We start from the raw sequence: 144,179 nt of genomic DNA on the forward strand, positions 1-144,179 counted from the left end.
TTGCCTGCCCCTTGCTTCTGGGGATTGCTTGCAGGGTAGGAATACAGGAAGTGTGAATCAGTAAGATCTATAATATGTCAGCATCACTGGTCAAAAGGTTCAGTGGGAACATACAAAAAATATTAAGCTTTATTGGCAATAAAATAATTGAAAATCAGAACATTAAGAATTTCCCCCTATTAAAATAGTAAAGGAAGGAAAAAGGACATACTAGAGCTGAAGAAGGTATGATGAAATGGGAACATGGTACTGGTGGTTGTAGAAGTTGGTACAACTTCTTGTGAAGACAATTTGACAGATTTATGCCTTTTGATATAATAATTTAACTTCTGGGGATCTATATATCTTAAGTGAGTGATATTAAGTAGGTGAAGTTTTAAGCACAGACATGCTCATTGTTACTTATTTATTTTAGCCAACTAGAGGGCACAACCAAAGTGTATGAGAGTGTGGGAATATATTTAAGTACATTATGACATAGCCACATGATGCACTATTAGGCAACCATTTAAACATGTGTTTACAAGAAGCTTTTAATAACATGGGAAAATACTTATGTTGTAATATTGACTGGATAAAAAAGAGTGCAAGCCTTTATATATAAACACAATCATTTTATAAAAAAATATGTATATAAATGCACAGTATAAAGGATGAAAGGAAATGCAACTGAATGCTAACAATGATTGAATTTGGGTGGTGGAGCTAGGACTGATTTTTCCTGATTTTTATTTTTATTTTTACATTTGTTCAAAGTTTTTTACACTGAACATGAACTATTGTTATAATTGAGAAAGAATTTTATTCAAAAAATATTTAATGGTGGTCTGAGTAGGAATTGAAAATATTGACAAAGATGAATTTGGGAGATTATCCAGGAGTTCTTTTTAGCTGTGTTCTAGTTTTGTTTATTCCAGAGAGTTAAAAAGTAGTGATATTTAAGTCTCAGGCTATGTGGTCTTGTACAGCTCATTTCACACGATCTTCTGACTCTGTAAATGTCTTTGTTTTACACACTATATGAGAGAAAAGAAAAATGCTGATAACTATCATTTATTGAATTCTTACTATGTTCTGGGCATTAGGCTAAGCTCTTGGCATTTATTATTTCACTTAATCCTCACAGAAACTCTATGAGGTAGGTTATGTTATTATTATAATACCACTTTACACACACAAAAACTAAAATGTAGAGAGATGAACAATCTAAAACACAATTAGTCAACAGTGGACTAAAAATTCAAACCCAGATCTCGATTACTATGTTTTACATACTTCTTGCTTTCAGTAAGTGGGTGAAAAATAACTATAAAAAATGTTTCAGGTTGGACACTTTTGCTTGAAAGTACCAGAAAACTCTACTAACAGTTAATTTATTTTATTATTTTTTTAATATATGAAATTTATTGTCAAATTGTTTTCCATACAACACCCAGTACTCATCCCAAAAGGTGCCCTCTTCAATGCCAATCACCTACCCTACCCTCCCTCCCACCCCCCATCAACCCTCAGTTTGTTCTCAGTTTTTAAGAGTCTCTTATGCTTTGGCTCCCTCTCCCACTCTAACCTCCTTTTTTTTCCTTCCCCTCCCCCATGGGTTTCTGTTAAGTTTCTCAGGACCCACATAAGAGTGAAAACATATGGTATCTGTCTTTCTCTGTATGGCTTATTTCACTTAGCATCACACTCTCCAGTTCCATCCACGTTGCTACAAAGGGCCATATTTCCTGCTTTCTCATTGCCACATAGTACTCCATTGTGTATATAAACCACAATTTCTTTATCCATTCATCAGTTGATGGACATTTAGGCTCTTTCCACAATTTGGCTATTGTTGAGAGTGCTGCTATAAACATTGGGGTACAAGTGCCCCTATGCATCAGTACCCCTGTATCCCTTGGGTAAATTCCTAGCAGTGCTACTGCTGGGTCATAGGGTAGGTCTATTTTTAATTTTTTGAGGAACCTCCACACTGTTTTCCAGAGTGGCTGCACCAGTTTGCATTCCCACCAACAGTGCAAGAGGGTTCCCATTTCTCCACATCCTCTCCAGCATCTATAGTCTCCTGATTTGTTCATTTTGGCCACTCTGACTGGTATGAGGTGAAATCTGAGTGTGGTTTTGATTTGTATTTCCCTGATGATGAGCGACGTTGAGAAACTTTTCATGTGTCTTTTGGCCATCTGGATGTCTTCTTTAGAGAAGTGTCTATTCATGTTTTATGCACATTTCTTCACTGGATTATTTGGTTTTTGGGTGTGGAGTTTGGTGAGTTCTTTATAGATTTTGGATACTAGCCCTTTGTCCAATATGTCACTTGCAAATATCTTTTCCCATTCTGTTGGTTGCCTTTTAGTTTTGTTGATTGTTTCCTTTGCTGTGCAGAAGCTTTTTAGCTTCATGAGGTCCCAATAGTTCATTTTTGCTTTTAATTCCCTTGCCTTTGGAAATGTGTCAAGTAAGAAATTCCTGAGGCTGCGGTCAGAGAGGTCTTTTCTGGCTATCTCCGCTAGGGTTTTGATGGTTTCCTGTCTCACATCCAGGTCCTTTTTCCATTTTGAGTTTATTTTTGTGAATGGTGTAAGAAAGCGGTCTAGTTTCATTCTTCTGCATGTTGCTGTCCAGTTCTCTCAGCACCATTTGTTTTTAAAAAAAAATTTTTAACGTTTATTTATTTTTGAGACAGAGAGACAGAGCATGAACGGGGGAGGGGCAGAGAGAGAGGGAGACACAGAATCGGAAGCAGGCTCCAGGCTCTGAGCCATCAGCCCAGAGCCCGACTTGGGGCTCGAACTCACGGACCGCGAGATCGTGACCTGAGCTGAAGGCGGACGCTTAACCGACTGAGCCACCCAGGCGCCCCTCAGCACCATTTCTTAAGGAGACTGTCTTTTATCCATTGGATATTCTTTCCTGCGTTGTCAAAGATTTGTTGGCCATACTTTTGTGGGTCTAATTCTGGGGTTTCTATTCTATTCCATTGGTCTATGTGTCTGTTTTTGTGCCAATACCATGCTGTCTTGATGATTACAGCTTTGGAGTAGAGGCTAAAGTCTGGGATTGTGATGCCTCCTGCTTTGGTCTTCTTCTTCAAAATTACTTTGGTTCTTCTGGGCCTTTTGTGGTTCCATATGAATTTTAGGATTGCTTGTTCTAGCTTCGAGAAGAATGCTCGTGCAATTTTGATTGGGATTGCATTGAATGTGTAGATAGCTTTGGGTAGTATTGACATTTTAACAGTATTTATTCTTCCAACCCATTAGCACGGAATGTTTTTCCATTTCTTTATATCTTCTTCAGTTTACTTCATAAGCTTTCCATAGTTTTCAGCATACAGATCTTTTACATCTATGGTTAGATTTATTCCTAGGTATTTTATGCTTCTTGGTGCAATTGTGAATGGGATCAGTTTCTTTATTTGTCTTTCTGTTGCTTCATTATTAGTGTATAAGAATGCAACTGATTTCTGTACATTGATTTTGTATCCTGCAACTTTGCTGAATTCATGTATCAGTTCTAGCAGACTTTTGGTGGAGTCTATTGGGTTTTCCATGTATAATAACATGTCATCTGAAAAAAGCGAAAGCTTGACTTCATCTTTGCCAATTTTGATGCCTTTGATTTCCTTTTGTTGTCTGATTGCTGATGCTAGCACTTCCAACACTATGTTAAACAACAGACGTGAGAGTGGACATCCCTGTCGTGTTCCTGATCTCAGGGGGAAAGCTCTCAGTTTTTCCCCATTGAGGACGATATTAGCTGTGGGCTTTTCATAAATGGCTTTGATGATGTTTAAGTATATTCCTTCTATCCTGACTTTCTTGAGGGTTTTTATTAAGAAAGGGTGCTGAATTGTGTCAAATGCTTTTTCTGCATCGATTCACAGGATCATATGGTTCTTATCTTTTCTGTTGTTAATGTGATGTATCACGATGATTGATTTGCAAATGTTGAACCAGCCCTGCATCCCAGGAATGAATCCCACTTGATCGTGGTGAATAATTCTTTTTATATGCTGTTGAATTCGATTTGCTAGTATCTTATTGAGAATTTTTGCATCCATATTCTTCAGGGATATTGGCCTGTAGTTCTCTTTTTTTACTCGGTCTCTGTCTGGTTTAGGAATCAAAGTCATACTGGCTTCATAGAATGAGTCTGGAAGTTTTCCTTCCCTTTCTATTTTTTGGAATAGATTGAGAAGGATAGGTATTATCTCTGCTTTAAATGTCTGGTAGATTCCCCAGAGAAGCCATCTGGTCCTGGACTCTTATTTGTTGGGACATTTTTGATAACTGATTCAATTTTTTCAGTGGTATGGGTCTGTTCAAGGTTTCTATTTCCTCCTGTTTGAGTTTTGGAAGTGTGTGGGTGTTTAGGAATTTGTCCATTTCTTCCAGGTTGTCCAGTTTGTTGGCATATAATTTTTCATAGTATTCCCTGATAATTGCTTGTATTTCTGAGGGATTGGTTGTCATAATTCCATTTTCATTCATGATTTTATCCATTTGGGTCCTCTCCCTTTTCTTTTTGAGAAGCCTGGCTAGAGGTTTATCAATTTTCTTTCTTTTTTCAAAAAACCAACTCTTGGTTTCATTGATCTGCTCTACAGTTTTTTTTAGATTCTCTATTGTTTATTTCTGCTCTGATCTTTCTTATTTCTCTTCTTCTGCTGGGTTTGGGGTGTCTTTGCTGCTCTGCTTCTATTTCCTTTAGGTGTGCTGTTAGATTTTGTATTTGGGATTTTTCTTGTTTCTTGAGATAGGGCTGGTTTGCAATGTATTTTCCTCTCAGGACTGCCTTCGCTGCATCCCAAAGCATTTGGATTGTTGTCTTTTCATTTTCGTTTGTTTCCATATATTTTTTAGTTTCTTCTCTAATTTCTTGGTTGACCCATTCATTCTTTGTAGGGTTCTTTAACTTCCATGCTTTTTTTTTCTGTTTATTTTTTATTTTTGAGACAGAGATAGAGCATGAACAGGGGAGGGGCAGAGAGAGAGAGAGGAGACACAGAATCTGAAATGGGCTCCAGACTCTGAGCTGTCAGAACAAAGCCCAATGTTGGGCTTGAACCCACGAACTGTGAGATCATGACCTGAGCTGAATTCAGATGCTTAACCGACTGAGCCACCCAGGCACCCCAAACCTCCATGCTTTTGGAGGTTTTCCAGACTTTTTCCTGTGGTTGATTTCAAGCTTCATAGCATTGTGGTCCGAAAGTATGCATGGTATGATCTCAATTCTTGTATAATTATGAAGGGCTGTTTTGTGACCCAGTATGTGATCTATCTTGGAGAATGTTCCATGTGCACTCAAGAAGAAAGTATATTCTGTTGCTTTGGGATGCAGAGTTCTAAATATATCTGTCAAGTCCATCTGATCCAATGTATCATTCAGGGCCCTTGTTTATTTATTGATCCTGTGTCTAGAAGATCTATCCATTGTTGTAAGTGGCGTATTAAAGTCCCCTGCAATTACCACATTCTTGTCAATAATGCCGCTTATGTTTGTGATTAATTGTTTTATATATTTGGGGGCTCCCGTATTCGGCACGTAGACATTTATACTTGTTAGTTCTTCTTGATGGATAGAGCCTGTAATTATTATATAATGCCCTCTTCATCTCTTGTTACAACCTTTAACTTAATTTTTTAAATTTTTTTTAATATTTATTTTGGACAGAGAGAGACAGAGCACGAGAAGGGGAGGGGCAGAGAGAGAGGGAGACACAGAATCTGAAGCAGGCTTCAGGCTCTGAACTGACAGCACAGAGCCTGATGCGGGGCTCGAACTCAGATTGTGAGATCATGACCTGAGCTGAAGTCGGATGCTCAACTGACTGAGACACCCAGGTGCCCCTACAGCCTTTAATTTAAAGTCTAGTTTGCCTAAGTATGGCTACTCCGTAGCATGATGAATATTCTTTTGACTTCTGTAGCATGATGAATATTCTCCATCCCCTCACTTTCAATCTGAAAGTGTCCTCAGGTCTAAAATGAGTCTTTTGTAGACAGCAAATAGATGGGTCTTGTTGTTTTTTTTGTTTTTTTTTTCCATTCTGATACCCTATGTCTTTTGCTTGGAGCATTTAGTCCATTTACATTCAGTGTTATTATTGAAAGATATGGGTTTAGAGTCATTGTGATGTCTGTAGGTTTCATGCTTGTAGAGATGTCTCTGGTACTTTGTCTCACAGGATCCCCCTTAGGAACTCTTGTAGGGCTGGTTTAGTGGTGACGAATTCCTTCAGTTTTTGTTTGTTTGGGAATACCTTTATCTCTCCTTCTATTCTAAATGACAGACTTGCTGGATAGAGGATTCTCAGCTGCATAATTTTTCTGTTCATCACATTGAAGATTTCCTGCCATTCCTTCCTGGCCTGGCAAGTTTCAGTAGAGAGATCTGTCACTAGTCTTATCGATCTCCCTTTATATGTTAGAGCACGTTTATCCCTAGCTGCTTTCAGAATTTTCTCTTTATCCTTGTATTTTGCCAGTGTCACTATGATATGTCATGCAGATCGATTCAAGTTACATCTGAAGGGAGTTCTCTGTGCCTCTTGGATTTCAATGCCTTTTTCCTTCCCCAGATCAGGGAAAATCTCAGCTATTATTTCTTCAAGGACACCTTCAACACCTTTCCCTCTCTCTTCCTCCTCTGGAATACCAATTATGTGTAGATTATATCTCTTTAGTGCATCACTTAGTTCTTTAATTTTCCCCTCATACTCCTGGATTTTTTTTGTCTTTTTCTCAGCTTCTTCTTTTTCCATAATTTTATCTTCTAGTTCACCTATTCTCTCCTCTGCCTCTTCTATCCGAGCTGTGGTCATCTCCATTTTATTTTGCAGCTCATTAATAGCATTTTTTAGCTCCTCCTGACTGTTCCTTAGTCCCTTGATCTCTGTAGCAAGAGATTCTTTGCTGTCCTCTATACTGTTTTGAAGCCCAGCGATTAATTTTATGACTATTATTCTAAATTCACTTTCTGTTATATTGTTTAAGTCGTTGTAATCAGTTCATTAGCTGTTGTTATTTCCTGGAGGTATTTTTGAGGGGAATTCTTCTGTTTCATTATTTTGGATAGTCCCTGGAGTGGTGCGGATCTGCAGGGCACTTCCCCTGTGCTGTCTTGAATAAGTTGCGTTGGTGGGCAGGGCCACAGTCAGACCTGATGTCTGCCCCCAGCCCACCGATGGGGCCACAGTCAGACTGGTGTGCATCTTCTCTTCCCCTCTCCTAGGGGCGGGATTCACTGTGGGGTGGCATGGCCTGTCTGGGCTACTTGCACACTGCCAGGCTTGTGGTGCTGGGGATCTGGTGTATTAGCTGGGTTGGATCGGCAAGTTGCACAGGCACAGGAGGGGCAGGCTCAGCTTGCTTTTGATTCAATACTCCACTCAGGAGGAGCCCTACGGCAACGAGAGGGAGTCAGACCTGCCACCGGAGGGATGGATCCACCGAAGCACAGCATTGGGTGTTTGCGCATTGCAAGCAACTTGCCTTTCAGGAACTGGTTCCCTTTGGGATTTTGGCTGGGGGACAGGCGAGGGAGATGGCACTGGTGAGCGCCTTTGTTCCCTGCCAAGCTGCAGTCTGTAGTCTGGGGCTCAACAACTCTCTCTCCCTTTGTCCTCCAGCCCTCCCTCTCTCTGAGCAGAGCTGTTAATTTATAACCTTTTAGATGTTAAGTCCCGCTTGCTGTCCGAACACACTCCATCCAGCCCCTCAACTTTTGCAAGCCAGACTCGGGGGCCCTGCTTTGCCGGCGGGCTGCCCCTCCGCCCTGGCTCCCTCCCGCCAGTCCGTGTAGCACGCACCGCCTCTCCGCCCTTCCTACCCTCTTCCATGGGCCAGTTGTCTACACTTGGCTCTGGAGAATCCATTCTGCTAGTCTTCTGGTGGTTTTCTGGGTTATTTAGGCAAGTGTGGGTGGAATCTAAGTGATCCGCAGGATGCGGTGAGCCCAGTGTCCTCCTACACCACCATCTTCAAGTCCTGAGATATGTTTTATTGCCTAATATGTGATCTATGCTGAATAATATTCAGCCCAGTGTACTGCTACGCTGCCATCTTCCACTCCAACATGATGTACTAACAGTTTAAACTGCAAGGCCACTAAAGTCTTACTTATAGTCAAGCCTGGAGGTAGATTATTCCTGAGGCATTTCAGCACCTGTATGATTCCTGGGCACTGGGTAGCCATCATGAGATTCGTTTCATCTCTCCTCAGAATTTAAGATGGCTGCAGAAGAATTCATGCATCATGTGAGCATCACGTCCTCACATGTAAGTGTTCTATGCAGGGAGAAATGGGAAGAGAGGTATTTTTGCAGCTTTTTCTTTTTACTGTGGAGAAAAACCTTTCACAAAAACCTCTACATCAAATTTTTGGGAGACAGTTCTTTGTTGGGGGTCAATTCTCTGATGGTCACTTGCATTTCAGTAAGTCTTATGAGCAGACCCCATGACTGCCTTTGTTCTGGACTATTTTTTCAAGGATGTTTGTTTAGTAAATAACCTTGGAAGATAGAGGTAATGTCTTCTTCCAGGGCAAAGAGCAAGCCTGCTTACTGCCTATATTAAAAGTTTTGTGCTTCCTAACCTCAGGGTTCCTTTCCTATAACCTAATCCACTAAGTTCACTGTTGTCATGTGGCTCTCTTTGAAAAAAAAATATTATGTTTATTTATTTATGAGAGAGAGAGAGAGAGAGAGAGAGAGAGATCATGTGGCTCTCTTTGTATCAATTTGTGGGAACTGGGGATGGGAGAACAAGCACAAGGAAATGTTAGTACTCTGGTCACTTATGCTGCTGTGAGTGATAAAGTCTTTTGTCCTTGGTTCATGATTTGTGTGTCCTCTGCCAGCATCCATACACTCTGTCAGGTTAACCTGTTAGCTTGTAAGTGGGGTAAAATCTCAGACCCTTCACGTTTCTGACAGTCTTATTGGCTGGAATATTTTTCATATGGCCAGCCTCAGCTCTAAGGGAAACAAAGATAGAGATCGTATGACAAAGGAAAATGAAATAGTCATATTTGGCTTAGATAAATTAAAATTCATTACTGGGGCTTGGCACATTTGTCCTCCAACCAAGGTTTCTTTTGGCAAGAAATGAGAAAAAATGGTTGTTGAGTAGGCAACCAACAGTGTTTATTAAAAAAAAATGACTGTCATAAAAGGGTAATGTGACATGTACTCCAGGGCAATGAAACTGAAGACTGTAGCTTCAAATATATATATATATATATATATATATATATATATATATATATATATATTTGGTTTGAAAGCGTGGAATTAGAAAAAGATTCATAAAAGAGGTAAAAATTTATATGTGCCATGAAAGATAGAATTTTTATAGACTATGATGAGAATGGCCAGGCTGGTAACAAGATGTTCCAGGCAAAGGAATATCAGTGAACACATAGTGGGAAGAAAACACATGGCATATTCAGGGAGAAGTAGAAATGAGTTAATTTGTATTGCAAAGCCCATTCTAAGCATTCTACAAAGTAATGATGGAATACTGTGGTTTATAATGAGTTCTGTGAATTTGGAAAAATCATTTAGTCATTGTCTGTCAGTGGTGTCACATGCAGGATGAGACTGAGTGTTTAATTTGCAGAGTCATGGCAAATCGTAATACAGATAGTGGCTCTGAAGTTACATGGCAGTAAAATGGCCAAAAAGATATCATTACTATAGTGTATGCAGTTAGAAGGGCAAATCAGTTGAGAACTGTCATTAAATAGCTTTATCCTCTATAAGTCCCCATCCTGTAGAGAGCAAAGAGATACATACTAGGAACCAGAAGCCTGGCTTTGAGATCTGATTTACTCCCTCTTATTTTCCTCATTTATAGATCAAGGGCTACGAATTAGGGGTTTTCATATATTTCTAGACGAGGGTAATTGCTCCCAATCGTATACAAAGAGTCTGTTCTTGATTACCCCCACTTTCTCCTACTTAGCACACATACATATCACATGCTGGCAGTATGAGGCATAGACATACTAAGACATGAACTTTGATCCCACTAAATATTTTTGTGCCAAGCTCATGTTAAAGCTCTGCTCCCTTGTGGATTTTATTTTTAGTTTATTTTCAGTTTAATCCTTGTATATATCAAATCATTCTGTAATAGGTGAGGGCAAGATGGGACTAGGAACTGAAAGACCCTTAGGTTTTAATTAATTAATTAATTAATTTACATTTGAGTATAGTTAACAAACTATGTTACATTAGTTTCAGGTGTACAACACAGTGATTCCACAAGTTTATACATTATTCTATGCTCATCACACAAGTGTAGCTACCATCTGTCACCATACAATGGTATTACAATACCATTGACTATATTCCTTATGCTGTACCTTTTATCCCCATGATTTACTTATTGCATAACTGGAAGCCTGTATCTCCCACTCCCTTTCAATCATTTTGCCTATCTCCCTACCCTGTTAGTTTTAGAACTAACATTTTAATATATGCTGGGTTAGTTCCTTATTTTGTGAATTCCATTAGAGTGAAATCTTATTTCTAGAATTTTTCATATCTGCTATTTTTAATGCCATATCAAATGCATTATCAATTTGTGTGACCCGTGACGGCTCCATAAGTCATCTCACAGAGGAATTAGGGTGAGATGAACTTCATATGGAGAAATCTCCAATCATTAGCTTTCAGCTTTCATTTTGGAGCTTCTCTTTTTCATATCCTTCAAAACCTTATCACTATGGAGTATTCCTTTAGTGCAAAAGGGTAGGAAGGAGCTCAGTCTGTTTGGAGTCTGTCATTCTTTATGCACTCCTTTGTGATATATAGAAAAAGGCAGTAGGCAAGGAATCTTGCTCTGAGAGCACAGAATAGAAGACCCATGAGAAATTCCTCTAGTACAGAAGTCAGAGATGCAGCAGAGATTCTTATGTGTTGGTGGTTTACTACATTCTGAAAGACTGATAACTTCAACAATTAGCAGTGCCACTCATGGCACTGAGTTCTCAATGTGTGCATACTACTCTTGTAGGCACAGCTGAGGGGGAAGAATAGGACAAATGATTACAAGGAGCTAGTCATGAACTTGGAGAAATAAATATATTTTTTGGAGGGTAGAAAATGACTTATAGTGACATTTGCAAAACAGTATACAAGTGAATGAAAATTAATATGACACAAGTACAATAGGGATGAACCATGGAAGTCCAGAATTAAGAGGTGATCACAGTGATGAGGGGTTAATAAGAAAAGGCTTCCCAAAGAAGGAAAATTTTAAATGGAGTTTTGAGTGAAGGACGCCCATGACACATACATATAGTGCTCCTGGCACCCTTCCTTTATGCAGTAAATATTTGACATCTGTTGTAGCAAGGCACTATTCAGGATTCTCTAGGGGATACATGAAGGTACAAAGTTCCACCTCTGCCTTCCCCCAGGAGCTACGAATCTGTTAAACAGGTTCACTTCTTCCCCAGTCCTGATATTTTCTTCTATATGAAGTGACATCCCATTAGCATAACACTCTGGCCTCTCTCTTCTCCCTTATTCCAGCCTCTCTTAAGAAAGTGTAACTGCTCTGATTAGTGAAGGTGTAACTGCTCTGATTAGTGAGTTTGAGAGAGGATTATGGGCAGGTAAAGCTCAACAGTGCTCAATGATCTTCTTGAGAGCCTTGTAACTTATCTCTTTTGTTTGAGATACATTCTAGTCAGCTCCTGCATGCATTAATTCTTATAGTTGGAGGTCCCCACATGGGGAGGCCTGCTGACTTCTAGTGCCACTTGTGACAGAGAGTTAAGTCCCTCCAGTTCTGTTTTTCAGATTTAGGAAGCTCACCTATGCTATGTCCTTGACTCTGGACTTCAGCTGTTTAAAAAAAAAAAAGAGGTGATATTTTAATTTCTATCAGTCTGAATTTTTTTTAAACGTTTATTTATTTTTGAGACAGAGAGAGACAGAGCATGAATGGGGGAGGGTCAGAGAGAGAGGGAGACACAGAATCTGAAACAGGCTCCAGGCTCTGAGCAGTCAGCACAGAGCCCGACGCGGGGCTCGAACTCACATACCGTGAGATCGTGACCTGAGCCGAAGTCAGATGCTTAACCGACTGAGCCACCCAGGTGCCCCCTGAATTCTTTATCTAGCAGTTGACTCAGAAGTCAAAGGAGATAAATATAAACGTTAAAAAAATTAAAAAAAAGAAGTCAAAGGAGCACTATTTATTTGGCCTCCTTATTTCACTTCCACCAAAGTATAATAGGAGGTATGAAACAAGTCCATATATAATTATAAGAAAAGGTGAATGGGGGCCCCTGAGTGGCTCAAACATCCAACTTTGACTCAGGGCATGATCTCGCAGTTCATGAGTTGGAGCCCCATGTCGCCTCTGTGCTGACAGCTCAGAGCCTGGAGCCTGCTTTGGATTCTGTGTCTCCCTCTCTCTATGTTCTTCCCCTACTTGTACCCTGTCTCTCTCTCTCAAATAGAAACAAACATTTAAAAAATAAAAAATAAAATAAAAGGTGAATATGATAAGCACCATAAATGTGGCTTGGACCCTTTAAGATTTTTCTCTTGACTCTGCAAATCAATCCTGACACCATCATATAGTCTCTTTTGAGATGCTCAACATTTATAGAATTGGTTGTAGGCTGGCCACTTTTCACTTGCTTTCAATTTCTTTTGACTTTCTGCTTGTTGAGTTTCAACTTTTCCTCTCATTTCTAGTCTTGGTTTCTCTCCTGAGTCCTTGGCTTGTACATCCAATTATCCACTTGACATTTCCATTTTGGTATTGCACAGCTTCCTCCAACCTTAAGTGACCAAAATTGAATTCTTGAGTCTGCAGAACTCCACCCCAACCTGTACCTTTCTCAATTTCCTTCATTTTAGTAAATGGCACAATTACCCATCCATGTACTCAAGCAAAAGGTCTTTGTGCAGTCTATATTGGTGTGGTGGTTTGATCAATGTCTGCTTCTTGTGTATCATCTTTCTTCTTTTTTCTGTACTGTAACTACTGTGCCTCTCAGGGTTTCCGGCCCATAGTGAGAACTCAATAGACATTTGTTCAATAAGTATATTTCATTAATTAAACCTTATTCTGGCCTTTTCAACTTATTGCAGGAGTTTGTCTTTATACCTTTGTTTTGTTTTTTCCTCCTTGAATTCTAGCATCATTTTACCCTTCTCCAACAAAGACTAAAATGTTTTTTTTGTCCTAGGCCAGCACAGATAAATTATTTTGAAAATTCAGAGGATGGGACTAGGATAGAAGAATTATGGAAGGTTCATGGAGGAAGAATAATTTGAGCTTGGCCTTGAAATAAGCAGGATTTTAATACATGGAGAGATGGAGGTGAGGGAATGAGACATTACTGGTGGAGGAATTTATTAAGGGAAAAATATATATAGAAAGAAGCACTGAGTATTTTGGGAACACAGCCAATAGACTGATCTGTGAAGAGGTATATTGGAAGCTACAATTAGAAAGGTAAGCTATAGACAGTTTTTGGAGAAAAAAGTGCCTAAAATTCATGTAGGAAACATGAATCTGCTTGGTAAAACTGCAATATCAACCCTTCACTAAAACTGTTAAACTATAAATGAAAGCTGCATAGATAGGGTATGAAATTAAAATCTGTTTCATTAGGTTATGGCCAATTTTCTTGTGAGATCGGTGTGGCTGGGTTTTGGAGAATTTCACAGAAATATGCTATTTTTGACACTATTAATATTTCTTGTAAAATTCTTCACACCTCAACGTTCTCTTGGATTTGATGTGAAATTCTGCAAGTGCAATTATTCCCCTTGTCATCTCATGTAAACACATGTTTCAGGCTCATCCATTCTATAGGCACTCCAATTCTCCCGTGGATTCTAAGGACAAACCTTGGCCTAAGACTGTAGAAATGCAGTGTAGGGAGGGGGTAGTTTTCAGTTAAGGAGCCTCTGTTGGCCTTAGCATCAGGGAATCATTAGTGTTTAATGTTGAACAGTGTGAGAAATTGTTCAATTTCAGGGAAAATAATTGTTGAAGGGAAAATGCATCCATTTTCCCAGTTCCTCACTTGAATATATTTGTGCTGGCTGCTTGCTTTTGTGAATTGGAGGCCACCCAGAAAGTTTCTGTTTTTAGCAATGATTATTTCACCGGACTCATTTACATCTCTATTTTTGCAGAAATGCTTTCTTTTTGGGGTGGGTTCTACTGGCACTGGGAGTGTTCGTCAGGCTACTGGGCGGGGGCATGTATATGAGTGCAAGGAAGGTATGGATTCCTCACTCCAGCCTGACTTAGAAGAACTAAATACCTGCCTTCAGAAATGGGAAGAGTCATCATGTGGGAAATTTAGTAGACAATCTTTGGCGCTTTAAAGGACAGATCTAGGACTAATTGGCAGAAGTTCTGAAGAGGAAGACTTTGTTTTAACATAGGAGCTTTGCCACAATCAGCTGCTCAGAAAAGATGAGCTGACTAGTCAGTGAATGACTTTTGTGTCCCTGAAAGTGTTGAAATAAGAGGTCAGATGGCCAATAGAGATGTGGTAGAGAGAATTCCTGCATTGGGTGGTGGGAGGTAGAATAACCTTAAAGATCTCTTTCCAAGCTCTGTTCATCTGTGAATCCTACTACCTATACATCAAATTCTACCCACGTTGTAAGACCAAGCCCTAATCTCATTTTCTGCACAAGGCCTTCTATAGTACTTGTCCATTGTCCATACTTGACACAAAACATTTATGGCCTTATGTTGTTAGTTCAAGGTGTCAAAAACAGCTGTCCCCAAATATATAGAACACACACACACACACACACACACACACACAAACCCTTGCATTTCTTACAGATGGTATATGCAACAGACTTCTCTAACCTTTAACCCATTTACGAATTTTACCCTAAGCTTACTCCCCACCCTATCTGTTTGGCAATCCAGGATGGGGTGAGATCTAGAGAAGGGATAAGGATATCGTTTTCACACATTGTTTTTCACTTACCTCGTTCAAGACCCTCTCCTAAGCTTCAGTGAACAAAATACATTAGTGGAGAAAATAGAAAAAAAATCCCTACCCTTATCGAGCTTACATGTATATAAAATACCAGCAAAAAGGGAGCACTCAGTATATATTAATTTCCTTTCTTCTCAAATTTCCTCAGCTAGTATGACATCAAAGAAGCAACATTTATTGAACATCTATTGTGTGCTGTGTGCTTACACATGTGATCTTATTCAATCCCTGAAACAACCCAAAGAAGTAAATCTTCTCATCTACACTTTTATTATCATTATTATTATTATTAATATTTATTTATTCTTGAGAAGAAGAAGAAGAAGAAGAAGAAGAAGAAGAAGAAGAAGAAGAAAGAGAGAGAGAAAGAGAGAGAATATGAGGAGAGGGAGGGGGAGAAAGAGAAAGGGAGAGACAGAGAATCCCAAGCAGGCTCTGCACTGTCAAATCAGAGCCCAACACTGGGCTCGAACTCAGGAACCATGAGATCATAAACTGAGCCAAAATCAAGAGTGGGATGCTTACCCGACTGAGCCACCCAGACATCCCTCCTCATCTACACTCTTACATCAGAAAAATTGAGGGTCACAAGATTAAGTATTTCATCTAAGACCAAATTACAAGTAGTGCAAGTGTAATTTGAACATAGATCTGTCTGATTTTATATTCACCTTCATGCATTATGTTGCTTTCAAGAAGCATAATGTTTTTGGTTATTCTATGGCTGGTAACTTTCTATATAGCAGAAGATTATCTTTTGTAAAATTAAATCAGGATCTCTAAAGGTATGACCCTCATACTTCAGGCTGCATAAGAATCACATAGAAAGCTTGATAAAAATGAAGATACAAGGATTCAAATGAGCCCAGTAATCTTCATTTTAAAAAGTACTTACCTGAAAATAGCTTTGATATCCACATGCAATGGAGCATGTTTTTAAGGATGTAGCATCCTTTATAGCTCTAAAACGTTGTATTGTATAAGACTTTGACTAGTCCCAATTATGTTATTTATAATACATAAGAGCACTTTTGAGATTCATTACCACTCAGTGTAGTCATTATAATCAACTCCACTACCACCTCCAGCACCATAAGACATAGTTGTCACCCATTTGTAAACTACTTTATGATATTTTGTTCTTTCTGAGGAATACCTGTGCAAGCAGTGGCCTTTTCTTTTCTGCTGGTACTTCCTGGTTGGAAGTACCATACAAAATCAACAAAACCAAACAGTTCTAGGGTGTGTTTTATAAAGCTATTAAGGTACAATTAGTGACTTGTTTTTAGATCATATACTTCGGGAATAACCAGTGTTATGGGTTTGGATTATTCTGCTCCACTGAAGACCTGGTTTTCCTTGCTCATTGAATTTACTTTTCTTTTCATGACTATGATGCCACCTCTACCTTTTAAAAATGTTGCCTCTAGGGTGGGTGATGGGTATTGAGGAGGACACCTTTTGGGATGAGCACTGGGTGTTGTATTGAAACCAATTTGACAATAAATTTCATATTAAAAATAAAAATAAAAATAAAAATGTTGCTTCTAGTTGATCCATTGTTGACAAGAGAAGTTTTGTACTTTGGGGCTTAACTGCTGGAACTTTTCATTTTGAGAGTAAGGCTGATTGGGTACTGGCAATGAACAATATAGGGTTTCAATAGCTGCATCTTGGAATTTACATGCTTTTCCACTCAACAACATTATAAGAGGTTAGAGTATCTCTCACTTTGTCTTAGCATGGTTCTGGGACCTCAATATACAATTGATTATTCACAATAATAATAGCTAACATTTATGGATTATTGACCATGTGTCAGCCACTATAGTAAATGTTTCACATGCTAATCATTTTGTTCAATTCTCCTGACAATCTTTGTGTGTACTTTTACGGTTTTCATTTTACAAATGAGGAAACTGACTGAAACTAAGAGAGTTTAAGCAACTTGCTCAAGTGCACACAGGTAGGAAGTGGGAATTTAGAGCCAGTCTAATGACAGAGCTTTCCTCTCTGTTTCACCCTGTGTATTATATGCTTTATAAAAATGAAAGGGCAATATCTTAGAGGGGCTTGAACATTTGGATATGAGATTAAGGGTTTACAGGTTAAGCTGGAAGAGAAAGAGATTCAATCATGTTTGAATAATTTTTTTGCTAACACATGTCTGTTTTCTTTTTTATATTAATAAATCTTTTCTATATGTCTGTGCACTTAATAAATAACTAATGATAATGGCTGCCACCTGTATTCCTCAACAATGGATTGAAAGTTAGAATGCAATTACAATTAATGTGCATGAAAATGAGAACTGTTAAATTAACACGGAGTATTATCATGAAGAATGTAATGTGGCAACACTTTCAGCATAAAAATAAACATGGACTAATTAGGCATCACTGCTTCCTACTGATGAGTTTGTAGCCACACAGACACTTTGTCCCTCATCTCTATATAAGCAGTATCTCTAGAAGTAGCCAGAAAACATAGTAGCTCAGTGCTTGCTTGCATCTCAGCCCTCCCTCCTCTTCACCTCTTTGTTTCCCTGTAATTGTAATGTGGATACCTATTCCTTTTGGCATTTTATTATTGTTGCTATTATTCTTATTAGTTTTTTTCATTAAAAAAATAATCCCTGTTCACGTAAAATTTCAAACTCTAAAGAAAAAGCAAAAGATCAAAAGTAAAATCCTCCTCCTTCCCTGCTTCTTCTCTGTAGTAGCCAGTAGTCACTAGTAATAAGTGAGGTTGTGGAGTGCCTGGTGGCTCAGTCAGTTAAGCATCTGACTCTTGGTTTTGGATCAGGTCACAATCTCAGAGTTCTGTGACTTCGAGCCCTGCATTGCACTCTAAGCTGACAGTATGGAGCCTGCTTGGGATTCTCTTTCCCTCTTTCTGTCTGTCTTTTTCTCTTTTACAAAATAAATAAATTAATTAAAAAGTAATAAGTCAAGTTGACTATGTATTTATATGTTTGTTGGTGATTTGGATTTTTGTTTTGTGAACTGCTCATTTTTTATTTTTTTTCTCATTGAATTTTAATAGTTCCTTGAATGTGAAAGAAATTGGCCCTATTTCTGACACATGCATAGCAAATATTTGTTCATAGTTTGTCATTTACCTTCTTTCTTAATGGTAATTTTTTGCATACAGAATGTTTTAATGTTTATATAGCCAAATTAATGAAATACTTTCTTCACAGATCCCAGATTTTATATCTTCATTTGAAAAGCTTTTCCTATTTCAGTATTATTTTAAAGTTTCCTTAATGCTTTATTTATCCATCTTTTAAAAATAAATTTTAAAATTTTATTTTAAAAGTAATATTGAGAAACTTTTTGGAACTAAATACCATGAGAATCCTCTTAGAGGATTTCTAGAAATATTAGATAAATTATAACAAGTGTTCTATTAAATATATAACTTAGCTCTTAGGAAAGTAAGATAAAATAAAAATATTGCCAGGATTCAGAAACAGAGAGGTAAAAGCAGAGAAGTAAATATATATTTTATGATATGGATGCCATAGAGGGAGGTGCAGGAGGTATAAGGCTTAGTAGTCTAAAGGCTTGTGTTTGAACACCTATATGAAGATAAGAGATAAAACCTTGGGTCAGTGCAAAGTGCCTTTTATATAAAACCAGGAAGCCAAAGGGCTACAACTTCAATGAAATAATGGGCTAGAAAAAATTACATGCAGTAATACAGGGAAATAAGGAAATCTATCATTATCTGGGATTTGAATGAGGAAAAGTCTTTCCTGAAAATTTGCAGTAATGGGTCATATTTCTCATAGATTTGAAGTTTTTACTTACACTACTTACAGAGTTTAGGAACTTTCAAGCCCAGTACTTAACATAAAATAATTCCCAGTAATAGATTGGAAGAATCAATATTGTTAAGCTGCCCATATTATCCAAAGCAATCTACAAATTCAATGCAATCCCTATCAAAATACCAACATCATTTTTCATAAAACTGGAACAAATAATTCTAAAATTGGTATGGAACCACAGAAGATCCCAAATAGGAAAAACAATTCTAAGAGTAACAAAGCTGGAGGTATCACAATACCAGATTTCAAGATACACTACAAAGCTGTAGTAATCAAAACAGTATGGTACAGGCACAAAAATATACACAACAATGGAACAGAATAAAAAACCTAGAAATAAGCCCACACACTGCTATGATCCATTAAACTATGACAAAGGTAAGAGCATGCAATGGGGAAAAGACGATATCTTCAATAAATGAATGATGCTGGGAAAATTGGACAGATATATGTAAAAGAATGAAACTGGACCACTTTTTCACACCATACACAAAAACAAACTCAAAATGGATTAAAGACCTTAATGTGAGACCTGAAACCATAAAAATTCTAGAAAAGAGCACAGGAAATAATTCTTCTGACATTGGTTGTAGCAAGATTTTTCCAGATGTGTCTTCTAAGACAAGGGAAACAAAAGCAAAAGTGAATGATTGGGACTACATCAAAATAAAAAGATTTGTAGAACTAAGAAAACCATCGACAAGATGTAAAGACAACCTACTGAATGGAAGAAGATATTTTCAAATGATATATCTGAAAAAGAGTTAGTATTCAAAAAACGTATATGTAAAACCAATGGGCAGAGGACCTGAATAACATTTTTTCAAAAAAAAGATATACAGATGGCCAGCATATACATAAAAAGATGCTCAATACCAGTAATGATCAGGGAAATTCAAATGAAAAACACAATGGGACATCACCTTACACCTTTCAGAATTGCTAAAATCAAAATGATAAGAAATAACAAGCATTGAAAAAGATGTGGAGAAAATAACCTTTGTGCACTTTTGGTGGGAATTTAAGTTGGTACAGCCATTGTGGAAAACATTATGGAGGTTCATAAAAAAATTAAAAACAAAAATACCACATGATCCAATAATTCCACTCCTGGGCATTTACACAAAACAAAAACACTAATTTGGAAAGATATATGCACCCCTATGTTTCTTGCAGCATTATTTACAATGGCCAAGATATAGAAGTAACCTGTGTCCATCAATAGTAAATGGATAAGGAAGATGTGGTATATATGCAAAATGGAATATTACCAAGCCATAAAAAGATGAGATTGTACCATCTTAGACATGGATGGACCTAAAAGGTATTAAGTTAAGTGAGATAAGTCAGACTGAGAAAGATAAATACCATATGATTCAACTCATTAGTGCAATCTAAAAAAAGAGAGAGAAACAAATGAATGAACAAACAAGAAGCAGAATCAAACCTATAACTACACAGAACAAATTGGTTGTTATCATTGGTGAGACAGGTTGGAGGTTGGGGAAAATGGATGAAGGGGAGAGGGAGCTACAGGATTCCAGTTATGGAATGAATAAGTCATGGGAGTAAAACTCACAGATGAAGGAATACAGTCAATGATATTGTAATAGTGATGTAACAGGACAGATGGTAGCTACATTTGTGAACATAGAATAATGTATAAACTTGTCAAATCACTAAGTTGTACACCTAAAACTAATGTAACATTGTGTGCCAACTAACCTGAAATTAAAAAATAAATAAATAAACAAAAATTTAAAAATTTGGAAAAAGAAAAACGGTCAAGAGACTTGCATAAACATGCTACTAAAGAGAAAATTTAAATTCCCACATTGGAAATAAGGGAGAAAAATTAAGCCTTAATGAGATACTGAAAAATAGACAAAATTAAAATTTTTACACCATTGTTGGCAAGAAACAGCACTACAGAAATTCTTAGGGTTGGTGAGAACACAAATTGATACAATCTTTTTATAAAGGTTGAATGGCATATGCATTTCTTCATCCCTTTACCAACACATTACACTATTTAAAAACAAATGAACAAAAATCTTTATCAGTTTTGTATGTAATACGTCTAGTGTTTCTATTATCAACAGCTACTTTTGAAAATTTGCTCAGGAGTTCTGCAACTGTTTGTGGTCATTGGCCTGATCCATAGATTAAAGCAGAACTGCATCTCCCCAAGATGAGGGGGCACTGTTTTTATGGCCTTGGAGGAGTCAACAAATTTACACCAAGAACTTCCTGTTAAATCTACAAGATAGATTTTCCACCTGTTCTTCCCTTGTTTCTTTTTTAAAAAAAACTTTTTAATGTTTATTATTTTTGAGAGAGAGACAGAGAGAGCGAGCGAGTGGGAAAGGGGCAGAGAGAGAGGGAGACACAGAATCTGAAGCAGGCTCCAGGCTCTGAGCTGTCAGCAGAGAGCCTGATGTGGGGCTCAAACTCATGGACCATGAGATCATGACCTGAGCTGAAGTCAGACGCTTAACCGACTGAGCAACCCCCATGCCCCTCCTTGTTTCAATTAATTGCAAGATATTTGCAATTAAGATAGGACTTTATGTGGTTTGTTATATTTGACAATTTTCCAAGGAGCAATCTTTCATGTTTGGGCAGAGAAAGCTTTCTTCTTTTTTTGTTTTTAAATTAATGTTTATTTTTGACAGAGAGAGAGAGAGAGAACATGAGCAGGGTAGGGGCAAAGAGAGAGGGAGACACAGAATCCAAAGCAGACTACAGGCTCTTAATTGTCAGCACAGAGCCTGACGCGGGTCTTGAACACACAGATGGCGAGATCATGACCTGAGCCAAAGTAGGGCGCTCAACTGACTGAGCCACCCAGGAGCCCCCGGAGAAAGCTTTCTTCTTAAAATGTTGATCTGGGACCTATATTACATTTTGGGATGGTTTATCCTGGATTAAAAAAATGAAAGCAGCATATTTAGAAATGTGAGTTCAGAAAGATGGGGTAATGAATATTAGCATCTCTATGTGTTAGAGTTCTAGTAGGAAAAAAAATAACACACTCAAAGGACAACTGAAGAAACATTGATGAAGGGAGCATTTACAAAGGTGTGAACAGGGTTATGGGAACCAACAAGGGATGGTGAAGTGCCTTGAGACTAATAACTTTAGGAAATGATCAGCACCCTAGACTTGAAGGGACAAGGGGAGAAAATGGTGCTACCTAAAACTGGAAAGGGGAGACTCCAGAATTTGACCCACAAAAGTAAGGCCAACTAATCTTTGACAAAGCAGGAAAGAATATCCAATGGAAAAAAGACAGTCTCTTTAACAAATGGTGCTGGGAGAACTGGACAGCAACATGCAGAAGAATGAAACTAGACCACTTTCTTACACCACTCACAAAAATAAACTCAAAATGGATAAAGGACATGAATGTGAGACAGGAAACCATCAAAACCCTAGAGAAGAAAGCAGGAAAAAAACCTCTCTGACCTCAGCCACAGCAATTTCTTACTTGACACATTTCCAAAGGCAAGGGAATTAAAATCAGAAATGAACTATTGGGACCTCATGAAGTTAAAAAGCTTCTGCACTGCAAAGGAAACAATCAACAAAACTAAAAGGCAACCAATAGAATGGGAAAAGATATTTGCAAATGGCATATCAGAAAAAGGGCTAGTATCCAAAATCTATAAAGAGCTCACCAAACTCCAAACCCAAAAAACAAATAATCCAGTGAAGAAATGGGAAGAAGACATGAATAGACACTTTTCTAAAGAAGAGGTCCAGATGGCCAACAGGCACACGAAAAGATGCTCGAAGTCACCCTCATCAGGGAAATACAAATCAAAGCCACACGTGAGATACCACCTCACGCCAGTCAGAGTGGCTAAAATGAATAAACTGAGGGTTGATGGGGCTTGGAAGGAGGGGAGGGCATTGAGGAGGGCACCTGTTGGGATGAGCACTGGGTGTTGTATGGAAACGAATTTGACAATAAATTTCATATTAAAAAAATAATAAGAAAAGAAAACTGGAAAGGGGATCCATAATGAAAGGTCAACATAACGGGAACTGCCAAATCACAGCCTGGCAGAGAAAGAGTAGAAGGAATAAATAATCTGATTTTTCTCTCCTCCTATCGTCTTATATCTTGCCAGTGCCGCTTGCTCATTGTTTGGATCCGATGGGAAGCCCAAGGGCAAAGGAGCCCAGATAATGTAGTCAATATAGTTTTTCCTCTTGAAACCCAGAGTAGAGCAGAGAGGGTAGATAATGAATGTAGAGTCACAAATAAAAAATACCCACTAAAGCCCATATACCAGGCATTTTATAACTGTTAGCAGATTCAAGCTTTACAATAGCCTTGTCAGTTACATTGGGATGCGTATGTCCTTTAAAAACAGTATACCTATATCTCTTGGATAAATACCTAGTAGTGCAATTTCTGGGTGGTAGGGTAGGTCCATTGTTAATTTTTTGATGAACCTCCATACTGTGTTCCAGAGTGGCTGCACCAGCTTGCATTCCCACCAACAATGCAAAAGAGATCCTCTTTCTCTGCATCCTCGCCAACATCTGTTGTTGTCTGAATTGTTAATGTTAGCCATTCTGACAGGTCTGAGGTGGTATCTCATTGTGGTTTTGGTTTGTTTTTTCCTGATGATGAGTGATTTTGAACATCTTTTCATGTGTCGGTTGGACATCTGGATATCTTCCTTGGAGAAATGTCTACTCATGTCTTTTTCCCATTTCTTCACTGGATTATTTGTTTTTTGGGTGTGGAGTTGGATAAGTTCTTTGTCGATTTTGGATACTAACCTTTTATCTGATATGCTGTTTCCAAATATCTTCTCCCATTCCATCGGTTGCCTTTTAGTTTTGCTGATTGTTTCCTTCACTGTGCAGAAGCTTTTTATTTTGATGTGGTCCCAGTAGTTCATTTTTGCTTTTGTTTCCCTTGCCTTCAGAGATGTGTTGAGTAAGAAGTTGCTGCGGCCAAGATCAAAGAGGTTTTTGCCTGCTTTGTTCTCAAGGATTTTGAAGGCTTCCTGTCTTACATTTAGGTCTTTCATCCACTTTGAGTTTATTTTTGTGTATGGTGTAAGAAAGTGGTCCAGGTTCATTCTTCTGCATGTTGCTGTCCAGTTTTCACAGCAGCACTTGCTGAAGAGACTGTCTATTCCATTGGATATTCTTTCCTGCTTTGTCAAAGATTAGTTGACCATACGTTTGTGGGTCCATTTCTGGGTTCTCTATTCTGTTCCATTGATCTGAGTGTCTGTTCTTATGCCAGTACCATAGTGGCTTGATGATTACAGCTCTGTAGTATAGCTTGAAGTCTAGGATTGTGATGCCTCCTGCTTTGGTTTTCTTTTTCAAGATTGTTTTGGATCTTTGAGGTCTTTTCTGGTTCCATACAAATTTTAGGAATCTTTGCTCTAGCTCTTTGAAGAATGCTGGTGTTATTTTGATAGGGATTGCATTGAATATGTAGATTGTTTTCGGTAGTATTGACATTTTAACAATATTTGTTCTTCCTATCCAGGAGCATGGAATATTTTTCCATTTTTTTGTATCTTCTTCAATTTCTTTCATAAGCTTTCTATAGTTTTCAGTGTATAGATTTTTCACTTCTTTAGTTAGGTTTATTCCTAGGTATTTTATGTTTTTTGGTGCAATTGTAAATGGGATCAGTTCCTTAATTTCTCTTTTTGTTGCTTCATTGTTGGTGTATAGGAATGCAACCAATTTCTGTGCATTGACTTTTTATCCTGTGACTTTGCTGAATTCATTGATCAGTTCTAGCAGTTTTTTGGTGGAATCTTTTTGGTTTTCAATATAGAGTATCATGTCATCTGCGAAGAGTGAAAGTTTGACCTCCTCCTGGCCGATTTGGATGCCTTTTATTTCTTTGAGTTGTCTGAATGCAGAGGCTAATACTTCCAATACTATGTTGAATAACAGTGGCAAGAGTGGACATCCCTGTCTTGTTCCTGACCTTAGGGGGAAAGCTCTCAGTTTTTCCCCATTGTGGATGATATTAGCATTGGGTCGCTCGTATATGGCTTTTATGATCTCGAGGTACGATCCGTCTATCCCTACTTTCTTGAGGGTTTTTATCAAGAAAGGATGCTGTATTTTGTCAAATGCTTTCTCTGCATCTGTTGAGAGGATCATATGGTTCTTGTCCTTTCTTTTATTGATGTGATGAATCACGTTAATTGTTTTGTGGATATTGAGCCAGCCCTGCATCCCAGGTATAAATCCCACTTGGTCGTGGTGAATAATTTTTTTAATGTATTTTTGTAGCCCATTGGCTGATATCTTGTTGAGGATTTTTGCATCCATGTTCATCTGGGAAATTGATCTATAGTTCTCCTTTTTAGTGGGGTCTCTGTCTCGTTTTGGAATCAAGGTAATGCTGGCTTCATAGAAAGAGTATGGAAGTTTTCTTTCCATTTTCTATTTTTTGAAACAGCTCCAAGAGAATAGGTGTTAACTCTTTCTTAAATGTTTGGTAAAATTCCCCTGGAAAGCCATCTGGCCATGGACTCTTGTTTTTTGGCAGATTTTTGATTACTAATTCAATTCCCTTACTAGTTATGGGTCTGTCAAGTTTTCTTTTTCTTCCTATTTCAGTGTTGGTAGTGTATATGTTTCTTGGAATTTGTCCATTTCTTCCAGATTGCCCATTTTACTGGCATATAATTGCTCATAATATTCTCTTATTATTGTTTTCATTTCTGCTGTGTTGGTTGTGATCTCTCCTCTTTCATTCTTGATTGTATTTTTTTGGGTCTTTTCCTTTTTCTTTTTGATCAAACTGGCTAGTGGTTTATCAAATTTGTTAACTCTTTCAAAGAACCAGCTTCTGGTTTCATTAATCTGTTCTATTTTTTCTGATAGCATTAATTTCTGCTCTAATCTTTATTATTTCCCATCTTCTGCTGGATTTGGGCTTTATTTGCTGTACTTTTTCCAGCTCTTTAAGGCATAAGGTTAGGTTGTGTATCTGAAATCTTTGTTCCTTCTTTAGGAAGGCCTGGATTACTATATACTTTCCTCTCATGACCACCTTTGCTGCTTCCCAGAGGTTTTGGGTTGTGTTGTTATCATTTTCATTGGCTTCCATGAATTTTTTAATTTCCTCTTTAACTGCTTAGTTAGCCCATTCATTCTTTAGTAGGATGATCTTTAGTCTCCAAGTATTTGTTACCTTTCCAAATATTTTCTTGTGGTTGATTTCAAGTTTCATAGTGTTGTGGTCTAAAAATATGCATGGTATGATCTTGATATTTTTATACTTGTTTAGGGCTGACTTTTGTCCCAATATGTAGTCTAATCTAGAGGACATTCCATGTGTACTGGAGAAGAATGCCATTCCACTGCTTTGGAATGAAATGTTCTGAATATACCTTTTAAGTCCATCTGGTCCAGTGTGTCATTCAAAGCCATTGTTTCCTTGTTGATTGTTTGATTAGATGATCTGTCCATTGCTGTGAATGGGGTGTTGACGTCCCCTACTATAATGATATTACTATCAATGAGTTTTTTTATGTTTGTGATTAATTGATTTGTATATTTGAGTTGTCCTACATTTGGCGCATGAATGTTTACAATTGTTAGGTCTTCTTGGTGGATAGACCCCTTAATTATGATATAATGCCCTTCTTCATTTCTTGATACAGTCTTTATTTTTTTAAATTAAAAAAAATGTTTTTATTGATTTTTGAAACAGAGCATGAGCAGGGGAGGGGCAGAGAGAGAGGGAGTCACTGAATCCGAAGCAGGCTCCAGGCTCTGAGTTGTCAGCACGGAGCCTGATGCGGGGCTCGAACTCACATACCTGAGCTGAAGTCGGATGCTCAACAGACTGTGCCACCCAGGTGGCCCTATTTTAAAGTCTCCATTGTCTTATATAAGTATGGCTACTCCAGCTTTCTTTTGTTGACCATTAGCATGATAGATGGTTCTCAATCCCCTTACTTTCAATCTGAAGGTGTCTTTAGGTCTAAAGTGTGTCTCTTGTAAATGGCATATAGATGCATCTTGTTCTCTTATCCATTCTGTTACCCTATGTGTTCTGTTGGAGCATTGAGTCCATTGACGTTTAGAGTGAGTACTGAAAGATTTGAATTTATTGCCATTATGTTGCTTGTAGAGTTGGAGTTTCTGGTGGTGTTCTCTGGTCCTTTCTAGTCTTTGTTGCTTTTGGTCTTTATTTATTTGTTTTATTTTTTCATGTTTTCTCCCCTCAGAGAATCCCCCTTAAAATTTCTTGCAGGGCTTGTTTAGTGGTCACAAACTCCTTTAGTTTTTGTTTGTCTGGGAAACTTTTTTCTCTCCTATTTTTAATGACAGCCTTGCTGGATAAATAATTCTTGGATGCATATATTTCTGAGTCAGCACTTTGAATATATCCTGCCACTCCTTTCTGGCCTGCCAATTTTCTGTGGATAAGTTTGCTGCAAACCTAACCTGTCTTCCCTTGTAGGTTAAGGACTGTTTTTTCTTTGCTGCTTTGTGAGTCTCTCCTTGCCTGAGTAGTTTGTGAATTTGACTATGATATGCCTTGTTGATGATCAGTTTTTCTTGAATCCAATGGGAGTCCTCTGTGCTTCCTGGATTTTAATGTCTGTTTCTTTCCCCAGATTAGGAAAATTTTCTGCTATGATTTGCTCACATAATGCTTCTACCCCTATTTATTTCTCTTCCTCTTCTGGGACCCTTATGATTCTGATGTTGTTCTTTTTTCATGAGTCACCAATTTCTCTGATTCTTAAATCGTGCTCTTTTGCCTTAATCATCCTCTTTTTTTCTGTTCATTATTCTCCATAAGTTTGTCCTCTATATCACTGATTCTCTGTTCTGCCTCATCTATCCTTGCCACCGTGGCATCCATCCGTGATTGCAGCTCATTTATAGCATTTTTTATTTCATCCTGACTAGCTTTACTTCTTTTATCTCTGCAGAAAGGGATTCTACTATTTTTAACTCTAGCTAGTATTCTTATTCTCGTGATTCTATACTCTGGTCCAGACGTTTTGCTTGTATATGTGTTGGTTAAGTCCCTGGCTGTCGTTTCTTCCTGCTCTTTCTTTTGGGTTGAATTCCTTCATTTTGTCATTTTGAAGGTAGAAAAGGAATTAATGAGGTAAAAAAATTTAAAAAAAATTAAAAAGAAAGTCACACGCACACAAAAATCGAATAAATGACGCTAGATCCTAGATGGGAAAAAAGGGGAAAGTAAAAAAAGGATATTGTTTGAAAATTTGAAAAAATTAATACACTGAAGTAGGCTAAAATGAAATGATAGAAGTAAAATTGAATTTGAAAATATTTACACAAAAGTAAAAATATAATTGAAAAAATTAAAGAAAAATATTTTTAATAAAAATTGAAAATAAAAATGAATTTGTTCTCTTTCCGCATTCAATAAAAAGAAAAGAAATGAAAAAGAGAAAAAAAAGAAAAAAAGAAAGCAAATTGAATAGATGCACCAGTGAACAAACTGAAAAACGACTGAAATTACTGTTTTCCCCTAGAAGTCAAACTATGAAGTGCTTTATAGTCCATAAACTAAGCAGGTGGAGAGACTTGTGTTCTTGTAGAGCTAGGTTGGCCCAGTTGGAATGGGCTTCGTGTAATGGCTCCATTCTCCAGTAGATGGCACTGCTTAGCTTATTAGTATGGATTGTTGTGGAGCTTGTAGGTGTGTATGCAGTGAAAATGGTGTCATCCAGCTACCCAGTCTCTAGTATTGGAACTCTGTTCTCCACAGTCAGCAATTGCACCCCTTCCTTTGTGTCCAGCTTCTTTCCACTCCCCATTTTTACATTGTGACCAAGCCATCAGGTTGCCAGGCGGCACCTTCCTCCTGAGTTTTATCTCAGATGTGCCTGTGTTTCCTGACCCCTCACCTCTGAAGGACTACAGCTTTGACCCATTCTGCCTCTTTGCAGTAGCGTCTCACTGAGCAATGGCTGGGTGCTGGCTATACCTAGGAATGTTTGTGGGACCACGCTGCTGTCAATACCCAAAGAGTGCGGCAGGGTGCCAGCCCACCACAGAAAATGTTCACGAGATAGTGTAGCAGCAGCATTTCAGGGGTTATGGAAAATCACGACCACATCTCACACCAGGCTTCATTCACCCTTAACAACCTTTTTCCAGCACCAGTGAATGTGGTTGTTCTCCTAGGTCCACTGGTGCCTTGCCTTTGGGGGACCCACAAAGCCTCTACCAGGTGACCTCCCAGCAGGGTAACTGCCTCTCCAAGTGTGGCCTGAAGAATCCCAGACTCCACTATGCTCCTGGGGATTCACCCTTCCCACCAGAGCACTGCCAGTTATCGGGCTGTGGAGTTTCAGACTCTGTGCTCCCCCTGTTTATAGTATTAATGGAATTTAAACCCTCTCTCCTTTCTCCCTTTTTAGTTCAGTTTCTGTGGCTGTTTCCACTTTTCCATTTTCTCTCCAGCTGCTTTTGGGGGTGGATTTTCCTGTATTTCCACCCCCCATCTCCGTCCTCTCTCAGCATGCAAAAGTGGCTTCCTGTTCTCCATGGCTTCTCTCTCCCCCAGTTCACCTCTCTGCGCTGCATACCTGCTGAATTCTGCAGTTCAGGTTGTGCAGATTGTTGTGTTAATCCTCAGATCAGTTTTCTAGGTGTGTAGGATGGTTTATTGTTGTTCTGGCTGTATTTCATGGACGCAAGACACACAAAAAACTTCCATGCTGTTCTGCCATCTTGGCTCCTCCAACCATTCATTTATTTAATTTTTTAAAAAATTTTATTTATTTATTTTGAGGGGGGAGAGCAGGGGAGGGCCAGAGAAAGAGAGGGAGAGAGAAATCCCAAGCAGGCTCTGTACTATCAGCACAGAGCCTGATGTTGGGCTTGATTTCATGAACCATGAGATCATGACCTAAGCCAAAATCAAGAGTTGGACATTTAACTGACTGAGCCACCCAGGTGCCCCATCACCATTCATTTATATTTTGTCCAATGAGGCTGCTTTCATGCTACAAAGGCAGCGATGAGTAGTAGTGACAGAGTTTGAGTGGCATACAAATCCTAAAATATTTACTATGTGGCCTTTCCCAGAAAAAGTTTGCTGGTACTTGGTTTAGAACTACAGGATTAGTCATTTAACAAATAACTGCTTACTCTTTATGAAACCAAACTCAGGAAACAACTTAGTTCTATGATTTCCAAGTTTCCTTTCATTTGTTGAAGCCCCCTTTTCAAGTAAAATATTACCTTACCCAAATAGTAATATTGATAAAGCAGAACTGCTCTGATCAGTGTCATGATGCATATAGGTGACCAAGAGTCTCACACAATTGGCTTTCCTGTTGGTCTTTCCTTTTTCCTTCTCTTTTGGTGGTTCTTGAAGTATTCATAGCTCTATAGGCCTATGACATCCAAGGCCCCAATGAGAACCAATGGAATGTCATTTAAAAGTTATTGGTGCGTTTCATCCCTTTTACAGAGAAAGATAAAGGCCCAGAAAAGTTAAGTAATTTACTGTAAATAATCCAGTGGCCTGACTGAAGCTATCATCCAAGTATCTGGATTTGAGTGTATATGGGGTAAGGTGGTCCTGATGTTCCTACAAATAAAATTTATACATAAGGTCAGCCTTCTTTGTAGATGAAATTTCTTCTGACCAAAGTTAACATAAACTGTCTATATTGGAAGTACATTTATAAGTCATGTAGTTCAAAGCTTCCATTGCTTCTACTGAAGAGAACATATGGGAATAAAGTAATTTTCTCAAGATAAACCAGTGAGTTGTTGAAAAAGCTAAAATTTTGGGTTTTTTTAGTGACATTTACCTTAAACCAGGCTCTCTCCGATCCCACTATAAGTATGCTTATCTTTGAAAGCAAGTTGTCCACTAAATCCTCTTTCAGAATATGAATAAGCAGAGAAGTAATATATTAGCATTTAGTTTATCAGAAATGAGCAAGTCTTTAGCCTCTTTGGTATTGCATTAGTGACTGGGTGAGAGTCTGGTTAGAAGAGGACAATTAAAAAGCTACTTAAAGTTAGTCAGGAGCTGTCCTTACATGTAAGGTTATAAACTATGAATGTTTAAGCCAGCTCTTAATTACTCAGGAATAACCACCCAGACTTCTGGTTAGCCAGACCACACCTCCCTTTTGCTGCTTATTTTCCAGGTATTTTTCTAATATTTTAATAGCTGATTGATGTATGATAAAAGCATTGTTGAGAGACACTATAATAATTGGTTCAATACGTGTCTTGTTGCCATCTGTGGATATATCCTTTCTCCATTAGTTTGGCCATTGAAGAAAGGGCCATTTGATGTTTTGCCGAGGCGACACATGCTATAAGGGTAATTTAAAGATTCTCTTTGCCAATAATCCTTTTTTGCAGCATAGAATTAAGGATGTTTACTGGGTGTACAGATCTAAGTGCATTTATCTGTATACTCAGAGTTGTGTTGACTTTGAACAACATGATTACTTTATGTTCACAAACAGGGTAATTTTTTTCTCCTTAAGGGACCTAGGATAACTAACTCCAATTTCATTGGAACTGTTGGGATTCCATGATTTTAGAATCCAAGAATTGTTTTACTTCCAGCTATTCTGGAACAAGCCTTGAAATATTGCCAAGTGGCTGCTGGTTGGTAACGTGGCCATTGCTGGCATAGTAGATACTTTGATCATCCTGACTGACAAGTTTCTTTTCTGAGGAAGCTGAAAAGATTACTTAGGAAAATGGCTACTACATGACTGAATGGTAGGCTCTCAACTTCGAAAAATTTTTGTTGGATATATGCTGAAAGAGGGTCAGATGTTATAAAAGTTGCCTTGTGAATCCACAGTACTTTTCAGATATTATAAGAAGGGTTGGAAGGGCCCATCCGTCAATTCTAGCAATAAGACCGGGCCTGTAAACTTGGTTTATGGACATTCAGTAGGAGTCACTTGCATTTTTGTGTAAGGTAGATTATTGTCAGTGGAGTGAGCTGTTTGGAAGGGTTCCTGGGAGAGAAACAATTCTCTTATTTTCTTTAGATCACTGGATCTTCAATGGAAAGTTTTTTGTATGTTATATACTCTTGGTAATATGATATAGTTAAATTGTTTACATGCTTTTTATTCTTTCCTGTGACAGTTGTCTTTCTTAATAAGTAGTTTTACATAATGAAAAACATTGTAAACCTAAAATTGGAGACACAATCAGACAGACTTGAGCTTTCTTTGGAGAATATCTGACTATCTTTTAACAATCACCTGACTTCTTCAGAGTCAAGCAATAGTCCCCAACTTGACTGTACTCTGTATATAATCAGACTATTACAACTTTTATTTAGTCACCAATGTCTGGAATTAAATTCACTATCTGAATTCTGTACTTCATAACTAGAGTGATCAGACATGCTAGTCTGCCTGTGGACAGTTATAGTTTATACCTGCTGTAATTATTAAGAGCTGCCACTTTTAACCTAAAAAGTGTCCCAGTTTAAATAACAAAGTGTATGGTTATCCTGTTACCATCACCATGTAAATGAATTTTGGATGTCCTCCACATGCCAGATACTGTACTGGCTGCTGTTCTATGGGGCCACCTTATAACCAAATACCCTATTTTTCTGGTTATCCTTTCCATCACTGTATGGCAGAAGGGAGCAAAGAATGACAAGCTGACAGGCTATAGTCACTGGCAAGAAACTCTACTATTCACTTGCTTTTAAGATAAACTTCCTTGCCTCAGAACAGGGCAATTCATGGAAGCTCTTTCTTTTCTAATATTGTTTCCAACCTGAAGTGCAACTTTGGTTTCAAAGGCTCTGCATTAAGAAGACTCCCAAGGGGCGCCTGGATGGCTCAGTCGGTTAAGCGTCCGACTTCAGCTCAGGTCACGATCTCGCGGTCTGCGAGTTCAAGCCCCGCATCCGGCTCTGGGCTGATGGCTCAGAGCCTGGAGCCTGTTTCCGATTCTGTGTTTCCCTCTCTCTCTGCCCCTCCCCCGTTCATGCTGTGTCTCTCTCTGTCTCAAAAATAAATAAACGTTAAAAAAAATTAAAAAAAAAAGAAGACTCCTGATTGTTTCAAATATCTTTGAAAGATGACATAAAAAGCCCCTTTCCTGCCTATTTCACTCCCAGTACTACCTCATTTTAGGTTTATGATTTTTTTTTCATTTTGAAAACTTCTTGGCCCATCCATAAAGCTAATGTTCTCCAAGTTTCTAAAAATTCTCTTTAGGAGAAGTGCTTTCAAAAACAACAAAACCAGCCTTGATCTGTCACCAGTGCAGGTAGGAAAATCTTGACCTGCCTGAAGCTGTGTTTTTTTAATGTTTATTTATTTTTGAGGGAGTGGAGGGGCAGAGAGAGAGGGAGGCAGAGGATCTGAAGCAGGCCCTGCACTGTCAGCACAGAGTCTGATGCTGGGCTTGAATCATGAGATCACGACCTGAGCTGAGGTCAGACGTTTAACTGAGTGAGCCACCCAGGTGCCCCTGGAGCTGTGTTTTTAAAAAATATGTTATGTCACACACAAATACACACACATGCAAACACATACAAGCGAAACACACATACACACATGTGCACACACACACACACACACAGCAAAAGCTCATTTCTCTTTTGGGCCTCTGAGAGTAAACTGGGACATTTTTATAAAGACTACTTTAAATCAGGATAATATGGACTCTTCCTGTGTTAGTGGTAACTATTTTTTTTTTAATTTTATGCAGTACATTTCATCCAAATGCTCTGTCTTCCTTGGTTAGTAAGCTCAGCTTATATAGAATAGCTCCAAGTAGATAAAGTATAGAAAAGGTTTCTGAAAAACACAAACCTCTTCACCTATATGAGGTAGTGGTATCATTGTGGACTAAAAGGGATCTGTGATGACTGCAATGAGGGCAACCTGGGTAAACTCTTTAGCTTGGTACCGAGAAAGGCAAAGATTCACATTTGGGGCAGTGATGTTTAAGGCAGATACTTCTGGCATCTTAAAATGTTTTGCATAGATGGAATGTGAAGTTCTTTTTGTCCTTTCTGTCTCTCTCTTCTTCTCCCCTTCTCTCCTTCTGTGCCTCTCTGTCTCTCTTTCTATGTAACATCAGCCATAGTTGAATCCTCAAATACTGGAAATGACCAACATTTGGACATAATAGATTGGAATTCACTGGGATTTGGATTGAGGGGTAAACCCACCAAGTTTTAACAGATCCCTTTAACATCTCTTAGAAGTGCTTCTAAAATGGGTGCTCAATGGATTTTTAAAGTTTATTTATTTATTTTGAGAGAGATAGAGAGAGAGAGAGAACACAATTTGGGGAGGGGCAGAATCACAAGCTGGTTCTGCACCATTAACACACAGCCTGATGTGAGGCTCAAACTCACGAACCTGTGAGATCATGAGTGGAACACTTAACCGATTGTGCCACCCAGGCACCACTACAGTGGATCTTATAGCAGCACTTTCAACAATAGCCAAATTATGGAAAGAGCCTAAATGTCCATCAACTGATGAATGGATAAAGATGTGGTTTATATATACAATGGAATACTACTTGACATTGAGAAAGAATGAAATCATGCCATTTGCAGCAACATGGATGGAACTGGGAGGTATTATGCTGAGTTTAGTAAGTCAGTCCGAGGGGTGCCTGGGTGGCTCAGTCGGTTAAGCGTCCGACTTCAGCTCAGGTCACGATCTCGCGGTCCGTGAGTTCGAGCCCCGCATCGGGCTCTGGGCTGATGGCTCAGAGCCTGGAGCCTGCTTCTGATTCTTTGTCTCCCTCTCTCTCTATCCCTCCCCCATTCATGCTCTGTCTCTCTCTGTCTCAAAAATAAATAAACGTTAAACAAAAATAAGTCAGTCCGAGAAGGACAGATATCATATGTTTTCACTCATATGTGGAACTTGAGAAACTTAACAGAAGACCATGGGGGAAGGGAAGGGGACAAATAGTTACAGAGAAGGAGGGAGACAAACCATAAGAGACTCTTAAATACAGAGAACAAACTGAGGGTGGATGGGAAGGTGGGGGAGAGGGGAAAATGGGTGATGGGCATTGAGGAGGACACTTGTTGGGATGAGCACCGGGTGTTGTATGTAGGCGATGAACCACAGGAATCTACCCTAAAAAACAAGAGCACACTTCACACACTGTATGCCAATTTGACAATAAATTATATTTAAAAAAGATAAAAATGCTCAATGTCAAAAGTATTGCTTAACATGTTTCTGGAAGTACCAGCAACTATAATTACATAAGTAAATAAAATGGAATACATACTTTTAAAAAAAAGACAGAACTTTTGAATGTGGCTCTAAAGAGATGGCAAGCCTGGGCAAGAAAGGATTATAGGATGCATAATTCTAGGAATTTTAGAGTTTGAGGAGATTTTAGGTACAACCTACTTGACTTTTGATTGCAATATACAAATAATATTAAAAAATCAAAACCTGAAAAATAAGATAAGCTTGCTAACTTTGAATTTTTGAAGTAAAGACATTATTAAAGAAAACTATTACCATTTCTATTATCACCAGGTAATAAAATATTGTCTTATACCAATAAGTCCATAGGTTCCGAATTTGAAAAATTGAATAAATTTATCTTAATGAAAAACTTACTTTATTGTCCTTATCTCATTTTTTGCTCAGGAATGACTGATAAATATTTTGTCACTGACTAGTAGTACCTGTCTATGGACTGCTATTTAGTAACAGTTTAGTCCAACTATATTCATTTTACAGTTGAATAAACGAAAGCTCAGAGAGGGAAAGGGATTTGCTTATGGACCTTCAGTTGGTTAGTGATAGAGGTGAGGCTAGAAAATGGATCTTACAAGTTTGGTTCATGATTGTCCATAGTCCTAACATAGAGCATGAGGTGAGGAAAATTTATATATATATATTACAGTCCATATATTATGACAAAATTTTAAATAGAACATGATTATTTTTTCTTACAGCAGATACTAATGCAAGCTCTAGCCTAGTGAATTATCTGGAACAAACTACATAAGTTTAGGGCTGTGCCTGTCTGTATAAAGAGACGAATGTGATTTGAGATATACATCTGGTTGCATGAGTTTATTCTTCCATTATCCAGTTGACTTTATAAGAATAAGCAGAGGAATAAGTTAAATACAAAGGATGATTTCCTAAACCAAAAGGTTGTGAAAATTATTTAAATTGTAGTAGTGTCTAAATGAAACCTTGCCAGGGGCTTCAGCACAATTTTTTTTAGCACAAATTTTTTTGTGAAGAGGCTGATTCTTCACATCACTTTAAAAATGTGTGTTGCTTTAGAGTCAGTAAATTCAGTTGCTATGTGGAGCCTCAAATGCACAAATTTACACTGCATAACAAGTGATTCTATATGTGCCACCTTTATCTAGGAAATCATGAAGGGACACACATCCTCACTTCATTATTAGTATTCACACAACAACCTACAAAGCACTGATAGCTTAGTGCTGTCAGCTACCCAATTTTTCAAGTCCAAGACTAGATTATGTAGCCAGGTATGTACACCTAGTTACAGATTAAAAGGTTCAGGGTTCAGAGAGTACAGGTGGACTGAGAGAGGCATTTCTTTTCAGCATAGTCTGTTGTCCCTGTGAGAGTATATGAAGGATTCCAGAAAAGGTTCAATATCCCCAAATAATGGTAATCCTGTCCCCCTAGTGGCTCATTCCTTTGGGATAAGAACGTGTTTTTTCCTTATCAATAGATAGCTCCCAGAGAAGGGAGGAGGAAAAGCACAATATCAACTTTCAGCACTTTAGTATAGATTTTGTTCACAGACTTTTCAGGGAATAGTTGTTGAGAAGACAGCTAAAGAAAGTAAATTACTGAAGTAAAGAGGAAGGGGAGGGAGGCCTAAGGGGGCTGTTTGAAGACAGAAAGTCTATGAGATGCTGTAATTGCTCTCCTCATCACCATAGTGATAGAAGGCTCCATTTAGGAGCCTGGCTAGGGGTTATGAGGGTAGAAGGGAGTCCTTAAAAGGCTACAAAGGCTATATTGGTACCACCCATATTCCATTACCAAATGGTTTCCATTATCTCAAAACACTATTAGGAAATTCCTTGTACTCACTCATATTTACAAGCAGGGAAAGAAATAGGGCCTCATAGTAAGGTCTAAATGGCTTCAGAAAGGGTTATGTGATCTTGGAGTGAGAGTGGGAGGTGCGTTGTGTAGGGAGTAATATTGATATTGATAGCAATAGAAATGTGCACAGGGGTGCCTGGGTGGTTTAGTCGTTAAGCATAGGACTCTTGATTTGGGCTCAGGTCATGATCTCATAGTTTGTGAGATTGAGCCACGTGTAGGGCTGCATGCTGACAACTCAGAGCCTGCTTGAGATTTTCTCTCTCCCTCTCTCTCTGCCTCTTCCCTGCTAACTGTGCACTCACTCTTTCTCAAAATAAATAAACTAAAAAAAAAAAAAAAAGAAATCTGCCAAAGAGGTAGTCAGCCATTTATTCATAGGCCGGTGGGTTAAATGGTGCCTGGTGCTTTATAGTTTATGAAATGTCTACATCTTACAGTTTATCATATACTGTTTCATTTAATTATTACTTCATCTGATAGCCAAGGTGGGCATTATTATTCTTATCCTGCAGATGAGAAAACGAAAATTACTTAACTTCAGGTGACTTACCCAAGGTCAAAAGTCTAATATGTGATTGAACTGGGTCTAGAACCCAGGTATTCTCAATCCAAATCCTGTGTTTTCCCAGTAAATGTTGTTAACATTCGGTTTTCTGAAGACTTAATATTTTTTACAATTCGAGGATCCATTTACTCACTAAATATTTGACCTCATATTTTGCATAAAATTCTATGCATAGAATCCACCCTCACAAAGGTATTATATAAATACTTTCTGAGTAAATGAATAGTAATTGCCAGAGGAATAGGAAAAGCTAGATTATTTAGGAATCAGAGAAACATAAAATCAGAGCATCTTCACAACCTGTAGGCATTTCTCAAGACATCTCCCCCAACAACTGACTCCAAAAAATAATTTGCTCTTAACATCCCTGACAGTGAGTGTACAATTTCTGTTTACATTTTTCCAGTGATGGGGTGGGGATTGAGCAGGGAACTCAACCATGTATGTGGTGTGGGCATGTTGGATTCCATGTGTATTAGACTCATTGGTGGGACTTTTTCAAATTACATACACCTTGTATATGTACCATATACCACTCCTTACCCCTGTTCCTTTCCTTCAGCCAACAGATGCTACATTCCTTGACACAAAATTTTCAAGTGTCCCCATGTCCTTCAGCTACCTATCATATACTATGTTTTCTGTGCTACTTCACCACTTTAGTTTATTTATTCTGAACTCAATCTAGTTTGTAAATGTTTCTGTTAAAATGTTGAAAAATAGGGTAGATCTATTTTTAATTTTTTGAGGAACCTCCACACTGTTTTCTAGAGTGGCTGTACCAGTTTGCATTCCCACCAACAGTGCAAATTATGGAAAGAGCCTAAATGTCCATCAGCTGACAAATGGATAAAGAAATTGTGGTTTATATACATAATGGAATACTATGTGGCAATGAGAAAGAATGAAATATGGCCTTTTGTAGCAACGTGGATGGAACTGGAGAGTGTTATGCTAAGTGAAATAAGTCATACAGAGAAAGACAGATACCATATGTTTTCACTCTTATGTGGATCCTGAGAAACTTAACTGAAGACCATGGGGGAGGGGAAGGAAAAAAAAAGGTTAGAGAGGGAGGGAGCCAAAACATAAGAGACTCTTAAAAACTGAGAACAAACTGAGGGTTGATGGGGGGTGGGAGGGCGGGGAGGGTGGGTGATGGGTATTGAGGAGGGCACCTGTTGGGATGAGCACTGGGTGTTGTATGGAAACCAATTTGACAATAAATTTCATATTTAAAAAATGTCAAAAAATAATACCACAGATGTGTTTGGACTGGAATAGGGTACTATGAGTCCATAGCTTTTTATGAACTGGAAAAATTACTTCTTTTAGTGTACCTTTAGATTGCCTTTGCATCTTTAGCAGTCACATCCCACTTCTGGCTCATATTGATCTTGAGGCCAACTAAAATCCTCAGGTTTGCTTCACAAAACTGCTGTCAGGACCAGTCTGTCCCTATCGTGTTTTTGTGAAACTGATACTTTGAACCTAGATGCTGGATTTAAAACATATTTCAGTTAAATTGAGTCTTTTTAGTTTAGACATTTTATTCTGGTTTATTGAGTTCATTTTGAATCGTAATTTGAATCGTAATCGTCCATCCTATTGACTATTCCTTGTAAGGTTTGTGTAATACTCACATTTTGTAGGTTTGCCTTCTGTATTCATTTTGGCTGGTGTAAATTTTTCTGTTTAAAGGCATAGTGAGATTAAAGAAAGTTTCATGGAGGAAGTAGATTTTGTGTTAGGGTCATGGTGGGGATTCATTTATGCTCCAAGGACATGAGATGTCCCTGATTGGGAGAAAGTCTCAAATAGAAGCTATTTGTTCATTCCTTCTTTCTTTCATTCTTCATTCATTAAATATTTACTGATCTCTCATCATATCCTCAACACTGTCTAATATGCTGGGAATATGCAAATTGTGGTAACTGCCATTAGAAATCTTAGTTTGGTTGGATAACTCTAAAATTTAGCTCATAACTGCTACACCACATTGCCAGAGAAAGCTAACTTTCCAAATCATAAGTTTACTCTTTTTGTATCTGTGGAAGATCAAATACAGTTATTTTCAATTTTATTCAACAAATACTTATTTACTAAGCATTGTACTTGTGCCCAGCTACTAAGGTACAATGGTGAAAAAGAAACACATGGTCTCTATTTTATTGAGCTTACAATTTAATACAGATTATTAAACAAGCAAATAAACAATTATAATCACCGTGATATGATGTGTTCTTTGACAGGGGTAGTGCATGATGTTCTAATCTCATATAGCAGTATCAACCAACCAAGACTTGAGAGGGGGCGGTCAGGGAAAGCTTTTTCATGGATGACATTTTAGATGAGATCAGAAATATCGTTTAAAAATTTTAAGTTTATTTATTTATTTTGAGGGAGACAGAAAGAGTGAAAGTGGGGCAGAGGCAGAGAGAGAGGTAACATCTCAAGCAGGCTCTTCACTGACAATGCAGGGCTTCAACTCACAAATCTATGACATCATGACCTGAGTTGAAGTCAAGAGTTGGATGCTCAACTGACTGAGCCAGCCAGGCACCCTAAGATCAGAAAAATTATTAAGCATAAAACAGAGTAAAACAAGTGAAGTAGCAGGGTAAGAATATTCCAGGCAAAGGGAATAGCAGATGTGAGGTGTTGGAGGAATGGAAGAGTACAGAACATTGGAACAACTGGAAGATGTTCTTTGGGCCAGAGCAGAGAGTGAGGGACTGGGGATTGTTATTAAGTAAATTTGGTCTACATACCAAGTTTAGGTTACTAGGTTGTAATATGACCCTCTCTTTATTTCTAGACAGCTGCTATAGAAGACAGACTGCTACTTATACACTGCTTTATAGCTTTGAGGGCAAGGTGTCATAAATGATTTCCCTTTTCCTAAAGGTTTAATGTCTGATTGCAGCTGTAACAAAATTAGAGATATCCTTCACTTTTCCAAGTACTTTACTTTATTCTAATGTTTCCTTTAACACATGGGATCTTTTTAAAACATATTTTTATGAATTGGCCATTTGACTCAATCTTGCTAAGCTGTTTGACCCTGGGGATGAAGCTCATTCTTTATAAGCACTGCTTCTGCTTACCCTGTGGAAATAAAAGCTGCAATTGCTTTATGGCAAAAATAAGCCTATTGTGATTAAAAATAAATGAAAGGTATGACTATGCAGTACATGCACACTAAATATTTCAGTGTGGGGGCAAGAAACTCAGTTTTTAATACAGTATGAGGTAAATCAATCTAATTTGACTCTTGGCAAAGTGTTTGAAAGGGAACAGATTTTTGTAAAAACAAAAAAAGCTAATGTGAAGAATACTTAAAAAATCTGCTTGAGGTATGACACAATGAAGATGTTCTCAGAAATCATGATTAAAATAAAGGATTCTGGAATTTGGGTAGATGTGTAAGGCAGGTGAATTGAAGGGTTGATTAGGTGCATTTGGTTATTTGGGGAGAAAACTTTTATGTTCAGTTAAAAAATGTGAGGTTTGTTTTTGTGAAGATTGTTCTCCCCTGGCATAGCACATTTGAAGGTCTTTGAGAATCTAAGGCCTTATTATAGCTAGTAAATCTTATATATGGAACATAGCTTGTGGCTACATCTTTCTTGTGTCTATGGTTGGAACATAGTTTGTGATATGCTAGGGAAAATGCCACAGTTGCATTTATGCTAGAGTACTAATTCAGGCTTATCTCTAAATGGAGGATAGAGAATTCCCTTACTTTATATGTGAAGGTATTAAATAATATACTAATAATGATAGCAAAGATTCATTGAACACTTAGTATATGCCAGACACTATACCATATAATTTACATGTATGATCTCATTTAGCTCATACAACAATTCTATTTACTAGGTATTTACTAACAGTATTATCCTCATTTTACAGGTAAGAAAACCAAGGACCGAAAGATAAGTATGTTATCTAAGATGTCACAACTAGCAAGTGGCAGAAGTGGGGCTTTTCCAAGTCTTTCCAATGCTAGGGCTCATGTTGTTAATCATTATGTTGTCCTTTCACCACCAAATCCCAGAGGAAGGGATTCTTGAGATGGTGTGGAATCTTCTTTTAGTCCATAGGTCAGTAGTATTGCTGAAAATTGTCACTTCCTTTCTCTGCCTCCCACATAGCTGAGCAGCAGCACTTGACATTGGAAAGGGCATAGGTTTTGCATTCACACAGACCTAGTCCAAGCCTTGCTTTACAACTTAAAGCTGTGTGAGCATAAATAAGTGACTTAACCTCCCTGTCAGTTAGAAAATCTATAAAGTAAAGGCCATGATGTCTACTTTGCAAGGCTGTTGTAAGGATTAAATGCAATGAGACAAACAAAATGTGTAACACAGAGCCTGTTGGGTCACAGGTACCCAATAATGCTGGCTGTTTCGGTAATTAGAAGTGGTCCAATTATACTACTGATTTGTCAGATGTTCTGGTGATTGGAACTTAACATCTTTACTCAGAGCCAAGGAGATAAAAACAGCAACTGTAGGTAGCTCTTTAAGCAGTTCCAGTTCAATGTGTGGCTTCCAACCTGTCTCCTACCTCTAACTGCTACATCTAATAGATCAGCCTTAATGTAAGTAATAGAAATTGATATTCCTAAGTTGTGGTATTAACCTAAACTCAAAGCACCATATTGCATTACTGCACTCCTTCACCCATTTGTGATTGCACCCCACTTGAATAGATGCTGGTTTCCATGGCTTTGTTTCAAAGCAACACATTCTATGCATGGAAATCAAACTGCAGTGCAGAGAGAGACATGATGAGAAGTTACTTGTAGGTTCAGAAAAAGCAGAGTATCCTTAATTTATACCCCATTCACAATACACAACCATTTGTCCAGCAAAAACTTCCACTACATGTATGCTGTACATTATTTGCTGGAAGTTTGGCCTATAGAGAAAGCGGAATTCAATTTCTTTGAATTAAGTAGCAGCAAAGCTACTAATCACTCCTTTATCTGAGAAAGTAAATCCTTATTCCAGTGCATTTCCCACATGGTCAGGGTTTGTTGGTTATTTATGTTTCAATGTTGAATTTCATCCCACTGCTTTTTATCAGAAGCAATTATGAAACCACAATTATGAAAATAATGAGCACAGATACATGGTTCAACATGTCTGCATTATGACTTTTTGGTAGATTAAAATAAAGCTCTAAGGCCTGTTTCCGATTCTGTGTCTCCCTCTCTCTCTGCCCCTCCCCCGTTCATGCTCTGTCTCTCTCTGTCCCAAAAATAAATAAAAAACGTTGAAAAAAAAATTTAAAAAAAAAATAAAAAAAAAATAAAGCTCTAAGGTTAATTTCTTTACACAGAATTTGCAATTTGTCTTCTTTGGCCCTAAGTATGCTAAGAATCAGTATTGTCACACAGCCCTGCCTTCCATGTCCTTTGAGGTTTGAATATAATGAATAAAACAAAGGGTGAGAAAAATGCTGAGGGTAAAGGTCCCAGGAAAAATAATCTCAAGGTGATTCATACAGCTGAGTCTCAGAGTGAGAACCTGGCTCCCACTTGTGTAAACACTGACAATTTTTTTGGAAAATCTCACCAAGTTGAGGATATTTAGAAAAGGAGGATGAGGGAAGGTTCATTTCTACCAGCTAACAAAAGGACTTGGGAGATTCTGAAATTATCCTTACCCATTGCAATTAGTCGCAAAGAACAGAACAAGTTCTATTTTTCAGTAGGATTATATGTTAGGGAGCATAAAATCCAACAAAAAACAAGAAATATGAGATTTGAAGGGGATAATGCATTTGAGTGCCCCGCATAGTGTCTGGCCAAGCACACACTCAATGAAAGTTAAAAATGTAACTAAATGAGAACTTTGTATTGGCACAGCATTATGCTAAAGGCTTACCAAGAGGCTTAGGGTGTAGTCTTAGTCCTTAAAGCTTATCATAAACTACAGGACCCACAGGTGACCCACAGGACCCACAGATGAAGAGAAAAGCAACAGTATTAGGCAGTGTAGGTAAGTGTCAAATAATGGATGCAAACAATGAGGAAGTATACTAGCATTCACTGAACATTTACTATGTGCCATTGATTCCTCATAACAATCATAAGAAGTTAGTGTTATCATTGATTCCATTTTACAAATGAGTAAACTGAAGTTTAGAGCTGTAGAATGATTTTGTCCTAATCACACAAGTAGTAAAGGATATACCTGGGATTTTGCTTCCTGCTCCAAATTCTATATTATTCCATGGTATGTACTATACTTTTTTCAGTATAAACATATTTTTCAGTATAAAAGTATTTATACTTTTATAAGGAGAGAGGCCCCTTCATTCCTCTTGATCACACATTATTTGCTAGACTGCCTGTTAAGTCTTTTACATATAGTATATCATTATAGTGTAGAGATTAAGGTCATGGACTCCCTATATTCAACTCCTCTCTCCACCCATCATCTGTATGACCTTAACCTCTCTGTGCTACAGAAGTAAGTGAATTAGTATATGCAGCATACTTAGAAAAGAATTTGGCACATTGTAAGTAAAATATAAGTGATGCTTGTTGTTATTTTTATTATTTAACATTTTTACAGTTTTATGAAGTAGGGACTATGGTTATGTTCACTTTACACATGAGGAAGCTGAGCCTTGGAGAGATGAAATGACCTTTCCAAAGTTACCTGGGTGGTAAATTCTGGATGTGGCATTCATGTACAAGCTTGTCGACTCCAAACTTTTTTTTTCCCTCACTATGCCACATTGTTTCCCTAAGTGCCATAGTTGCTCAAGAGAGGGAGGTGTCTGTGTGAGCTGAAGGCTTCATTAATGATGTGGGACATGAGGTTGAAAAAGGATAATGATGTGGCAATGAGAAAGAATGAAATGTGGCCTTTTGTAGCAACATGGATGGAACTGGAGAGTGTGATGCTAAGTGAAATAAGTCATACAGAGAAAGACAGACACCGTATGTTTTCCCTCTTATGTGGATCCTGAGAAACTTAACAGAAGTCCATTGGGGAGGGGAAGAAAGAAAAAGAGGTTAGAGAGGGAGACAGCCAAAGCATAAGAGACTCTTAAAAACTGAGAACAAACTGAAGGTTGATGGGGGGTGGGAGGGAGGGGCGGGTGGGTGATGGGTATTGAGGAGGATACCTGTTGGGATGAGCACTGGGTGTTGTATGGAGAAAAATTTGTCAATAAATTTCATATTTAAAAAAATATCTCTGAAAAATGAAAAAAAAAAGAAAAAGGATAATGAGAAAAAGAATCTGTGTAGGAGGCTTGAGTAAAGAAGGAAGGATAGTGTGTATTGAGGGGTGAAGGAGGGAGGACCAAACATTTCTCCTTCTAGAAGACTCTTAGATCATGAAGAAATTCAGTCCTGACATTAGTGAAATGAAAGCAAGTGCAGACCTGCTGAAAGGAACCTGTCCTCCAGCCTAGTCACAAGAAGGCCCTGAGGGTACAAGGCAGCCCACACCTTCCCAAAAGGAATAAATCTGAGTGAAGCAATAAAGGAATCTGAAAGTAATCTTCAAGAAGGTTGTGCCTAGAATCCTAAACCTGTTTACAGCAGCCCTGTCTATCTCCAGGTGGCTCCTACAGTCATGCCCCCTACAGATACTCACATGGCAGAAGAATTTCCAGAGGGAAAACTAGTAATTGAAACACCAAATTAGGAAAAAAAATTCCAATTGCTTAATTGAAAATTTATAAAAATACTTACAATTATAAGTGCATTACATCGTGTGGCTGAAACCCCCACTGGAGAGTGATTTAACTGCAGCTTGCTTCCTGCTTTGCATAACTGTGTCTCCTGGGGGCCATTGCTTTAGTATTTTGGCTATCTCAGCTGCTAAGGTGCCTCCTCATTTTCCTCTTTTCCAAAGTCTCGAGAGGTGTGACTTGGGAAGCCAATGATGTCTTTTGTAAAGCCTGGCAGTTCGCCTATGTAGCTGGTAAGGGCTGGTGATTTATGTCTGGGAGTCTGTTTAACTGGGGTTTCTGCCTGCCTGAAGCTTCCAGTGGCAATAGCCCTCCTAATTAACTCTGTTATTTCTTTACTCCTCACCCTCTGAGCCTCCTTTGAAACTCTCTCAACTTTGGATGACTCCGACTTTTAGAGAAGCATTTTCCTGTGGAGGAATTTCACTTAAGCTCCGTCCAGTCCTTCAAGTCTCACATTAGCACCTGTGCCTGCATGCACTTTGTACTGAACCCCAGTGTCCCAGTAAAGAATTTTCTCGATGTATCACAATTACACAAAGACTTGAGCTAAATGACTCTGTGGCAACCTACTGGGAAAATTCATTGGCTCAAGAGCTTATAAATGGACTTAATTTACCCTGCCTAAAGGAAGTGTACCTGTGCCCGTTGACTCTTAAATGGACGGTGTGCTGAGCAATGAGATTCTGAATAAAAAATTCCTCAAGAGGAAAAGGAGAGAGTCTGTGATTGCTTTGCAAACAAAATACCCTCTGAGATGCAGTTAAGAGCTGGTTTGACATGGATTTAAAGAGACTTATACCATGTCACTCGCAGGCATGATTTCCTGATTACTGGGTTTTAATAATTTATATATGCAATAGGTGCTATTATAACTTCAGAGTGCCCTAGGCTGAGATGGTAGAAAGCAAAGAAACTTTCATGTAAGTTATTCCAGGATACTTTCCCATGATTCTTGGTCAATGAGTGGATGAAGTGAGATAATTCTATTGTAACGAAATGATCAAGGGAAGCCTGGAGGTTGTGTTGCTTTACTGGAATCTTTGTAACGTGGCTAAGTGAAGCAAAATGGATTTCCAAGTAGGTAAGACTCCTATTTCTCAGATTTATTAGGACTCAATATTCATGCCATACTCACATTCTTTTAATTGGCTTTCATCACTCCCACTAGGTGTTTGAAACACAAACTAAGAAATATAAGGTCCCTTCAACATTTTGTTTTCATTACTTTACCATCTTTATATCAATATGTTGTCTGGAATCATTGGCATATTTGCTGAAGCTCATGGAAGGTTCACACACTCTGGTAAAGTCACATCTCTTCACTTGGTCTCCATTTAATATTTAGCAAAATGCCAGTGATGTCCACTGATATTATTATGCTATACTTCAAAGGACAAAGAAACCTTGGCTCTTGCCTTCAAGTATAATGAGAAGAACAGAACTATTTCTGGGGACAAAGGTCAGATTGTGGCAAGATGAAATGAAAGTTCTGGTGGGACATGAAGTCCACTGTGTGGCCCTGGGAGTAGGCTTTTAAAATGGAAGGGAGGAGAAAGTCCTTGCAGTAAAAGAGATCAAAGAACCTTGAGCAGCAGTGTTGGGCCTGCAGCATGATTAAGACATAGGTTAAGGGTGCCTGGGTAGCTCAGTCAGTTAAGTGTCCAACTTTGGCTCAGGTCATGATCTCATGGCTCATGAGTTTGAACCCTGCATCAGGCTCTGTGCTGACAGCTCAGAGTCTGGAGCCTGCTTTGGATTCTGTGTCTCCTTCTCTCTGCCCCTTTCCTGCTTGTACTCGGTCTCTCTCTCTCTCAGAAGTAAATATTAAAATTTTTTAAAAAGACACACAGGTTAGTGACTGGAGTTGAGGTAGACAGACAGACTGAGAGTGTGGTGCCAAAGACCTTGGAGAATGTGTGTGAGTGGTCTAGGGACTAAGAGAAGTCAGTGATAAGAAAGATTGAAAAACATATATCCTTATCCCCCAGAGAGGAGGGTCTTCTATAAAAGAATGGAAAGTGGCATGGTGAGGTGAGGGTAATAAGTTATTAAAATGTTTTAGCCACTTTAATTCCTGAAAAGAAATTTCTAAATTAAGCAACTGTGAGATAAGGAAATAATTTGGTGGGTTGTGAGAGTGTCCTTGGAAAAACACTAGGTATGATGTTCTCACTATAAACCAATACAATCATTATCCTTGCAACTATCAATATAGAATGTAAGGGTAGAGTAATTTTCAATGATTCCTCACCTTGGTCCTTGGGATAAGAGAATTCAATCATTACTGTTTCCAAAGGAAGGGATAGACAACGGTTCTGTGGTCAGATTTAAAACAGAGTTATTATTATTTTTTTAATTTACATCCAAATTAGTTAGCATATACTGCAACAATGATTTCAGGAGTAGATTCCTTAGTGTCCCTTACCCATTTAGCCCATCCCCCCTCCCACACCCCCTCCAGTAACCCTCTGTTTGTTCTCCAAATTTATGAGTCTCTTATGTTTTGTCCCCCTCCCTGTTTTTAAATTAAAAGGAAAAGAAGATGTGTATATGTATACAATGGAATGTTATTCAGCCATAAGAAAGAATGAAATCTTGCCATTTGCAATGACACAGATGGAGCTAAAGAGTATAATGCTAAGTGAAACAAGTCAGTCAGAGAAAGACAAATACCATATGATTTCACTCGTGTGGAATTTAAGAAACAAAACAAAAGAGCAAAGGAAAAGAAAAAGAGATAAAAAGCAAGAAACAGACTCTTAACTGTAACGAACAAACTGATGGTTACTAGAGTGGAGGGGCGTGGGGAGATGGGTTGAATAAGTGATGGGGATCAAGAAGGACACTTGTGGTGAGCACTGGGTGTTGTGTGCAAGTGTTGAATCACTATATTGTATACCTGAAACTAATATAACACTGTATGTTAACTAACGGGAATTAAAAACTTTTTAAAAATTGAATTAAAAAAACAAAACAGAGTTATTGATTGAGCTTCCTTTAGTTGGGTTTCACTTTCTAATTGGTTGATGATGTATAGGCTGTTCAGTACTCCCAAGAGAATTCCCAGGAATCCCGACTGCACAGTAGTGATAAATGATAACTTGAATAACCTTGTTTCTTTACTAAGGGGAGCCACTGGGCCAACTCTATAGGACTGTTATATGGGCTTTTTTCTATTACTTTCAGTTACAGACATTGAAATATTTGCACCATCAGTGATTTTCATCACTAAAACACAATTGACATACTATTTGCATTTAGTTCTTTACTTATTTATATCCAAGGATACTATGCATTTAGATGTTTGGATGATAAACATTTATATTTGGTGCATATAAAATGGTGTTATTCCTTCTGTGCTCATCTATTTATCACCTTCAAAAGTATTATGCTCCTTCTTTTGTTGAATTATCAACATTGCCTTATGCTGTCAAAGAAAAAAAAATTCATTTCCAGAGTTCACTCTGGATTTTACAGCCAGTCACGGATTTGGGCACTGGCAGGATCAAGCTATTTTGGAAGAATAATACCCTTGACAATTAGTAAGGCAGTATAGTTGCAATAGTGAGATGTATATAGAGAATGCTGGAATGGAGTGTCTACTCTAGAGGTTTCTATATAGCCAGTTATAGCTAAAGGTTTTTCTTCTTCTCTAATAGGGAACATTGTGTTGGTCTGTTTCCCAGAATTCTTTTCTTTCTCTTTTTTCTTTTCTTCCTTCTATTGTCCTTTAGATAAGTAAAACAAACTACCTAAAATATATAATCATCTCATCTATAGGCAACTGACTCTGACTCCATTTTTTTGTGAGTGACTATGTTTTTTTAAAAGGACTGATGCACAGGGGCACTTGTACCCCAATGTTTATAGCAGCACTCTCAACAATAGCCAAATTATGGAAAGAGCCTAAATGCCCATCAACTGATGAATGGATAAAGAAATTGTGGTTTACATACACAATGGAGTACTACCTGGCAATGAGAAAGAATGAAATATGGCCCTTTGTAGCAACATGGATGGAACTGGAGAGTGTGATGCTAAGTGAAATAAGCCATACAGAGAAAGACAGATACCATATGGTTTCACTCTTATGTGGATCCTGAGAAACTTAACAGAAACCCATGGGGGAGGGGAAGGAAAAAAAAAAGAGGTTAGAGTGGGAGAGAGCCAAAGCATAGGAGACTGTCAAAAACTGAGAACAAACTGAGGGTTGATGGGGGGTGGGAGGGAGGGCAGGGTGGGAGGGAGGGGAGGGTGGGTGATGGGTATTGAGGAGGGCACCTTTTGGGATGAGCACTGGGTGTTGTATGGAAACCAATTTGACAATAAATTTCATATATTTAAAAAAAAAATAAAAGGACCTTAAGCTTTTCCTAAGGTGGGGGATTTTGGTTTTGGTACAGACCATCCATACAGCAAGTGCTGCCTTGTGTTGTACTTGGCTGAATGAGAATATGGTTGCTCCTCACTGTAGTTTTTTCTGTTGATATATATTGCTAGAATTCAGGCTTTGCCTGCATTCAGGCACTATGTAGTTCTATTTGGCGGATGCATCTGAAGCCCTTAATATTTTGGAGAACTTTGGAGTTGAGTGGAGCCAACAAATTCAATTGAATTACTTCTTAATTGGTTTCTCTTTCCATTCTTTCCCAATCAATGTCCAGGGAGTTTGTGGGATTGTTCCTGACATGATTCTCTGTTGTTGTTGTTGTTGTTGTTGTTGTTGTTGTTTTCAGTAAGCAGCAGGACTCCCTCAAGTGCCCTCTGAGCGTTTTATTCCCTGGTTTCCTCAGTAAATTCTCAGATTAGTCTGCAACAGATGCCCACAGAAGCTCTCAGATAGGGGAAGATGAGGTATCTCTTCACACCTCTCTGCAGTTTTGCACTTATACATGGATACTTCCATGAAAACCCATGCCCCATCTGTTCTTATATGGGCCCAATAAAACTAGATATCATTATTAATAGCATATTACCTCCTGAATTTTACTTATTGGAAAGTTACTTACAACTGCTGACACCTCCTTATCAGGTATCTTGGGTAAGCACTAAAGAAAATAATTCAGATGTTGGCTACTCTGGAATTCAATATTAGAGACACATTCAAGTGTAGTAATACACTCCCCATTATACTGGCATTCCAAGAGGATGATAAATGTGCCAGATGGAGAACAGCATTGGAGGATCTTGTGCTGTTTGTACTCAGAAGTGTCTGCTAGGTTCTCTTGGTGCACATTTGATAGACCGGAGCTTTTGTTACAAAGTTCCCTTCAGGGAGGGCAGAGGCATCATGGAATGTCTAGGTGTGCTGGGGGCTTTAGCGGCTGATGGGCTGAATCAGTGTTTGCTTATTACAGTCTCTCCTGTCACGATCATGAGGCTTAATGGGTTTGTATTTAGATTGGTAGTTTAGACCCTTTACCAGCATCAGAACAAATGTAGGCAATGTCATGTGCAGTATGCTGAATTTGGCCATTAAATATCAGTTTGAATCAACTTGTACTTCTAGGTCAAGTTTCTATAGTATTGCCTTCTGTGCCTATTGACACTTCAGAGACAGCTACTTACTGTTTTGCTAATATCTTTACTCTGGTCTAAGATCTGTCCCCATACTCACGTATATCCCCATTTCATCAGGTCTCAGGGGGAGTTTCTCTTTTCTCCTGTAACATGTTTAAGCATTCTTCTCCTCAATTTGTGCTTCTTGATTTAAAAAATATGTATAAAATACTCTAAATATAATGGTAATTTTAGAGGAAGTATTTACTTTGGTAAATTGATGTTCTGCTCAACCACACATTGCTAAGGTTGTTGGACAATCTTATTAAAAGCTATACAATGGAATGTGCTATTTTTTCTCCACTGTTTCTTGTTTTTGATTCATTTCCCCCCTTTCCTCTCTTTGTTTCCCCTCTGCTTGCCTCTCACTCTCCCTTATAATTTTCTTAGCTGGATTTTTTCCCATATTTTTCTGGTTCTCCTTGTGAAAAGATTAAACCTGCTTGACCAGGTTCTGAGTTAGCATAGTTGTAAAGCTAAAGATAAATGCATGTATTTTACCTGCATTCTTCTGCTGTTTCTCAACTCAGAAGTCTTTATTACTTTCTAAATGTTTGTTATTTTACATTGGTGGTTTCCTTGGTATTCTCTTCTTGTGACACCGTCTCCATGACGAAATGTTGATTGCACTACTGCTCTCTCCTCAGAGTCTGTATGTGTCCTCTCTGCATTTCTTTCCTTCTTTTCTTCCTGTAGTTTAACAGGAGACCTGAATAGTACAGCAAACCTAAGAATTCAGAGTTTTATGATTTATTCATGTTTTCAATCTTTTCCCCTGAATTACAATGAAAATCTAGACCTTTTTCAACTAAACATAGGGCTACATTTCAAATGACATTAGCCTTAAAAGAATCATCAGCCTCTAAAGGAAGGGCTGAACAATCTCCTATATTATACGATATTAACTTTGTTATAAAGATAATGTTTTATGTATCCAGAGGTGAGGGTGCACTGAAGAGATATCATCTGATTTCAACATTAAAAAACAAACTTAATGAGTAGAAAAGAAAATCCTCCAGTTCTAATCTAATTGATAGTCTAATGATTTTTAAACATGTTTTGACTTCCAATGGGTTAATTTTTAATATGTTTGGCTTGACAGTAAGGGATAGAGTATATCATAATGAGATAAAAAAGCCTTGGGGATAAGAGTATATCATAATGAGATAAAAAAGCCTTGTGGATTTCTGAGTCACCATAGGTCTAGGTTCAAATCTGAACTCAGCAACTTTCTAGTTGTGCCTTGTGTAAGTGAGTTAACCATCTCCCCTTAGTCAGTTTGCCAATCTGTAAAATGGGAATTAATTATAGTATCTCATCTTATAGGGTTGAGAAATACATGGGTGAAAATATATGAGTGCATATGTGTGGCAGATATATACTCAATGCATATTGGATATCATGTTTATGATAATTTTATAGATTCTTAATGGAGGTAACAATACATTATAATGCAATTAAAATGTGCTGAAATTTGTGATGAAATTGCAATTCAGATTTCAGTAGAGTGTGGGTTTTTTTGTGACCAAGATAATAAAATTCTCAGATAGATGGCTGGCTGCCTGTGTAGCAGATTTTTTCTACCTGAAGCTTCTTACTTTGTGATCTTGGACCTGTTAACTCACTATGGTTTCCAGATGCAAATTTCCAACCTTTAATCTGTCTTAGACTCTGTTAACTTTCTAGGGTGAGAAGGGCCTTCTCTCCCACCCCTACCATCCTTGTATGCATGTGGAAGACCTAGCACTGACAATTATTTCTGGATGGTCTGCAGCTTGGTCCTTTGAAGGATTCCTTTAGGAGGATTGAAGAGTTTAACAATATCTATCACCATTTCTGATTTTGTAGTCCAGCCAACATTTTCTTGTTATGATGCATCTTCTAACATCCAGTTTGGTTCAAAATAACCATCACCGTGGAAACAGTAGTGTATTGAGGAAGCACTTACTGTGATGGTCTTGACTAGTTTTCTGCTTGGAGATTCTTGAGGTGCTAAAGCTCTAGGTAGCCCTTAGGCAATGACCTTACAATTTTCAGGTATTAAAGCCACAGGAGTCTTATCTTATAAATATGTCTGCTGGGAAGGGCATTTTTTTTTTGTCCTGTTGAAGTTTGTCTATAAAACTTTAGATTTGTTGGTTCTGACAAAAGATGTTAGTGGACAACTGAGAAGGGATTTCTTTGTTAGTAATCCAGATGACTCCTTTTTTTTTTTTTTTTTTTTTTTGGCTAAAATAGCACCTAGATGTTCTTGATTCTATTTTTTTTTTTTTTAATTTATTTTTGGGACAGAGAGAGACAGAGCATGAATGGGGGAGGGGCAGAGAGAGAGGGAGACACAGAATCGGAAACAGGCTCCAGGCTCCGAGCCATCAGCCCAGAGCCTGACGCGGGGCTCGAACTCACGGACCGCGAGATCGTGACCTGGCTGAAGTCGGACGCTTAACCGACTGCGCCACCCAGGCGCCCCTCTTGATTCTATTTTGAGAGGCTTTCATCTATCTCCTCTCTATCTCTCTCTCTGTCTCTGTTTCTCTCCCCTCTCCCATATGTTGTACCATAGTTATTCTCAAATTTTAATATGCATATTAAAGGAGAGCCTGAGATTCTGAATTTCTTAAAAGAAACCAGTTTATTCTGATGATACTGCTCAATGGGCAACACCTTGGTTAGTAAGGGCATAACAGATGTTGGTGGGGACCCATCCATGTTTCTTTACACTTACTTCTACACATCGGAGGTTGCTCACTACTACCACCTTTGATTCTCTGCCTGAAAGTTGTTTTTTTTGCTTTTTGTTTTTTTGTTTTTTTTGTTATTATTATTATTTTTTGCATGTGGGAACACTTATTCTGTGTGCAGGGCAAGCCTGAAGTGCCAGAAAATTAATGGTCCTGGAAGCAGTCCTTAACCAAAGTCTTATAGGAATTTTGTGGATAAATATTCCAGATTCCTTGTCTCTCAGTCAGGATAAATTTCTTCAGAGTTCTACACCAAGATTGAGCACCTACTGCCATCACTTATTGTGTTCTTTCCCTCCTCTGTCTCGCTTCTCCATTTTTCTATGGCTGTTTCTTGTGGTCAACTCTCAAAAAAAAAAAACTTACTACATTTGAATTTTATCTCAAGATATGCTCCTGGGGAAACTCAAACACCAGGACTTTGGGGTTTGAGTAACTGAAAAAAAATATATTTTTTTTCTATTTTGTTAGCCTGGCCACTTGAGGAATATATCCTTTACATTAAATACTACTGTATTTGCCTTGATCAGTCACATTACATCAACTGATGGTTTGTAGGGTTGACCTTCAAATGTCTGAAAGAAAGTTTTCGTATTAAGAAACATAAGGAATCTCTGAGCTGGAGTCCACTTGTCCTATTAATTCTACAGAAATACACTAATACTGGCTTTCAGTACTTGATATAGCTTCAATCAGCTTTATGACATCAGTTTGGAGAGAATTGTTTGGAAAGAATGTTTAAATGCAATGGAATGATTATTTTTATGTATCTAAACTCAGTGTGTTTCATGTCAACAAGGATATTCATGAATTTAATGCATTGCACACATTGGAAAAATAAAATCTTAAATGAGTCTTTAAGGGTAAAACTTGGCCAGCTGGACTGTCTCTCACAAAGGTGACTTTTGTACTAAAAATCCCATTTGAGGCCCAATTTAGTATTAAATAGTCACTAAAGTCACTAACAGTGCAACTGCATAACATCTTCCTAGAACAGCTTCTTTAGTCTAATGGGAATTTGATAATTAAACATTAACATTCTGCAGAGGCGGTCTCCCAGTTTGCCCATGTTTGGAGCTCACTGATATTTTATACTGCATTAGGGGCTAGGGGGTGGAAGATCACCAAGCTTTAGATGCATAAGCAGCCTTATTTAACCAAGAGTTGCCTAAATAAGCATTCAAATGCCTCTTTTGACCATCAATGCTAACATGCAATAAAATTGTGTGGACTCCTTAAAATACTGTTTATGGCAAAGCTATAACTAAAATTGTAAATATAAACCTTTAGCTTTGTATAATACTTTCTCACTTTCAAAGTATATTCTCTTGTATGATGTCAAATATCTTGATATTTTAGATAGAAAATTCAAAATTCATTGAATGTTGAAGTTCACAAGAAATAAATGGCAAATTTGAAACTGTAACTACCACCTCCCATTCTATCACAGTAAGTTGAGGTCTCAGGATAGCAAACTCAATGAGGCGTCAGGGACAAAGTCAAAGGTAATACTTAAATTTTGGTTTAGATCTCTCTTTTGACTCTCATTCATCTGATTTTATGCAGATCAGATTTACCAAAACCTAATAACTTTAATGAAAGCCTATCCCTAAACCATCACCACCCTCTAGCTCTCAACCTGTGTGGTGGCTCCATAATTTCTATACAGGGAGAGCTAGAGAGCAATTATCTATTGGTCGTGTATCTAGAGGAATTGCCTTAAAACTGTGTTTAGCAGCATTTTTACTTATGTTGTGTGTTACATATCAGTTTTAAAAATTTCCACGTATTCTAAAGACATTTTTATTCAAACAATATGAGATTTTTTTTTCTTCCTAATTTTTTTTTTTCTATTTGCAGTGCCTTGGGGAATGACTTGCCAAAGACACCTCTTTGGTTACATCATGAGCAACCTCAAGCTTTAGTTAGTTTGCCATAAGTTGTTTTGTATTATAGATCCACGTGTGGATGGGCAAGGTTGTTAATCCCTTGATTTCTGTTTCCTGTGAAACCTGCTACTACTACTGTTTGTTGAGTAGTTATGTTAACACCCTACCAGGCATGGATCTCTCAATTTCCCTTTCTCATCAATTTTGGCTTTTTGGTGGAAAGGAGCAGTTTTCAAAAGACTATTAAGAGCCTCCCTGTTTCATAGATTCTTAGGCTGCCTCCTGTTACACTTTTATAAAAGCACACACATTTTGGAAAGCCTAAAAGCAACCTCTTCCATGTCCATGTTCAGGTCTTCCTTACATCACCAGCTGGAGAATTTGGTGAATATTATTTGAGTGAAAATGAGAAATATGTCTTTTGCTGATTTTTTTAATGTTTATTTATTTTTGAGAGAGAGAGAGAGAGACAGAGTGTGGGTGGGGGAGGAGCAGAGGGAGAGGGAGACACAGAATCTGAAGTGGGCTCCAGGCTCTGATGCCAACACAGAGCCCGATGTGAGGCTTGAACTCACGAACCACGAGATCATGGCCTGAGCTGAAGTCAGATGCTTACCGACTGAGCCACCCAGGCACCCCTGTCTTTTAATGATTATTAGGGCACATTCAACAAGACCTGATTACACAAAGAGACCTGCTGTCCAATTGCCTTACTTGCTAGGACAGGTACTTATAATTATTTGGAATACCAATATAGAGGCAAATACATCAATTTATAAGTACATTGCAAACAGTGCTGTCTCTATAACCAATGATACTGCTAATGAAGAGTTGCATAATCTGTTTGCAGAATCATATATATATATATATATATATATATATATATATATATATATAGTCCCAATTAATGGTTTGTGTGAGAATCATGATTTCAACTTGCCTTCAGTACCAATCACTTATATATGAACTTGGTACACTGCTGGGTAATGGTACTTGGGATTTCCCCACTTACTTATGTGGGTGAAGGAACAAGATTAAGGAAGGTTCTTAAGATCAAGTTATTAAAAGGCCAACTTACTGAGCACACAGTTGGAACTTAATAGCTGATCTTGCTGAAATTCCAGAACTTGCTCTGCAGTTTTGAAATCCCACTGAATAAATTCTTTTCTTTTGTACCTTTCCCCTTACTCAAAGATCCAGATTTGTTGCCAAACACATTTTAATAAGTGTGTCTTTACTTTTTAAATACCTACAACCAAATAAAAAAATATTTTCACAAAAAACCCCAGAGTTATTGGTTTAGAACTTCATCTATGTGAAAACCAGACATTATTGTGACTATACTTTCCAAATATTTTGAAAAAGGGCAGGGAAGAGAGTGCACTGATAACCACATTTCTTGATTTCTCCCTGATTGTATGCCCTTTTCTGTGTCTGAAGAGTTAGTGGAAGAGTCATACTGTTGCTATTTCTTATGCCACAGTTTTCCTGGCCTTCTCCACAGGTCACTGTAGCTTCCTCCAATAAGAAGCTATTGATCTGGTATAATATAATGGATAGAAGCAGCAAACTAGTTTGGGATAGGTTTGGGAGAGGGAGACTGAAGGAAAGCTGCACCTTCCTGGGGGTGATGGTAATAAACAATATGCTCCTTGTTTTTTGACAGAGTTCAGAGATCAGAGCAGGGATTGATCAAGGGTAGTGACACTGAGTGAGTGCCAAGAAATGTGCCCCCAGGTGATGAATTACCATGATTTTATATAACATTATGGATTTGTAAGAATTTGATCATTTTGATGCTATAAGAATGAAAAAACCATTACCACTACAAACAGTCCTTTTGAAAGCAAGGATTTTCTCGGCAATATGAACAGGTGCAACAAGGGCAAGTTTTTCAGCAGCTCACTCCTTATAACAGTCAAACAGATGCATTACCTCACTAAACTACTTATGTTCTTTTGTTTGTTGTTCTGAGCAGATCTGGGACTGGTTAATAACATAAATGATTAAACTTTAACATTTCATGGAGTATTGTCAGCAGGGCAATGAAAACTCCTCTGCTGCAGAAAGTGAGGTAACAGCTTGAAATGCTTTATTTCATGTTCAGCATTACTTAAAAAGAAAGAAAATATATTAAAAGCAAAGCCAAGCAGGGGCTCCTGGGTGCCTCAGTTGGCTAAGCATCCAACCTAAGCTCAGGTCATGATCTTATGGTTCAGAAGTTCAAGCCCCGCACTGGGCTCTGTGCTGACAGCTCAGAGCCTGGAGCCTGCTTCAGATTTTGTGTCTCCCTCCCTGTTCTTCCTTTGCTCATGCTCTCTCTCTGTCTCTCAAAAATAAATAAATGTTGAAAAACAAACAAAGCCAAGCAATAGAAATTATTATCAAAGTGAGAAATATCTGAAAGAGGAAATATTTAGACACTCTAGACTGTTTCAGTTTTGAAAAGAGAGGAGAGAATGGGAGAGACATGAGCAAAATGATTAATGATAGAAAGATCACAGAGTGGCACCTTTATTTACACTTTCCTATATTGTGGGAATGAGAGAATGTTTTGTGAAATTAAACAGCAACCATTGTGAAAAAAAACCTCAAAGCTGATCCTTTTCCATGTGTTATGTGAAATAAATGAGAACATTTATGTTACCCGGCATGTCAACATGTTTTTTTTTTCCTTTTGGTAGGTTTCTCTTAGGTAAATTAAATGCCATGATCAGGTACAGTAGCAGGGCTAAACTTACCAGGGCCATTAATCTATCTTCAGGGTGGCCAATTCATCCTTGAAGTATTCAAACCAAAAAATTTCCCCACTTGATTCCGTCCTTTCTAGGAATATTTCATCTCCCTTAGGAACTTGTAACAATGGGCCTCTGCTATATTTTCTTCATAGTATTATCCACAACTTGGAATTACTATATATTTACTTGTTTACTATCCATGTTTACTAGATTAAAAGCTCTATGACTTTATGGATCACATAATGAGGTTTGCCGCTGATTCCTCAGCACATAGTAGGCCCCCAATAAGTATTCACTGGAAATTTGAATGAATGATTAAGTGACCACTACCCATGGTGGCTCAAGACTGCCATTGTATTATATTGTTTTACTGCAGTAAAGCAATATATCACCTTTTAGGTGCACCTGCTCAAAATATCCTGAAATCTTTTAGTTAGAGGCACAACAAAGTACTTAACACTTGCACAAGTACATCTTAGAGTTAAGAAAGTATGGTGAGGGACCTGTCATCACACTTCTTACAATCGTATTTTCACCTGTCTTGTCTGTCGGTGACTGGAGGCTGGTAGAGAATATTTACCAATGAAGAAACTCATCAGCACCAAAATTGTTTTGGACAATCTGTTTTGCACCTTTAAGAAATGTTTTAAAAAGAAATACACATCTGCATTAGTTCATTCAGCTGTAATTCTTCTTCACTGGGCCAGGTTCAACAAAAGGGTAATGGGGACATGTTTGGTTCTTTGAATTTCAATGATTATACAAACATTTCATTGTCTCCTTTTGAGTCTTAACAAACATTGTAGCTATACCAATAATTACTAGATTTTGTTTTTGTACTGCTGTACCATTTTTATTGGAGAATGCCAAGCACAGGCAAGATTACATACAAATATTGAATTTAAATAATTAATTCTAGAATTCAGTAGACAAAAGAAAAACATTAATAATGAAAAAATAAGGCAACTAATTTCCCCCTTGGCATTTGCACTTTGCCACTCACATTCTCATTCTAAAATCATTCCAAAGTTATCATTGTTTTGCATGTGTTAATATGAGAGTTACTTGATTTCCCAATGAAAGATTTTAATAATCCAATTTTGTTATGTTTCATTACAAGGACAATTAAGAGCATTTGTTGTGCATGCTCACTTTCTTATAATTTCCTCCTCTTTCCTTTTATTCTAAATGCCAGAAAGCTGTGCCTACCTATTTTGACATCAACCTGAATGGGACCGGACCACATAACAAACATAGTGGCCTCAGTTTTGTCTTCTAGTTTAGAAGAAACCTAAGATGTTGTTGGACTCATGGCATAAAACTTGCTCTGCTCAATCTATGCCCCTTTTCCTGAATCTCCAAGGTAGAATACTTCTGTAGGATTGGCAGGATGTATAGTAGATAATAACTACCACTTATTGGATGCTTACTATTGCATGAATACTTTTCATATAACATCTCATTTAAAGCTCGCAGTGAACCTACAGGATAGATACTATTACTATATCCATATATAGATAAGAACACTGAGGTCTAGGGAGGTAAAGTGACTTGTCCAAGGCCACAGTCAGTGCATGGTGAGACAGGTATTAAAAATCAAATTCATTGCCAAAGCTTGTGCCCCTCACCACTATGATATACTGTAAGCATGGCTTTTATATGTCTTGGGAAGTCAGTGCCTAGATGTCTTAGGAACAGGTTTATAAATGGAACTTACAAATATAAATTTTAAATAGAAGGACTTTTCATCATCACCTCTAGCTGCCTGCTCAGTTGGAATTATTCAGCTGTAACAAACATGTGGATTCAACTTTTGATTTGAAACAATTTAAGTAATTCAGTCAAGAAATTCCCACCATAGCTTTGCAACAGTGTATTCACCAACCTCTAAGGGAAAAATCAGGCATAATATAACTCTTATTGATTAAGTACTCTATACAAGCTGAGACATGGCACAGAATATGGAGTGCTAATGTTTATATTTAGATGCCTAAAGCAAATGCTTGAATACACAAGTGCCTATTTCAGAGCCCTGTGAGAGACTGTCATTGGACCTGCATGGCTGAAACTGGAAAAAAAATATGGATAATATGTTTGTGGGTTCATTTGTAAGAAAAATCATGTGGTACCAGGTAGCAAGAAGAAATAAAAATGGCAATGAAGTAAACTCATTTTAGGAAACATAAAAACACACAAGAAGCATTGATTAATTTTTATAAAACGTGTTGATACTATTAGGGCATTAAGATATCAAGAAAGATCAACACAGGGGTTTGAATTCAGGCACAGAAAGCAGAAAGAAGTTCTTGTTAGAAGACAGGGAGTCAAGATAACAGAAAGAAACTAAAAAAGAAAAGTATTATTTAGGAGGAGAAAAAAGGACAAAGCAGGAGTGAAACATTAAATTTTCCTCAATTTAATTGGTAAAGGTGGTATGAGTTTACTTATTAGTGTATGTCTGTGCTGTCTATGCCATTGTAAGAAGGTGGGGTGTGAGGAGCAGGGAAGAATGTGGGATCTAGAAATCGAGTCTCTCAGATCAAATCCTAATTCTGTCATTTGCTAGCTGTGTGACATTGAACAAATTACATGTTTGTGCCTCGTTTTCCTAATCTGTAAAATAAGAACGTCAGAAGTATTTACCTCATAGTGTATTGTTATAAGAATTAAAATAGTGCATAGCGATCACTTAACACAGTGTCCAGCAGAGAGTAAAAGCTTAATTATTGCCAGCTGTTTCTATTTTATATTTTTAGCATGATGGTGTTTATGTGTTTGTGTAATTGTTAACCATAGTAGTGTACTTTGATGATAAATTCCTTGAAGGCTGGGCCTGGATGAGTTGCCTATTATTGCAAAATGCCCTTTTTGTGAACTTTCCTTTGAGGTTTTTGACTGTGTTTGGAAAAGGGTGTGACTATTAACATGGAGACCTTTAGATCAGAAACCTTGGGATTCTTTTGTGGTTGTTTACTTTTTTCAGTACTTCATAAAAGTCCCTACTTCCCTTTCTACCCCCAACCATGACCGAAGTCTAGGATGTATTTCCCTTATTACATCTATGGGCAATGAGAAAGGTTTTGGGAAGTAGACCAGGAGACAAGAGAGGCAAGCCAAGCTGAGCCTACAATGCTGGCAGGGAGCCACAATGGCATTGAAGACTTCAGCACTAGAGGAAAACTCAAGTTTCTCTCTCACTGATTGATGGCTTTTTGCATCGTTGAAGAATAAAACTCAATCTCTCATGTAGCTAACTGAACTCTTTTTAACTGCTTAATTCCACACCCTGTGAAAACCAAATTCCTTACGGTAAGTTTAATGTTTATTCTAGTTGTTAGTCCTGAAAACAAATAATTTTCTCTGGAGTAGAGGTGCAGTCCAGAAAATGGAAATAAAATATTGGTTTGGTATGGCATTAATGAGTCAGCCTACAGACCTTGATGTACCTGGTATTTAGCATTTTAATGATCAAAGTATATAGTATGTAATGTCTAGAGTGGTTTTACCAATTGGATGAAAGACTGAAAGCTCAGGGTTAATTGCTCAATTTATGGATGGCCAAAGGTCCAAAACTGACAGCCTGATGTGCTTGTTGCTTTATTTGAATCCAAAGGTAGCATGTTGGCTTAGTTTTGAGGTTCCTGTGGCCTAAGATTGGGGGGGGTGGTTTGCAGATAAGGTCAGACCTCTCTTTTGAGACTTGTTTCCAATATTCAACTGCTCTTTTTTTTGCATCCCAGCTAAGTAAAAAGTGAAATAAACAATTGCTTTCCATTATTATTGACTAGCCACTGAATAGCTATCAACAACAAACTGTCAGGGACGGTTAAGGGAAAAAAAAATCTTCTATGCAACAATATGTTACTTTATAAAAAAGCCTTTACAGTTACTGCATGACATCTGGGAACCATACTTCCCTAAACGTCTTTAACATAGGGTCTCATGCCTTGTTTTTTCAATAAAAACTTGATACTGACTTGTCTTCAAAACCCAACATGCTTTATTTTTCTAAAATATTTGGAAGGCTTGTGAAATAATTTGTGTTGGTGGTTAAAACAACACTGGCAACAACAATAAAAGCCTACATTTATTTTAGTAAAAGACCCACTTCTATATCAGTTTTAGGAAGATAAAATTGATATGTATCCATGAGTTAAAAGTTGGGAATAGTATTCCATCTATGTGAGTGTAACTAGAGGCTAGAAGCACTAGGTGTAGTGATGGGGCTGTGTGGTCCTTTTGGAATGGTGGTTGATCCAAGAATCACCTGGTTTCATAATTGCATTAGTCCCAGAAACCAAATACTTTATATAAGTAGCTTGAATATGTGTTAAAATCTGGAGGAATTATTTTTCCCTTAGTATCCTGTATATTCATGATACTGGTGCTTTATGCAGTGGTAACAAAGTATTCTGGAATGTATGTGGATTGTGGCTTGTTACTGACTAAATGGTGGTTATCTAATCTAATGTAGGTTTCCTCTCTTATTGTCTATCAGAGGTATCTGTTTTCTTATAACACTTAAAATTATTTGATACTATATTATATATTTGTTTATTGGTTCATCTTTCTCACCCACTAGTGTTTAAGTCATGTGAGGGTAAATGATTCTGTATGTTTTTTCTCCATTGTATTTTTAACATCCAGCATAGTGCCTACCACATAGCAGGTGCTGCTACTATTGCTAGTGCATAGAAACACAACAGATTTCTGTATATTAATTTTGTATCTTACAACTTTACTGAATTCATTCATTACTTCTAATAGTTTTTTTGACCCAGTCTTTAAGGTTTTCTGTATATAATATCATGTCATCTACAAAGAGTGAAAGTGTTACTTCTTTACCAATATAAATACCTCTTATTTCTTTTTCTTGTCTTATTGTTGTGGTTAGGACTTCCAGTACTATGTCAAATAAAAGGAGCAAGAGAAGACATCCTTGTCTTTTTCTTGATCTTAGAGGAAAATCTCTCAGTATTTTTACCACAGAGTATATTACCTGTTGGTTTTTATGTATGGCCTTTATTATGTTGACATATGTTTCCTATAAACACACTCTGCTGAGAGTTTTTATCATGAAACATTGCTGAATTTTGTCAAATGCTTTTTATGCATCTATTGAGATGATGATATGATTTTTATCCTTTGCTTTGTTATTGTGGTGCACACATTAATTGATTTGTAAATAATGAACCACTCTCGCATGCTCAGAATAAATCTCACATGATTTTGATAAATGATCCCTTTAATGTATTGAATGAAATTTTCTAATATTTTGTTGAAGATTTTTGCATCTATTTTCATTAGGAATATTAGCCTGTAATTTTCCTCTTTTGTAGTGTTTTTGTCTAGTTTTTGTATCAGGGTAATGCTGGCTTTGTAGAATGTATTTGGAAGCTTTCCTTCCACTTTTATTTTTTGGAATAGTTTGAGAAAAATAGGCATTAACTCTCCTTTAAATATTTGGTAAAATTCACCTGTGAAGACATCTGGTCCTGAACTTTTGTTGTCAGCTGATTACCCATTCAATTTTGTTACTAGAAATTTGTCCATTCAGATTTTTTATTTCTTACTGATTCAGTTTTGGAAGACTATATGTTTCTAGGCATATGTTTATTTCTTCTAGGTTGTCCAATTTGCTGGCATATAATTTTTCATAGTAGACTCTTATGATCCTTTGTGTTTCTGTGGTATTAATTGTTACTTCTCCTCTTTTGTTTCTGACTATATTTATTTGCTCTCTCTCTCTCTCTCTCTCTCTCTCTCTCCCTATGTTTTGATGAGTCTTGGTAAGGGCTTATCAATTTTGTTTGTCTTTCAAAGAATCATTCTTGGTTTCATTGATTTGTTTAATTTTTTAGTCTCTATTTCATTTACTTCATCTCTGATATTTATTATTTTCTTACCTCTAATAACCTTGGACTTTGATTTGTGTCTTTCTCTAGTTCCTTTAGGTGTACAATTAGATTGTTCACTAGAGATTTTTCTCGTTTCTTGAGGTAGACCTGTATTGCTATAAATTTCCTTCTTAGAAGTGTTTTTACTGCATCCCAAAGATTTTGTATCATTGTGTTTTCATTTTTTAAAAATATTTATTTATTTTGAGAGAGAGAGAGAGAGAAGCACACACAAGCTGGGGAGAGGCAGAAAGAGAGAGAGAGAGAGAGAGAATTCCCAAACAGGCTCTGCAGAGCCCAGAGCACAAAAAAGGGCACAATCCCACCAACCATGAGATCATGACCTGAACCAAAACTAAGAGTCAGATGCTTAACTTACTGAGCCACCCAGCCACCACTGTGTTTTCATTTTTATTTGCCTTCCTCTATTTTAATTTTCTTTCCCGATTTTTCATTGATCCATTGGTTGTTTAATAGCATGTTGTTTAGCCTCCACATATTTGTGTTATTTAGTTTTGTGATTGATTTCTAGTCTCATATCGTTTTGGTTAGAAAAGATGCATGACATTATTTCAATCTTTTTTATTGTAAGTTTATTTGGTTACTTTGAGAGAGAGAGAGAGAGAGAGAGAGAGAGAGAGAGAGAGAGAATCACAAGCAGGCTTTGCACTGTCAGCACAGAGCACAATGCAGGGCTCAAACTCATGAACCATGAGATCATGACCTGAGCCAAAACCAAGAGTCTGATGGTTAACTGACTGAACCACCCAGGCGCCCTGATATTTCAATCTCCTTAAATTTATTGACACTTGTTTTGTGGTCTAACATGTGATTTATACTGAAGAATGTTCCATGTGCACTTGAAAAGACTGTGCCCTGTTATTTTTGATTATTGTTACTCTGTATATGTCTGTTAAGTCCATCTGGTCATTCAAAGATATTCTTTCCTTATTGATTTTGTGCCAGGATAATCTATCTATTGATATAAATGTGGTGTTAAAGTCCCATACTATTATTGTATTACTGTCAATTTTCCTTTTATGCCTATTAATATTTGATTTATGTATTTAGGTGCTTCAGTGTTGGATGCATAAATATTTACAATTGTTATATTCTTTTGTTGGATCTTCTCTTTGTCATCATGTAATGCCCTTTGTCCTTTGTTAGAGCCTACTTTGTCTAATATCAATATTGCCACCTCAGCTTGTTTTAACTTTTATTTTCATGGAGTATCTTTTTCCATCCTTTCACTTTCCTTCTGTATGTGTCTTTTAGGTTTGAAGTGAATCTATTGTAAACAGTATATAGATGGGACTTGTTTTTTTTAATCCATCTTACCAATGTATGTTTTTTGATTGGAACATTTAGGCCATCTACATTTTAAGTAATTATTTAGTAGATATGTACTTATTGCCATTTGCTGATAGTTTTCTTGTTGATTTTGTGGTTCTTCTGCATTCCTTTCTTTTTCTCTTGCTCTCTTTCCTTGTGATAGATGGTTTTCTTTAGTGCTATTCTTGTCTTTATTTCTCTTTTGTGTGTGTCTGTGTGTATCTTTTACAGGTTTTGGGTTTGTGGTTACTATAAGGTTAATATATAACATCCTAGGTATATAACAATCTATACTGAGTTGATGGTAACTTAAGTTCAAACATTCTAAAAGATCTTTTTTAATCCCCTCCATGTTTTATGTATGTGTTGTAATATTTTACATCTTTTTATTAATAATTTTCCTACTTCTAATTATTGCCTTTTCTTTGCACTTAATGAAGTCCCTTTAACATTTCTTGTAAGGTTCGTTTAGTGGTAATGAACTCCTTTAACTTTTATTTGCCTAGACAACTCTTTATATATCCTTCAATTCTGAATGGTAACTTTGGTAGGTAGAATATTCTTGATTGTAGGTTTTTTCCTTTTAGTACTTTGAGTATATCATGTCACTCCCTTCTGGCCTGCAAAGTTTCTGCTGAAAAATAAACTGATAAACTTATGGGGTTTCCCTTGTATGTAACTAGCTGTTTGTCTCTTGCTACCTTTAAAGTTCTTTCTTCATCTTTAATCTTTGACATTTTATTTTATTTTATTTTACTCTTTGGAACAGGAGATTTCATTTTATTTTATGTTTAATTTATTTATTTAAATTCAAGTTAGTTAACATACAGTATAGTATTGGTTTCAGGAGTAGAATCCAGTAATTCATCACTTACATATATAACACAGTGCTCATCACAACAAGTGCCCTCCTTAATGCCCATCACCCATTTATCACATCCCCCCACTTAACTCCCCTACAGCAACCCTCAGTTTGTTCTTTGTATTTAAGAGTCAAAGATTATTTCGCTGACTTATTTCGCTTAACAAATACACTCTAGTTCCAACCACATTGTTGCAGATGACAAGATTTCATTCTTTCTGATCACAGAATAGTATTCCATTCTATGTGTGTGTGTGTGTGTGTGTGTGTGTGTGTATATACCACATCTTCTTTATCCATTTATCAGTTGGTGGACATTTGTGTTCTTTCCATAATTTGGCTTTGGTGGATGGTGCTGCTATAAACACTGGAGTGCATGTGCCCCTTCAAATCAGCACTGTATTCTTTGGATAAATACCTAGTAGTACAATTGCTGGGTCATAGGGTAATTCTATTTTTAATTTTTTGAGGAACATTCACACTGTTTTCCAGAGTGGCTGCACTAGTTTTCATTCCCACAAACAGTGCAAAGGTGTTCCATTTTCTAAGCATCATCACCAAAGTCTGTTGTTTCCTGAGTTGTTAATTTTACTCATTTTGACAGGTGTGAAGTGGTATTTCACTTGATTTGCATTTCTCTCATGATGAGTGATATTGAGCATCTTTTTATGTGTCTGTTAGCCATCTGGATGTCTTCTTTGGAATGGTGTCTATTCATGTCTTCTGCCCATTTCTTCACTGGTTTATTGTTTTTTGGGTGTTAAGTTTGATAAGTTCTTTATAGATTTTGGATACTAACCTTTTATCTGCTATGTCATTTGAAAATATCTTCTGCCATCCTGTTGCCTACCTTTTAGTTATGTTGATTGCTTCCTTTGCTGTGCAGAAGTTTTTTATCTTGATGAGGTCCCAATACTTCATTTTTGTTTTTATTTCCCTTAGCTCCTTGTCTAGTAAGAAGTTGCTGTAGTTGAGGTCAAAGAGGTTTCTGTCTGTGTTCTTCTCTAGGATTTTGATGGTTTCCTATCTCAGTGTAGGTCTTTCATCCATTTTGAATTTATTTTTGTGTATGGTGTAAGAAAGTGGTCCACTTTCATTTTTCTGTATGTCATAGTCCAGTTTTCCCCGCATCATTTGCTGAAGAGACTGTCTTTTTTTCCACTGGATACTTCTTCCTACTTTGTCAAAGATTACTTGGTCATACATGTGTGGGTCTATTTCTGGGTTCTTTGTTCTGTTCCATTGATCTATATGTCTGTTTTTGTGCCAGTACCATACTGTCTTGATGATTAAAGGTTTGCAATACAGCTTAAAGTTTGGAAATTGTGATGCCTCCAGCTTTGATTTTCTTTTTCAACATTGCTTTGGCTACTTGAGGTCTTTTCTGGTTCCATACAAATTTTATGATTGTTCCAACTCTGTGAAGAATGCTGGTATTATTTTGATGGGGATTGCATTGAATGTGTAGATTGTTTTTGGTCATATTGAAATTTTAACAATATTTGTTCTTCCAATCCATGACCATGGAATGTTTTCCCATTTCTTTGTGTCTTCTTCAATTTATTTCATAAGTTTTCAATAGTTTTCAGTGTATAGATCTTTTACTTCTTTGGTTAGGTTTATTCCTAGGTGTCTTATGGTTTTTTCATGCAATTGTAAATGGGCTTGACTCTGATTTCTCTTTCTGCTGCTTCATTATTGATGTAGAGAAATGCAACCGATTTCTGTACATTGATTTTATATCCTGAGACTTTGCTGAATTCACATATCTGTTCTAGTAGCTTTTTGGTGGAGATTTTCGGTTTTCCATGTAGAGTATCATGTCATCTATGAAGAGTGAAAGTTCAACTTCTTCTTTGTCAATTTGGGTGCCTTTATTTCATTCTGGTGTCTGATTGCTGAGGCTCAGACTTCCAGTATTATGTTGAACAACAGTGGTGAGAGTGGACACCCCTGTCATGCTCCTGACCTTAGGGGGAAGGCTTTCAGGTTTTCCCTATCGAGGATGACATTAGCTGTGGGTCTTTCACATATGGCCTTTATGATGTTTAGGTATGTTCCTTCTATCCCTAGTTTCTTGAGGGTTTTTATCAAAAAAAGATGCTGCATTTTGTGAAATGCTTTTCTTCATCTATTTAAAGGATCATATGGACAACAATATCCTTTCTTTTATTAATGTGTATTAAGTTTGTTAATTTGAGAATACTGAACCAGCCCTGCAGCCCAGGAATAAATCCCACTTGGTCATGGTGAATAATTCTTTTAATGTACTTTGAATTCAATTTACTAGTATCTTGTTGAGAATTTTTGCATCCAGGATCATTAGAGATATTGACCTATAATTGTCCTTTTTTACTCAGGTCTTTGTCTGGTTTTGGAATCAAGGTTTTGCTGGATTCATGGAATGAATTTCTAAGGTTTCTTCCATTTCTATCTTTTGGAACCATTTGAGAAGAATAGGTATTAACTTTTCTTTAAATGTCTGGTAGAATACCCCTGGGAAGCCATCTGGTCCAGGATTCTTGTTTGTTGGGAGTTTTTTGATAACTGATTCAATTTCTTTGCTTGTTATGGGCCTGTTCAAATTTTCTATTTCTTCCTGTTTTAGTTTTGGTAGTGTATGAGTATCTAAGAATTTTTCCATTCCTTTCATATGGTCCAGTTTGTTGGTATAAAATTTTTGATGGTATTGTCTTATAATTGTTTATATTTCTGTGGTGTTGGTTGTGATCTCTCCTCTTTCATTTATGATTTTATCTATTTGGGTCCTCTCTCTTTTTTGATAAGTCTGGCTAGTGGCTTATCTATTTTGTTTATTCTTTCAAAAAACCAGGTTTTGGTTTATCTGTTCAATTGAACATTGATCTGTTCTGCTGTTTTGTTGTTGTTGTTGTTGTTGTTGTTGTTGTTGTTTCTACATGATTTATTTCTGCTCTACTATTTATTATTTCCCTTCTGCTGTTTTAGGTATTTTCTGTTCCTTTTCTAGCCCCTTTAAGGGTACATGTATATTTGGGACTTTTCTTGCTTCTTGAGATATGCCTGAATTGCAATGTACTTTATTCTTCAGACTGCTTTTGATGCACCCCAAAGGGTTTGGACTGTCTTGTTTTTATTTTCATTGGCTTCCATGTATTTTTTGTTTCTTCTTTAATTTCCTAGTTAACCCACTTACTCTTTAGTCAGATGTTTTAACCTCCATGTATTTGAGGGCTTTCCAGATTTTTTCTTGTGGTTGATTTCAAGTTTCATAGCTTTGTGATCTGAAAATATGCATGGTGTGATCTTGATCTTTTTCTACTTATTGAAGGCTGATTTGTGACACAGTATGTGATATATTCAGAAGAATGTTCCATGTGCACTTGGAAAAGAATGTGTACTCTGCTGCTTTAGGATGAAATGTTCTGAATATATCTGTTAAGTCTGTCCGTCTAGTCCAGTATGTTATTTAAAGCCATTGTTTCCTTGTTGATTTTCTGCTTAGATGGTCTGTCCATTGCTGTAATTTGGGTATTAAAGTCTTATACTATTATGGTATCATTATCAATGAGTTTCTTTATGTTTGTTATTAATTGAGTTATATATTTGGGTGTTTCAAGTGGGGGGCATAAATATTTATGATTGTTATATTTTGATGGATAGACTCCTTAATTATGATATAATGCCCTTCTTCATCTCCTGTTATAGTCTTTGTTTTAAAATTTTTTAATGTTTATTTATTTTTGAAGGAGAGAGAGACAGAGTGTGAATGGGGGGGGGGCAGAGAGAGAGAGGGAGACAAAGAATCTGAAGCAGGCTCCAGGCTCTGAGCTGTCAGCACAGAGCCCGACGCAGGGCTCAAACCCACAAACTGCAAGATCATGACATGAGCTAAAGTTGGATAATCAACCAACTGAGCCACCCAGGTGCCCCCTGTTACAGTCTTTGTTTTAAACTCTTGATTGTTTGCTATCTACTCCAGCTTTCTTTTGACCTCTATTAGCATGATAGGTGGTTCTCCAACCCCTCACTTTCAATCTGCAGGTGATTTTAGGTGTAAAATGAGTCTCTTATAGGCAGCATATAGATGGATCTTGTATTTTATCCATTTTGATAGCCTGCACCTTTTGTTTGGGGCATTTAGTCCATTTATATTCAGCATGATTATTGAAATATATTAATTTAGTGCCATTGTGTTTCTTTGTTGCCTTGGTCTTCTTTTCTTTCCCCCTGCACTCAGAGAGTCTCCCTTAAAATTTCTTGCAGGGCTGGTTTAGTGGTCACAAACTCCTTTAGTTTTTGTTTGTCTGGGAAAGCCTTTATCTTTACTTCTGTTCTGAATGACAGCCTTGGTGAATAAAGGATTCTTGGCTGCATATTTTTCCCATTCAGCACATTGAATATTTCCTTCTACCTCCTTCTGGCCTGCAAGTTTTAGTGAACAGGTCTGCTAATATCCTTACGTGTCTACCCTTGTAGGTTAAGGACTTTTTTCCTTAAGTGCTTTCAGAATTCTCTCTTTATCTTTGTATTTTGCATGTTTCACTATCATATGTCAGGGCGTTTATCTGTTTTTGTTTATTTTGAGGGGAGTTCTCTGTGCCTCTTGGACTTGAATGCTTGTTTCCTTCCCCAGATTAGGGAAGTTCTCAGCTGTAATTCGTTCAAATAAACCTTCTGCCCCAAAATCTTTGGCATTTTAATATTATGTATTATGGTGTGGACTTCCCTGAGTTCATCTTGTTTGGAACTTTGTGTGCTTCCTGAACCTTGATGTCTGTTTCTTTCCTAATGTTAGGGAAGTTTCAAGCTAAGCTATTATTTCTTCAAATAAAATTTCTGCCCTTTTTTTGTCTCTCTTCTTCTTGGGCCCCTATAATGTAAATGTTTGTTCACTTTATGTTCTCAAAGACATCCCTTAACTTATCCTCATTGATTTTTTTTTCTTTTTTCTGTTCAGTCTTGGTACTTTCCCTGTTTTCCAGATTGCTGATCTGTCCGTTTTTATCCTCTACCCTATTTTTAATTCCTTCTAGAGTATTTTTCATTTCATTTCTGCTATTGTATTCTTCAGCTCTAATTGGTTGGTTTTTTTTAATTTTTTTTTTTTTATATTTTGTATCTCTTTGTTGAAATTCTTACTGAGTTCCTCCACTCTTTTGTCAAATTTGGTGAACATCTTTAGGACCATTAGTTTGAACTCTTTGTCAGGTAGATTGCTTACCTCCATTTCATTTTAGTTCTTCTTCTGAGGTTTTTCTTGTTCTTTCATTTAAAGCATATTCCTTCATCTCTTCATTTTGCCTGACTTTCTTTGTTTCTATGAATTAGTTGGAACAGCTGTTTTTAAACTTGAAGGAATGGTCATTTGTGTGGTTTTTCCCTGTGTAGATTATGTGTGCCTGTTGTCTTTAGCTGGCTGGCTCAAGCTGTGACTGGTGTGGTCTGGGGGTCCTCCATGTTGGGATCGCCCTGGTAGCAGTTCTTGAGCTGAAGTGGACAGGGGTTACAGAAGCCTTGCAGCTCCCTATGTTGAGGGTGCCTTGGCAGGACTGCTGAAGCTGAATGTACTGAGGGTCTCTGCATACAAGGTGCTATATAGCTGAAGCTAAAATTGGCACAGACTGGGGTGGTTCCAAGGATTTCTGTACAGAGGGAATCCTAGCTGAAGATGAAGTTGGAATGGGCCAGGGTGGTCCTGAGTTTCTCCATGCTGAGGGCACCCTGGCAGGACATCTGAAACTGAAGTGGATGCAAGTGCAGGTATTCTAGCACACTCCTTGTTGGAGTGGCTGATGCTGAGGTGAGCTTTGGCTAGGGGAGTCAGTATGCTTCATGTAGGGAGTACCCTGGTGAGTTGTCTAGAACCGAAGTAGATATGGTTCAGGAGGTCCTGGGGTGTTCTGCACTGTGGGTGCCCGGACAAGTCATCTGGAGCTGAAGTGGTGCAGGCCTGAAGTATTCTGGGGTGCTTTGTGCCTGTGTCATCATAGTAAGATAGCTGGAGCTGTAGTGAGTGCTGACCAGGGGAGTCCTGGTGTGCACCACACTGATGCTGCCTTTGTGGGATGTCTGGAGCTAGTGTGGGCTAGGGGCACAAGGGTTCCTGAGGCAGTAGGCCGGCTAGGGTGCCTGGACACTGCTCCCATCCACTGTATCAAGGTAAAGGGGAAATATAAACCATGGTGCTTTCCAGGCCCTCCGACCCAGAGATAGTGCCAGTAGCTCTACCACTGTTTGGCAGTTTTAGGGCTTGACATTATTTTACATCCTAGTTTCTCTTTTAAACCACAAGTTGTTTTCTGTTCCTCAGGCATGTGGGGCTGGTATTGTGCAGCATCCCTAGAGCTCACTGAGGCAGCAGGCCAGCTCTGGCACCTGGGCTCTGCTCCCATCTGTACTATCAAGGTGCAGGGGGTGCATAAATCATGGTGCTCCCTAGCCCCTCCAACCTGGAGAGAATTCCAGCAGCTCCTCTACCATTTGGTATGGTTTTAAGGCTAGTTCCTTTATTTTCTAGTTGCTTTTTTAAACTGTGGCTTTTCCCCTGTGCCCCAGGGCAAACAAATCTGCCCCTTTCCTTTCCCTCAGTACTATCTCTCCTCACCACAGTTCACACAGCACTGGGGGTGTAGGTTCCTTTCCTTACCAAGTTTCTCTATCTTTCTTGCAGTTCTTTATGTGGTCTCTCTTATCTTTTGTCTCTCTCTTGTTATGCAGAAGCTGTTTAGTCAGCCTTCAGTTCTTCTTCAGGAGGAATCCCTCTATAAATAGGTATAGATTTAGTGTGTTAATGGAGGAAGTGAGTTCAGGATCTTCCTACATCACCATCTTGGGCCTTCTGTTACTTTATATATATCACAATTTTTTCAAATATGTATCAATGAAACTAAAAAACCCTCTGAAGTCCCTAAATTTGTGGCTGTAACATGGAGTATTTAAAGGCATGAAAATCAACAAGCAAAAGCAGAATTTATTTGTGCCAGGCTAAATAATGGCCTCCCAAAGAGGTCCACATCTTAATCATTGGATTCTGTGAATATGTTGCCTTACACAACAAAAGGAATTTTGCAGATGTGATTAAGTTAAGGATCTTGAAATGAAGAGATTATCCTGGATTAGCTCTGAGATAATGACAAGAATGATTATAAGAGGGAGGCAGGAGACGAGAGTGAGTAGTAGGTGATATGAGGACAAACCATTGGAGTGTGAGTGGTCTTTAGAGGCTGAAAAAGGCAAGAAACAGATTTTCTTCTAGATCCTCCAGAGGGAACACAAAGCTGTTGATACCTTCATTTTAGCCTACTGAGACCTATACAGACTTCCGATCTTCAGAACTGTAAGATAATACATTTGTATTGTTTTAAACCAATAAGTTTGTGGCAAATTGTTATAGCAGCAAGAGGTAACCAATAGAGTACTAATTACGCATCCAGCACAATTAAGCATGGTATGCAATAGAAATGTCCTTCTCCTTATCTCCAAATATTCAGGATATACTTACATAATCATAGAAGTTCCAATTTAATTACTGCCTTATGTAGGAAGTCTTCTTTATCTCACACATCTTTACAATTTCTAAACTTAGCTAGTATTTCATCTAAAATATTTTTATGGCTCTTATTGCTTCTTACCTTGTATTAGAGTTATTTGTATATACCTTTTATCTTCTCAATTACAGTATATATTTTCTAAGAATGGTTGTTGTATTTTATATATTTTATACTCCAGATTCCCCTCCCCACAACCAGCTATTATGACTTGCATATAGGAAATGCCTGGTAAACATTAGCTGAATGAGTGTTTGTGCCCTTATGACTTCCAAAGAAGTCTAGTTATGTACCAGGATGAAGTGGTTGCCAGGGGATGGGTGTAGAAATAAGCTAATGAATATTAAGTGCTTTAGTATATTTGAAGCAAAGTATTACAAACATTTTAATATGTTGGTTAATGCAGAGATCTATAAAGCACTGAACTTGTCCTTAAGGGGCTTACAGTCTTAATGAGAAGACAAAATTTAGTTAACTTCACCTCAATGTTTAGATATAAAAACAAAGAGATTTACTATAGAAATTGGCTTATATGGTTATGGATGCCTAGAAGTCCCCCAATGTTCCATCTGTAAGTTGGAGAAGCAGAAAAACCAGTGGTATAATTCAATCTGAATCCCAAAGCCTGAGAACCAGGGGGAGCTGGTGGTGTAACTTTGAATCTGAAGCAGAAGTCCTGAGAACCAGGAGCTCTGATGTCTGAAGTCAAGAAAAGATGGGAGAGAGAGTGAAATTTTGCTGTTCCTTTGCCTTTTGTTCCATTTAGGCCCTCAAATAATTGAATGATGCCCACCCACACTGGTGAGTGCAGATCTCCTTATTTAGTCTATTGAATCAAAGGCTGATCTCTTCCAGAAACATCCTCACAGACACACTATGAAATAATGTTTTACTAGGTATCTGGGCATCTCTTAACCCAGTGAAGTTGACACATAAGTTTAACCATCACAGTAGGTAAATGTGCCCATGGAAACAAAGCTATAGAAAAGCACTTTGGTCTTTAAAGATAATATAATTTGTAGGATAGTCCAGTGTGAATCTATGAACAATATCCCAATTTCATCATTTCAGAGTATCCTAGCTGGTATTCTCTTTTGTGTCCTACTTTTTTTTCCCCAATGTGTTTGCCAGATAAAAAGTTACTGGGTTAGGAATCCTGTCTAATTCATGATTCTCTTTTATTGCCATCTATTTAATAAATTTTATTATAAAATTTCAAAATACATCAGTGGCTTTTCATTTATTCTCAATGCATATTTATTCATGGTCCAATGTAAAGCAGGCAGAGCTCTAGGAGCTGAGTATAAAGTGAATACAATAGGCACTATCCCTGCCCTGTGGGAGCTTAAAATCTAATAACAGAGATATATATTTAGAAAATTGATTCACAAATAAATGTATAATTAAAAATCATGATAAGCGCTATCAAGGACAAGTGGGTATGCTCTAAAAAATAGAGATAGGGGTTGTGGTTCCACTTTAGACAGGTTGACCAGGAAAGGCGGTCTTGGGGAAGTAAGATTTCAGCTTAGATCTGTTACAAAGGAGTCTGTTATAAAGGAAGGAATGCTGGGATAAGGATATTCCAGGAAGAGAAAACAGAATGTGTGAAACATGTGAGATGGGAAAAGATTGTCCTGGTCTAGCACCTGAAAGGAGGCCACTGTGAATAGGGTTTTGTAAAAGGGCTATAAAGATAGGTAAGGGCCAGATCACATAGAGCTGTGTGGGTAAATGTCAAAATGTAAATTTTATCTTAAATTCAAAGAGAAGACATTGAAGTACTTTAAGTAAAGGACAACATGATTCATGTTTTAAAAATTCAGTCTATTTTATAGAGAATGTAGTATGGGGGAGGAAACATCATTTAAGAGAATACCTGAGTAGTGTAAGAGGAAAATGACTGGAACTTGAACTAGAATTGTGCTGAGAAGGAAGGACAAATTTGAGAGAGAAAATTATGGCATCTTTATGATAAAGGCAGATACTCTATGATTTTCCTTCATTTGGAAAATTTATACAAAGTTTGAGGATGGGAGATCAGCTTGATGTTTATTCCTTACTGTGCCACATGAATATTCCCATGTACTCAGTGCAGGGGTGAAGTTAGGTGAGATTCCAGGACACTCAACCCAGGATTGATCTTAATTTGTTGAGTAGATATATTAATACAGAGTAACATATCTTCTCAGAATCCCACGGTATCTAATGATTTTAAATGTACTTTGTGGATGATGATAAATAGTAGTTAAAAAGAATTAAATATTTTGAAATTGGATGATATTCTTTTAAATATTTAGTAAAAACCTTGATTTAATTAATTTACTTGATTTAATTAGTAATTAACCTATTTTATGCCTACAAGTATGCAGATTATACTAAGCACCACTGAGGATGTCAAAGAGGTATAAGATATTATGTAAAAAAAACATCCCCAAAACAATGGCCTAAAACCATAACATTTATTTTGCTCATAAATATGAGGTTTGACTGGACTCAGGTAGGCAATTCTTGACAGGTCTCTGGTTATATTAGAGATATGGTCGTAGATAGTGGTTGGAGTTGGGGTTATTTCAAGTACTTCCTTACTCTATGTCTTGTGCTGTGCTGGGAAGACACAAGCTAGAGTTTGGAACAGCTGGAATGCTCCAGACATCACTATTTCTGCATAATGTTCCCATGTATCTGAATTTCTTACATAGTAGCTAAAGGATCTCAGAATGAATGTCCCAAGAGAAAGCAGCAGAAACCTAGCCTCAGATGTTTTATCTTCTGTATTGTTTCTTGAGGCAGTCACAGAGGCCCACCCAGATTTCAACAGAGGGGCTTAAACTTCAGCTTTTAATGGGAGGAGTGTCAAAGTTGTGCAAACATGTTTTCCTGTCACCAGACTTCCTTTTTAAAGAAATTATGTTTTAGATGGGCATGACCAAGATATGACAGCACTGGAAAGAACTGGGCACATTTTATAAACATATCATATTTATAGTTAGTAACACTTCATTTTTAGAAGGTGTATGCTGTGCATTTTCAAGCAGTGATTTATGTGATACCTTCTCATACTAAATTTGCAGCTTCATAAGAAAACTAGAGATAATATAGTTATTGCATTATCAAACTAATAATTTCACTTATTTGTGAAGCTATCTGGAAGTGAATCATCTCCAATTCAGTGAGTTAATCATACATATTTGGCAATATTTTGTTTTTCATAGTCTATTAGGACAAACACCATCATCAAATATCACAGGTACTTACATTGTTTTATTTAGCTTAAGTAAGAAGATTTTTGTTCTGGATAGTTTTCTTTAGTAATAAGTGTATCTCATTATTTTTTAAAAAATAAGCACAGACACTTTAAAATTTTGAATTGCTTTAATTCTGTGAGATAAGTTTTAATAAACAAGCCCAAACATTTTTAGCCAGATACATAAGAGAAACTGTTAATTACCCCAGAATTCTTCCTCTTCCTACTGATTTATGCTGTGGAAAAGAGCAATGAGGTTTCATTCTTTTTCAATTGACAACCAACTTAATAATTGAGAATAAATCAAGACAAGGGAAGCATTCTCCCTAGACTTTCTGAACTGGTGATTATTGTTCAAAACAAACCAAAATAAAACAAACCAACAAACAACAAATTCTTGGAAATTTTTTTAGAGTTTCTACTAACTTTGGGTACAGAGGGAATATCTGCTACTAGATGATTTTCTTAAAAACCTCAGTGAAGATTAAAAAAGAAAAAACCTCAGTGAAAAATATATTTTTGAAAGGTTCTGTATTAGTTTTGAAATATTATGGTACCATGAAAAGATATTGCTTGGTGTTCTGTTAGAATAAATTCTTCTTCAACAAATAAACATTGATCTCAGTGAAGAAGACTGAGAACATTATCAAGAAAATGATCTAGATACAGTGCCTGGTCTGTTACAATGTTTAAAATGTTTCTGAAAAAGCTGTGTGAATTTCTTATCTCAAGTGGTATCTAATTTGAAGTTTTATTACCCATTTCAGTAGAGCAAACATGCCTTAATTTAAAACAATCTATAAACATTTTACAAAAATAATTTTAGTAAAACTACACTTTTCATCTTATTTATTTTTGTAAGTTTTTATTTTAATTCCAGTTAGTTACCATACAGTGTTATATTAGTTTCAGGTGTACAATATAATGATTCAACATTCCCATACAATACTTGTTCATCACAAGTGTACTCCTTAATCCCCATTACCTGTTTCACCCATCCCCCCAACCCACCTCCCCTCTGGTAACTATCAGTTTGTTTTCTATAATTAAGCATCTCTTTCTTGATTTGTCTCTTTCTCTCTTATTTTTTCCCCTTTGCTTGTTTGTTTTGTTTCTTTAATTCCATATATGAGTGAAATCATATGGTATTTTTCTTTCTCTGACTGGCTTATTCCACTTAACATAATACTCTCTAGTTCCATCCATGCCATTGAAAATGGCAATATTTCATTCTCTTTCATGGCTGAATAATATCTATCTATCTATCTATCTATCTGTTGCATCTTCTTTATCCATTCATCAATTGGTGGACACTTGGCCTGCTTCCATAATTTGACTATTATGAATGAAGCTGCTATAAACATAGGAGTGCATATAACGTTTTGAATTAGTGTTCTTGTATTCTTTGGGTAAGTACCTACCAGTGTGATTGTTGGCTCATAAGGTAGATATATTTTTCACTTTTTGAGGAATCTCCATACTATTTTCCAGAGTGGCTGCACCAGTTTTCACTCCCACCAAAAGGACACGTATATTCTTCATTTTAAACTCATCTTTTTAAATCACCCTGTTTTGAATGTCTAAAGAGTAGGCCAGATGTAGTCACTACATTCCTAGTGGTAATAATATATGACAAAAGTTAATCTGTGCAGAAATTTATGTATTACAATCTAATTTTTTATTGCCCCTCCCTGAAGATGTAGGAAAGAAATTTACTTAATCCTTAAGAGATGTTGAATGGCCTGAAAGGGCCTCATTAGGTGTCATTATGGGATAGCACAGTATGTTGAAATCCATGTAGAATGTTCTATGGATAAGCCAAGTGTATTTGCTACTGTCCAGTGACAATTGGGCTTCTTTTCTTCAGAATTCAGAAACATCTGTTTCTGATGGTAGGATGATGCTTGGGGGTTACTGCATTATGGAGAATGTAAACTTATGCCTCTTCTTTTTATGATCTTATTCATCTTTATTTTTATTTATTTTATTTTTTTAAATATAATTTATTGTCAAGCTGGCTAACATACAGTGTTTACAGTGTGCTCTTGGTTTTGGGGGGAGATTCCCATAAGCCATCACTTACATACAACACCCAATGCTCATCCCAACCAGTACCCTCCTCAATGCCCATCACCCATGTTCCACTCCCTCCCCCAATCAACCCTCAGTTTGTTCTCTGTATTTAAGAGCCTCTTATGGTTTGCCTCCCTCCCTCTCTGTAACTATTTTTTCCCCTTCCCTTCCTCAATGGTCTTCTGTTAAGTTTCTCAAGTTCCACATATGAGTGAAAACATATGATGTCTGCCTTTCTCTGACTGACTTATTTCACTTAGCATAATACCCTTCAGTTCCATCTACTTTGTTGCAAATGGAAGGATTTCATTCTTTCTCATTGCCAAGTAGTATTCCATTATATATGTAAACCACATCCTTATCCATTCATCAGTTGATGGACATTTAGGCTCTTTCCATAATTTGGCTATTGTTGAAAGTGCTGCTATAAACATTGGGGTACATGTGCCCCTATGAATCAGCACTCCTGTATCCTTTGGATAAATTCCCAGTAGTGCAATTGTTGGGTCGTAGGGTAGTTCTATTTTTAATTTTTTAAATTTTTCTATTTTAATTTCTACACTGTTTTCCAGAGCGACTGCACCAGTTTGCATTCCCACCAACAATGCAAGAGGGTTCCTGTTTCTCCACATCCTTGCCAGCACCTGTTGTTTCCTGAGTTGTTAATTTTAGCCACTCTAGTGTGAGGTGATATCTCAGTGTGGTTTTGATTTATATTTCCATGATGATGAGTGATGTTGAGCATCATTTCATGTGTCTGTTGGCCATCTGGATGTCTTCTTTGGAAAAATATCTATTCATGTCTTCTGCCCCATTTCTTCACTGGATTATTTGTTTTTCAGGTGTTGAGTTTGGTAAATTATTTACAGATTTTGGATACTAACTCTTTATCTGATATGCCATTTGCAAATATCTTTTCCAATTTCACTAGTTGCCTTTTAGTTTTGTTGATTTTCTACCAACAAACTGTAATCATCAAGACAGTATGGTATTGGCACAAAAATAGACATGTAGACCAATGGAATAGAATAGAGAACCCAGAATTGGACCCAGAAATGTATGGCCAACTAATCTTTGACAAAACAGAAAAGAGTAACCAATGGAAAAAAGGCAGTCTCTTTAGCAAATGGTGCTGGGAGAACTGGACAGCAGCATGCAGAAGAATGAAACTAGATGACTTTCTTACACCATACACAAAAATAAACTCCAAATGGATGAAAGACCTAAATGTGAGACAGGAAACCATCAAAACCCCACAGAAGAAAACAGGCAACAACCTCTTTGACCTCAGCCACAGCAATTTCTTACTCAACACTTCTCCAAAGTCAAGGGAATTAAAAGCAAAAGTGAACTATTGGGAACCCATCAAGATTAAAAGCTTCTGCATTGCAAAGTAAATAATCTTACTTTTTTTTAATATTTTCTTCTAAAATTTTATTATATTTTAAATATATTTTTTAATATATGAAATTTATTGTCAAATTGGTTTCCATACAACACCCAGTGCTCATCCCAAAAGGTGCCCTCCTCAATACCCATCACCCACCCTCCCTTCCCTCCCACCCCCCATCAACCCTCAGTTTGTTCTCAGTTTTTAACAGTCTCTTATGCTTTGGCTCTCTCCCACTCTAACCTCTTTTTTTTTTTCCTTCCCCTCCCCCATGGGTTTCTGTTAAGTTTCTCAGGATCCACATAAGAGGGAAACCATATGGTATCTGTCTTTCTCTGTATGGCTTATTTCACTTAGCATCACACTCTCCAGTTCCATCCACGTTGCTACAAAAGGCCATATTTCATTCTTTCTCATTGCCACGTAGTATTCCATTGTGTATATAAACCACAATTTCTTTATCCATTCATCAGTTGATGGACATAACCCAGTGAATAAATGGGCAGAAAACATGAATAGACACTTCTCTAAAGAAGACATCCGGATGGCCAACAGGCACATGAAAAGATGTTCAACGTCGCTCCTTATCAGGGAAATACAAATCAAAACCACACTCAGATATCACCTCACACCAGAGTGGCCAAAATGAACAAATCAGGAGACTATAGATGCTGGAGAGGATGTGGAGAAACGGGAACCCTCTTGCACTGTTGGTGGGAATGCAAATTGGTGCAGCCGCTCTGGAAAGCAGTGTGGAGGTTCCTCAGAAAATTAAAAATAGACCTACCCTATGACCCAGCAATAGCACTACTAGGAATTTACCCAAGGGATACAGGAGTACTGATGCATAGGGGCACTTGTACCCCAATGTTTATAGCAGCACTCTCAACAATAGCCAAATTGTGGAAAGAGCCTAAATGTCCATCAACTGATGAATGGATAATCTTACTTTTTATATTTAACCTTCCAGCTCAGTTTTTTAAACTAAGAAACACATTCATATTAACATATTAAATATAAAATATGATAGAACTAGAGAATTTGATTCATTATGCTGGATATTGAGATTGAGGAAAGATATTTATTTGGGATCCAGACTAAAACAAATAGAATTGTGGCAGACACTTTATCTTTTGAATACTTAATCTAATTCAAAATTTGGCTTACTTGTATATAATTTCCAGATATATAACACAGCTTTAACCTTAAACAGTAGTGTAAACAATGTTGTAAATCACAACAATGGAGTCTGAGAAAAAGAAATCCATAAATAGCTATTTATATATTACCTTTTCAAAATCTCAACAAATACAAATTTTATCAATATGATTTCTTTGGTTTCAGTCACCAAAGAAATTCAGCTATCTCTGTGACAGACACATTATAACAAAAGTTGAGACAATTTTAGAGTAAGGCATTTCAAGTGAAGAAGTTATGCAGTTAAATGAACATAGATTCCAGCTTACAGCATGTTCTTCAGCCTGGAACTCATCCAGGACATTATCTCTCTGCTTCTCTTCCTAAAAAGTTTCCAGGAGATTTTAAATGACCCAAAAGTTCAGCTCCTTTTGTTCTACATCTTATTGAAAACCAGTACCATGGCCCTCAATGGGTTGAAGCTTCCTAGTCTGTGTATGCTGAAATGGATACTATCATATTGATTTTGGCTGGGGGAAGAGCTAATTTGCATTGGAAGTAGTGATAGTTGGAAACTGGTTCTCTAGGGCCTTGCATGTAAGGAAGTAGACAGTCTATTGCTACATTTCTCTTCTGAGCTGTGATTTATTCAATATGTCCAGAGACTTTTTAAAAAAAGAACTGAAGGTTTCAATAAAGGCCTTGCCTTTAATATATATAACCTGTGATTAAAAATAACCCCAGCTCAAAGCATAAGAGTGACCTTTGCAAAAGAAGTAATGGGATATTTGGTTCTTTTTACCATGCTGAAATAGGTCTATTTAATCCTGCAAATGGAGTAGAGAAAGAAAATGGATAGAAATTAAGGAGACCTCAATTGGTACTAGATGTGGTTTGGAGTGAAGAAACACAACATCTTTGAAACGAATAAATGCAGAATACCTGGACTGCTTATGTGCATTGCATGGGTGGGACATACGGTGATCATGTGTGAATGACGTATTTATCCATGTAAATCTCAATGTACACCAAAAAAAAGTGTGTGCTGTTACTAGATTCTCCCAGTGTGGATTCTCTTTTGGAATTGGCTTTAAGATGTTAATGTCATTTCCCCCCAAAATCATTCTATTTCTGTTGGGAGTAGCTTTTAACATTAGGAACTCTCAGTCCTTTGCCATTTAGCAGACAGACTTTAGGGTTGAACTGCCTTTAAAAGACCCTTGGAGTTTCCTTTATTCATTCAGGATTCTAGGACAGTTTAGAGAGTAAACATATTGCTGCAGGTATGACCTGAAAGAATTAAAGGACTAAGTGCCCTCTTATTAGAACCACCTACTTACTGCAATAGGGAATATGGCCAGTTCAATAGGTGATTGTTATTTGAATTTTTTTCTCCTGTAATTTATTATTGAAAAAGAGAGTTCTAGTGTATATTCTTTATACAGTATTTATTTCATTTTTTCCCCAAAAGTGCATACCTTTTCATACTTACATCTCCCTAGAAGGAGTTAAGCGTTTTGATGAAGGGTAGACTGAGGCGAAGCAGTAACTCTCATCATCTGCTTGACATAAATAATATCTCCAACTATTTTAAAAGAGAGAAAAATGAAAAAGGCTATGAAGGGTCATGGGTGGCAGGTAAGTGCACTTGAGACACATGTGTTAGAGAAGCTGCTTTAAAGACACAGATCCAGCCTTAGCAATTGCCTAGTGGTAGGATGAGGTGAAGGACTTGTTTCTTTCTGCAGTGACGTGTCAGGAATGAGTTGCCAGGCAGTAAACTCACTTGTGCACTGAGTTTAAAATTGTGTGTTATGTTTGTTAATGTGAGTTTCCTTTTCAACTGCGTGCCCACCTTTCTTGGGCAGGAGCCTCTGACTACTATTGGAATGCCAAGTGACACAACAAATGTTCTGCCAGTGTTTTTCTGTTATTCCTGTGTAAGAAAGATTTTACTGATGGATTAAGCCCCAGACAGTATTAGAAAAACAGCTTTTTCTTCTTCTGAATTCTCATAGTACTTTGTACTTCTTTCTAGTACAGAAATTACTGTTATGCTATATCGTAATTATTTATGTCTGTCTTTCCCACTGGACTAGGAGTTCCTTGGTGGCAGGAACTTTGTCTTATTAAACTTTGTATACTCAGGATAGTTTTTGGCACATAGTGAAAATTCAGTAAATGCTTGTGGAGTCGATGAAGGAATGAGAGAAAAATATTAACCCATGTTATGAGACCAAACAGAGACCAAGATTCCCACACTTACAAGACTACTTGTTGTTTCCTAATACTGGAATTCCTAAAACAGTGCTTCTAGGTCTGGGCATTCATGTTTTGTTCTATGGGCATAGAGGTATCAGCGTCCTATTTCTTTGGGGAAAATGGCTATTTCTGTGCTGTCATTTTCTCCAAAACCTTTACCAGCATGCAAACATAGCACCTTCAATCTCTCATTCATTGAAACCATCGCAATTGTAACTAATAATTGTTTTCTGTATCTGTGTGATTTTATTTAAGTCCTACATATTCCACTAGACTGAGTTCAATGATGAAGGGTAAATACTTCTGATTTACTCACCATCACAGGATCTAATATAGTGCTTGGCAAGTAGCAGTTACTCCATAAATGGCTGGAAACAATAAGATGGTTTCCTTTATTCATGCAGGCTTGTTCTTGTGTGTGTGTGTGTGTGTGTGTGTGTGTGTGTGTGTGCGTTTTTCTGAAATAGGAAAATATATGTAGATCAGTCTTCTCAGCATTATCTTAGAAACGTTTTTTCAGGTTCTAATATAATATTTGAGTATCCAGGCTCTTTTCAGAAATCTTTAATAAAATCTCTTTAATAAAATTACTTGACCAGATTATTGATTTTTGAAAAAATAATGTCGATCTCCAAAGGTAATATGCTGACGTTTAAAGTGCTCAAGTTTGGAAAACTCTGCAGTGTTGATCTCAATGGAGTGCTTCCATTAACTTTTATTTTTTTTTTTTATTTTTTTTTTTTTTTTATATTTCCAAGTGATTATATGATCCATTAACTTTTAAAAGAGTGTTTGGCTGCTTCACATGATTCTCTTAACAGGAAAGGCCTTTAGAGTGACATTTAGCAATTTAGTCATTAAGGTTAATGTTCATCTTTTCTCTCTCTATTGAAACTTCTAAGGTAGGCAGTGCAAATAGCTTATCAGGTAGTTTTAAAGGTCATGTGCAAAGGGAAAAAAATCCTGCCCTGCTCATGAAAATGTCTTAGTAATCAGTGCTTGCTTATGGGAGGAGGGGGCTGAAGGACTCTCTCAGTTCATCTATCTTGCCTTTTTTCCAGGTCACTTTGTGACAAATTTTGAGTTGGTAGCATCCCAGCCTGGAAGCTAGCTAGCTATGCACATCTCTGCTTTCTATATTAGTGAAGTCAATATGATTTTTTAAATGACTTTAACTTTCTCTTCTCCTCTTCAGCCTCTGCACTCTACCTCTGGGGTGAATCTGACAGAGATAGGAGCAAAAAGCAGACTTCTCTTTTGACAGATTGCAGCATTGGTCAAAAACACCTTTCAAGAGAAGGAGCCAGAACAAGGATGGTGGGATGCTCAGCCTTTCCCCTGTTACTTTTTCATTTCAGCCTGTGCCAAAGCTATGGTTCCATCATCTCTCTGACCTGCTACAACCTTCTGTGGAATACACAAATTGGGCCCTGTCCAGTCATCTCTGACCACATCATGAATTCCTTGTAAATGGATCTTAAGCTTCTCAAGGGAAATGAAAACTTAATCCACTACCACTACATATCCCAGATGAGTGCACTGACTTAGCTTCCTTTGAAACTTCATTGAGTTATTAGTCTTTTTCTTTTTCCTCCTACTTTCTCTCCAAGCAGTAGAAAGTACAGGTTGCAAATGCTTGGAGGATGAAGGAAAACCTAGGGTTTAAAAAAAATGGTAGCTCTGAGGCAGGCATTTAGGAGTGACTCTAATAGTTCTTTTGGAAGAACAAACTGTAACTTTGGGCTCATTGTGATCACCCAGTGAGAGAGAAATCACAGAATGAGTGGCAACAATGATGAAGAATGGATTTTTTCCCTAGTGTATTGAAGAGCCGCTTTACATATGGATTTGGTAGTAAGATAAGAGTCTGCTTTCATTCTGTTTTATTATTTGCTTCTGAGACTATAGCAGCATATTTGGGAGATTATATTTTCAGGAAAAGTTATATTTTCAAAATCTTATTGTTGACTACATCCACTCTTTCTCTCCCTACTTTGCCTCTCCCTTCTTCTTTGAGCCATAATGGGGAAATTCTTTCTTTTTTTTTTTTTTTTATTAAAATGCATTTATTCAATACATATTTATTAGGTCCTGTCCATATACGATACACAATCTGTGTGGCCTCTAGAGAAACAAAAGAATTGGTCCTTGCTTTAAAGGAGCTTAGAATCTAATGAAAACTATTCAGAAAAATACACGAAGATATTTTCCTTAATAAGTATAAACAAAGTGCAGTGGGGGCTTGGGAGGAGTAATCAAACCTGCCCCCAGGTTAGCAAGGAGGGAGTGCAATCTAGGCAAAGGATACACCATACACATGGCAAATTCTGGGAACTGCAGGACAGTAATGTTGAAGAGTGAAATCTGGGTGTGGAGGTAGAAAGAAAGGACAAGGTTTAGAAAAAGGCAAACTGAAATTTGTCCATTTCTTCCAGGTTGTCCAATTTGCTGGCATATAATTTTTCATAGTATTCCCTGATAATTGTTTGTATCTCTGAGGGATTGGTTGTAATCATTCCATTTTCATTCATGATTTTATCTATTTGGGTCATCTCCCTTTTCTTTTTGAGAAGCCTGGCTAGAGGTTTGTCAATTTTGTTTATTTTTTCAAAAAACCAACTCTTGGTTTCGTTGATCTGCTCTACAGTTTTTTTAGATTCTATATTGTTTATTTCTGCTCTGATCTTTATTATTTCTCTTCTTCTGCTGGGTTTAGGCTGCCTTTCCTGTTCTGCTTCTATTTCCTTTAGGTGTGCTGTTAGGTTTTGTATTTGGGATTTTTCTTGTTTCTTGAGATAGGCCTGGATTGCAATGTATTTTCCTCTCAGGACTGCCTTCGCTGCATCCCAAAGCATTTGGATTGTTGTATTTTCATTTTCGTTTGTTTCCATGTATATTTTAATTTCTTCTCTAATTGCCTGGTTGACCCACTCATTCGTTAGTAGGGTGTTCTTTAACCTCCATGCTTTTGGAGGTTTTCCAGACTTTTTCCTGTGGTTGATTTCAAGCTTCATAGCATTGTGGTCTGAAAGTATGCATGGTATAATTTCAATTCTTGTAAACTTATGAAGGGCTGTTTTGTGACCCAGTATATGATCTATCTTGGAGAATGTTCCATGTGCACTCGAGAAGAAAGTATATTCTGTTGCTTTGGGATGCAGAGTTCTAAATATATCTGTCAAGTCCATCTGATCCAATGTATCATTCAGGGCCCTTGTTTCTTTATTGACTGTGTGTCTAGATGATCTATCCATTTCTGTAAGTGGGGTGTTAAAGTCCCCTGCAATGACCACATTCTTATCAATAAGGTTGCTTATGTTTATGAGTAATTGTTTTATATATCTGGGGGCTCGGGTATTTGGCGCATAGACATTTATAATAGTTAGCTCTTCCTGGTGGAGAGACCCTGTGATTATTATATAATGCCCTTCTTCATCTCTTGTTACAGCCTTTAATTTAAAGTCTAGTTTGTCTGATATAAGTATGGCTACTCCAGCTTTCTTTTGGCTTCCAGGAGCATGATAAATAGTTCTCCATCCCCTCACTCTCAATCTAAAGGTGTCCTCAGATCTAAAATGAGTCTCTTGTAGACAGCAAATAGATGGGTCTTGTTTTTTTATCCATTCTGATACCCTATGTCTTTTAGTTGGTGCATTTAATCCATTTACATTCAGTGTTATTATAGAAAGATATGGGTTTAGAGTCATTGTGATGTCTGTATGTTTTATGCTTGTAGTGATGTCTCTGGTACTTTGTCTCACAGGATCCCCCTTAGGATCTCTTGTAGGGCTGGTTTCGTGGTGACAAATTCCTTCAGTTTTTGTTTGTTTGGGAAGACCTTTATCTCTCCTTCTATTCTAAATGACAGACTTGCTGGATAAAGGATTCTCGGCTGCATATTTTTTCTGTTTAGCACACTGTAGATATCGTGCCAAGCCTTTCTGGCCTGCCAAGTTTCAAAGGAGAGATCAGTCACGAGTCTTATAGGTCTCCCTTTATATGTGAGGGCACGTTTATCCCTTGCTGCTTTCAGAATTTTCTCTTTATCCTTGTATTTTGCCAGTTTCACTATGATATGTCGTGCAGAAGATCGATTCAAGTTACGTCTGAAGGGAGTTCTCTGTGCCTCTTGGATTTCAATGCCTTTTTCCTTCCCCAGTTCAGGGAAGTTCTCAGCTATAATTTGTTCAAGTACCCCTTCAGCACCTTTCCCTCTCTCTTCCTCCTCTGGGATACCAATTATGCGTATATTATTTTTTTTTAGTGTATCACTTAGTTCTCTAATTTTCCCCTCATACTCCTGGATTTTTTTATCTCTCTTTCTTTCAGCTTCCTCTTTCTCCATAACTTTATCTTCTAGTTCACCTATTCTCTCCTCTGCCTCTTCAAGCCGAGCCATCGTGGATTCCATTTTGTTTTGCAATTCGTTTAAAGCGTTTTTCAACTCCTCGTGACTGTTCCTTAGTCCCTCGATCTTTGTGGCAAGAGATTCTCTGCTGTCCTGTATACTGTTTTCAAGCCCAGCGATTAATTTTATGACTATTATTCTAAATTCACTTTCTGTTATATTATTTAAATCCTTTTTGATCAGTTCATTAGCTGTTGTTATTTCCTGGAGATTCTTCTGAGGGGAATTCTTCCGTTTGGTCATTTTGGAGAGTCCCTTGCGTGGTGAGGACCTGCAGTGCACTTCCCCTGTGCTGTGGTGTATAACTGGAGTTAGTGGGCGGGGCCGCAGTCTGGGGCCACAGTCAGACTGGTGTGTGCCTTCTCTTCCCCTCTCCTAGGGGCGGGATTCACTGTGGGGTGGCGTGTCCCGTCTGGGCTACTTGCACACTGCCAGGCTTGTGTTGCTGGGGATCTGGCGTATTAGCTGGGGTGGGTAGGCAAGGTGCACGGGGGGTGGAGGGGCAGGCTTAGCTCGCTTCTCCTTAGGTGATCCACTTCAGGAGGAGCCCTGTGGCAGCGGGAGGGAGTCAGATCCGCTGCCGGAGGTTTGGCTCCGCAGAAGCACAGAGTTGGGTGTTTGCGCGGAGCCAGCAAGTTCCCTGGCAGGAACTGGTTCCCTTTGGGATTTTGGCTGGGGGATGGGCGGGGGAGATGGCGCTGGCGCCTTTGTTCCCCGCCAAGCTGAGCTCTGCCGTCCGGGGGCTCAGCAGCTCTCCCTCCCTTTGTCCTCCAGCCTTCCCGCTTTCCGCGCAGAGCTGTTAACTGATGACCTCCCAGACGCTAAGTCGCGCTTGCTGTCGGAACACAGTCTGTCCGGCCCCTCCGCTTTTGCCAGCCAGACTCGGGGGCTCTGCTTGGCCGGCGAGCCGCCCCTCCGCCCCCGCTCCCTCCCGCCAGTCCGTGGAGCGCGCACCGCCTCTCCGCCCTTCCTACCCTCTTCCATGGGCCTCTAGTCTGCGCTTGACTCCGGAGACTCCCTTCTGCTAATCCTCTGGCGGTTTTCTGGGTTCTTTAGGCAGGTGTAGGTGGAATCTAAGTGATCGGCAGGACGCGCTGTGAGCCCCGCATCCTCCTACGCCGCCATCTTCCGGAACCCCCACCACATGTACACTCCTAATCCCCATCACCTATTTCACCTATCCACTCACCTGACTTCCCTCTGGTAAATACCAGTTTTTTTTTTTTTATAGCCAAGACTCTGTTTTTCAGTTTGTCTCTCTTTTTTTCCATTGCTGATTTGTTTTTAGTGTCATAAATTCCACATATGAGTGAAATCATATGGTATTTGGCTTTCTCTGGCTAACTTATTTCACTTAGTACTATAGTTTCTACCTCCATTCATGTTGTTGCAAAAGGTTTCATTCATTGTTTTACGGCTAAGTAATATTCTATTATATATATCGGATATTTATCCATTCATTTATTGATAGACACTTGGACTGATTCCATACTTTTATTATAAATAATGCTGCAATAAACATAAGGGTGCATGTATCCCTTTGATTTAGTGTTTTGTATTTTGGGGGTAAATACTCAGTAGCATGATTATTGAATCATAGGGTAGTTCTGAATTTAACTTTTTGAGGAATCTCCATACCGTTTTCCAGAGCGGCTGCACCAGTTTGCATTCCCACCAACAGTGTAAGAGGGTTCCTTTTTCTACATATCCTTACCAACACTTGTCTCCTGAGTTTTTTATTTTAGCCAGTCTAAGTGATTTGAAGTGGTATCTCATTCTAGTTTTGATTTGCACGTACTTGATAATGAATGATGTTAAGCATCTTTTCATATGACTGTTGACCATCTGGATGTTCTTTGAGGAAATGTCTGTTCATGTCTTCCGCCTATTTTTTAAAATTAAAAAAAATAAAGTTTATTTTTTTTTTTTTGAGAGAGATAGAGAAAGACAGAGTGTGAGCAGGGGAGGACAGAGAGAGAGAGGGAGACTGAGAATCTGAAGCAGGCTCCAAGCTCTGAGCTGTCGGCACAGAACCTGACGTGGGGCTCGAGCTCGTGAACTATGAGATCATGACCTGAGCCAAAGTCGGACGCCTCACTGACTGAGCCACCCAGGTGCCCCAAGCTTCTGCCCATTTTAAACTGGATTATTTGTTTCTTGGGTGTTGAGTTGTATCAGTTCTTTTTATATCTTGGATACTAACCACTTTATCAGATATGTCATTTAAGACTTGTCTTCTCCCATTCTATAGGTTGCCTTTTAGCTTTATTGACTGTTTGCTGTGCAGAAGGTAGCCCCAATAATTTATTTTTGTTTTTCTCTTGCCTCACAGGGACATATCTAGAAAACAATGTTGCTATAGCTGATATCAGAGACATTACTGCCTGAGCTCTCTCCTAGGATTTTTATGGTTTCAAGTCTCATATTTAGGCCTTTAATCCATTTTGAGTTTGATTTTGTGTATGGTTTAAGAAAGTTGTCAACTTTTATTCTTTTGCATGTAGCTGACCAGTTTTCCCAACAACCATTTCTTCGTTATTATTACTTCAAAAACTTTTTTAGAACATTCTTTCTCTTTCTGGGGTCCTGATGACACAAATATTGTACTTTTTGTTGTTTTTTGATAGTCTTCCAGAAATTACCTTTTCTTTTTTTTTGTACAGACCTTATTCTTTCTTTCTTTCTTTCTTTCTTTCTTTCTTTCTTTCTTTCTTTCTGTTTTAAAATCAAGTTTATACAGGTCTATGTAAATACATGTTATTTCATTCTAAACAAATGTTACATATACTAATATACATGTATTTGCTTATTGGATCATAATTACTGAGGCATGCATGCTGGACTTTATTTATTTATTTATTTATTTATTTAAAATTGATTTATTGTTTAATTTGTATCCAAGTTACTTAGCACATGGTGCAACAATGATTTCAGGAGTAGATTCCTTAATGTCCCTTACCCATTGAGACCATCCCCCCTCCCACAACCCCTCCAGCAACCCTCTGTTTGTTTTCTATATTTAAGAATCTTTTATGTTTCATCCTTCTCTCTGTTTTTATATTATTTTTGCTTCCCTTCCATTTTGTTCATCTGTTTTGTATCTTAAAGTAATATGTGTGAAGTCATGTGATATTTGTCTTTCTATGACTGACTAATTTGCTTAGCATAATACCCTCCTGTTTCATCCATGCATTGGAAATGGCAAGATTTCATTCTTTTCGATTGCTGAGTAATACTCCATTGTATATATATACCACATCTTCTTTATCCATTCATCCATGGATGGACATTTGGGCTCTTTCCATACTTTGGTTATTGTCGATAGTGCTGCTATAAACATTGGGGTGCATGTGCCACTTTGAAACAGCACACCTGTATCCCTTGGATAAATACCTAGTAGTGCAAATTCTGGGTCATAGGGTAGTTCTATTTTTAATTTTTTGAGGAACCTCCATAGTGTTTTCCAGAGTGGCTGCCCCGGCTTGCATTTCCACCAACAGTGCAATAGAGATCCTCTTTCACTGCATACTCGCCAACATCTGTTGTTGCCTGAGTTGTTAATGTTGGCCATTCTGACAGGTGTGGGGTGGTATCTCATTGTGGTTTTGATTTGTATTTCCCTGATAATGAGTGATGTTGAGCATTTTTTCATGTGTCGGTTGGCCATCTGTTGAACTGTGGCTGTTTCCACTTTTCCACTTTCTCTCCAGCTGCTTTTGGGAAGAGGTGCTTTCCCCATTCTCTCCCCCCATCTCCGTCCTCTCTCCACAAGGGAAAAAAGCTTCCTGCCCTCTGCAGCTTCTCTCTTCCCCAGTTCACCTCTCCGTGCCATGTACCTGCCAAGTTGTGTGGTTAAGGTTGTGCAGATTGTTGTGTTAATCCTCACATCAGTTTTGTAGGTGTGCAAGATGATTTAGTGTTGATCTGGCTGTATTTCAGGGATGAGAGACGCAAAAGAAAAAAACACAACTTCCATGCTCTTCTGACATTTTGGCCCCTGCCCTGTTTATTTTTTCAAATATTTTTTTTTCCATGTGTTGTGCACATTAAGTAATTTCTATTGATGTTTTCAAACTTATTGACTTTTTCTTTTGTTATATCGGTTTTGGTATTGAGTCTATTCAGGGAGTTTCTTTATTTCAGTCATTGTAGATTTCAGTTCTAAAATTTTTGTTTTACTTTTCTTTATAATTTCTAGTTATTTTTCTGATAAGTAGATAACTGATAACTTTTGTTTTATTAGTTCTTGCAAGAGCGTTTGCAATTACTCACTTGAGAATTTGTAATTTGCTACTTTCAAATCTCTTTCAGCTAATTCCAGAATCTGTGTAATTTTACCCTTGCTATATGTTGATTGTATTTTCTCATGCAGTTGAGGTTTTTGTAGATTTTCCCATGCCAAATATTTTGGATTGTTTACCGAACATTAGAAATATTGCATTAAGGAACATTGCATCCTATTACCATATTATTGATAGTGTTGATTTTTTTTTGTTTTAGCAGGTAACTGACTTGGTTAGATTTAGATCATAAGGTCCAATCTGACTTCTATGTGCTGAGATTCTAATGTCAGTTCACTACTCAGTACTATTGAAATCTCCCCCAAATGTGTGCCACCCAGTGGTCTGTCTGGAACATGGACAAAGGTCTCAATTAACTCATTAATTAGGTCTCATTAACTTAGTTCTCAATGCCTTTCTTATGTTAATTAGGATAATATCTATGCTTATGCAGCTCAGGTCTCTTTCTATGTTTATAAACAATTTTATGAGTTCTCTTTACTGAGCACCTCCCACTCTATTTCTTTGGTGCTTGCTGGTTCCTTGATGCTCCTTTTAAAAATTTTCCAGCCAGAAACCTCCCACAACTGCATTGTCTCTGGGGATAATCTATGGGAGGACAGAGAGCGGGAAAGAAGCATTGGAGTTTGGTCTTACCTTCTTGAATTCATAACTTTCTCTCCCTTAATTGAGAAGAAGTTACCTTTTCTTAAATTTTGCTGGATCTCTCCTCTTGCTGGCTGCTGTCACTCTTGCTGCTGTCACTGCAGGATTGCCTGGAAGCTGGGATTGAAAGGCACAGAGATAAAGGACAGGAAAAATCTGGAGATTTGTTCCTACTCTCTTTGAGCTTTACTGGTTGTCTTTCCAACTCATTGAGCCAGTCTTCTCCTTGATGCTTCTCTATTTGTATCACAATACTCGAAATAAATTCTAAGCATACTGAAATTCCTTCTATCTGCCTGTTGTTATTTAGTTTTCTTAGTCCTCATATAGCTTGTCCATTAATTTTGTCCAGATTTATAGTATGTTCCAATGGAGACAAAGAGTGGCATGTGCTTATGTTGTTACGTTGAATGAATTTCTTATTATCCTTTTAAATTTCTATAGGATTCATCGTGATGTCCCATTTTTTTATTTCTGATCTTGGTAATTATATCTGTCCTCTCCTTTTTCTTGCTGAGTTTGTGTAGAATTTTATCACTTTTATTGATTCTTTCAAGGATTTGGCTTACAGTATAATTGATTTTTCTCTATTTCTCTATCTTCTTTTTTCCATTAATTTTCCCCTTCTTTTTATTACTTCTTTACTCTGCATGTTTTCATTTATCTACTATTCATTTCATAGTTCCTTCGGAAGCTTAGATAACTTAGATTTGAGGGTTTTTTTCCCTAATATAAGTATTTAATGGTATAATTTTTGTTCTAAGCACTGCTATAGTGGCATCTCATAAATTTCAATAGATTGTATTTTCAATTGTATTTAGTTCAAAATGTGTTAGAATTTTGTTGTGATTTCTTCTTTGGCCCATGGATTTATTACAAATATATTTAATATTTTAAGATTTTAAGAAAATCTTCATTATTGATTTCTTATTTGATTGCGTTGTAGTCAGAGAAAAGGTTTTGCATGATTTCAATCTTAAATTTATTGAGACTTGTTTTATGGCTCAGAATATGGTCTATTTTCTTTAATATTTCATGTGCATTCAAAAAGAATGTGTATTTTGCTGTTGTTTGGTGGAATATTTTATAAATGTTTTTTTAGGTCAATTTGGTTGATAGTATTGTTCAAGCCACATATATCCTTACTGATTTTCTGTTTACTTGTTCTACTGATAATGAAGATAAGAGTGTTGAAATCTCCAGATGAAATTATTTTATATTTCTCCTTTTTCCATTATATTGGTTTTTGCTTTATTAATTTTAAATCTCTGTAATTAGATACATACACATTTAAAACTGCTAATCTTCTTAATGAATTGTCACCTTTGTCATTATAAAATGTCCCTCTTTTATATCCTGGTTATATATCTAGTAATATTCCTTCTTCTGAAATCTATTCCAGCTTTCTTTTGATTTGCTTTTGCATGGTACATCATTGTCTGTTTTGCTTTCAACACATGTGTCTTTATATTTGTATTAACTTCCTCCACATTACTAGGTCCTGCTTAATCAATCTGAATATCTGTCTTTTATTTGCTGGTTACCGTCACTTTATGGGTGACCACTTATATGTAATAATTATCAGCAGTTTCACTTACACCTATCATCTTTATTTCCTTTCTATTTCTCTTTTTTATTTCAATTTTCTTCTTCCTGACTTATTTGGATTATGTGATTTTTTTTTCCAATTCCACTTTATTTACCCTTTTAAAAGTTAGCTTTACTTATTTCATGTTTTTAGTAATTTCTCTAGTATTGAAAACAGCATTTTATGTTGTCACAGTTTGTCTTCAAATAATATATAATTTGATCTATGGTATAAAAATCTATGAGAGTATACTTTTATTTCCCTCCCATCCTTTATGCTATTGTTTCATATACATATTTGTGTCTACATTATCACCCCTCTAATACATTGCTTTTTTTTGCTTTATACTGTTAATTATCTAGCAAGAAGATTTAAAATAATAATATATTTTCTATTTACTCATATTACCATTTCTGGCACTCTTCATTTTTTAAGTGAATACAGATTTCTATCTGATATAATTTTCTCTTGGCTGAAGAATTTCCTATAACATATCTTGTCACACAATTTAGTGGTGATGGATTCTTTCAATTTTTGTTTGTCTGAAAAGTCATCATTTGGTCTTTTTTTTTTTTAAATAAACATTTTCTCTTTGTATAGAATTTTGGGATGACATTTTTTCCTTGTTTGTTTTCTTCCAGTGCTTTGGATATGTTTCTTCATTATTTTCTGGATTCCAGGTTTTCTGACTAGAATTGTGATGTCATCATTATCTTTGATATATACCTATACATACATATATATTTATGTATCTTTTTTCTCTGGCTTTTAATGAGATTTTGTTCATTATCAGTGGATTTTAGCAAATTTATTTTGATGTGCCTTTGTTTCTTCTGCATGGGGCTTTTGAGCTTCCTGTTTCTTCACATTTATGATTTTGTTAAAATTTGGAAATATTTTGGGGCGCCTGGGTGGCTCAGTCGGTTAAGCATCCGACTTCGGCTCAGGTCATGATCTCACGGCTTGTGAGTTCGAGCCCCGCGTCGGGCTCTGTGCTGACAGCTCAGAGCCTGGAGCCTGTTTCAGATTCTGTGTCTCCCTCTCTCTCTCTGACCCTACCCCATTCATCCTCTGTCTCTCTCTGTCTCAAAAGTAAATAAACGTTAAAAAAATTAAAAAAAAAAAAAAAAGAAAAAAAATTTGGAAATATTTTGACCATTACTTCTTTACATATTTTTTTATTCTTACAGTTTTGGGTGAACTCCAATTATGCATATATTAGACTACTTGATATTGTTATGTAAGTCACTGAAGATATGTTTATGGTTTTGGTTTTTTTGCTCTTTGTTCTTTATTTTATAGTTTCTATTCCTATGTCTTCAAGTTCACTTATCTTTTTTTTTCTTCAGTGTCTAATTATCTGTATAATCCAGTGTAATGCTTTTTTATTTCTAAAGAATATTATCTTTAGATAGTATTTCCATTTTCTCCTTTGTATGTTTATGGTTTCTTTTACCTTCTTGAAAATGTGGAGTATATGTACAGTAGTATGTGCTTTTGATGGAGTTTTTTTTTCTCCTGATTATGGGTTATATTTCTCTGCTTATTTGTAAGCCTAGCAATTTTTGGTTGTAGTATAATTCTTGCCAGATCTTGTGAATTTTGTATTGCTAAGTGATATGTATTATGTTTATTTAAAGAATCTTGGGACCTTTTTTTCTGGAATCAGTTTGATCATTTTAAGCCTTGTTTTTTAGCTTTGCTAGTATGGTATAGAACTAATTTAGCTATAATACTAAGGCCATAGCTTTCTGAGGACTATCCTATGATCTAAATATTACAAGGTCTTTCTATTCTTGCTGGTGGTAATATAAACTATTGCCAGCTCTATGTGGGCTCCAACAATTTTTCAGTCTATTGATTTCTAGTGATTCTTGGTAGTGAAATGGGAAGTAAGTTTTTACATTCATATTCAAATGTTATGTGGCAAGCACTGACCTAAACATTTTTTCATTCATCAATTATCTTTTACACATTTTTCTCATCATTAATATTTTACAGTGTGCCTTTGTAAATGACAATCTTATTTACCAGGCCAATAAGAAAATGAGTGATGCTGGATTCTTGGCTCTTATAGCCACTGTCTTCTCTGGTATTTCTTGGACAACATAGAATTTGGGAAGATACAATAATTTCTTATTATTTATTATTTATTTATCTTATTATTTATCTTATTATTTATTATTTATGTGTGTTATATTTTATAAAGTTACTACATACACTGAACTAGTGAATATTCAGTTATTATCTCTAGAAGAAATACAGGGTTAAATTCCTGTGAGCCTCTGGCCACATTTTTGTCAACAGATTAACCATAACTTTGTCTTATTCATGTTTCAGCTTAAAAACACCTTATTTAGTATGTTATTGATTCATTAATATTGAACTAAAGGCCAATAGCACTATAACTCATACCTGAACGAAGCTTGTCTAATGTATGTTCTTTCTCCATGAAGCACATCACAGCCTTCTTAAACTTAGGCACACTAGACAGCACCAGTACTATATTTAGGGACCATATAAAACAGTGAAATTACCAAAAAAAATTAAAAATGAAAAAAATATGGAATTATATATAACATGGACATTGTTTACAGGATGAGAGCTGAAATGAGAAGGCTGGATGTTACCTTGTACAAGTTCAGAAGGGAACATGTATGCAAGAGACAAATTTTCACTGCCCTATGCATGTACATGTCTGTGAATGACTTAAAAAACTCTGTTGATTGATTTTGGGGTTACAACTAAATTTTAATGAAGGTTCAAATTTGAAAATATGGAATCTACAAATGACGGGTATTGACTGTCCTATATGTGACTTGTTTCTTTCCACTTATCTATACTTAAGGGGTATGCTGTCTGGGAGTTGACACATTCCCAATCATAATGTCTTCATAAGACTTAATGAAACTGAAGAACCATATTTATCATAGTTGAAATAGAATTTGGAGGCTTTTACCTCAGAATTTTATAGTATTCTAAACTTTTTGTAGCACAGACAGCTGCTTCTGGTAACGAGTAGTTGGACTCACCTTCCATCAGTCTGTTTATTCTTGACAGAAGGAATATAGCCCACCTGTTATCCAAATATACTTCATATATTTTTTGCCAAATTATGTATTTTATTGCCTGTAATCAACCATTTTTAGTGTATAAATAATGTGGATTTTGTTTGTATGTATCATTAAGAAGTGCATGGACTCACCAGGGCAATTTTCCCCATTGATTAGTCAGTTTTACCTTACCTATTAGCCTCTTTAATTTCATGAAATTATTTAGGTTTAGGGAAATAGTCATGTGGTTTTCTGTCAGTGGTTAAGAAAGGCCACTTTTAGATTTTCTTTTTGGCTTTTTCTGGCTGTGCTCTCTGTCATGTCACAATAGACTTTTTCAAGGATCATGCCATGCATCATACTGTGAGAAGACTCAGTCTATCATGAAAAGCCCCTGCATTTAAAAATGGGGAAAGTATACATTTTGTTAAAAAAAAACAGTTCAAAGAAGTAAAAATCATTATTGGAGGATAAATCTTGAATCTGAGAAACAAAGTGAGGGCAGCCTTGACACAGTTTTCAGCAGAAGCTTGTCTTGAGAGGCCAAGGTGGAGATTGTTCCTATAAAAAAAGGGACATTTGGGTATATCTTCTAGCCTTTTGGAAAAGGAAGGGAAAATGTGGAGTGCTTCATTTAAACAGAGCTTGCTCCATTCTGAGATTAGAGTTCCTTGCATCTGGAGCCAAAGCCTTTCAGTGAGCCAGATTCTAGGGGCCTGCACAGAGGGTAACATCAAAATGCCTTGGGGAAAGTAGAAGCAATACAGTGTAAAATATCTAAAGGCTTGAAGAAAACTTTGCGTAAAGTTATTGTTGTGTGTGCATGTTTCACTCCAAAATATAAATTATAATTGATAATATTATTAATAATAAATTATATAGTTTGGAATCTAACCTAGTGTGCCATTGATTCTCGTCTAAATGAAGTGTCATATATAGATACATATATTTCTCCTTTCTCCTTCACCTCCAAGATCAAACTTTTGAGTTTCTGAACCTAGATTTCTTTTCCTCTAGTTTTCTCCTTGATCTCTTCAGTTCATTTTTGAATTTTTTTTTCCTCATGAAATTTCTTCCTTATATTAAAAAAAAATCCCTCTTTTGTCCATGTCAAGAGAGTGCTTTCCTGTGCTCATCCTATTTGATAGTCTACTGCCCCAGACATCAGGTGTCCCTCCCAAGGTCTCCAAGCTGTAGTACTCCTCTCAAGGGAGAGCCTGTCCATCAGGGCCTACTTTCAGTTTCTCCCTTATAATGCTTTAGATAAATCCCTCCTTAGCCTTGACTTCGTTTTGAATCTGTAAGGCTCTCTCCTTTACTATATTCAATGTTTCTGTCTCTCAACTTTTCCCCTACTACCTATAAACAAGCTCAGCTCTGCAAGCCATTTATAATCACAATAATGGAAAACCTGGCCTAAGTGAGCCCCTAATTTAACTTTGTCATTCTTGTTAGCAAGCATCCTGTTTCTTTCTCCTTTTATCTTCTTATTTTTTCAAAAGAATAACCTACTCTTGTCACTGTGATTTCCTTTATCTGCAGTCTATCTTTTGTTTCCAACACTCTAGAGAAATTATTCTGGTCAGAGTTTCTAGTGACTTTGAAATAATCAAATATAGTGACTTGTACCAGTCTTTCTCCTCTTCCTCACTCTTTATTCAACTTTGTAATGCTTGAACCAAATTTCATTGGGGTAATATTTTGAAAGGTGTTAAATAAACTGTAAAAGTTTCCCAACCCTGCTCTGTATTCCTGACTTCTACTTCCAAAAAGTAATAACTGCACCAGTTTATTATATAAGCTTGTAGAAATTTTCTGTGTATAATTCAACACCTTTTAATACAAACAGGATCATATTATATATAATTTCTTTTGTAGATTGATTTCCCAACTTAAAAATAAATCTTGTAGAACTTAACATATTGGTATATACAGATTTACCTCATTAAAAAATGACTGAGCAGTCTTCCCTGGTAAGGATGAGTCATAGCTTATTTAACTGGTCTCCCACTGTTGGATGTTTCAGTTGTATTAAAATTATTGGTATCACAGAGTTGTGGTAAACATGCCTATAAAAGCAAATGTATTTGCATTTGATTGCTTGTATAATGTATCCATAGGATAATTTCTGGATTTGGAAATGCTACCAAGCTCCCTTTCTTTTGAAATATGGACAGTTTAACTAATAAAATAATACCTGTGTGATCTCCAGTTTAAGAAATAGAACATTTGCCCACCTTGCATTCCTCTTCCCTACATCCTTTTCCATCACCCTCCCCCAAGTAATAACAGATTTGAATTTTGTATTAATAATTTTCTTGCTTTAAAAAATAATTTTACCATATCTATGGTATGTTTATATGCACATCTTTCTATCTATTTCTATCTATACCTATTTCTATTTTTTGTCTGTTTTCCTTAATCTTTATATAAATTGAATCAAACTTCTATGACTTGCTTTTATATTATGTTTCTCTAACCTATCCATGGTGATGCACCCAATTCCATCATCTTAGCAGTCTTTTCTCCACTGGCTTCCTATCATACTGGATCTCTTCTTTGTTCACTTTTCCTCTTTTGTTTTCTTCCCATTCTTCATTCTAGCTGTTCTCTGAGTTTCAGTCCACTGTGCTCTGTTCTTCATTCATCTTACTTTCCACTAAGTGGTCTTAGCCCTCTTTTATATCTTCTTTTCTCTTATTCATGTAGATGACTCCCAGAACTATGTTTCTGCCTCTAATCTCTTTGCTGAGCTCTAGCCTATCATCTTCCATATTTTAACTTGTATATCTTGCTATAGTACCTTAAATTACACTTGATTCAAATATCATTTAGTGGATTTTTTTTTCAACTCCAGATCCTATGCTAGATGCTAAAGGTACAGGGAAGAATAAAACATGGTCTTGCATTTTGATAAGAAAAACAGATATACAAACTTGAATACAAGTTTACATGAGTTTATTGTATTTTTCTAGATTCCCTCTGCCTCTATAATATCATCATTTTCCTCCTTACCAGGCATATTCAATTATCTTAGCTTTTTTTTCCCTAAACCTTCTTACTCCTTTGGTTTTTGATCATTTCCTCTTGTTCCACTAAAGACTCAGCTACCGCATTTAATCAATCCTACAATTGTGTGTATACACTTTCTATTTTTCCCCTTTCAAACAGGTCTTCAGAGATCTTCTCTCCTTACACTGAGGCTATTACAAAAAATTCTCTTTTTTTCAACCTCAAATTCATTCTGCAAGTTGTACACTGTTTAAGTTTTCCCATATTCAGTTCTTAATATTGTTGTTACTCACCCACTCAAAAGCCTTTGATAGCTGTTTGTTTATTAAATAAGATACAAATTTCATAGGATTACATTTAGGGCCATATAGTCTTACCCAAAGCTCTCTTCAACCTTTTCTCCTGTCACTGATTTCCTGTGTTAGGATTTGCAAACTCAAATGACCATAGGAATCAGAAAGATAATGAAAATTAGTGAATCTGGCTGAGTGAGGGCTGTGGTGAACAGGGAAGCAAATTTTCCACCTAAAGTGCACAGTTCATGGTTAAACTTAAGCTGATTATTGCTATGTAAGAATTACAATGCTGTCGAATGCTATGTCGGGAATTACAAATCTGGTGTTGTCAGATTTTTCATCTTTTCAAGAGAAGCTAGAAATTCAGAATTTTATATAGAATCTTTGTACTTTTTCATGTTGGCCTCTAAAAAAGCCCCATTTTGTCAAAAGAACACATGGCTGAGGACTGCCAGTTAATGGCTTCTGCCCTATGTAAACTGTAGCCGGCCTGATTTATCATTTGGATTCTCACCTCTATTTTGCCTGCCTAAAATGTCTCTCAGCCATTCTCTCAGTTTATCAGGATCTATTATAACCTAGCTCTTTTGGGAAACTTTCTCTGACTAGAAAATCTCATTTTCTAGGACACTTATTGTGTCTTTTACTAATTTGGTATTTAAAAATGCCTTACATTACCAACTGTCTTTCTTTCCTGTTCCTATATTTCTTAGAATATTTTTATGATTATACAGACAATATAAATTCGCTATAAAAATTTTGAAATACATAATAAATTATCCAACTTAAATAATGATCCTTTGTCCTACCACTAAACAAAAATACTGTAAAGAGCATTATATGTCCTTATTTCTTTCCAGGCACTGTGAAAACTATCTTTCCTTTTGTCTCTATGTTTCTCCATCTATGTCCAATTTACCTTCATAAAGATTATACCAGTTTATATACTTATAAGCAACATATGAGAATACTCTTTCCCCATCACTGTTTTCTTAAATTTTTTTATATTTATTTTTTAAAGTACAATTAACATACAGTGTTATATTAGTTTCAGGCATATATATATATATATATATATATATATATATATATATATATAATCTCCCAGTGTTCATCATGCTAAGTGTGCTCTTAAATACCTTCATTTATTTCACTCATATACCCCACTGACCTCCCCTCTTGCAACCACTAGTTTGATCTTTAAATTTAAGAATGTGCTTTTGTTTATCTTTTTTCTTTCTTTGTTTTGTTTCTTAAATTTCAAATATCAGTGAAATAATCTATTACTTGTATTTTTCTGATTGACTCATTAAACTTAGCATTATGCCTTCTAGATTCATCCACGTTGTTGCAAATGGCAAGATTTCATTCTTTTATATGGCTGAGTAATATATATATATCTATATATATCTATATATATGTGTGTGTGTGTGTGTTTATATATATATGTGTATATATATATATATATATATATATATATATATATATCTCACATCTTTCTTATCCATTCATCCACTAAAGGACACTTGGGTTGCTTACATAACTTGCCTATAGTAAATATTGCTGCAATAAATATAAGAGTGCATGTATCTTTTGAATTAGTGTTTTAATATTGTTTGGGTAAATACCCAGTAGTGTACTTACTGGATCATATGGTAGTTCTATTTATTTTTATTTTTTATGTTTTGAGGAACCTCCATACTATTTTCCACAGCAGCTACACAAGCCTGCATTTCAACCAACAGTGAATGAGGGTTTCTTTTACTCCACATCCTCACCAATACTTGTTGTACTTGTGTTTCTGATGTTACCCATTCTGACAGGTGTGAAGTGATATCTTATTGTGGTTTTTATTTCCACTTCCCTGACGATGAGCGATATTGAACATAGTTTCATGTGTCTGTTGGCCTCCTGTGTGTCTTTGGTAAAAATGTCTATTCATGTCTTCTGATCATTTTTAATTGGATTATTTGTTTTTCTGGTGTTAAGTTGTATAAACTGTTTATATATTTTGGATATTAACCCCTTATTGGATATATCATTTACAAAAATCTTCTTTCATTTGGCCAGTTGTTCTTTTATTTTGTTGATTGTTTCCTTCTCTGTGCAAAAGCTTTAATTTTTGCATAATTCCAATAGTTTAATTTTGCTTTTGTTTCTTTGCTTCAAGAGATATATTTGGAAAAATGTTTCTATGGCTGATATCAGAGAGATTACTGCTTGTTATCTTTCAGGAATTTTACGGTTTCAGGTCTCATATTTAGGTCTTTAACCCATTTTGAGTTTATTTTTGTGTATGGTGTAAGAAAGTGGTCTGGGTCATTCCTTTGCATATAGATGTCTGGTTTTCCCAACACCATTTGCTGAAGACAATCTTTTTCTTATTGTATATTCTTGTCTACTTTGTCATGGATCAATTGATCCTATAATTGTGTGTTTATTTCTAAGGTTTCTATTTTGTTCCACTGATGTGTGTCTATTTTTGTGCCAGTACCATACAGATTTGATTAATACAGATGTGTAATATATCTTAAAATCTGGGGTTGTGATACCTCCAGTTATGTTTTCTCTGACAAATTTTTTTAATTTTTTTAATTTTTATTTTTTTAATTTTTATTTTTTATATGAAATTTATTGTCAAATTGGTTTCCATACAACACCCAGTGCTCATCCCAAAACGTGCCCTCCTCAATACCTATCACCCACACTCTCCTCTTTCCCACCCTCCATCAACCCTCAGTTTGTTCTCAGTTTTAAGAATCTCTTATGCTTTGGCTCTCTCCTTCTAACTTTTTTTTTCTTTTCCTTCCCCTCCCTCATGGTCTTCTGTTAAGTTTCTCAGGATCCACATAAGAGTGAAAACATATGGTATCTGTCTTTTTCTGTATGACTTATTTCACTTAGCATAACCCTCTCCAGTTCCATCCACGTTGCTACAAAAGGCCATATTTCATTCTTTCTCATTGTCACATACTATTCCATTGTGTATATAAACCACAATTTCTTTATCATTTGTCAGTTGATGGACATTTAGGCTCTTTCTATAATTTGGCTATTGTTGAGAGTGCTGCTATAAACATTGGGGTACAAGTGCCCCTATGCATCAGCACTCCTGTATTCCTTGGGTAAATTCCTAGCAGTGCTATTGCTGGGTCATAGGGTATATCTATTTTTAATTCAAAACACTGATTTTTAACTTCCTAGTATTAAGTCTCATTGATGGTAAAAACTTGAAGAGTTAAGCTCCTCTGTTTTTAAAGCCAAATGTTGTAAGGATTTGTCTTCCCAGTGAAGGTCTGCCATGTATGGGTTGCCTGGTATGGGATCTATTTCTTTCCCTCCTCTGTGTTTATGGTAAACCTCATTTTTGTGGTTAGTCTTGCAGGTTGGTTTGATTTCTGACAGTGTCTCTGCTCTTCCTACTATTTTCAATGTGGCCTCCTCTCTACAAAGAACTGTGGAGAGCCGGTTCTTCCAGTGTTGGACTTGTTTTCTGGGTTAGTTACACTGATGTGGATGTTATCTAGGTGTATCCATGGAGTGAGGTGACCTCAGGATCCTTCTACTTCTCCATCTTCTCCAATAAAGTCTTAATATTCCATTTCCTCCTTATTATTATTAACATTTGACATTTTCATTCTTTTTAATTTTTGCCAATAAGATTAGGGAAAATGGTGTATAATTGTACTTTTTATTGTAGTAAAATATATGTAATATTTATCATTTGTACATTTGTAAGTGTACAATTTCATGGTGTTAAATACATTCACAATATTGTGTAACCATTGACATTATACTCCCAAATTTTTGATCAGCTCCAACATATAAACTCTCACCATTAAATAGTAACTTTCCATCTGTCACCCCCATGATCCTGGTAACCTCTATTGTACTTTATACCTCTATGAATTTGACTGCTCTAGGTACCTCATATAAGTGGAATCATATAATCTTTGTCCTTTTGTGTCTGGCTTATTTCACTTAGCATAATGATTTTCATTGTTAATTTATGTCGTATCACATATCAAAACTCCATTCCTTTTCATAGCTGATTAATATTTTGTTGTATGTAGATGCCATATTTTGTTTATCTATTCATCTGTCAATGGACACCTATCTTTTCCCCCACCTTTTGGTTATTGTGAATAACACTGCATTGGTAAATGAATACCTGTTTAAGTCCGTACTTTCCATTCTTTTGGATGTAGACTTAGGAGTGAAATTTCCTGGTCATATCGTTGCTCTGTTTAACTCTTCAAGAAACTGTCAAATTGTGTTACAGAGCCACTGTACTATTTTACATTTTCACCAGTATTGCATGAGGATTCCAATTTCTCCACATATTTGCTAACACTTATTTTTCTCTCTCTCCCTCTTTTATTATAGCCATCCTAGTAGCTGTGGAGTAGTAGTTCACTGTGGTTTTGACTTGCATTTTCCTAATGACTATGTCGGGAATCTTTTCATGTGTTTATTGGCCATTTGTATATCTTCTTTAGAGAAATGCCAATTCTAAATTTAGGCATTTTTGAATTGGGTTGTTTGGTTTTTGTTGTTGAGTTTTAGAAGTTCTTTATATATTCTGGATATCAGTCCATTATCAGATATATGATTTGCAAATATTTTCTCCCATTCTGTAGATTATCTTTTTGCCTTCTTGAAAGTGTCTTTTAATACATGACAGTTCTTGATTTTTTTAAAGTTTATTTATTTATTTTGAGAGAGAGAGAGAGAGAGAGAGCACGCAGGAGGGGCAGAGAGAGAGGGTGAGAGAGAGAATCCCAAGCAGGCTCTGCACTGTCAGCACAGAGCCTGATGTGGGGCTTGAACTCACAAACTGCAAGATCATGCTCTGATGAAATCAAAAGTCAGATGCTTATCCAAATGAACCACCCAGGCACCCCAAAAGTTCTTGATTTTGATGGAGCCAATATCCTATTTTTTCTTTAGTTACTCTGCTATTGGTGTCACATCCATGAAATCCAATGTCATGAAGATTTTCCTTAATGTTTTAGGAGTTTGATAGTTCTAGCTCTTACATTTATATTTTTTATTTATATTGAGTTAATTTTTGTAAAGTATATGGTATAATGTAAGGGTCCAAATTCTCTTGTATGTAGATATAGTTTTTCCAGAATCATTTGTTAAGAAAGCTGTTCTTTCCCCATTGAATGATATTGTCAAAAATTAATTGACCATATATGTGAGTTTATTTCTGAGCTCTCTATTCTATTCTGTAAGTCTATGTAACTTTCCTTATGTAACTACCATACTGTTGTAATTATTGTAACTTTGTGGCAAGTTTAAAGTCAGGAGATGTTAGTCCTCTAACATTCTTCTTCAAGATTGTTCAGGCCCCTTGTAATTCGCTGTGAATTTGAGGATTAGCTTTTCCTTTTCTATGAAGAAAGCTGTTGGAATTTTGATGAGACAGTGTCTCTTTATTATACATTTGTCCGAATATTAGTGAATTTGGATACTTTTCTATATTTATCAGCCATCTGTGCCTCTTATTTTGTAAAATGTCTAATGATGTTCTCTGTCCATATTAAGGTTTTTGTAATTGCTCTTATATATTCAAATAAGCTCATTATATATTAAGATAACTTGTCCTTGAACAATATTTTTAAATATTGCAACTTGTTTGAATATTTTCTACATAATCCTTTTCATTGGAGAAGTTAAAATATTTTCCATGTTTTGCTAAATCTATTCAATTTTTCCATTGTGGTTTCTTCTATTTTTCTTAAGCTCAGTGAGTTCTGCCTAATCTTGAGAACAGGTTAATATTGCCATATTTTGTACTAGTTAAAAAAATTAAATACTTAAAAATACTTAAGTCTCTAACCTGTTGTATTGGTGTATGATGCAAAATTTTAAGGATTTTTTCCTGACATAACTTACTTTCTTTCTTTAGAAAATAACCCTTGGTTTTCCTACACATTTTTGATGGTACTTCACTCATTTTTTTAATTGTTATGTATCTTAACTCTAGAGTTTAAATCTATTTGTATACTTCTTTTTGTCATTGATATGTCTGTGTGCTTTTACATCAGACCCCAGTTATTGTCATTATTATAACATTGAAGTGTGTTTTACTAAACAGTAAAAAAACAACAAAAAAACAACAAAAAAAAAACCAAAAACACAAAATTCCATCATTATTACTTTTTCCTCCAAAAGTTAGTTTTTTTTTACACACATGTCCCAAACAGATTTTTTGGCTATTTGAGGACAAAGAGTGCCCCCTTTTCATCTATTTATTACCCTCACTACCATTTTGGCCACTACAGTGCCTTGCACAACTTTGATTCAATTTTTATATTGCATATTGTATAGTTCCTAAGTTTCTGTTTTTATACTTGTGTTCTGATTACCTAAATCTATCTTTGCACCTTAAGATATTTGATATTCAACCTCATATGTAAGGGTATTTCTTAAACACTTCTTATTTTTCAGTCTGAGTGTTCTTTTGGACTCTAGGAGCTCTGGGTTTCTGGAGTGGCTTTTTGTTCCAATGTCATGTCATACATTTAACAAGTGTTAATTCTGTGTAGACTCTTCTAGTTGGAAGCAGACCAACATCCTGGCAAAATGGAACCCATTATGTATTACCTGAGACTTGACATTTCTTTTTTCTTTCCTCTTCCCCACTGTCATTTGTTAGCTTTACCTCAAGATGTTTGGACTCTTCCTTTTTTTTTTAATTTTTAATGTTTGTACTGCAATACACTTCCATTTTATGACAGGCTTTGCTGCATCCCAAAGGTTTTGGATTGTCATGTTTTCATTTTCATTGGCTTCCATGTATTTTTAGTCTCTTCTTTAATTTCCTGGTTAACCCATTCATTCTTTTTTTTTTTTTTATATTTTATTTTATTTTATTTTTTAATATATGAAATTTACTGTCAAATTGGTTTCCATACAACACCCAGTGCTCATCCCAAAAGGTGCCCTCCTCAATACCCATCACCCACCCTGCCCTCCCTCCCACCCCCCATCAACCCTCAGTTTGTTCTCAGTTTTTAACAGTCTCTAATGCTTTGGCTCTCTCCCACTCTAACCTCTTTTTTTTTTTTTTTTTCCTTCCCCTCCCCCATGGGTTTCTGTTATGTTTCTCAGGATCCACATAAGAGGGAAACCATATGGTATCTGTCTTTCTCTGTATGGCTTATTTCACTTAGCATCACACTCTCCAGTTCCATCCATGTTGCTACAAAAGGCCATATTTCATTTTTTCTCATTGCCACGTAGTATTCCATTGTGTATATAAACCACAATTTCTTTATCCATTCATCAGTTGATGGACATTTAGGCTCTTTCCATAATTTGGTTATTGTTGAGAGTGCCACTATAAACATTGGGGTACAGGTGCCCCTATGCATCAGTACTCCTGTATCCCTTGGGTAAATTCCTAGCAGTGCTATTGCTGGGTCATAGGGTAGGTCTATTTTTAATTTTCTGAGGAACCTCCACACTGCTTTCCAGAGCGGCTGCACCAATTTGCATTCTCACCAACAGTGCAAGAGGGTTCCTGTTTCTCCACATCCTCTCCAGCATCTATAGTCTCCTGATTTCTTCATTTTGGCCACTCTGACTGGCGTGAGGTGGTATCTGAGTGTGGTTTTGATTTGTATTTCCCTGATAAGGAGCGACGTTGAACATCTTTTCATGTGCCTGTTGGCCATCCGGATGTCTTCTTTAGAGAAGTGTCTATTCATGTTTTCTGCCCATTTCTTCACTGGGTTATTTGTTTTTCGGGTGTGGAGTTTGATGAGCTCTTTATAGATTTTGGATACTAGCCCTTTGTCCGATGTGTCATTTGCAAATATCTTTTCCCATTCCGTTGGTTGCCTTTTAGTTTTGTTGGTTGTTTCCTTTGCTGTGCAGAAGCTTTTTATCTTCATAAGGTCCCAGTAATTCACTTTTGCTTTTAATTCCCTTGCCTTTGGGGATGTGTCGAGTAAGAGATTGCTACGGCTGAGGTCAGAGAGGTCTTTTCCTGCTTTCTCCTCTAAGGTTTTGATGGTTTCCTGTCTCACATTCAGGTCCTTTATCCATTTTGAGTTTATTTTTGTGAATGGTGTGAGAAAGTGGTCTAGTTTCAACCTTCTGCATGTTGCTGTCCAGTTCTCCCAGCACCATTTGTTAAAGAGACTGTCTTTTTTCCATTGGATGTTCTTTCCTGCTTTGTCAAAGATGAGTTGGCCATACGTTTGTGGGTCTAGTTCTGGGGTTTCTATTCTATTCCATTGGTCTATGTGTCTGTTTTTATGCCAATACCATGCTGTCTTGATGATGACAGCTTTGTAGTAGAGGCTAAAGTCTGGGATTGTGATGCCTCCTGCTTTGGTCTTCTTCTTCAAAATTACTTTGGCTATTCGGGGCCTTTTGTGGTTCCATATGAATTTTAGGATTGCTTGTTCTAGTTTCGAGAAGAATGCTGGTGCAATTTTGATTGGGATTGCATTGAATGTGTAGATAGCTTTGGGTAGTATTGACATTTTGACAATATTTATTCTTCCAATCCATGAGCAGGGAATGTCTTTCCATTTCTTTATATCTTCTTCAATTACCTGCATAAGCTTTCTATAGTTTTCAGCATACAGATCTTTTACATCTTTGGTTAGATTTACTCCTAGGTATTTTATGCTTCTTGGTGCAATTGTGAATGGGATCAGTTTCTTCATTTGTCTTTCTGTTGCTTCATTGTTAGTGTATAAGAATGCAACTGATTTCTGCACATTGATTTTGTATCCTGCAACTTTGCTGAATTCATGTATCAGTTCTAGCAGACTTTTGGTGGAGTCTATCGGATTTTCCATGTATAATATCATGTCATCTGCAAAAAGCGAAAGCTTGACTTCATCTTTGCAAATTTTGATGCCTTTGATTTCCTTTTGTTGTCTGATTGCTGATGCTAGAACTTCCAGCACTATATTAAACAGCAGCGGTGACAGTGGGCATCCCTGTCGTGTTCCTGATCTCAGGGAAAAAGCTCTCAGTTTTTCCCCGTTGAGGATGATGTTAGCTGTGGGCTTTTCATAAATGGCCTTTATGATCTTTAAGTATGTTCCTTCTATCCCGACTTTCTCAAGGGTTTTTATTAAGAAAGGGTGCTGGATTTTGTCAAAGGCCTTTTCTGCATCGATTGACAGGATCATATGGTTCTTCTCTTTTTTTTTGTTAATGTGATGTATCACGTTGATCGATTTGCGAATGTTGAACCAGCCCTGCATCCCAGGAATGAATCCCACTTGATCATGGTGAATAATTCTTTTTATATGCTGTTGAATTCGATTTGCTAGTATCTTATTAAGAATTTTTGCATCCATATTCATCAGGGATATTGGCCTGTAGTTCTCTTTTTTTACTGGGTCTCTGTCTGGTTTAGGAATCAAAGTAATACTGGCTTCATAGAATGAGTCTGGAAGTTTTCCTTCCCTTTCTATTTCTTGGAATAGCTTGAGAAGGATAGGTATTATCTCTGCTTTAAATGTCTGGTAGAACTCCCCTGGGAAGCCATCTGGTCCTGGACTCTTATTTGTTGGGAGATTTTTGATAACCGATTCAATTTCTTCGCTGGTTATGGGTCTGTTCAAGCTTTCTATTTCCTCCTGATTGAGTTTTGGAAGAGTGTGGGTGTTTAGAAATTTGTCCATTTCTTCCAGGTTGTCCAATTTGCTGGCATATAATTTTTCATAGTATTCCCTGATAATTGTTTGTATCTCTGAGGGATTGGTTGTAATCATTCCATTTTCATTCATGATTTTATCTATTTGGGTCATCTCCCTTTTCTTTTTGAGAAGCCTGGCTAGAGGTTTGTCAATTTTGTTTATTTTTTCAAAAAACCAACTCTTGGTTTCGTTGATCTGCTCTACAGTTTTTTTAGATTCTATATTGTTTATTTCTGCTCTGATCTTTATTATTTCTCTTCTTCTGCTGGGTTTCGGCTGCCTTTGCTGCTCTGCTTCTATTTCCTTTAGGTGTGCTGTTAGATTTTGTATTTGGGATTTTTCTTGTTTCTTGAGATAGGCCTGGATTGCAATGTATTTTCCTCTCAGGACTGTCTTCGCTGCATCCCAAAGCATTTGGATTGTTGTATTTTCATTTTCGTTTGTTTCCATGTATATTTTAATTTCTTCTCTAATTGCCTGGTTGACCCACTCATTCGTTAGTAGGGTGTTCTTTAACCTCCATGCTTTTGGAGGTTTTCCAGACTTTTTCCTGTGGGTGATTTCAAGCTTCATAGCATTGTGGTCTGAAAGTATGCATGGTATAATTTCAATTCTTGTAAACTTATGAAGGGCTGTTTTGTGACCCAGTATATGATCTATCTTGGAGAATGTTCCATGTGCACTCGAGAAGAAAGTATATTCTGTTGCTTTGGGATGCAGAGTTCTAAATAGATCTGTCAAGTCCATCTGATCCAATGTATCATTCAGGGCCCTTGTTTCTTTATTGACTGTGTGTCTAGATGATCTATCCATTTCTGTAAGTGGGGTGTTAAAGTCCCCTGCAATGACCACATTCTTATCAATGAGGTTGCTTATGTTTATGAGTAATTGTTTTATATATCTGGGGGCTCGGGTATTTGGCGCATAGACATTTATAATAGTTAGCTCTTCCTGGTGGATAGACCCTGTGATTATTATATAATGCCCTTCTTCATCTCTTGTTACAGCCTTTAATTTAAAGTCTAGTTTGTCTGATATAAGTATGGCTACTCCAGCTTTCTTTTGGCTTCCAGGAGCATGATAAATAGTTCTCCATCCCCTCACTCTCAATCTAAAGGTGTCCTCAGATCTAAAATGAGTCTCTTGTAGACAGCAAATAGATGGGTCTTGTTTTTTTATCCATTCTGATACCCTATGTCTTTTAGTTGGCGCATTTAATCCATTTACATTCAGTGTTATTATAGAAAGATATGGGTTTAGAGTCATTGTGATGTCTGTATGTTTTATGCTTGTAGTGATGTCTCTGGTACTTTGTCTCACAGGATCCCCCTTAGGATCTCTTGTAGGGCTGGTTTCGTGGTGACAAATTCCTTCAGTTTTTGTTTGTTTGGGAAGACCTTTATCTCTCCTTCTATTCTAAATGACAGACTTGCTGGATAAAGGATTCTCGGCTGCATATTTTTTCTGTTTAGCACACTGTAGATATCGTGCCAAGCCTTTCTGGCCTGCCAAGTTTCAAAGGAGAGATCAGTCACGAGTCTTATAGGTCTCCCTTTATATGTGAGGGCACGTTTATCCCTTGCTGCTTTCAGAATTTTCTCTTTATCCTTGTATTTTGCCAGTTTCACTATGATATGTCGTGCAGAAGATCGATTCAAGTTACGTCTGAAGGGAGTTCTCTGTGCCTCTTGGATTTCAATGCCTTTTTCCTTCCCCAGTTCAGGGAAGTTCTCAGCTATAATTTGTTCAAGTACACCTTCAGCACCTTTCCCTCTCTCTTCCTCCTCTGGGATACCAATTATGCGTATATTATTTTTTTTTAGTGTATCACTTAGTTCTCTAATTTTCCCCTCATACTCCTGGATTTTTTTATCTCTCTTTCTTTCAGCTTCCTCTTTCTCCATAACTTTATCTTCTAGTTCACCTATTCTCTCCTCTGCCTCTTCAAGCCGAGCCATCGTGGATTCCATTTTGTTTTGCAATTCGTTTAAAGCGTTTTTCAACTCCTCGTGACTGTTCCTTAGTCCCTCGATCTTTGTGGCAAGAGATTCTCTGCTGTCCTGTATACTGTTTTCAAGCCCAGCGATTAATTTTATGACTATTATTCTAAATTCACTTTCTGTTATATTATTTAAATCCTTTTTGATCAGTTCATTAGCTGTTGTTATTTCCTGGAGATTCTTCTGAGGGGAATTCTTCCGTTTGGTCATTTTGGAGAGTCCCTGGTGTGGTGAGGACCTGCAGGGCACTTCCCCTGTGCTGTGGTGTATAACTGGAGTTAGTGGGCGGGGCCGCAGTCCGACCCGATGTCTGCCCCCAGCCCACTGCTGGGGCCACAGTCAGACTGGTGTGTGCCTTCTCTTCCCCTCTCCTAGGGGCGGGATTCACTGTGGGGTGGCGTGTCCCGTCTGGGCTACTTGCACACTGCCAGGCTTGTGTTGCTGGGGATCTGGCGTATTAGCTGGGGTGGGTAGGCAAGGTGCACAGGGGCTGGAGGGGCAGGCTTAGCTCGCTTCTCCTTAGGTGATCCACTTCAGGAGGAGCCCTGTGGCAACGGGAGGGAGTCAGATCCGCTGCCGGAGGTTTGGCTCCGCAGAAGCACAGAGTTGGGTGTTTGCGCGGAGCCAGCAAGTTCCCTGGCAGGAACTGGTTCCCTTTGGGATTTTGGCTGGGGGATGGGCGGGGGAGATGGCGCTGGCGCCTTTGTTCCCCGCCAAGCTGAGCTCTGCCGTCCGGGGTCTCAGCAGCTCTCCCTCCCTTTGTCCTCCAGCCTTCCCGCTTTCCGCGCAGAGCTGTTAACTGATGACCTCCCAGACGCTAAGTCGCGCTTGCTGTCGGAACACAGTCTGTCCGGCCCCTCCGCTTTTGCCAGCCAGACTCGGGGGCTCTGCTTGGCCGGCGAGCCGCCCCTCCGCCCCCGCTCCCTCCCGCCAGTCCGTGGAGCGCGCACCGCCTCGCCGCCCTTCCTACCCTCTTCCGTGGGCCTCTAGTCTGCGCTTGACTCCGGAGACTCCCTTCTGCTAATCCTCTGGCGGTTTTCTGGGTTCTTTAGGCAGGTGTAGGTGGAATCTAAGTGATCGGCAGGACGCGCTGTGAGCCCCGCGTCCTCCTACGCCGCCATCTTCCGGCACTCCCTCCCCCATTCATTCTTTAGTAGGATGTTATTTAACCTCCATGTGTTTGTGGTCTTTCCAAATTGTTTCTTGAGGTTAATTTTAAGTTTTATAGCACTGTGGTCTGAAAATATGCATGGTATGATCCCAATCTTTTTGTACTTGTTGAGGCCTGTTTTGTGACCCAGTAGGTAATCTATTATGGAGAATGTTCCATGTGTACTAGAAAATAATGTGTATTCTTCTGCTTTAAAGTGAATGCTCTGTATATAACTGTTAATTCCATCTGGCCCAATGTGTCATTCAAAGCCATTGTTTACTTGTTGATTTTCTGCTTAGATGATCTGTCCATTGCTGTAAAGTGGGGTGTTAAAGTTACCTACTATTCTTGTATTATGATGAATGAGTTTCTCTATGTTCATTATTAACTGATTTATATATTTGGATGCTTCAAGTTGGGGATATAAATATTTATGATTGTTAGATATTCTTGTTGGATAGTACCCTTTTTAGGATATAGTGTCCTTCTTCATCTCTTATTAGAGTCTTTGGTTTCAACTCTAATTTGTCTTACATAAGTATGCCTACTCCAGCTTTATTTTGATGTCCATTAGCATGATAAAGTGTTCTCCACCTCATCATTTTCAATCTGGAGGTGACTTTGGGTCTAAAATGAGTCTTGTGTAAGCAACATATCAATGGTTTTTGTTCTTTTATCCATTCTGATAGCCTATGCCTTTTGATTGGAGCATTTATTCCATTTGCATTCATTGTAATTACTGATAGATATTTATTTAGTGCCATTGTATTATCTGTAAAGTCGCTGTTCCTGTAGATTGTCTCTGTTCCTTTCTAGTCTTCATTGCTTTTGGTCTCTTTTCTCCCACTCAAAGGGTACCCTTTGATAATTCTTGCAGAGCTGCTTTAGTTTTCATGACCTCCTTTAGTTTCTGCTTGCCCGATGCTTTTAATATCTCCTTCTATTCTGAATGACAACCTTGCTGGATAAAGTATTCTTGGCTGCATATTTTTCCCATTTAGCACATTGAATATATCATGCCACTCCCTCTGGCCTTCCGTGTTTATGTGGACAGGTCTGCTGCTAACCTTATGTGTCTACCCTTGTATGGTAAGGACCTTTTGTTCCTAGGTGCTTTCAGAATTCTTTGTCTTTGCATTTTGGAAGTTTCACTATGATATGTCTTGGTGTTGACCTGTTTTTGTTGATTTTGAAAGGAATCCTCTGGGCCTGTTGTATTTGAATACTTGTTTCCTTCCCCAGTTTATGGAAATTCTCAGCTATCATTTGTTCAAATAAACCTTCTGTTTCTTTTTCCTGCTCTTCTTCTTCTTCTTCTTGGACTCCTATGATATGGATATTATTGCACTTTATAGAATAGCTGAATTTCCTAAATCTATATTTGTGATCTAATAGTTTTCTCTTCCTCTTTTCCAGCTTCATTATCTTCAATAATTTTATCTTCTGTATCACCTATTTTATCCTTTACTTCTTCCATCCTCATTGTAGTTACACCATTTTTGTAGTTACAGTCATTTTTCATCTTAGTTATAGCATTAATTTTATTTCAGCCTGACTAGTTTTTAGGTCTTTTATCTTTGCATCAAAGGTTTCTCTGGTGTCCTCCATGCTTTTTACTGCATTGCTAGTATTCTTATGAGTGTTTTTTAAAATTCTTGCTCAGATATATTACTTTGATCTATATTATTACTATTATATTACTGATATATTACTGTTTTCAGCAAATCCCTGGATGTGGTTTCTTCTTGATCTTTCTTTGGGGGAAAATTTGTCAGAGTTGTAATTTTGTCTGGTTTCCTGTCTTTTGAGTTTCATGAAAGTTTGCTATGTTTCCTGTTCCTGAGAGTAATACTATATTAAGAAGTAGTTATACACTGTCCAGAGCCTGGCACTTCAAGAAACATTTCTGGTGTATGTTGTGTGTACTCTGCTGTTGTGATTTGGCTGCTTTTTCCCCTAGGTCAGTCCTCTGCAGAGTTTCTCCTTGCATGCAGTGTGGAGTGTTTGGAACTTTAACTATGTGTGCTTTGATTTGTTTGTTAAAATAAACCTGATTAAAGAAAAAAAAAGACTTGATGAAAAAAATGAGAAAAGGAAAAGGAACCAAAAAAACACACCAAATTTAGAGACAAAGAAAAAACTATAAGCCTGATTCCAAAGAAAAAGAAAGCAAAAGAAAAAGAATAATAAAAAAGAAAAAGAAGCCTGATTCCAAAAAAAATGAGAAAAGGAAATTAAGAAACGGACAAGTGAACAAAAAGCTGTAAGCCTGAAGAAGAAGAAGAAGAAGAAGAAGAAGAAGAAGAAGAAGAAGAAGAAAGAAAGAAGAAGAAGCAGTAGCTGCCTTGTCCTATTTCCACCATAATGGAAGCTGATGCTTTGGAGCACTCTATGATTAGTGGACTTGGTGCATGTGGGCTGTGTTGATCCTCTGGGGAAGAGACCCCCTGAGCTGGCTCACAATCAGACCTACCTTGTAAAGATGTCCCTGTAGGGCACAGGGTTTTGGTGTAAGTGGCTTTGGCCTCAACTGGGGGTGCTGTGTAAGTGTGACCATGCTTGTTCATGGGAGAAGATAAGGTCAACCCACTCTCTTATCCCTAGGTAGGAGGACTGGCACCTTCTACTATTCAGGCAGGCCTCACAGACTAACAAACAATCTCCCCTTCTGTGCCAGGCTTCTTTCAGGTCCTTGCCCTCAACTTTTCTGTGCCTGGCCACTGTTTTACCATTGGTATGTGACTGGGATTCAAAACTCTAAATTTTAAAGGAGCTGACAAAGTGTGGACCCACTCCTCCCCTCCTCCAGAGAACCTTGCAGCACTATGTCCAGTGCTGTTCTGTCCCAGAAAAAGAGTTGCACGGCCTCACAGGTGTCTGGGTCTTATAGTGATGCACAGTGAAAAACTGAGAGCACTTTATCTGCCCTCTGTGTGCACCTCTGTCCCCTGCTGTTGAATGGCCTCTCAAAGGTGCATCTGGGTCTATTGCCCTTGGAGAGGCAATATGCCCTATTCCAAATGCACTCCAGGAAAAGTAACATTCTCTTCTAGTGCAGCCTAGGGGATACCCACATCACACTGTCTGCTGTCTGTTTCTGGGCCTCCCCTCCTCCCAGGAGCACTGTTGCTCCCCCAGGTCTACTCCAGCAAATGTCACAGAATTCCAAAAACTCAGAATTTAAGTTCCACTGTTGGCAAAAACTTGCAATAGTCAGTTCCTCACGATTCCCCTGTCAGTGATTTTGGGGGAGTGCTTTTCTTGCATGAGCCTGATAGGTTGCTCTCTGTACCCCCCCCTTTCTTCTCTCCACAAAAAGGGCCCCCACCCCTCTGCAGCAATGCGGCTTTTCTCTCTCCCAATTCCCCTCTCCAGACTGTGTATCTGCCTCATTCAATCCCCAAAATTATGTAGATTGTTTTCTTAATCCTGAGATCTATTTCCTAGGTGTTCAAAATGATTTGATGTTGATACAGCTGTGTTCGAGGGATGAGACAAACTTCTAATATGTGCTAATCACTCTGTTAGATGTGGGGGACACAAAATAAGTAGAACATTGCCCTTGTCCTCAAGGGCTTTCTGTTGGGGTGGTGGCAGATATATAAACAAAACTGTTATAATAGATTATAATAAAAGTATGTGTCCCAAAAATGCTGCAGTGTTAGGGAGTTAATTTAGTCTAGGATGTGTCAGGGAATGGTCCAGATAAAGTATTTTTAGCTGATTTTAAAGCTTGAATAGAACCTTGCTTGCTTAAATTGAAACAGGGAAGATTTTAGTTAGACTTTAGGAAGAACTTTAAAATATTAGGTTAAGAACCATAATGTCTCATTAAAAGAGGTAAGATTTTTTTTTTACCTCAGGAAAATTTAAAAGTAAAAAAGATAATCTTCCACAATGCAGAGGAATGTACCATATGACCTTTTAAGCAAGACTTCTTCTAGCTCTGGTGTGTTTTTTTGATAAATTAAGAACTAAGCCTGCATACCCAGAGATTTGCAAAAGCAGACAGCAGACATAATGGGAATCATTCAGTGTACCTAAAAGCAATTCAATAAAAATGTTTCTTTTCCCTTTATGCTCAATTTTTACGTGAATCTGTATTTGAAGAAAATTAAGTGTGTTTGTTGTAAGCAGATGTCCATGTGCTCTTATCTAAGTAATAATGGGAAGCATAAAAGGAATTAGTGCTGGATTTGATGCAGTGGGTTTGAGCAGTGTCGATGGTACCAATGCAATTTATGGAAAAAAAGAAAAATTTTGTCTCCTGGTGAATTTCTTTTTTTTTTTTTTTTTTTTTTTTTTTTTTTTTTTTTAATTGTAGCATTGATATTTATTTTTTTATTTATTTTTTTTTTTAATTTTTATTTTTTTTTTATTTTTTAATATATGAAATTTACTGTCAAACAACCAACAAAACTAAAAGGCAACCAACGGAATGGGAAAAGATATTTGCAAATGACACATCGGACAAAGGGCTAGTATCCAAAATCTATAAAGAGCTCATCAAACTCCACACCCGAAAAACAAATAACCCAGTGAAGAAATGGGCAGAAAACATGAATAGACACTTCTCTAAAGAAGACATCCGGATGGCCAACAGGCACATGAAAAGATGGTGAATTTCTTTCGAAAACAAATATGTGGCTGTGTAGAAAAAATAAGATAATCAATCTGGAAGAATACATCAAAGCAGAGGCTTATAAGGATCACTCTCATCTGAGGATCCTGAATCTCTTTCAGAAAATGTTGGTATCAAAGCTCAGCTTACTTCAGAAGGAGTAAATTTCTTACACTTATTAAAATTGCAAGAGACAATACAGTATAATGATTAAGGGTACAGAACCAGACTGCCTGGGTTTAAATGCTTGTTCTTACTAACAGTTGTGCAATCTAGGGCAAGATTTTTCACCTCATTGTGTTTCATTTCTTTCAATTAAAAAATGGAGATGATGTGGCTCAGTGAATTGAGCATCCAAATTTGGCTCAGGTCATGATCTTACAGTTTGTGGGTTCAAGCCCTGCGTTGGGCTCTGTGCTGACAGCTCAGAACCTGGATCCTGCTTCCAATTCTGTCCTTGTCTCTCTTTGCTCCTCCCCTACTCGTACACACACACACCCTCTCTCAATTATAAACATTAAAAAATTTTAAAAATGCAGATGATAATCATAAAATGTATCTACTTTATAAGGTTGCTTGAGGATTAAATAAGTTAATACACATAGGAAAATTAGAATACTAGTTGAAGCATGGGAAGTGTCATATTAGTCTAGCATTTTATAGTTTTCAAAGTCTTCACTGAGAACCTTGTGAGAAGGTCTAAACAGATTATATCAACACCATTTGATAGATGATGTTACAGGTTTAAAGGTGTTGAGTAGCTTGCTCCAGGTCAAACAGACGCAGCTCTTGAACCAGGTTTGTGTCTCATTCATTACTCTTTCCACTTGGTCATATTTGTCATTGGGGCCACATTTATTCCTAGTATTTCCTTAGACACCTGAGTAAAATAATTATGTTTGCCTGTATTTGTTTTATATTGCTGCATAAGAAAATTTCCAACTGAACCCCTTAAAACATCACACATTATCTCACGTTTTCATGGGTTAGGAGTGTGGACAAAACTTAGCTGGATCCTTTGCTCAGATTCTAACAAGGCTGCAGTCAAGGTGTCAGCCTGGCTGCATTCTTAACTTGAAGATCAACTAAGGAAGGATTTGCTTCCAAGGTCATTCAGGTTGTTGAAATGTAGTACCGTATAGCTATGGAATTCATGGTAGTTTTCTTCTTCAAAGGCTGTAATGGAGAGAGTTTCTGCTGCTTGGAGTCTACAATTTCAGATAAGGCCTAGTTCTTCTTTTCAAGGGTTCACCTCACCAGGTCAAGTCCCAACCATGATAATCTCCCTTTGATCAATTAAAAGTCAATTAGGCACTTCAATTATTTCTGAAAAATTCTTTCACTTTTGCTTTATTATATAACAGAATCGTAGAAGGGTGTGTCATCCCATTATCTCTGACATATTTTATTGATTAGAAGCAGTTTGTAGGTTTTGCCCACCCCCACTCAATGGAAAGGGATTGCACAAGAGATTACACATTGGAGGTTACCCTAAGTGTGTCCACCACACAGTCCATTATTTTCAAGCTGCTTCTAAGAGAAGATCACAATGTACTTTTAAGAGAGTCAAATTACTGTATTTTTAAAAAATTTTTATTTAATTTATTTTTTAAATTTACAACCAAGGTAGTTAGCATATAGTGCAATAATGATTTCAGGAGTAGATTCCTCAATGCCCCTGACCCGTTTAGCCTATCCCTCCTCCCATAACCCTTCCAGTAACCCCTTTGTTTGTTCTCCATATTTAAGAGTCTTTTATGTTTTGTCCCCCTGCCTGTTTTTATATTATTTTTGCTTCCCTTCCCTGATGTTCATCTGTTTTGTATCTTAAAGTTCTCATATGAGTGAAGTCATATGATATTTGTCTTTCTCTGACTAATTTCGCTTAACATAATACCCTCCAGTTCCATCCTATATATACCACATCTTCTTTATCCATTTGTCCATAGATGGACATTTGGTCGCCTTCCATACTTTGGCTATTGTTCATAGTGCTGCTATAAACATAGGTGTGCATGTGTCCCTTCAAAACAGCATACCTGTATCCCTTGGATAAATAATTATTAGTGCAATTGCTGGGTCATACAGTAGTTCTATTTTTAGTTTTTTGAGGAACCTCCATAGTGTTTTCCAGAGGGGCTGCACCAGTTTGCATTCCCACCAGCAATGCAAAAGAAATCCTCTTTCTCCCCATCCTCACCAACATCTGTTGTTGCTCGTGTTGTTAATGTTAGCCATTCTGACAGGTGTGAGGTGGTATCTCATTGTGGTTTTGATTTGTATTTCCCTGATGATGAGTGATGTTGAGCATTGTTTCATGTGTCTGTGGGTCATCTGGATGTCTTCTTTGGAGAAGTGTCTATTCATGCCTTTTGCCCATTTCTTCACTGGATTATTTGTTCTTTTGGGTGTTGAGTTGGATAAGTTCTTTATAGATTTTGGATACTAACCCTTTATCTGAAATATCATTTGCAAATATATTCTCCCATTCCGTTGGTTGCCTTTTAGTTTTGCTGATTGTTTTCTTCGCTGTGCAGAATTTTTTTGTTTTGTTTTGTTTTGCTTTGGTCCTAATCGTTTTTGCTTTTGTTTCCTTTGCCTCTGGAGACGTGTTGAGTAAGAAGTTGCTGTAGCCAAGGTCAAAGGGGTTTTTCTTGCTTTCTCCTCAAGGATTTTTATGGCTTCCTGTCTTACATTTAGGTATTTTATCCATTTTGAGTTTATTTTTGTAGATGGTGTAATAAAGTGGTCCATGTTCATTCTTCTTCTACATGTCGCTGTCCAGTTTTCCCAGCACCACTTGCTGAAAAGAGAAGATAGTCAAATTATTCTAAAAGTCGAAGTCACATCTTAAATTATATATATATATATATATATATATATATATATATATATATATATAAACATAGCAATCTATTTGGGAGAACACGTAAAAGACTGCCTCCCATTTTACTAGCTTGTCTTTCTAAACATTTTGCTTTTCTTTTCCATCTAGGTATACTCTCACTCAAAATACCTCACTCCCTGAGCTACCATTAGATATAGACATTCATTTTTTTTTACTTCACAACCACGGCTATAACAGTTAAAAATATGAGCAAATATATTAAAGCCTCCTTCCGTACATGCTAATAGAAGATGGCATTTTTTTGGTGAGCTTCCTTCCAATTATGGCTAAAAGATATAAAGCTAAAATTTTCATAGGTTTAAGCCTCAAATACTCTTTTTCATTCCACCACTTTAGTAATGCCTTACAACACAGAGTGTCATAATGAAAACGTCCCTCTTGTTATCCTATTGGTTTGAATAAATTTTTTGTGTCTTGTATTTGTTTGAAAACTCTTTAATGTGTCTCTAGGAGGAACATACATGTAGGGTGATAAGTAATAAATAAAGAATGGTTGGCATAGATGCATTACAATCTGTGAAAAGAACTTTCAAGAACCACCAGACTATGTTATGGTTATTACCTTTCTTCTCATTGTCTACCTGTGGATTTCTTTGGTCTATGGGCAAACACCCAGTGTCCCAAATGCTTGTAGTCTACTATAGTTCTTCTGGAGGCCCACTATAGGAAATCATGCTAAAAGTAAGACTAGACAATGAAATAATACAAATGAAAGTGTGTTGCTTTAGAGAAAAATCTGAGCCCCCAATTGCTTTTCCTAGTACTTTCTTCTACTCACGAGTACAAAAGGAGTGTACAGTGGAAGCTGCATGAATTAAATACGATGATATTGTAAACACTAGATGGTTTTTTATAAGGATTCCACCAGATCTAGTCTGAATCATAATAGAGAAGTTACTAAAAGTACACTTTTATTGTCATTAAATGCATAGAGGCCCCACAGATTTGGTCAAGAAAAGTGGCAATGGGTCTCTTGTTGTTTGGCTTGTTCCATATGTAGTACTAATTGATGATAAAAAATATTACTTTGTTTTATATTTAAAAGCAGCCTATATAATATATGAAAGAAAAAAGTAAAGAGTGTTGATAGGCCTAAGGACACTATTGCCTAATGTGGGTATGTGGCTCCCAGGAGCTTGTTTTACAACTTTTCATTGCCTGGGCCTTTATAAATATACTCTAAATAAGTGGTTGTTAACTATATGCCTTTTGACTAGGAGTGGCATAGAATTTTAGCACAGGGTATAAGAACATATGCCCACCAAACATTGCTTGTAGAGTAAATAAATAATGCACTCTGGATATCCATGTACTACTGCTTCACAAAATATGTAGATATTGCTATAATGAATAAATGTGAGCTTATTTAAAAGTCTTGTTGAATTTATGCAAGTTTGTGTTATTGAGCATTTTTTAATCAAATATCTCAAATATATGATTCTCGCGTGTATGTGTATGAGAGAAAGAGAGAGAAATATATTTTTTAAGTTTAAAAGAGATCCACAAAGCTTAAAAAATTGGGATGCACTGCTCTAGGCACGTTCTTCTAGTAAGAAGAAATCTTGTCTTTGTTTAAATCTTACCTCTTCTACGCAGCTTCAAAGGGGCTGCAAACAATTATCCTTTCCTTCCTTTTGGTCACTAAAGCATATTTCTCAGATATTGATGCTGGGAAAGACATGATGTGGCTCTAATAGTAATAATAACTTCCCCTTAAATAACATCTTTTATCTGATGCTCTCTAAATGCTATATGATGAGATCTCACTGTCACTGTGGGATCTTCTCATAGGAAGAGAAATGCACAACCAACAGGTGTTGTGGCTGGGAATAGTATCCAGGTGGGGTAATCCCTCTAACATATGTTCTTCCTATTGATGCCTGCCTATTTCTGAGAGGGTGGGACTTGTATATTTTGGAATTAATCCTGCAACTATAAGGGAAGGCTTGGAAGAAAAACTCTAAACATTTGGGTGATTTGACAGGCTGCCAGCCATTCATTGTACTCAGAGACTTAAGTGAATTCTTTCCTCATGGCTGAGGAAATAGAAAGTTAGTAATCAATTTATGAAATTCAGTAGTCAGTTTATGAAATTCATACTTAATTTTCCAATGAATTACAATAATGATAAAATACACCCAACAAGATTACGCTGAAGAAAATTTATTTCTGTGAAAATTCAGAACGCATTTTCTAACTGGCACAGGGCCATGAAATCAGTATTATGAATGCCAGTGAACACAATGGTGCAGGTGACAGGTTGTGCTGAGGCACTCAAGCAAAGAAAGCACAAGATAACTGATAACAGATGGCAGGGTTTTTATATCTATATCTTGGGTGCTTTTGAGCCCAGGGTTATTCCTAGGAGACATGGGGCTTGGGGAAAAATCAGAGTGTGTACCTTTCTTTTTTCACCATTTGTATGTGGACAAAATCAGGTTGAAATGAGCATTTATGTACCTTAAAAGAGGTGAGTGGTGGTGGGAAGGAAACCAAATAGGGGTAGTCAGAAGTAGGATGTTGAGAGAGGCCAAGACCACTTTTATGTTTTTAGCCTCTTGGCGTATAAAAAAATGTAGAAAAGTCAAAAGAAAAGGGTTTTGCAAATAAGTATAGGTTGTCAACAGCTTTTATACAAAGTATCTAATTTATTAGAATACTGCCCATCATTGGTCTGTCTCTCTGTCTCCATCTACCTGTCTCACTTCTCTCTCAGCACAGGGTCCTTTCTGTTTGCAAATCTAAATACACATCATTCAGTACCTTCTCCACTGTGTTCTCATTTCTATCAGAGTTAGACCTACTAAAGGTCACAGAGAAAAAAAAATCTGTTTAAATAGACACAGAGAAATTTAGGCCACAAATGTAATACTTAAAGTAATTTGGTCCAGACAGAAAACACTTGTCCATGTTGTGAATCCAGATGGGGGAAATTGACAGTCTCAGGAGAGCCATAGCAGTGCCCCAGAATAAGGATTTAAAAGACCAATTATCTCAGAAGCCAAATCTTCTGAAATAAATTGTCTGAGGAATCGACCTTTGAAAGGCTCAAGATCTAGTACAGTTTGATTAAAAATGTTTCACCCTGGATACTTCAAAATCTCATTTCCACTTTTGCTATTCTCTCTTCTCTATCTTTAATGGTAATAAAAGAGATGTATTTATCACATCAAATATATTAAGTTTTCAACCCCCAAAAGTAAGTTCATTTCAAGTGTATTTTTTCAAATGATAATAGCTGTTTGAAAGACAAACCAAGGGGAAGTTGAGTTATTGACAGGGAAACTGGGAAAAGAATGCAAAAAAAAAAAAAAAAACCTGTCAGAAGTTGGGCTGGCCTGTTCTAAGCAGCCAGACTTTCCAGAGTCCATGTGACAATTCCAGGTATGATCAGAGAAACTGATTCCTGTCAAACTGATGAAAAAAGGGGGAAGTGGAAGAGTATTTTATAATTTTTTATCAGCACACAAACAATATCATGAAAACGAAAACATAGAAATAAAAAATCACTCACAATAACACTATATAATGTATCAATTTTATGTGACCTTTACATACATACTTAATTTTACAAAGTAATAAAAATAATGAAGATACTTTATGTGCTCTGTTCTTTATGTAATACTATATCATAAATGTTTTGGGGCGCCTGGGTGGCTCAGTCGGTTGGGCGTCTGACTTCGGCTCAGGTCATGATCTCACAGCTTGTGAGTTTGAGCCCTGTGTCAGGCTCTGTGCTGCCAGCTCAGAGCTTGGAGCCTGCTTCAATTCTGTGTCTCCCTCTCTCTCTGCCCCTACTCTGCTTGTGTTCTCTGTCTCTCATAAATGAATAAATGTTAAAATAAATAAATAAATAAATAAATAAATAAATAAATAAATGTTTTATCATGTAATTGTGTGTTTCTCATAATGTGGCTCAGAGTGGCTGTACAATACTCTTTTAGGGCAATTCATCATAATATAGCTAGTCTATCATGGGTCATTTAGACTGTTACTATTTTTTGATATTATAAAGAATGTTGTATTGAACATCTTGTTGCATACAGTTTTTGTAACTTCTTGAGTTGTTTCTTCACTTAAATTCCTGGCACTTCAATCACTGGTTGAAAGGGTCTAAACACTTAATTTTTTTTTTTGAAAACTGTTGCCAAACTGATTTCCAAAAAACATAAATTATTGACTAGCTTCATCACAACCTAGCCAAAAAACTGGAAACAAAAATAAATTAAATTGGTAAAAATTTTACTTCACTGTAATTTTAAGTTAAATTTTTCTGATTATTTTGAAGATTGGACATAGTACCATATATTTGTTATATTTTTTCTTGTGAGTACTGCCCCCTTTTATTATGTTGGCCATTTATCTATTGGGGACTTGTAATTTTTCTAATTGAAATGCTGAGTAAGTTAAGTAATGATGGAATTATCTCCCTGTCATATTTTTATCAGGTTTTGTTCTTATATTTGAGATACTTCCTTAAACAGAAGAGAATGTGTGGAATGCACATGGTTTCATCTTGAATCTTTATTTAGGGTGACTCTCTATTGGTAGCATTTGTATTTTAGTGTATAGGCTAAATTTAACATCAAAAAGAATATCCTGAAAGAAAAGAAACAGGATTATAATTTGGGAATCAAAGAAAAAGCATAATTCAAATCTGGGGCAACATGTGGTTGATTTTCTTAGTTTAGTTTGAAATCTTTTAAGATTCCACCTTTTCACATCATAGTGATATCAATTTAGTAGAGCCACAATTTGGTGAACAATAAAGCTGAATTGCAGGGAGAAGAGGTGTTCAAATCATGGCATCTTCTATAGCATGTGAAAAACTACAACTGCCCTAAAGCCAATCTTTAAATCTCTAAGTGACCTTGTATCTGACTTTTGTGTAAGGAGAATCATGCAAGATGATTCTCCAGTCTATTTCTTTCAGGCAAATCTTATGAGACCCTGTCTTTGCAAATATTATATTGCATTTCCAACACATTTATATTTGAGAGATAATAGTCTTTTTATTTAATATGAAATTTATTGTCCAATTGGTGAGGGAGGGGAAAGTGGGTGATGGGCATTGAGGAGGGCACCTGTTGGGATGAGTACAGGGTGTTGTATGGAAACCAACACATTTATATTTGTATTAGAACTTGTTCAATCTCCAAAAAATAAGAAAAGAGAAAGCCCTAGCTGAGGAATGCTGGATGGGTTCCTGTCATCCTTAGGAGTATGTAGTTACTGAAAGAGTTTGTCAAAATTTATATTTCCATTTTTGTACCCTGTCACTCATTGTAATAGCTCATAGCAGCTATGCTCCACCCTTTGCCACTTCTTCTGCAATTTTGAGCATAAGAAAAATAAATTAAGAAATATTTATAAGGGGAGGAACTGTTGCTGGCAGATGGTGAAAATAATTGTCAGGAGATAGGATTGGTGAATTAAAGAGCAGTTCATTAGAAAAACCTTAGCACTTGGTATTTGGCATTGCAAAAACTCATTGGCATGTTTTATTTCATCTTATTGTCAAAGCTTCTTTTATTAATTAATTAATTTTATTTATTTATTTATTTATATTGGGATTTTTATTTTTTTGTAAATATTTATTTTTGAGAGAGAGAGATAGAGAGAGAGAGAGAGAGAGAAAACATGTGTGCTAGTGGCGGAGGGGCAGAGAGAGGGAGACAGAGCATCCAAGACAGAACATCCAAAGCGGGCTCTGCACAGACAGCAGAGAGCCCAATGTGGGGCTCAAACTCAAGAACCATGATATCATGACCTGAACCGAAGTCAGACACTTAACAGACTGAGCTTCTTTTAAAGCACCCCTGTCAAAGCTTCTTTTATAATAAGGACTCATATCATATGTATTTGTTCTTCCTTTGATATTCTACAGAAAAACTAGAATTTCTACACAGTTTATTCATGTTCTATAAATTCTGTATACTAAATATTCATTGTTTTCTTGAAACATTTATTTGACTGTCCTCTTTCTCATAATTCACAGATTTTTCACCTCTATGTCTTAACATACTTGAATCTATCCAGCTTTCTCCTTTTGTAGTTTTACTGCTAAATTTATCTCTCCAACTCAGGTCTTTATTCTCAGCTCAGGGTGTATATATCCAGCTCTTCCTATATTTCTACTGAATATTTCAGAGGTCCTTTAAATTAATCCTATCCCTACCCAAGCTCACAATCTTCTGTAAGCCTGGTCCTTTTCCACTGTACCCAATCCCTTCCATCTAGTGCAAGCCAGGAACCTTGACATCATTTCTGAATCCTTCCACTGTGACATTTCATAACCAATTACCAAGTCTTTCTAATTATACCTTTAAATATGTTTCAAATCCAATAATTTTTATCCATTTCTGATATAACTTTCCTATTATAGGTCTTCATAATTTCTTATGTAGGCTACTGTAAAAAACTTTCTAATATAATTCCCTGCCTCTGGTCTTTCCTCCTTCCAACTGAAACCAGCATGGCTTCTCAAAAATGTAAATCTTATCATTTCACTTTCCTGCTTAAAAATCTTTGATGGTTCCACATTGTCTTTTGCATGGTTTAAAGACATGCTTCCTGTTTTTCTTTCTGGCTTCATTTCCTTCTAAGTCCTTTTACATATTTTATGATACAGTCACATTTAATTCCTTTCTGTACTCCCAAGTGTACTATACACCCTTACATCTCCATGCCTTCTTTCTTCCTTGTACTACTTGACTAACTTCTAAGAAGTCTTTAAGATTCAGCTTAAAGGTCAACTCATTATAAAATAATCTCTAATTATCTTCCCCTTCTGAACTCCTTCCTCATCCCTAACTCCCACAAAGTCAAACATTTCTTTTTCATTGCTTCTATAGCAGATTGTACACAATTAAATATAGCATATATCCCACAGCATTTGGATATTTTATATACTATTTTATTTTCTAACACCAGAAGGGACATATTTGAGGGCAGAGATAGTATTTATTTTATATTGCCTCAAACATTTAATATGGCAGGCCCTGTATATATGTTTGTTGAATGATGAATGAATAATATGCTTTATCCTTTTTACCACATTTTCTCTTTGTTCTTTTAGTTAATTTTTAGGCTTTGGAATTTCCATTCCCCACGCCCTCTCCAAGAGGCTTAATCCTCAATACCATGATTATTTTACCCTTTTAATTTCCTTTCCTTTTAACAAGACTCTATGATACATTTTAGAGCTATAACTTGCCTACTTTTTTAAGTATAAAACTTAGCCACTAGACTCTAAAAACGTTACATGATGACAATTTAACACATTCAAAGACCAGGTATTACTCTATTCATCCATATGCTATTATTTTGGGTAGAGATCTTTAATTTTGCACCAGAATTATAAATCACTTTTCATTTTAGAACATTCTACAAGATTTTTCCTCAGCCTTGTCATACTCTATTTGTTTTTGCTCCCTAATTTTTTTTAATGTCCTCATGAATCCATCAATTTTTATTTTATAAGTATGGTCTCTCTTTCATGATTCTTTTTTTTTTTTTTTACTGTTTTCATTTTTGAGAGAGAGAGCATGAGTGGGGGAAGGGCAGAGAGCAAGGGGGCAGAGGATCTGAAGTGAACTTTGTGCTGAGAGCAGCGAGCCCAACATGCCTTAAAACTCAGGAATCATGAGATCATGACCTGAGCTGAAGCCAGGCTCTCAACAGATTGACCCACCTAGGCACGTGTCTTTGATGATTCTTTGTATAAAACTTTCCTGATTCTGTTTTTTTTTTAATCTTTACCTTTAGCTTCCATCTGTCACTTTCTTTACCACGTTGTTTTTCCTTTCTTACACATCTCTTTCTGGATCTTTGACCTGAGTCAAATTCTGTGTTACTTCTCTCCTTTGGAGTGCTATTTCCTCTCCTATCTATTTTTTGCACACAGGCAGGTTCCATGTACAGATGGTCCCCAACTTATGATGATGCAAAAGAAATATGAATTCAGTAGAAATCATACTTTGAGTTTTGAATTTTTAACTTTTCCTGTGCTAGTGATATATGGTAGTCCTCTCTTGTGATGCTGGGCAGAGGCAGTGAACCACAGCTTCCAGTCGCCCATGTGTTCATGAAGGTAAATGACCAATACAGTTAATAATCATTCTGGATCCATAAAACCATTCTGTTTTCCACTTTCAGTACAGTATTCAATAAATTACATGAGATATTTAATATTTTATTATAAAATAGGCTTTGTGTTAATTGAGTTTGCCCAACTGTAGGCTAATGTAAGTGTTCTGAGAACACTTAAGGTAAGCTAGGCTAAGCTATATTTGGTAGGTTAGGCATATTAAATGCATTTTGACTTACAACACTTTCATCTTATGTTGGGTTTATAAGGATGGAACACCATTGCAAGTCGTGGAAGATCTGTACAGTGAGGTCTATTTTTCTTTTTCATTTGGTGTTCCTTTCTGCCTCTCCCCAGCCTCACACATATAAATTTCTTCATCTGCTTTCTTCTTTTTCTATTTATGTAACTTTAGTCTCTTATAAAGCAATGGAAACCCATCACATTTCCTCATATGTTCTGCTTGTTCATCTCTAGTCATTGTGTTTTCTTGCCTTTGCTTATCCCATTGTTCTTATTCCTCTCTTCATTTCTTGCATAAGTTCCCTTTTTTAGCCTGAATTCACTGGATGTTCAGTGTCAGTTTATCTTTCATTCCAAACTCTTGCAATAGATTCAACTTGTAAAGCCACTTGATATATGATAATAGAAGAATCATAACTAACCAATGGAATAAGAAATACAGTATTTTGCAATGTTTAGAAAACTGGCTAAATATTTGGGGGGAGAAAAGCATCACCATCACATCATGCACTAAAATAAACTCTAGATTAACTCATTATCTAAATATAAAAAAATGAAATAATAAATGGCTAGAATAAAATATAAATAAAAATTTAACTGATAACTAGATGGGTAAGAACTTCTTTTTTTTTTTTTTTTTTTTCAACGTTTTTTATTTATTTTTGGGACAGAGAGAGACAGAGCATGAACGGGGGAGGGGCAGAGAGAGAGGGAGACACAGAATCGGAAACAGGCTCCAGGCTCCGAGCCATCAGCCCAGAGCCCGACGCGGGGCTCGAACTCACAGACCGCGAGATCGTGACCTGGCTGAAGTCGGACGCTTAACCGACTGCGCCACCCAGGCGCCCCAGAACTTCTAAGCCATAAAAGCAATGAAGAAATTGCCAAGTAAAAGTTCAATATTTTTATGTATATATTGCATTTTCTATACAACAAAAAGCATAAAAACAATATTACAGTCAGAAAACAACTTAAAAAATGTTTCCAATAAATGTGACCAAAAGTAATGTTTCTGGTATAGTTAATTAACAAGAATGTCACAAGAATGACACTGTGTTAGCAAAACGTGTAAACAAGACAGTCCACAAGAAAGTTAACATCAAACATAGTAATTAAAGAAATGCAACTTCAGTAATATTTCTCATGTATTACTGGTATGGATAAAGTGAAATTATTTTCATATATTGGGGGGAGTGCAAGTATGTACACATGTGTACAACATACCTGAAGCCATAAAATATTCACATTTCAACTGTTTGAGAATGTATCCTAAGAAAAATAAAACTATATAGACTAGAGAAAAAAAGCCCAGAGCAGCATTATTTATTATACAAAGTTGGATACTTAAATATCCACCAACAGGGACATGTTTACATAATCCCAAAATGGAATATAATGCAGCTGTTAATAGTCAAGTTTTCAAAGAACATTCACTTCTTGGGAAGATATTAATAAAATAAATTTAAAAAATTCAGATATGCAACTACATGTACAAACTTATACTAATTTTAAAAAGATATATATTATGCAAAGGAGTAAAGTACATACATCAAAGTGTTGATGATGGTAAGGTTATAGGTGATTTTAATTATAAAAATATTTTCCAAAAATTTTCAAAATTTCTTATGGCCATATTTTACTTCTAAAAGCAGATAAATTATAGGCATTATTTATGAAGGAAAATTTATGACTCTCCCTGTTTTCCCTTTGTGGACATGCTCCTGGGTAGTTTGCATTGCTTTAGAATTTTTAATTTTTTATTAAAAAATTGGAAGTATTTTTCCCACTCTTTTAGCTCTAATTTGGCCCCCAAATTTCTTAAGGGACACTTGTCCTTTTTTCTAATATGTTCTCTAAAATCCAATTTCTTTACTGATCTGAAGATCATATTTGACTAAGGATCTGAATTACTGCAAGTGTTATATCTTGGAAATATTCCAATTAAAATATTAATTGAGACATTCACCACCAAATTTCTACATAACTTCTTTGTGAAGTGAATTAATAAAACAAATTTCCTTTGAAGATATTCTCCTGTTGTCCTCCTTTATCCCTTTTAAAGTCTCTCCTCCCTTCTTCCTTGCCTCTCTTCTTCTTCTCTACCCTTCTCTTTCTCTGATTTCTCTTTCCCTCCTCCATCTTTCCTGGTTGTCCCCTTTCCTTGCTTCTGCTCTGACAAACTATATCTACTTTCTTTGTTTACTCTTTTGTATTTATCTTTGTTCTGTGCCTGTCTAATTTTTTCCTGTATTAATTATTTTGATTTTATAGTCAATTCTCTGTACCCTACTTATCTATTGGTCCTTTACAATGATGTCCTGGACACACTGAAGTGCTTATAGACTGGCATAACCTTTCTACTATTAACAAAAAACTCTTTTTTTGTAACTTGATCAGCACTGGCCTTTGGAGTTTGACTGTCATGTTGCTGATACATGTTCATTTTACTTTGCATTATAACCCTTAGACCCTCTTGTGATTTCATTTTACATTGGTGTCTTTTATTCTTTCCTTGTGAATCTCATTACATTTATGAATGCTTTATTGAATCTTATTTCATTGATTTCTGCCCATTTAAAAATTTTATCCTTCTTGAGCTCTATTTTTATACCTATCCTGCATTGTGCAGGAACACCTGCAGATTTTATTAGGCATTCTCTACCTTCTACTCTCTAAGTAGTAAATGAAAATATTGAATTGTATTGAAATTAGAGTGGACCCCTAAGGGACCTACTTGACACCCTCATCCAATGCAGTATTGAAATGTTAGTAACAACTTTTTGTGCTCAATTTGTTTTAATTAGTTCTATATCTAAACTATTAATCTTATGACACTTCCATTTAACTCATCCTTTTAAAAAATTTTGCTAGCTCAAGTTTCCACCAGCTTTCTCTTTTTTAATGTACTAAACTTATCCTCTTAAAGGAAGGATTGAATGGTAGTTTCACATGATTTGTTTTTGAAAACTCATCCTACCTATTACTTGTTTCTTTATTTCTTTTAGGTTTAAATTGATCATTGTCAACAGCTTCACATACTGTGTTAGCTGTTCATTGCAATTATTCCACAGTAAATTCACTGATTTATTGCCTTCTAGAGTCATGTTACTCCCTCCACACAGCTCTCCCACACTTTCTGAAGGTCCTGGTTATTCAACAGGCTACCAAAATAGTTGTCTATTTATCTTTACAATTTATCTTACATCACTTTTGGTTTCAAAGGATCATCTCTTGGCCCATAATATACACTAGGACCATAAAGTATCTTCTTTTCTTCCTAGTGAATATTCAGCTCTAAAACATCCCATTTATGTATTTCTTTAATAGAGTTAGTCCTTTGCATTTGCTTTATATTTGTTTCTTAAGACCAGATATTTGTTTTGGAGGCATCTTTATAATTCCTATTCCACCCTCCCACACATGCATACAGACACAAAAAGCCCTTAAAATTATTTATACCATGCAGAAGGATTTTTTTTAAGACAGGGTGTAAGCACAGGAGGGGCAGAGGTAGGAGAGAGAAAATCTCAAGTGGGCTCCATGCCCCGTGAAGAGCCCAATGCAGGCCAAATCTCATCCATGAAATCATGACCTGAGCTGACATCAAGAGTCAGAGGCTCAGCTGACTGAGCCACCCAGACACCTCCAGAAGGATTTTTTATAACCTATGCATGGCAAAGACATTTCTAGCTATAATGCAAATTGAAGAAGCCACAGAAGAAAATATTGATAATATTTATTTCTTAAAAAATAAAAAAAAAATTCATGGCAGGAAGTGGTGGGCTAGTGGTTGGTATAGGGTGGCAGGCTTGGGAGCTTCCTCTAGCAACCAGCCAGGTGATTGCTTCTGTTGTGGAGCTGCTCAGGCTCAGGCTAGGCCCCATGGATACCCCTGAGGAGCTGCTGCTGCTGGTTATCTACACTGTGGAAAATAATCCAATTGATACCTGTGCTGGAAATCAGATTTTATTTACTTCTATTTATCCAACGCTTTTCCAGCAACTACCAAGAGAACCGATGGAATGGAAAAGGTCTTACAGCCCAGACACCAAAGATGATTCACTTAGAATCTAACTTTCTTTAATTCAAAGAAGAACTGCTAAGCAAAGAAGGAAACAAAGCCCTGCTTACTTTCCCCTTTCTTCATATTTATTGGATGGAATGCTGTGATACTGGAGTGTACAAATCTATAGTAAAAAATGACCTTACCAAGTGACAGCATGTTCTGAAAGGTCATATCTCTGTGGAACAGCTAATAGTGTGGTTGAAAATGATGCCAAGAAAAAACAAACAAAACCAACATTCTTCCTTGAATCTGTTGTGGAGAAAATAAGAAAAGATTTTTGTAATAAGCAGAATGACAGGTGTGTTGTCATCTCTGGCCCCTTGTAGGATTCTTTGTGGAACTCAGGAATCCTGGAATGCCTTCCTTACCAAATTCAGGACATTGCTTATGTCTTTTACCAAAAACCTGAGCAAGTTTGAGTTTCAAACATTTCACACATGTAGTAAGAGAAGGCCTGCTATGTATAAGATTAATATGAAGTGTACATAAATTTGGAGAATGAAAAATGTAGAATCTGTCAACCAATCAGCATAGTTTTTTTTTCAATATCTTCTGAAAATCAGATGGAGAGATTTTCAGCTTCTTGCCCTTAATTCTTGTTAGCAATCTTTGTTTCTTTTATTTACTCAATGTAATGTACTTTTATTATATATACTTTTATTATATATGCAGGCACTATATATATATGTAGGTTGTATATATAACATATATGATACATAGTATTATAATTTTATTTAATTAAATAATTATAAAGAAATAAAGAATCTGTATCCAGTGGCATAAATTGGGATCCAGATTCTTCAATATTTTGTTATATAACATTTTCTCTAGTTTATATCCATTGCCTCCTGTGAGGATTGAAAGCCTTGAGGTCAGGGATGTAAAGTACCTGCCTGTGTTATATCCATGAAAGAAGGATACTCTGTGACTTGATTGAGAGACAGTGTGCACAAATACTGCAAATATTGCAAGTCTAGCTCCAGTTTTGGAGTGGGTTCCAGGAAAAACTCAGAACTTATCATATTTCTCATGTATTTGATAAAATCAGCCTATGGAAGAGAAGAAACCCCAGCTGGCAGTGTAATTGCTGTTTCAAAGCCCTGGAAATTATAAGGGAAAAAAGTTTAAATTTCCTTAAATATGTCTTTGAAGTGCTAATTTGAAATCTGTAATTTAAAAAAGTAATTTTATTGATGAAACAAAAAAATCATTGCAAAAACTCTAAAAAAAATTCAAAGATAGGTGACAAATTCAAGTATTTACTTGCAATTTATATCCATGATGGGCTACTCTTTCTAATATAAAAAGAGTTTCTAAAATTGGAATAGAAAATATCAAACAAATAAATTGAAAAATATGAAAAGGATATGGGTAGAAATTTCATTGAAAAGGCTCTTAAACATAGGAAAAGATACCAAATCTCATTCATAATTAAAGAATTTCAATGAGATACCTTTTTCAACTCTTTGATAACATTCTGTTAGTATGCCTATGGAGAAAAAGACAATCTTACTTTATTGGTAGAATGTAATTGATTCAATACTGATGGAAGACAATCCATCAAAATCACAATGTATATATCCTTTAACCTAACAATACATTTTTAATGAATTTATTCTAAAAATATCCTATGACATTTGTAAAAAGACACATATACTATATTAGTCATTGCAACAGTGTTTGTAATAGTAAATGATTTGACAAAACCTAAATTTCCATTGCTAAAGGCCTAGTTAAACCAAATACGGTACATTACCACAATGAAATACCATGAAACATTGTTTAAACCACTTGATTGCGATGTGATGAACATACAAAAAGCTGTATATATTTAATGTATACAACTAGTGAGTTTGGAGATAAGCATACAGTCATGAAATCATCACCACAATCTATACCATAAACGTGTTCATATCCTCCAAAAATTTCCTCCTACCCCTATTTATTTATTTATTTATTTGAGAATTTTTTTTCAGAGCAGTTTTAGGAAATTAAGAGAAAATTACACAGATTTCTCATATACCACTGCCTCTACACATGCATAGCCTCCCTCATTATCAACATCTGTAATCAGAGTGATGTATCTGTTACAATTGATTAACCTACATTGAAAGAAACATCATAATCACGCAGAGTCCATAGTTTACATTACAGTTCACTCTTGGTGTTGTATGTTTTGTGGGCTTGAACAAATGTATAATGACATGCATCTGTCATTATAGTATCACAGAGTGTTTTCACTGTGCTAGGACTCCTTTGTGTTCCACTTATTCTCCCACCCTTTGTTCTCTACAACCCCTAGTTTCACTGATCTTTTTACTCTTTTCATAGTTTTGCCTTTTATAGAATATCATTAATTGGAATCATATAGTAGGTAGCTTTCTTTTTAGATTGGCTTCTTTCACTTAGTAATATGAATTAAAGGTCCCCAATGTCTTTTCAAGGCTTGATTGCTCATTTATTTTTAGCATTGAATAATATTCCATTGTCCAGATGTGACAGAATTTATTTATCCCTTCATCTATTGAAGGACATCTAAGCTGTTTCCAAATATTGGCAATTATGAATAAATCTGCTATAAACATTCATGTGCAGGGGTTTTTAGTCAAAAGTTTTCAACTCCTTTGAGTAAATATCAAAGGGAACAATTATTGTATTGTAAGAGTATGTTTAGTTTTGTAAGAAAAAGTGAAATTGTCTCAAGTGTCTGTGCCATTTTGCATTCCCACCAGCAGTGAATGAGAGTTCCTATTGGTTCACATTCTCACCATCATTTGTTGTCAATTTTCTGGTTTGACTATTTAATAGGTATATAGTGCTATCTTATTGCTTAAATTTGCATTTCCTTGATAACACATGATCTGAGAATCTTTTCATATGCTTATTTGTCATCTATATAACATGTTTGATGAGGTGTCTGTTAAGGCCTTTGGCCCACTTTTTTTTTTTTTTTATTTTTTTTATTTTTTAATATATGAAATTTACTGTCAAATTGGTTTCCATACAACACCCAGTGCTCATCCCAAAAGGTGCCCTCCTCAATACCCATCACCCACCCTGCCCTCCCTCCCACCCCCCATCAACCCTCAGTTTGTTCTCAGTTTTTAACAGTCTCTAATGCTTTGGCTCTCTCCCACTCTAACCTCTTTTTTTTTTTTTTTTTTTTTTTTCCTTCCCCTCCCCCATGGGTTTCTGTTATGTTTCTCAGGATCCACATAAGAGTGAAACCATATGGTATCTGTCTTTCTCTGTATGGCTTATTTCACTTAGCATCACACTCTCCAGTTCCATCCATGTTGCTACAAAGGGCCATATTTCATTCTTTCTCATTGCCACGTAGTATTCCATTGTGTATATAAACCACAATTTCTTTATCCATTCATCAGTTGATGGACATTTAGGCTCTTTCCATAATTTGGCTATTGTTGAGAGTGCCGCTATAAACATTGGGGTACAGGTGCCCCTATGCATCAGTACTCCTGTATCCCTTGGATAAATTCCTAGCAGTGCTATTGCTGGGTCATAGGGTAGGTCTATTTTTAATTTTCTGAGGAACCTCCACACTGCTTTCCAGAGCGGCTGCACCAATTTGCATTCCCACCAACAGTGCAAGAGGGTTCCTGTTTCTCCACATCCTCTCCAGCATCTATAGTCTCCTGATTTCTTCATTTTGGCCACTCTGACTGGCGTGAGGTGGTATCTGAGTGTGGTTTTGATTTGTATTTCCCTGATAAGGAGCGACGTTGAACATCTTTTCATGTGCCTGTTGGCCATCTGGATGTCTTCTTTAGAGAAGTGTCTATTCATGTTTTCTGCCCATTTCTTCACTGGGTTATTTGTTTTTCGGGTGTGGAGTTTGATGAGCTCTTTATAGATTTTGGATACTAGCCCTTTGTCCGATGTGTCATTTGCAAATATCTTTTCCCATTCTGTTGGTTGCCTTTTAGTTTTGTTGGTTGTTTCCTTTGCTGTGCAGAAGCTTTTTATCTTCATAAGGTCCCAGTAATTCACTTTTGCTTTTAATTCCCTTGCCTTTGGGGATGTGCCGAGTAAGAGATTGCTACGGCTGAGGTCAGAGAGGTCTTTTCCTGCTTTCTCCTCTAAGGTTTTGATGGTTTCCTGTCTCACATTCAGGTCCTTGATCCATTTTGAGTTTATTTTTGTGAATGGTGTGAGAAAGTGGTCTAGTTTCAACCTTCTGCATGTTGCTGTCCAGTTCTCCCAGCACCATTTGTTAAATAGACTGTCTTTTTTCCATTGGATGTTCTTTCCTGCTTTGTCAAAGATGAGTTGGTTTTGGCCCACTTTTTAATTGGGTTGTTTGTTTTCTTCTTACTGTTGAATTTTAAGAATTCTTTGTATATTTTGGATTAATAGTTTTTTTATCAGATGTGTTTCCTGCAAATATTTTCTCCAAGTCTGTGGCTTGTCTTCTCATTCTTTTGACATTGTCTTTTGCAAAGCAGACATTTTTATATTTCTTTATTTTTGTAATAAGAACACTTAACATAAAGTCTACCCTTATAAGAAATTTTCAACTATACAATGCAGTATTATTAACTATTGTCTCTATGATTAGAGTAGATCTCTAGAACTTATTTATCTTATATAGCAAAATGTGTACCCTTTGCTATTACTCTTATTTCTCCCTTCTTTAAGCCCCCTCAACCATCATTCTACTTTCTGTTTCTATGAGTTGGAATATTTAAGATTTATTATGTCAGTGTCATCATGTAGTATTTGTCATTCTGTGTCTGGCTTATTTCACTTAGCATAATGTGCCCCAGGTTCATCTGTTTTGTTGCAAATGTCATAGTTTACTTCTTTTTTTAATATGGAATAATACTCCATTGTATGTATATACCACATTTTCCCTATCCATTCATCTGTCAGCAGACATGTAAGTTGTTTTTACCCCTGACTAATTTAGATAATGCTGCAATGGACAGTGGAGTGCAAATATATATTTGAGATCCTGATTTCAATTACTTTGGACTATATACCCAAAAGTAAGATTATATGGTAGTTTTATTTTTAATTTTTGAGGAGCCACCCTATTGTTCCTTATAGTGGTTACATCAATTTACATTCTCACCAACAGTTTAGAAGGGTTTCCTTTTCTCTACATCATTGTCAGCTTTTGTTACCTTTTTATTTTATATTATTCTATTTTATATTTTATTTATTTTGTTTTTGATAATAGTCATTTTAATGAGTGTGAGGTGATATCTCATTGTGGTTTTGATTTGCATTTCCCTGATAATTAGTGATATTAAGAACCTTTTCATACACTTGTTTGCCATTTGTATGTCTTCTTGTGAGAAATATCCATTCAAGTCCATTCATTGCTCATTTTTTGCCTTTTCATTTGTTGATAATTTTCTTTGTTGTGTAGGATTTATTTTGATGTAGCCCCACTTATTTATTTTTGCTTTTGTTGCCTTTGCTTTTGGAGTCAGGTCTTAAAAATCATTTCTAAGACCAATGTCAAAGATCCTACAATCTATGTTTTGTAGGAGTTTTATGGTTTCAGGTTCTTTTAAGTCTTTTATCCATTTTAGTTAATTTTTATGTATGGTGTAATAAATTGGCCTATTTTCATTCATTTCCATGAGGCAGTCCAGTTTTCCCAACACTATTTTTGGAGAGACTGTCCTGTCCCCATTATATATTCTTGGGTCCTTTGGCATAAATTAACTGACCATATATCTGTGGGTTTACTTCTGGCTCTCCATTCTGTTCCATTGATCTATATATCTTTTTTTTTAAGCTGATACCATATTTGTTTTGATTACTGTAGCTTTGTAATATAGTTTGAAATCAAGGAGCATGATGCCTTCAGCGTTTTCTTCTTTCTCAGAATTGCTTTGGCTATTTGGGGACTTCTGTGGTTCCGTGCAAATTTTGGGATTTTTCTATTTCTGTGAAAATGACATTCGAATTTTGATAAGAATTGCATTGCATCTGTAGATTGCTTTGGGTATTATGGATATTTTAATATTAATTTTCCAGTCCATGAGCATAGAATATCTTTTTATCTATTTGTGTCATCTTCAATTTCTTTCATCAGTGTCTTTATAGTTTTCAGTATACAAGTCTGTCATCACTTTGGTTAAATTTATTCCTAGGTATTTTATTATTTTTGATACAACTGTAAATTGAATTGCTTTCTTAATTTCTCTTTCTGTTTATTAGTATATAGAAATAAAATATATTTTTGTGTACTGATAATATATCTTGCAACTTTACTGAATTCATTTATTAGTTCTAACAGTTTTTTTGTTGAGTCCTTAGGGTTTTCTATATATAATATTATATCATCTGTAAATAGTGATATTTCTACTTCTTCTTTTTAAATTTGGTTTCCATTTATTTCTTTTTCTTGCTTAATTTCTCTGGCTAGGACTTCCAATACTATGTTGAGTAAAAGTAGTGACAGTGGGCATTCTTGTTTTCTTCCTGATCTTAGAGGAACATCTTTCAGCAAATCACCATTCTTTTTTTTTTTCCATGTAAGTAAATAGTTCCAAAATTTTGTCTCTTAAAACTGCTTTTCTTGCATTCTATAGATTTTGGTATGTTGTGTTTTCATTTTTGTTTATCTCAAGATATTTTTTTGATTTTCCTTTTGATTTCCTTTTGATGCAACACTTGTTTAAGAGTTTATTATTAAATTTCCTGTATTTGTGATTTTTTTCTGTTTTCCTTTAGTTATTGACTTGAGTTTCATTCTATTGTGGCTGGAAAAGATACTTTGAATGATTTTACTGATTTAAAATTTGTTGACTTGTTTTGTGGCCTGATATGTAATCTATTCTGTAAAATATACTGTCTGTGCTTGAGAAAAATGTGTATACTGCTACTGTCAGGTGGAATGTTACATATATGTTTATTAGGTCCATCATGTCTATAATGTTGTTCAAGCCTGAAGTTTCTTTATTGACTTTCTGTCTGTATGATCTATTCATTATCGAAATGAATATTAAAGTATCCTACTACTACTGTATTTCTGTGTCTTTTTCCCTTCCATTTTTTCAATGTTTGCTTTATGTTTTTAGGTGTTCTGATGTTGGATGCATATGGGTTTGCAATTGCTCTATCTTACTATTGAATTATTGAAAATTTTATCAATATGTAATGTCTTTCTTTGTCTCTTAACAATTTTCAACTTAGTGTCTATTTTGTCTGATATATGTATAGCTTTGACTGCTCTCTTTTGGTAACCTTTTTTATGGTATGTTATTTTCCATCTCTTCATTTCCAGTCTATGTATGTCCTTAAATCTCAAGTGAATTTCTTATAGGCAGCATATAGTTAAATACTAGTTTTTATACATTCAGCTATTCTATATCTTTTGTTTGGCAAGTTTAGTCCTTTTACATTCAATGTAAATATTGATAGGTAAGGTTTACTACTGTAATTCTGTTCAACGCATTCTGCTTGTCTTGTACTTTTGTTCCTCCCTCTCTTGCTGTCTTCTTTATTATTTGATAATATTTTTACAGTAGTGATATACTGTGATTCTTTTCTTTTTATCATTTTTGTATTCACTATAGTTTTGCTTTCTGGTTACCATAACATGTAAATAATGCTTTTTGAAATTATAACAGTCTATACCCTGATAAAACACAACTTCAATATAATACAAAAATTTCTTTTTCTTTTTCTTTTGTAATAATTTATTTATTTTTTTAAATTTACATCCAAATTAGTTAGCATATAGTGCAACAATGATTTCAGGAGTAGATTCCTTAATGCCCTTTACCCATTTAGCCGATCCCCCCTCCCACAACCACTCCAGCAACCCTGTTTGTTCTCTATATTTAAGGGTCTCTTATGTTTTGTCCCCCTCCCTGTTTTTATAATATTTTTGCTTCCCTCCCTTTATATGTTCATCTGTTTTGTCTATTAAAGTCCTCATATGAGTGAAGTCATATGATATTTGTATTTCTTTGACTGACTAATTTCGCTTAGCAAAATACCCTCTAGTTCGATCCACGTAGTTGCAAATGGCAAGATTTCATTCTTTTTGATTGCCAAGTAATACTCCATTGTATATAGATACCACATCTTCTTTATCCATTCATCCATCGATGGACATTGAGCTCTTTCCTTAATTTGGCTATTGTCATAAACACTGAGGTGCATGTGCCCCTTGAAAACAGCACACCTGTACCGCTTGGATAAATACCTAGTAGTGAAATTGCTGGGTTTTAGGGTAGTTATATTTTTAATTTTTTGAGGAACCTCCATACTGTTTCCAGAGTGGCTGCACCAGCTTGCATCCCACCAGCAGTGCAAAAGAGATTCTCTTTCTCCACATTCTCACCAACGTCTGTTTGTTGCCTGAGTTCTTAATGTTCATCAGGGAAATTGGTCTGTAGTTCTCCTTTTTAGTGGGGTCCTTGTGTGGTTTTGGAATCAAGGTAATGCCTGCTTCCTAGAAAGAGTTTGGAAGATTTGCTTCCATTTCTATTTTTTTTTTTTTTGAACAGCTTCAAGAGAATAAGTGTTAACTATTCTTTAAACGTTTGGTAGAACTCCCCTGGAAAGCCATCTGGCCCTGGAATCTTGTTTTTTTGGGAGATTTTTGATTACTAATTTGATTTTTTTACTGGTTTTGGATCTGTTCAAATTTTCTATTTCTTCCTATTTCAGTTTTGGTAGTGTATATGTTTTAGGAATTTGTCCATTTCTTCCAGATTGATCATTTTATTGGATTATAATTACTCATAATATTCTCTTACTGTTTGTGTTTTTGCAGTGTTGGTTGTGATCTCTCCTCTCTCATTCTTGATTTTATTCATTTGGGTCCTTTCCTTTTTCTTTTTATCAAACTGTCTAGGGGGTTATTAATTTTATTAATTCTTTCAAAGAACCAGCTTCTGGTTTCATTGATCTGTGCTACTGTTTTTGTTTTTTGTTTTGGTTTTGATAGCATTGATTTCTGCTCTAATTTTTATTATTTCCTCTCTTCTGCTATTTATGGGTTTTATTTGATGTTCTTTTTCTAGTTCTTTGAGGAGTAAGGTTAGGTTGTGTATCTGAGACCTTTCTTCCTTCTTTAGGAAGGCCTGGATTGCTATATATTTCCCTTTTATAACCACCTTTGCTGCATCCCAGAGGTTTTGGGCTGTGGTGTTATCATTTTCATTGGCTTCCATGTATTTTTTCATTTCCTCTTTAATTTATTGGTTAACCCATTCATTATTTAGTAAGATGTTCTTCAGTCTCCAAGGATTTGTTACCTTTCCACATTTTTTCTTGTGGTTGATTTTGAGTTTCATAGTGCTGTGGTCTGAAAATATGCACGGTATGATCTCGATCTTTTTGTACTTGTTGAGGGATGATTTGTGTCCCAGTATGTGATCTATTCTGGAGAATGTTCCATGTACACTCAAGAATGCCTATTCTGCTGCTTTGGAATGAAATGTTCTGAATATATCTGTTAAGTCCATCTGATCCAGTGTGTTATTCAAAGCCATTGTTTCCTTTTTGATTTTCTGTTTAGATGATCTGTCCATTATTGTAAGTGGGCATTGAAGTCCCCTACTATTATGGTGTTAATATCAGTGAGTTTCTTGATTTTTGTGATTAATTGATTTATATATTTGAGTTCTTCCATATTTGGAGCAGAAATGTTTACAATTGTTAGGTCTTCTTGGTGGATACACCCCTTAATTATGATATAATGCCCTTATTCATCTCATGTTACAGTCTTTATTTTAAATTCTGTATTGCCTGATATAAATATGGCTACTCCTCCTTTCTTTTGTTGACCATTAGCATGATAGATGGCTCTCCATCCACTTACTTTCAAATCGAAGGTGCCCTTGGGTCTAAAATCGGTCTTTTGTAAACAGCATATAGATAGATCTTATTTTCTTTTCCTTTCTTTTCTTTTTTTTTCATTCTGTTACTGTATGTCTTTTGATTGGAGCATTGAGTCCATTGACGTTTAGAGTGAGTACTGAAAGATATTGATTTATTGCCATTGTGTTGACTGTAGAGATGGAGTTTCTGGTGGTGTTCTCTGGTCCTTTCTAGTCTTTGTTGCTTTTGGTCTTTTTTTTTTTTTTTCATCTTTTCGCCCTTCAGAGAGTCCCCCTTAAATTTCTTGCAGGGCTGGTTTTGTGGTCATTAACTCCTTTAATTTTTGTTTGTCTGGGAAACTTTTAATCTCTCCTATTTTGAATGACAGCCTTGCTGGATAAAGAATTTT

Source organism: Panthera onca, chromosome X, assembly GCF_046562875.1.
Source record: "Panthera onca isolate mPanOnc1 chromosome X, mPanOnc1 haplotype 2, whole genome shotgun sequence".
Lineage (NCBI taxonomy): Eukaryota > Metazoa > Chordata > Mammalia > Carnivora > Felidae > Panthera > Panthera onca.